Below are 144179 nucleotides of genomic sequence, written 5' to 3'. Positions count from 1 at the left end.
CTGTCTCTCAACTAGAACTTATATTTACAAAAAACTTTGTACCAGAAGTCCAGGATTGCAAGAACGTATGGATGAACTTTATTAAGTAGATTGGATATGATACTTTTTTGTCCAAATAATTACATTCTGTAGCTCAGTTGGTAGAGCATGGCGCTTGTAACGCCAGGGTAGTGGGTTCGATCCCCGGGACCACCCATACGTAGAATGTATGCACACATGACTGTAAGTCGCTTTGGATAAAAGCGTCTGCTAAATGGCATATATTATTATTATATATTATTATATTATATTATTTAGTGTGATATTAGTGTTATTTAGAATGATAGTTATTTCTAAAAGTATTTAGTCAGCCACCAATTGTGCAAGTTCTCGCACTTAAAAAGATGAGAGGCCGGTCATTTTCATCATAGGTACACTTCAACTATGACATGCAAAATGAAAATCACATTGTAGGATTTTTAATGAATTTATTTTTCGAAATTATGGTGGAAAATAAGTATTTGGTCACCTACAAAAGTTTCTCAATACTTTGTTATATACTCTTTGTTGGCAATGACAGAGGTCAACCGTTTTCTGTAAGTCTTCACAAGGTTTTCACACACTGTTGCTGGTATTTTGGTACGAATTAGACTGGCAGTAGACGTCAGTTGGCAAGCGTCAATTAGGTGACAATGGCTGTATTTACACAGGCAGCCTAATTCAGATCTTTTTTTCCACTAATTGTCCTTTTGACCAGTCACATCAGAATGTTGCACATCAGATTTTTTTAAAGAGCTGACCTGATTGGGCAAAAGACCAATTGGGCTGAATTGGGCTGCCTTGTCTAAACACACCCAAATTAGTAATCCGTTTTAGAGTGAAACATTTGAAAGAGCCGGATTCTGCCCAGACGTGCTCTGATAAATGTAATGTATGATGCTGAACAGGGCTATACACTGACCTTTTTACAAGGAGCACATTTGGGACTAAGTTTAAAAATAATTCATTAAGATAAAGCTAGAATCCTTAATTTTTCCGGGCACACTGGTGCTCTGAAATAAAAATTATAGGTCGCACAGCAAACTATTTATGTGTATATATGAGTAAAATTATTGAACTGTAGAGCCCTGCTAAAGAGACAAATTTGAATAAACTATTCAGACCTTTCCATTGTTTAATGTTAATTTTGAATCTACTCTCAATCCATCACTACAAAAATGACCAATTATAGAATATTTAAGTTTGTTTGTTCCCCAGCACGGATAAGATGTTATCTAGCCTCTAGAAATCAATTTAAACACAAAAAATATGGGTGGCTTTAGAAAGTTGTCTGTCAGAAGTTGTACAATATCAATTTACTATCTGCATATCCCAACACATGGCATTTGAGGGGGCGATGAGATACCCAATGGGTTGGACCATACTTTCCTCGTCAATTATATAAAACTTTTAAAAAAGTGTTCAAAAACTGGAAATCAAGGGAATCAAATGCACTATCATCTGAATATTGAAAGGGTGTGGGTGAAAGAGAAGAGTGGTGCAGTTTAACCCTTTGATGCATACCAACACACGGGTGTGATCATTCTACAGTGGTACCTGCAAACATTCGCTCAAACCGATATTAATAGAATGCTTATTTTGAACGTCCAATTTCGATTGATGCAATAGTCAGCGTTTGAGCTGGCAACACAGTTTTTTTTCTTCTTCGCGTAAACATTTTTCACTAACACAGTCCTTACATCATTATGTCCGGAATGTGACCCGTTTATTTTTGGAAGCAATGTTCAGACATTTACAGAAGTGACGACAGCATAACACAATCATCCAAAATGGAAAATATAGGCTACATTAGTCCTAGGGCTAACTGAGGAAATATTGACAAAACACAAGCGGTCATATGTAGCCAACTCTCAGTTGACAGAAACCATAATATGAATTAGCTAATAGAAATTACAATTTACAATTCATCACATCACGGGTGAGCTCACCATTGATCGAAATAAAAACACTTGGCAAAAATCAAAAGTAATCCGACGATACGTAGTTTATGCATGCCACTATGGTTGTTTTTTTAGGTCAATCAAAGATAAGAAGATGAGACATGCATGTTGAAGGGGGTGTGTCGTTTACCATCATTCATTTCCCTTCATTCACTTCCGGAAATGTACTCAAAGATGAGTGATTCATCCCTCGACCTAATTTGTTATAATATCTTTGGTCTGACAGCCGTTTACGTGACACTCAGAATGCATTGTATAATGTCACACATAGCGCCACACATAGCTGGCAAATAAACTCAGCAAAAAAAGAAAAGGTCACTTTTTCAGGACCCTGTCTTTCAAAGATAATTCCTAAACATCGAAATAACTTCAAAGACCTTCATTGTAAAAGTTTAACACGGTTTCCCATGCTTGTTCAACGAACCGTAAACAATTAATGAACATGCACCTGTGGAATGGTCGTTAAGACACGAACAGCTTACAGACGGTAGGCAATTAAGATCACAGTTATGTGTACTTGTTTTCATAACTGTGACCTTAATTGCCTACCGTCTGTAAGCTAGTACAGTTCTGAAAACTAGTAAGCTAGTACACTAAAGAGTTCTTTCTACTGACTCTGAAAAATACCAAAAGAAAGAAGCCCAGGATCTCTGCTCATCTGCGTGAACGTGTTTTAGGCATGCTGCAAGGAGACATCAGGACTGCAGATGTAGCCAGGGCAAAAAATTGAAATGTCCGTACTGTGATGTCCGTACATCATTGGACTGAGCTTGTTGTCATTGCAGGCAATCTCAAAGCTGTGCGTTACAGGGAAGACATCCTCCTCCCTCATTTGGTACTCTTCCTGCAGGCTCATCCTGACATGGCCCTCCAGCATGACAATGCCACCAGTCATACTGCTTGTTCTGTGCGTGATTTCCTGCAAGACAGGAATGTCAGTGTTCTGCCATGGCCAGCGAAGAGCCTGGATCTCAATCACATTGAGCACGTCTGGGACCTATTGGATGAGAGGGTGAGAGCTAGGGCCATTGCCCACAGAAATCGCTGGGAACTTGCAGGTGCCTTGGTGGAAGAGTGGGGTAACATCTCACAGCAAGAACTGTCAAATCTGGTGCAGTCCACGAGGAGAAGATGCACTGCAGTACTTAATGCAGCTGGTGGCCACACCAGATATTGACTGTTATTTTTATTTTTACCCCCCTTTGTACAGGGATACATTATTCAATTTCTGTTAGTCACATGTCTGTAGAAGTAGTTCAGTTTATGTCTCAGTTGTTGAATCTTATGTTCATACAAATATTTTTTAAAGTTTGCTGAAAATAAACAAAGTTGACAGTGAGAGGACATTTATTTTTTGCTGCGTTTAGCTTAGCATTAGCTCATCATAATCAGTACAACTTTCAAAAAAGTATTTTACACACATCATGTGTCCATTACCATCTATGCAAAAATTGAAATGCGTGATTTGTCACCAGTACTTGAAAACTTGCTTAAAACAGTAAATACATTATTCTCCATACATACATATGGCATGGCACAGTAGAAACAACAACACAATATACAGAAAATAAGGCTTTTACTTTGACTGGAACGCACACGTCTGAAGTTATTATTTGTAAAGAAAACAATAATGATGGCAATGCAAGCACCAGCCAGGAAATGTGCCATGGGGAAAAAATTTGTGCTACACTGAGCAAATGTCTGCATACTTGATCTGGGGAAACACTAGAGAAGTTTCTACAGACAAATTGCTCACAAAAGTGAAATGAGCTACCGTAATTTCCGGACTATAAGCCGCTACTTTATTCCCACACATTGAACCTCGCGGTTTATACAATGACGCGGCTAATTTATGGATTTTTCCCGCTTTCACAAGATTCATGCCGCCAAAAAACTGAGCACCGTCACATAAATGTGACGTAAATCGAGCGCGCTCCAACTTCCCATCATTCTGATTACGGTAGTAATTTTGTCACCCTCATCATGGCAAAGACACGGAGAAATGCATATGATGCAGCTTTCAAGTTGAAGGCGATAAATCTGGCTGTTGGAAAAGGAAATATAGCTGCTGCACGGGAGCTTGGCCTTAATGAGTCGATGATAAGACGTTGGAAACAGCAGCGTGAGGAACTGACTCAGTGCAAAAAGACAACAAACGCTTTCAGAGGGAAGAAAAGCAGATGGCCCAAAGTATTTGCAGCCACTCAACATCAGTAAATCGTGCATTTAAGGTGGCGCTCCTTGTTCAGTGGGAGGCTTGGATGACAAGTGGGGAGAAATCCTTCACTAAAATGTGCCGCAGGCGAAGAGCATCTTATGGTCAAGTCTGCCAGTGGGTCCTGACAGCGTGGAGCATTGTCAAAAAATCCACTATCATCAACGGGTTTCGAAAGGCTGGACTGCTGCGTGTTGAAGGGGCAGCATGAGCTCAGCGGGGTATTTGCCTCCGGATTAAAGTGAGGAGAGCGACAATGAAAACGATCCAACATCGGATGAAGCAATTCTTGAAGAAGATTACTTCAGTGGTTTCAGTGCACAGGAGGAGGAAGATAGTGACCAATGACTTTCTTGGTAGGCTACTGTTTTAAGCCGTGTTTCGTTAAAGCCTATTTGTTTTTGTTACAAGCAGTCTTTCGTTTAAAGGCTGTGTAAAGTTCATTTGTTTCACTGTACCGGTAGGCACCTGCGGCTTATAGACATGTGCGGCTTATTTATGTACAAAATACATATTTTTGTAATAATTCAGAGGGTGCGGTTTATATTCAGGTGCGCTTAATAGTCCAGCAATTACGGTACTTATATGTGAATTCATGAGGAAGCGGGATAAACCTCAATTCAAACTGTTGTTAGAAAATAAAACTTGTTAGAAAATAATTTCAAATTGACAAGTTGAAATATAGCCTATAGATAATCAGGCAGTGTGTGTCTTGGTTTGAGGGCAGCAAGGTTAACTGTCCTGTTGCGTAACAATTACATATTTGTACAGTGAGTGCATTCTGACATCAATGCGCATAAACAACTCACCCTGGGGCGACCATTACAGATATTTAGAACTCAAGCATAAAAAGGTTAAATCAACTCTTAATGTTTGTTCTCCACAAAGAAAACTCTGCCGAACCAGGCAGAACTACAACTATGGGGAACAAACAGAATTAAGATGAAGCTATCCTGATAAAGCTTAATATTGTATTTCACATTACTTTAGGGTTGTAATCATATTATAATATCCAAATCTTTCTTCCTATCCAAACAACATGTAGGCCTGTAAGAACACATTTATTATGACAATTACAGAAAAATTGCTACCAAAAGTAACAACAGCAGAGGTGTCATAATACCCATAAAACCTAGCGGTCAAACAGGGAAATGGTTCCAATCGTTGTTCCACCTTTAATTTTTACCATAGGAAATTTTAGAAACAGGAGCCGTATTTCATGTATCCCTACCCTGGCGTGACATTTTGGTAACCATGTAAATCTCTCTTCGACAAGGTGACTTTTATCAATATATTCGGCTCTATTTACTCTCAGATTCTAACATGCTAATTAGCATCAACATGCACAACTACAAATCCCTGCAATCTCCTACACGTCATCTCTAGCTGACACCTTTGCTAACAGGTATTGGGTCAATTTAAAACTTGCAAAAGATAGTTCACAGAATTGTCCATTGAACAAAATGTAGCCAATTGATTTATTATTACATTTAGCTAACATTAGATAGTTAATCCAGAGATTTTTACCTTTGCCTCAGTTCGGCAGTCTTGTCCAGAACACAGTACTTATTTTAAGTGTTTCTAGTGTATTTTTTGGTTTGGATTGCGATCCAGACAGTCATAGTTTAAAATGGACTACTTCTTGAACTTCTCTCTCTATGACAGCAGAATATGTCTGTGTGCCTGGTCTGTTAACCACTAAATTACATTGTTCACCGGACGTGCTACCTAAATCTGAAAAATTCCCTTTAAAAGCGGCAATGCCTATATTCTGCCAACGGATTGAAGCCCGGCATTTGCCTATTTAGCTAGATTTAGCCTGTGTTCAAACAATTGGCCCTTACAATATCTAGGCATGTGGCAACTATCAATCAGTGTACATGTAACATTTGACCTCATGTTGTTCAACGAGTGTGGATTTTAATGTGATCGATAGCAATAATAATTTCATATTGTGCCAATCACATGACAGCATTTCACACTAAAATCACACATTGTGAAGAGAAAATATAATTATGGATTCCCATTACTAGCTACTCTTCCTGGGGTCCAGCAAAATTAAGGAAGTTCACTGGCTTCCAGTTGAAGCTCGCATCCGCTACAAGACCATGGTGCTTGCCTACGGAGCTGTGAGGGGAACGGCACCTCAGTACCTCCAGGCTCTGATCAGGCCCTACACCCAAACAAGGGCACTGCGTTCATCCACCTCTGGCCTGCTCGCCTCCCTACCACTGAGGAAGTACAGTTCCCGCTCAGCCCAGTCAAAACTGTTCGCTGCTCTGGCTCCCCAATGGTGGAACACACTCCCTCACGACGCCAGGACAGCGGAGTCAATCACCACCTTCCGGAGACACCTGAAACCCCACCTCTTTAAGGAATACCTAGGATAGGATAAAGTAATCCTTCTCACCCCCCTTAAAAGATTTAGATGCACTATTGTAAAGTGGCTGTTCCACTGGATGTCATAAGGTGAATGCACCAATTTGTAAGTCGCTCTGGATAAGAGCGTCTGCTAAATGACTTAAATGTAAATGTAAATGTATACAATTTTAAAACATTACAATACATTCACAACACACTGTGTGCCCTCAGGCCCTTACTCCACCAATACCACATATCTACTGTACTAAATCCATGTGCATGTATAGTGCATATGTTATTGTTTGTGTGTGTGTGTGTGTGTGTGTGTGTGTGTGTGTGTGTGTGTGTGTGTGTGTGTGTGTGTGTGTGTGTGTGTGTGTGTGTGCCAATGTTCGTATTGCTTCTCAACACCATAAGGTGTTATTTTATCTGTTTTTTTTTATCTAATTTTACTGCTTGCGTCAGTTACTTGATGTGGAATAGAGTCCCATGTAGTCATGGCTCTATGTAGTACTGTGTACCTCCCATAGTCTGTTCTGGACTTGGGGAAAGTGTGAGCGTGGCGTGGCTTCAACATTTAAGAACTGTACTTATTACAGACATCAAGGTAATAAGGACTAGTCTGTCTTGAGCATGTTTTGATTGCATGATGAGTCGTAGATCAAATCAAATCAAATGTATTTATATAACCCTTCTTATATCAGCTGATTTCTCAAAGAGCTGTACAGAAACCCAGCCTAAAACCCCAAACAGCAAGCAATGTAGGTGTAGAAGCACTACACTGTGGCTAGGAAAAACTCCCTAGAAAGGCCAAAACCTAGGAAGAAACCTAGAGAGGAACCAGGCTATGAGGGAGGGGGGGCAGTCCTCTTTTGGCTGTGCCGGGTGGGGATTATAACAGAACATGGTCAAGATGTTCAAATGTTCATAAATGACCAGCATGGTCAAATAATAATAATCACAGTAGTTGTCGAGGGTGCAACAGGTCAGCACCTCAGGAGTAATGTCAGTTGGCTTTTCATAGCCGATCATTGAGAGTATCTCTACCGGTCCTGCTGTCTCTAGAGAGTTGAAAACAGCAGGTCTGGGACAGGAATCACGTCCGGTGAACAGGTCCGGTGAATGTTCCATAGCCGCAGGCAGAACAGTTGAAACTGGAGCAGCAGCACAGCCAGGTGGACAGGGGACAGCAAGGAGTCATCATGCCAGGTAGGCCTGAGGCATGGTCCTAGGGCTCAGGTCCTCCAAGAGAGAGAGCGCGAGAAAGAAAGAAAGAAAGAAAGAAAGAAAGAAAGAAAGAAAGAAAGAAAGAAAGAAAGAAAGAAAGAAAGAAAGAAAGAAAGAAAGAAAGAAAGAAAGAAAGAAAGAAAGAAAGAAAGAAAGAAAGAAAGAAAGAAAGAAAGAAAGAAAGAAAGAAAGAAAGAAAGAAAGAAAGAAAGAAAGAAAGAAAGAAAGAAAGAAAGAAAGAAAGAAAGAAAGAAAGAAAGAAAGAAAGAAAGAAAGAAAGAAAGAAAGAAAGAAAGAAAGAAAGAAAGAAAGAAAGAAAGAAAGAAAGAAAGAAAGAAAGAAAGAAAGAAAGAAAGAAAGAAAGAAAGAAAGAAAGAAAGAAAGAAAGAAAGAAAGAAAGAAAGAAAGAAAGAAAGAAAGAAAGAAAGAAAGAAAGAAAGAAAGAAAAGAAAAGAAAAAATTGGAAATTGGAAAGATAGTGAGCAAGCCCATGTAATGCTTTGTAGGTTAGCAAAATAACCTTGAAATCAGCCCTTGCCTTAACAGGAAACCAGTGTAGGGAGGCTAGCACTGGAGTAATATGATCAAATGTGTTGGTTCTAGTCAGGATACTAGCAGCCGTGTTTAGCACTAACAAGCTTATTTAGTGCTTTATCCGGGTAGCTGGAAAGTAGATTAAAAAAAATAAAAAATAAAAATTGGGAAAATTTCTCATTTTTGCAATGTTTACGTAGATGGAAAAAAGCTGTCCTTGAAACAGTCTTGATATGTTCGTCAAAAGAGAGATCAGGGTCCAGAGTAACGCCAAGGTTCTTCACAGTTTTATTTGAGACGACTGTACAACCATTAAGATTAATTGTGAGATTCAACAGAAGATCTCTTTGTTTCTTGGGATCTAGAACAAGCATCTCTGTTTTGTCCAAGTTTAAAAGTAGAAAGTTGCAACCATCCACGTCCTCATGTCTGAAACACAGGCTTCCAGCGAGGGCAATTTTGGGGCTTCACCATGTTTAATCGAAATGTACAGCTGTGTGTCGTCCGCAGCATAGCAGTGAAAGTTAATATTGTTACCGCTCTCGTTTGTGGAATGACCGGACCAAGGTGCAGCGTGGTAGGTGTACATCGTTCCTTTTATTGATGACACCAAAAGCAAAATAACAACGACAAAAGCGAAAGCGCACAGTTCTGTAAGGCAAAATAAACTATACAGAAAACAATATCCCACAAAACCCAAAAGGAAAATGACAACTTGTTGTCTCTGATCCCCAATCAGAGACAACAATAGACAGCTGCCTCTGATTGGGAACCATACTCAGCTAATAACACACCACCCAAAATTTACAGTTGATTTGTCAGAGGACAAACCATCCACAGAGACAAACTGATATCTTTCCAACAGATAAGATCTAAACCAGGCCAGAACTTGTCTGTGTAGACCAATTTGGGTTTCCAATCTCTCCAAAAGAATATGGTGATCGATGGTATCAAAAGCAGCACTAAGGTCTAGGAGCACGAGGACAGATGCAGAGCCTCGGTCTGACGCCATTAAAAGGTAATTTACTACCTTCACAAGTGCAGTCTCAGTGCTATGATGGGGTCTAAAACCAGACTGAAGCATTTCGTATACATTGTTTTTCTTCAGGAAGGCAGTGAGTTTCTGCACAATAGCTTTTTCTAACATTTTTGAGAGAAATGGGAGATTCGATACAGGCCGATAGTTTTTTATATTTTCTGGGTCAAGGTTTGGCTTTTTCAAGAGAGGCTTTATTACTGCCACTTTTAGTGAGTTTGGTACACATCCCGTGGAAAGAGAGCCATTTATTATGTTCAACATAGGAGGGCCAAGCACAGTTAGCAGCTCTTTCAGTAGTTTAGTTGGAATAGGGTCCAGTATGCAGTTTGACGGTTTAGAGGCCATGATTATTTTCATCATTGTGTCAAGAGATATAGTACTAAAACACTTGAGCGTCTCTCTTGATCCTAGGTCCTGGCACAGATGTGCAATTAAGTTGGAAAAATATGATCCAGCAGCAGTGAGGGCTCTTCGATACTGCACACTACTTCCAAGCTAGTCAGAAGATAATGCATAATCAGACAATTATTAACAACAACTTGTATACCTGTATAACTTGTTATTGGTTAGGATGTTGGCACTTGTGTGTACTATTGCAGTGACAAGGGGAATACGGAAAGTGTCTCTTTGTCCAGATATGTTCTTGCTTTTCTGTATATTCATTTTTCTAAGGAAGTATGTAAAGGGTCATTTTTGAGCCTCAGTCCCTGATAAGCTAGGCTAGTCTCTGTGGAACTAGGGTAAGGAGAGATGTGGAACTCAACATTGAGGTCGAGGTGAGGACATTAGTTCTGGGGCACTCACAGATAATATCTTTGCAGTTTTGGAAACGTCAGAGTTTTTTCTTTCCAAAGCTGTCAATTACATGCATAGTTGAGCATCTTTTCGTGACAAAATATCTTGTTTAAAACGGGAACGTTTTTCATCCAAAAATTAAAATAGCGCCCCCTAAATCCAACTGGTTAAGATCGATATTTTCTGTTCGACATGGGTGGATTTTATTTTGCGTAGCTTTCTTTAATTTGACAAATGATAATGGATAGTTATTAGAAAATGGAAAATATTAATAAATGATTGCATTATATCCATGCTGGCTTTCGTGTGGTACCTGAGACAGATACAGTGCATTCAGAAAGCATTCAGAAAGCATTCAGACCCATTCACTTTTTCCAGATTTTGTTAAGTTACAGCCTTATTCTAAAATGTATTAAATAAAAGTTTCCTCATCAATCTACACACAATACCCCATAATGACAAAGCGAAAACAGGTTTTTAGATGTTCGAAAAGTATTATTTTTTTAAACGGAAATACATTTACTTAAGTCTTAAGACCCTTTGCTATAAGACTAAATTCAGCTCCGGTGCATCCTTGAGATGTTTCTACAACTTGATTGGAGTCCACGTGTGGTAAATTAAATTGATTGGACATGATTTGGAAAGGCACACACCTGTCTATATAAGGTCCCACAGTTGACAGTGCATGTCAGAGCAAAAACCAAGCCATGAGGTTGAAGGAATTGTCCATTGAGCTCTGAGACAGGATTGTGTCGAGGCACAGATATGGGGAAGGGTACCAACAAATGTCTACAGCATTGAAGGTCCCCAAGAACACAGTGGCCTCCATCATTCTTAAATGGAAGACATTGGGAACCTCCAAGACAATTCTGAGAGCTGGCCGCCCGGCCAAACTGAGTAATCGGGGGAGAAGGGCCTGAGTCAGGGATGTGACCAAAACCAGATAATCACTCTGACAGAGCTCCAGAGTTTCTCTGTGGAGATGGGAGAACCTTCCAGAAGGACAACCATCTCTACAGCACTACACCAATCAGACCTTTATGGTAGAGTGGAAAGACGGAAGCCATTCCTCAGTAAAAGGCAGTAAAAGGCAACAGCCCCCTTGGAGTTTGCCAAAAGGCAGCTAAAGGACTCAGACCATGAGAAACAAGATTCTCTGGTCTGATGAAACCAATATTGAACTCTTTGGCCTGAATATCAAGCGTCACGTCTGGAGGAAACCTGGCACTATCCCTACGGTGATGCATGATGGTGGCAGCATCATGCTGTGGCAATGTTTTTCAGGGGCAGGTTTGGGGGACTACTCAGGATCGTGGGAAAGATGAACGGAGCAAAGTTAGAGCGCTCCAAAGAGCTCAGGACCTCAGTTACTCTGTTCGGCACGATGCATAGGGAAGCCCGGTGGCTGAACCGATTCCGACAACATATGCCGAGTGAGCCATGTTTCAGTGAAACAGAAGATGTTACAATCTCTGATGTCTCTTTGGAAGGCAACCCTTGCTCGTATTTCATTTACCTTGTTGTCAAGAGACTGGACATTGGTGAGTAGTGTACTCGTGAGCGGTGGGCGATGTGCACGTCTACGGAGCCTGACGAGGAGGCCGCTCCGTGTGCCCCTATTGCGGCGCCGTTGTTTTGGATCGACTTTTAGGATTAGATCCATTGTCCTGGTTGGTGGTCCAAACAAAGGATCCGCTTCGGGAATGTCGTATTCCTGGTCATAATGTTGGTAAGTTAACGTCACTCTTATGTCCAATAGTTCTTCCCGGCTGTATGTAATAAGACTTAAGATTTCCTGGGGGTAACAATGTAAGAAATAATACAAAACAAAATACTGCATAGTTTCCTAAGGACTCGAAGGGAGGCGACCATCTCTGTTAGCGCCATCTTGCTAAGAGATATGCCCCCGCCCTTTTTCTCTGGGAAGAGGAAGGGCGGGTGTCTATGCTTCATGATTAACGACTCATGGTGTAATCATAACAACATACAGGAGTTCAAGTCCTTCTGCTCACCCGATTTAGAATTCCTTACAATCAAATTCTGGCCATATTTCCTCCGAAGAGAATTCTCATCAGTTATCATCACAGCTATGTACATTCCTCCTCAAGCAGACACCACGATGGCCCGCAAGGAACTTCACTGGACTCTATGTAAACTAGAAACCATATATCCTAAGGCTGCATTTATTGTAGCTGGGGATTTTAACAAAGCAAATATGAGAACAAGGATACCTACATTTTATCAGCATATTGATTGTAGTACTTGCGGGGGTAGTACACTTGATCACTGCGACTCTAACTTACGCGATGCCCTCCCTTTGGCAAATCCAACCAAGACACCATCTTGCTCCTACCGTCTTATAGGCAGAAACTCAAACAGGATGTACCAGTGACTAGAACCATTCAATGCTGGTCTGACCAATCGGAATCCATGCTTCAAGATGGTTTTGATCACACAGACTGGGATATGTTCTGGTCAGCCTCAGAGAACATCGATCTTTACGCTGATTCGGTGAGTGAGATAAGGAAATGCTTTGGAGATGTTGTACCCACCGTGACTAATAAAACCTACCCTTTTTTACTCTGATTAAATGTCAAGAATTGTGAAACTGAGTTGAAATGTATTTGGCTAAGGTGTATGTAAACTTCTGACTTCAACTGTATATGTATTTTATTGTTTTATATTTTTACTTTATTTTTAAAATGTGAAATGTCAGAATTTATTTATTTTATTTAACCTTTTTGGGATAGGGGGCAGCATTTTCACTTTTGGATGAATAGCATGCCCAGAGTGAACTGCCTCCTACTCTGTCCCAGATGCTAATATATGCATATTATTATTAGTATTGGATAGAAAACACTGAAGTTTCTAAAACTGTTTGAATGATGTCTGTGAGTATAACAGAACTCATATGGCAGGCAAAAATCTGAGAAAAATCCAAACAGGAAGTGGGAAATCTAAGGTTTGTAGTTTTTCAAAGCTTTGCCTACCGAATACACAGTATATATGGAGTCAAGTTGCACTTCCTAGGGCTTCCACTAGATGTCAACAGTCATCTGTTTGAGGTAGTGGTCTGGCAGAGTGTCTCCGGCTCGTGCTCCCGACAGAGTTAGCTCTCGGCTTTTCTTCAGACATAGGAATTCTCCGGTTGGAACATGATTGATGTTTTATGTTAAAAAACATCCTAACGGTTGATTCCGTACATCGTTTGACTTGTTTCTACAACCTGTAACGGAACTTTGAGTTTTTGTCTGGACGAAGTGCTCACGTCTCATGAAGATGGATTACTGGGCTGAACACACTAACAACAAGTGGCTATTTGGACATAAATGATGGACTTTATGGAACAGGGATTCCTGGGAGGGCCTTCTGATGAAGATCAAAGGTAAGTGAATATTTATAGTGTCATTTCTAACTTCTGTTGACTCCAAAATGGCGAATATTTCTCTGGCTAGATTGGGCTCTGAGCTCAGATTATGCTTTTTCCATAAAGTAAAAAAAAAAAAAATCTGACACAGAGGTTGCATTAAGGAGAAGTCTATCATTAATTCTGTGATTAACAGTTGTGTCTTTTATCAATGTTTATTATGAGTATTTGTTACGAATCCCATTTGGCCCGACAGTCTAGGGGGGATGGTAAATGAGACCCGTAATTAGCATATTTACCAGAGGACCGGGAATTCCCCCTTTGGACACATGTCTCACACTGTGAAAAAAAACATCCATACTGTCTGTTAAATCAAAAATAAACAAATTTAGAATAAACAAAATCAAATTCTCTTGATAACGCCGTAAGGAGATAATTGTATCCCATAAGGTACTGGTAAAATAGACTAGATACAGCGCTCTCTCTCTCTGTCCTTCTCGTGGTCCGAATCACACATAGGACTATTGATACATTTTACATAGACCATAACAATATGACATAGCCAGGACAGCGGAGTCAATCACCACCTTCCGGAGACACCTGAAACCCCACCTCTTTAAGGAATACCTAGGATAGGATAAAGTAATCCTTCTCACCCCCCCCCCTTCAAATATTTAGATGCACTATTGGGGTGATCAGGGTGATCAGGCCTCACCAGGAAGTCAGAACAGAGATCAGTCTACCCTATTAAGTGAGTGTTTGTTTTCCTCAGACATTATTTAAAGATATTTCAAACATTTTGTGTATCAGGTTCAAAATAATTTACATGTGCGCAACTTAAACTCTGACAATAGAAACTTTCATTTGTGTACAGCATAATTTCTAACCTGTGAAAAACCAAATAAATATACCTCACACTTCTAAATCAGAGTATTAACCACTAACAAATATTCATTAACAGGTGGGTTGTGTGTGGGTGCTGGCATGTGTGTGGCGAAAATCATAGGTAAACACAAACAAAATGGCGAGGCCTTGCTTAATTTTGGAGGTCCCTTAACAGCTGGATACAGGCACTTTTAACTGCCCTCTCAAGGCACCTGCCTCAGGAAGCCCTTTCAAAGGGGGACATACAGAATGTTTTTTTAAATTTTAAAAATAAATTATTAGGGGTGGATCAGCTTAATATTGCGGAAAGAATGTTGCTTCCATCAATGTAATTGTCTGCATCATTTCCAATCCCCCATATATTTTTGGGGTAAATATATATCCATATACATACACGCATGCATACATATACACATACATACACATACCTATATAGACATACTTTTTTTTTAAATATACTTTTATTATTCCCCGCAAACCCTACAACCCTTCCCCCAATTGGAGTAAACTAATAAACAATAACCCTTAGGCTTCTACCTTCAGTTTATACTGTAGTTATCATAATTTGGTTTTAATCCAGAGAGTATAGCTAAAGTATCTAGATCCTCTGAGGACGTGGAGAGATTCTAATTGTGGTTTTAAAAGAAAACATGAATTTATCAGCGTACAGTGACACATTCATTTTTAAGCCACGGATTTCTAATCCCTTAATATTATTGTTTGATCTAATTTTAACAGCTAACATTTCGATGGCAATAATAAATAGATATGCCGATAGTGGACAACCTATTTTATTCCTCTAGATAGTTTTAAACTTTCTGAGATGTAGCCATTATTTACTATTTTACACGAGATTCCCCAAAATTAAAATATTCTAGACATTTATATATATAAACTCCATACACATAAAGTACTCCAGTTGTACTTTATCAAAAGCCATTTCAAAATCAGCTATGAAAACCAGGCCTGGTGTCCCCGATATTTCATAGTATTATATTGGTTCCAGTACTTATTACCTTCAATGTATCGTCCATGTAAAAAACCTGTCTGATTAGGATGAATAATATCTGACAATACTTTTTAAATTCTATGCGCCAAGCATTTTGCTAGGATTTTTGCATCAGAACACAGAAAGTGTAAGAGGTCTCCAATTTTTTAATGGACTGGATCTTTATATACAGTGCCTTGCGAAAGTATTCGGCCCCCTTGAACTTTGCGACCTTTTGCCACATTTCAGGCTTCAAACATAAAGATATAAAACTGTATTTTTTTGTGAAGAATCAACAACAAGTGGGACACAATCATGAAGTGGAACGACATTTATTAGATATTTCAAACTTTTTTAACAAATCAAAAACTGAAAAATTGGGCGTGCAAAATTATTCAGCCCCCTTAAGTTATGCAAAACCTTTTGCTGCGATTACAGCTGTAAGTCGCTTGGGGTACGTCTCTATCAGTTTTGCACATCGAGAGACTGACATTTTTTCCCATTCCTTCTTGCAAAACAGCTCGAGCTCAGTGAGGTTGGATGGAGAGCATTTGTGAACAGCAGTTTTCAGTTCTTTCCACAGATTCTCGATTGGATTCAGGTCTGGACTTTGACTTGGCCATTCTAACACCTGGATATGTTTATTTTTGAACCATTCCATTGTAGATTTTGCTTTATGTTTTGGATCATTGTCTTGTTGGAAGACAAATCTCCGTCCCAGTCTCAGGTCTTTTGCAGACTCCAGAATGGTCCTGTATTTGGCTCCATCCATCTTCCCATCAATTTTAACCATCTTCCCTGTCCCTGCTGAAGAAAAGCAGGCCCAAACCATGATGCTGCCACCACCATGTTTGACAGTGGGGATGGTGTGTTCAGGGTGATGAGCTGTGTTGCTTTTACGCCAAACATAACGTTTTGCATTGTTGCCAAAAAGTTCAATTTTGGTTTCATCTGACCAGAGCACCTTCTTCCACATGTTTGGCGTGTCTCCCAGGTGGCTTGTGGCAAACTTTAAACAACACTTTTTATGGATATCTTTAAGAAATGGCTTTCTTCTTGCCACTCTTCCATAAAGGCCAGATATGTGCAATATACGACTGATTGTTGTCCTATGGACAGAGTCTCCCACCTCAGCTGTAGATCTCTGCAGTTCATCCAGAGTGATCATGGGCCTCTTGGCTGCATCTCTGATCAGTCTTCTCCTTGTATGAGCTGAAAGTTTAGAGGGACGGCCAGGTCTTGGTAGATTTGCAGTGGTCTGATAATCCTTCCATTTCAATATTAATCGCTTGTACAGTGCTCCTTGGGATGTTTAAAGCTTGGTAAATCTTTTTGTATCCAAATCCGGCTTTAAACTTCTTCACAACAGTATCTCGGACCTGCCTGGTGTGTTCCTTGTTCTTCATGATGCTCTCTGAGCTTTTAACGGACCTCTGAGACTATCACAGTGCAGGTGCATTTATACGGAGACTTGATTACACACAGGTGGATTTTATCATTTATCATCATTAGTCATTTAGGTCAACATTGAATCATTCAGAGATCCTCACTGAACTTCTGGAGAGAGTTTGCTGCACTGAAAGTAAAGGGGCTGAATAATTTTGCACACCCAATTTTTCAGTTTTTGATGTGTTAAAAAAGTTTGAAATATCCAATAAATGTCGTTCCACTTCATGATTGTGTCCCACTTTTTGTTGATTCTTCACAAAAAAATACAGTTTTATATCTCTATGTTTGAAGCCTGAAATGTCACAAAGTTCAAGGGGGCCGAATACTTTCGCAAGGCACTGTATACCATTTGGGTGCTGTAATAATGATATCAGACCTTCTTCTTGCGTGTCTGATAATCTATATCAAAAAAAGTTTTGTATACTTCCACTGGTATGCCATCCAGCCCTGGAGTTCCCACCCTTAAAGGCCCCAATTGCATCAAGAAATTCCTCCTCTGTAATTTGGCCTTCACATGAGTCTTTCTGTAGAGATGTTAATTTTTTCATTAGTCTTTGGAAAAAAATCCATACAATTATTTTCAGTTAGTGGAGATGGGGGAGACTGAAATGAAAACATTTTCTTGAAGTACTTTACTTCCTCTTTCAAAATATAATTCGGTGAATCATGCGTGACTCCATCATTTGTAACAAGTTTTAATACATTTTTTGGGTAGCATTTCTATATTGAAGATTGAAAAATAATTTGGTGTATTTTCCCCCATATTCCATCCAGTTCGCTTTATTTTTATAATATTTTACACTGGATCTTTCTTGAATAAGTTCCTCCATTTCATTTTGTTTTTCCTCTAACTTATTCTGTGCCTCTATGGTACCGTTTTTATTGCTATCTAACTGTACTGTTAGTCCTTAAATTTAGTTTATTTATATGGACTCTTTTGATCTAAAATGCTTTTGTTTTATAGAAGAGTACGGAACTGCATGGCCTCTAAAGACACTTATTAAGTGTCCCATACAATAAGGGGATCTGCTGTACCTACCTATGTTATGTCTGAAAAAGTCAGTTATATATTATTCTGTCCTAGTTCTAAATTATTTATCATCTAGTAGGCTTTGATTACATTTCCAATATCCTCGCCCACGTGGAAATTCTGTAAAAGTAATATATATACCAATTATGTGATGATCCGACTGCATTCTGTCCCCTATCAACACTTGTTTAACTTTTGGTGCCAGAGAGAATGGCATAAGAAAGTAGTCAAGACGATGTATAGCTCACTAGATCAGGGTATTTAAGTCTCCATATATCCACTAATCCAATATATCCATGACATTCATGATTTCCTTAAGTGCCTGAGGGTGATCGTTTGTAGTGTGATTTCCTTTCCGGTCCGTATTAAAATCTCACACCATAATAATAGAGTCTAGTGTATTCCTTGTAGAGTTGATAAATTCTTATATATATTTTCAAAGAAGCTTGGATCATCATTTTTAGGACCGTATAGGTTAATAAGCCATATCTGTTTATTGTCCAGTAACATATTTAAAATAATCCATCTACCTTGATGATCTATTAATCAAAATATATGTTTATAAACGTACCATTAAAAAGTAACATGATGATTGAGTGTCTACATAGCTGTACCATGACATTTGCATTGCTACTAATTAAACCTCCAATTGGTCCCCACTGTTCCTCCCTCTAAAAGCCCTCATCCTGAGTTGGGTTGTCATCCCAATGCCCGGCAGACCACCCCCGACCCCTCGTATCCCATAGCCCTGAAAAGACTGGGATCCATCCTTCGAAAAGAGCACACACTGCCAGTTACAGAACAGAAGTGGTGTGTGTATATATATATATATTATATATTTTAACAATCCTGTTTCTTATTTTCCATAATTAGCTACTAATATTTGTAGTAATGTAGGCAATTTATGAAAAGGATTTTACCTCTCACTAGTCTAGGCGTTATCAAAATTACAAGCAATTGTTTTATTAGCAAACAGTTGTTGTGAATCATCCTCTACTGTCCCTAACATATTTTACTCCTTCGCAACAGTTGTGGGATACACACATACACCCACACACTCATACACACTCAACCCTTTCCCCCCCACACAACCATAGGCTCACATTCTCAACAGTTGCACCATCCAAGAGCCCAACTCCAAGAGCCCAACTCAAGAAAGGTCTTGATTTACAAACGCATTTACAAACGCATTTACAGTTGCAGCTGTATGAGAAGGCCTGCAAGACCGTGCAAAAAAAATGGGCAGAAATGGAGAGATTTTATGAACCATTGTCACATCCTAGATGATGCAGGTCAAATGTACACCTTTTCCCTGAAACACCCACAAAACAGTCCCCCGTATTGACCATGTTCCCAAGCATCTCCATGCAGTCAGACTTTTGATTTTGTGCAACCAGGGCCACAATAATATACCCCCTCTCTGAATGTCCGAGTGTGACCCCCACCCCATGGGTTACTGCAGCAAGTGTTGCCAGCACTGCCACTGCCTGGGTGGGGGCACCCCACCGGAATCCCCACTGGCTTGGTACAAGGTCGTCAAGGTTCTAATTAGCAGCTTTGAGAATTCCCTTGTATAGTATGCTCTCCCTTTAGGGGGCTTTGGCTTTGCAGGACCAACCCTACCAAGCAGGCTCAGAATCTTGAGGGGGGCAGTGCTGCTCTAGGTCTCTGATCGCATTTTGGCTGCATACAGACAGACCGCTTACAGCAGGCCCATAAAACAGTTAGGGACTTCTTCTTAGTATCTGAGTCATTCAGGTGGGTGTCTAGGGTAAAGGGTTGTGGACCGTTCCATCAATATAAGATCATAAATAACTCAATTCGATATTTATTTTTAAAATGTAGTTCCATGATAGGACAATAAATTAAATGTATAATAAAAAATAGAAAAAAAACTGTTCCACCATGATAGGACAATAAATGAATAAGACATAATTCATTATAAAAAGTATATCCATCATCTGAACAACATTGAAAGCTCTCTCACACCCCCGCTCACAGCAATACATTGGTTCTGGGATATGCAACCATTTCATTTCTCACTCAATGCCACACTTTCCAAAACATAACAAATAAAATAAATAGATAAAACACACCACCCACACATACTGTGCCTTCTGCTTACTGAGTTTTTATCTTCACCATGTTGAATAAGTGCTTGTGTGTTCCAATTAGTTATATTTGAAGATATGTAGAAAAGCTATATTTTTTTATTGTGTTTACAATCCATAACCGGGCTAAAACTGTGTTTCATTATTTTCCTCGTCTATGAGAACTTTGTAATTTTTAGTGGTCTGTGTCTCTAAACAACTGGTTATCAATATATAGTTTGACGAAGAGAGACACCCGTTTACCTTTTAATCTATTTTCTTTGAAAATTGGATACAGAACTATTCGCCGTTCTACAATTTCCTTCGGGAACTGATCGTTCATGACAATTTTGGTCCCAGCAAGTCTTTTAACCATTATTTTATCTTTAAAGGAAGCAGATTTGGCAACGATTGGGCGTTCATACCTCTGCCCTCTCTGTCCTAAACAGTGTACACGTTCTAGTTGGATTTTGTTGATAGCTTCGCGTGGAATCTGAAGCGCTGTATGGAGCAACTCTCTAACTACAGATTCAGGAACTTCTTCATCTTTCTCTTGGATACCTGTAAGTACAAGATTCTCTCTCGTGGATCTAGTCTGTATGTCAGGTAAGGCTTCTCTCAGAACGGTGTTCTCCTTTTTAAAGGTCTTTCACTTCGGTTTCAATCTTATTGACTGTCCCTTTTAGCTTCTGTGTTTCCTTCTCCAATGTCGCAGCTTTTGCATCACTCATCTCGAGGCTTGCCTTCAACTCTTTTATATCCTTACTGACTAATTCAAGTATACCCAGTTTGTGATTTATTGACTTTAACAGATCGGTTTCGACCTTTACCATTCCCGGTGGTAAAAATATTAAATTGTCTGTGTCTGTAGAAGAGTCACGTTTTCGTTTAGAAATCGGTTCCCCTGTCATTACTCTCCATCATGTTTGTGTGTTGCTTGTTTTCGTAATATTTGTCGATAAATGTCTCTAGTCTTTAGATTTGTTTTGTGTTATTATCCAGATTGAAGGTTATTACCCACCAGATTGTGTAGTGCTAATATTTATTCTAACTTGCCGATATTCAATATTATGTTTTTATCTTGAGGTGCTCTACATAACTTTGTTCAGTCCGCCATTACCTGTCTCAGTCCCGCCTCCTACCTTCCTCCCAGTAAGACTCTAGGGTTAGAGAAAACACAGTAAAAGAGACCAAACAAATTCACAGTGGATGGTAACACCACCAGAATCAGAATCATTTATGAACATGAAAAAAAAAACTTGTTCATTCCATCAGTCCTGGAAGAAAGAAAATAAACATGCATTTAGTTTTCACTATGCTACATTTGAATCAGTCCTAATCATTAGTCAGGTTTACTGCATCTTGGGCAGGAAGTCTTAATAAACACATGCGTATACATAATTATACTTCAGACACATTCATACTGCAGAGATGTCAGATAATACAGTGTATAGCTGAATTGGGCACCTTCTAAAGTAGACAACTCTTGTAATCGTAATCCTTTTGACCTGTTGCATCGACATACAATTATCTACAAACTGTCCCAAAATTCCCCAGTGTGTAACTGTCGGCTATCTATTGTTCCACAGGAAGGTTATCTCTAATCCAAACAGACGACTTAAACACGAGAGCAGTGGATCAGGCCTCGGAGTGAGCAGCCTCTAATTTAATATCAGTCCCAATGCTCAATCTCTCTGTTTTACTCCTTCAAATGACCAAAATATGACATTATTGGATTGCTATCTGATTGTTCTCATTTACTTTGTTACTTTCCCTAGTCTCCATAATCTGTTTCCTCCAACTAAAACCCTTCTACTCTTTCCGGTAGAAAAAGAAGATAATCAATCACTACTCCTAAAACACACGGACCAGTCTCAAACAATGTTCTGCTTTCCCCTATTGCAAGGATTACAGTATATTTCTATTACTAATCTCTGTTGGATAATTCACTTTCTGCTTCAATATTTATTAAATGTCTATTATTTTAAGATTTGTATGTAATGCTTTGGAGGGATCAATATGTATTAACTGGGTTGCACTGTCTCATTCCCCAGTAGATGTCACACTCAGTCCATAATAAGTCTGGCACCTGAGACAGCATAGAGGGAAAAGATGCAGTCTCCATTTTGCCTAGATACAAATTGGTTTAGAACGTCATCATTTAGGATATCAACGAAAATGCCATCGGGAGTACAATGTTTTGTTAACAGAAAATCATATTCAACATTCATTGGTTCTATTTAACAGGGTATGGGCTTATTTCTAAATGCATTACCAGGGTGAAGGAAATCTCCTAAGCTTAGTTCTATAGTTCTATTGGTTAGGGGTAACTCAAGTGCTGTACAACTCTTATCATACAAATGTTATCCTCATTACCAATAAGATATGTTATCCTCAACATTAACAAGACATGTTATCCTCAGATTTATGACACATGTTATACTCTACCTCTAGATCCAATGGCGGTGTATGACAGACCCATAGATAATGTTACCAGTCAGCTCACGCAGAACTGGAAAACTCAGGTTGTGGCATTCATTCACCTCTTTCACAAGTTAGCTAGTCCCCTGACAGATCTCATTTACTCAATACTTAATAGCTTATTATCCAAATTCCAATCTTAATAGTAATAATTTCAATCTATTTGTTATCCAAATTTCAAAATCAACCACATTTCAATCAGTTTAACATGTCATATCTCACAACTTTCATATCCACATTCCCTCAGTACTATTCCCAAACACACTCGGTAATCTCCTCATTACCCACTTAAAAAAATACCTTATTTTTTTTTAGTGGCTGCAGACCAAAAGGACATTTCTTCTAAATGCCTATAGACAGCTGTCAGCAGGGCATTACATGGTACCATTACACTACCCACAAAACACAGATGGGGAAAAGGCTACCTAAGTATGGTTCTCAATCAGAGACAACGATAGACAGCTGCCTCTGATTGAGAACCACTCCCGGCCAAACACACAGAAATAGAAAACATAGAACACAAAAACAAAGAATGCCCACCACAACTCACGCCCTGACCAAACCAAAATAGAGACATAAAAAGGATCTCTAAGGTCAGGGCGTGACAACTTCCGTCGTCTTTCCTTCTCATTCACACCCTTTTTTATGTCGTCACTAGTTACCACACCCACAAAGTCATAAACCCTGCCCATTTAAAAAAAATGTATCTACTTAAAATGTCACTTTAAACTTAACCTAATGCTTAACCTTAAATGAAGATCAAAAAGCTTTTGCTTTCGTGAATTTTTACGATAACCAATTTCAACTTGTGGCTGTGCTATCTAGTGGAAACCCCTTGCTCTTCCTCTTCGTTGGGGTTTTACAGTGGACTAAGTCCAAAGAGTTTGATTGCCGCCCCATACTGTGTGGGATAAAAAATGTAATAGTGGATAATAAAACAAATCTCATTAACTACCCTAAAATCCCTAATCCAACTGCTCCCTCCTGTCAATTCTCCATGTCTGGTCCCTACACAGGAGCCTGGGAAGGCGTCACATCTTCTGTCGCCAATAACCCTTGAAAATCTTCTGCTGTGAATTCCTGAAGCACCAGATACTTTTCTGCTGCATCCACAATAGAGCTTGTCAACTTGTGGTCCTAAAAAACGGAAATTTGTTTCCCTGGTTCGTTCAGCCATTCCTAGGGGGGAAATTCATTGGGAAAGAATGGGGTTTTGGGATAAAGGCCAAAAATAAAGTCTGAGGTTAACACAAGCTTAGGAGATCTGAGACAGTCATTTTACATGACATTTAAATATTATGAAGCACTTATGTGCTTGTTTTGATTAAATAAATGCTTCAAAATTCACACAAAGTGACATTAGCTGATGAAGGTTACCTCATAGATCTTGTACATTTTGTTCTCAAGACTGTGTTTACCACAGACCTTATTTCTGGCATTTATCCCAAAATCCTCAAAAAAACCTACTAATTTCCCCATAGGCTTTAGCTAATGAGCCATGGTGGAGTTAGTGCCTAGAAAAATACAACATTGCTATTGCTCTCTATCAGAGATCTGTAAGATTCTTAAGATTCTCATGTCTCTGCCCTAACAATGGGAGTCGTTGTCCCAAAGGCTGGAAGGCAGGCAACAAGCTTAAATCCAAAATATGCCCATAGAAATGCATTGGGATTATTGTTGACAGATTTTAGCGAAACCTATCGCTTTGCCTCTTCCTCTCTGTCTCTATGATGACCAATTTCTTTGACATGAGCAATACAGTTTTTCGCTGATGCAATGAACGCCACAAAATCCACTTTCTTTAGATTGACAAATATTCACTATGGGCTGTGGTGCATCCAATACCATGTCTTCAACCTTAATGTCACTAGCTCCCTCAACTATTTTAATTGCCTCCGCATAGGAAAGCCTTTATCTTCTTCGGTGAAAATCTACAAAGGGTGAAATCCAAAACGGAAATGGAAAAAAATAAAACTTTGAACCTCCTCAAACATCTGAGAAACTAAATACAAAACAAAAAAGTAATCCTCAGTCATTCAAAATTCACTTAGAGCCCTATACAGACCTGGGGACCTGAGAGGATGAAACTGCTTCAGCCAGTACTCTGTGAAGTTCCTCTCCTGTGACATCCTTCAATCCCAACAAGCGTTCAGCTGCAGATATGATGATATCAAAATGATTGAGATCTTATCCACTCCGGCAGTGCAGTTTATCACCATAGCAATAAATGCCAGAAAGTTAACCATTTTTACCACAAGTGTATCTCGATAATGCACCTGGCGAATGGCACCCACAGCACTAGACTGTGGTGTCTCCACCATTGCAACCGATGTGGCAACCGATATACACCATGGCAACACTTTATTTGACTCTTTTCGCCGCCTCGGCATAAAGAGACACGATACACAGTCCTTACCCTGTCAATCGTAGCCTCCTTCTCCCTGCCAGGGCACTCACAGTGCATGTTTCCCACCCTAATTCCAACATTCGTTATCCTCCACTACTGCAGGAAATCTATCACTCATATCCAGTGTTCTACAAACACTCAACACATGCCTCCACTGGATAATTCACAATAACCCATCTTGACATGTGAAGGGAGAGACTCCTCATCAAAAAACAGTAGCACAGACAGACTATCCTCCTTTTTTCCAGAGACCATACAGACAATCAACGAACACCAACTACTTCAGGAATGTTCTGCTGAAATCATCTCAAGCTCAACTTCCCGAAAGAGACCCCAAGCAATAACGCCCTTAATTCGTGCCCGGCTCCAGAAATTGAAGAAAGTCACCTCTTTCTCCTTGATACTGGAGAGGTGCAACGCATGCTCCCTTTGCTGTTCCAACACACAGAACATCAAAACAATTCCACTTCTGGTCACCCAAACGGACTCAACATTACACAATGTTTTCTTCACCATCTTGGAAACCACATACGGATCTCCCAGGTACATATTCTTATCAATAGCGATCAAACTACATACTGTGAAGCAGTAGTCTTATCAATTGACTTGTTTTCCATGGTTATTTTAGCTCTCTTTATCCATCCTTATTCTCATCAACTTCTTCACTATCATCTTTGCTAGGTGCTCTACTCTGGAGTTCGAAGCACGACACTTCAGATTACAACTCTTGCGATGCCCACGGCCTCCTTCCTCTGTTCCACAGACACACAATTAATCAGGACAAGCCCACTCCTGGTCACTCTAATTCAGGGGTTCCAATCCTTTTTTGGCCCACAACCCCATTTTGATATTTGAAAATTCTCCCAACCCGAACCATATGAAAAAATATATACTTTTTTATTTGGGGCTATGGCAGTCAGTTGAAAAACATTATACTATTTCTAATCGTCTTCTCAACTCCCCATCACATACTTTTAAAAAAGGGCTATGAAAGTCAATTATAAATTAGTCTGAGATAATGGCTGTCACATCTAACCTGAATCGATATTTGATTTTAATGCAGACGAGAGCACTAAATCCAGCTTCACACAGATATGAGCTGGCGAAAGGTACAATGGGTTATAATGCTCAGAGGGAGAAAGCAGGTTATTCCCTTTAAATCAGGAACTAAAACTCCTCCATGGTGACCCATGAATGCATTGTCTGTAGAATTCGGTCACATGACAGCTCGATCAGCTAATCGATATCACTAACCGGCATGTCAACTGAGCCAGAATCACAGTCAAACAGATTGGGAAGTAGGTCCCAAAGTGCTCTTCCAAGCATTGGAGGTGAGCAGTTGTTTTTCGTTTGTGTTTCTGTTAGAAACATGCACAGCCGAGGGAAAGGGTCATGGTTCGTTTTAAAAATGTTCTCTCTAAGAATTCTTTACTCTGAATCAACTGATTTGGTCACTCATCTGCAGAATGTTTTTGTATTTCACCTGCATGCTAGTGTTAATTTTTCCCAAATATGTCTGTTACATAGGCAAGGAGACACGTGTTCTTTTCATTACGTAGAAAGTCAACAAAGTTTGTTTTTTTACATACATTGTGAATGTGAAAAATCTTAATGCAAAAAATCTTTCCAACACTCCCCCTAGCCTCGGTGTACAGCCGGATCAGCGTAAAATAGACCATTGTCATGCTCTGATCCCATATCTCCAACGTGTACACCGCCATCTTGTCTATTTAAAATCTGCTTTCATTGATTGAGACAGGTAGGTGTCCACCCGAAATTGCCGCATGTCATGATGACACTCGCGTGACATCCTGTTAACATCACAGTCAGCACAAGGCGGAAGTTGATGTTGAAAGTGAAAGTTAAGATGGGTTAAAACAAATTCTGTGCTACACCAAACAGTACCTAATGGCTAATGGAGCAAAACATTGGCAAAGCCAGAGGGATAACTGTGCACAAAATCTTTTTTCTCCAGCGGGTGTTTTTTTCTGGGGGTTTTTGCTCACCAACCAAGGAGTTTTTGTATGGAGGTCAAAGAGTGTCGAAATGTAATGGCTTAACGTTTTGTAAATGCTTAGGTTGTTCCAAGTGTAATGATATAAGTAGGACACGTGACATTCTGGCAACTTCGAGAAAAAACTATTTGCATGGTCGTCACTAATTATCACAACCACAAAGTCATACATCCTGTTTATTTCAACAATTTATTTTCTTAAAATGTGATTTGAAACCTAAACCTAACCTTAACCACACTGCTAACCTTATGTCTAACCCTAACCTTAAATCATTTTCTCGGAATATCTGAATTCATTTTCATTCATTTTTACGAAATGGTGGTGACGCTATGGGACAGCTTGGAAGGAAGGACGTCACTAAATCATGAACTAATTGTTCTGATATAAGGCAGAGCCAAGAGTACAGGCATGTCTTGGTAGGGGAGCTGTGCTTTGAAGAACATTGTGCTTGTAACCTTTGCAAGTATGCTCATCAGGTTGTCGTTCTCTGCTGGGTAGGGCAGTCGGTGACAAAGACAGGTATTGAGGTGGAATTTGTGGAACCAGATAAGATAGTGGGATTGCTTGGAGTAAGAGCCATCTCCCTGTTTTTTGGGAAAAGACCGTGCTGCACGTTGTAGTGTGTTCTTGGACATGTGAATCAATTAGCTAAGCTTTATCGGTGTTTGTAAGCAGAGCAAGCTGCAAGGGTAGTGCGCTCCTCTATTCTGTGTAACTAAAACCTACAGTGATTCCGAGTATAGCCTAGTTGTTGTTCCTGTACTGTTTGTAGCCTATTCAGTGCATGTGTGGGTCTCTGGACCGTATGTAGACTATTATGCACTTGTGCAGTGAATTTGAATGTTGTACAGTTGCATTTCATTGGGCTAGGCCCAGTTTGCAGCGAAGTAGTAGTAGTACAACCTTGGATGTTCAGGCCTCCTTAACCATATACGTCACTAGTGTGTGTAGTGTCACTTTTAGCACTTTATCACACTTAATAGCCTGTGTCCCTTCTTACACTGAACCCAAACCGGCTGCGCGCGTGTGCCATCGTGCAAACATTTATTTTGTCCCCCTACACCAAACGCGATCACAACACGCAGGTTAAAATATCAAAACAAACTCTGAACCAATTACATTAATTTGGGGACAGGTCGAAAAGCATTAAACACATATGGCAATTTAGCTTGCACTTGCTAGCTAATATGTCCTATAGCTTGTTGTTGCTAGCTAATATGTCCTATAGCTTGTTGTTGCGAGCTAATTTGTCCTGGGATATAAACATTGAGTTGTTATTTTACCTGAAATGCACAAGGTCCTCTACTACGAAAATTAATCCACACATAAAACGGTCAACCGAGTCGTTTCTAGTCATCTCTCCTCCCAGTTGTTTTCATCTTTGAACTTATATGGTGATTGGCATCTACACTTTCAACCGGCAAAACAGTTAGTCTTTCAATCACCCACGTGGGTATAACCAATGAGGAGATGGCACATGGGTACCTGCTTCTATAAACCAATGAGGGGATGGGAGAGGCAGGACTTGCAGCACGATATGCGTCAGAAATTCTATTTTAGCCCTTGGCAATGCAGACGCTCGTTGGCGCGCGCCAGCAGTGTGGGTGCAATAATTGAATAACAGATTGCTACATTTATTTTGCAACGCTCGCACACGTGGAGCGAGCGGTGTAGTCAGGGTATTAGGGTCATTGCAGCACTGATGATTGGGTTACAGAGACTGCAGAAATGTAGTAGGTCACCTAGCATTTTGTGCACGCTGTCTTATGAAATTCTGTGGTTAATAAATAAAGGTAATGGTTTTCTATATTCATGTTGAGTATTGGTGTCCTGTGCTTTGATGGTGGACCATACTCTTAAAACAAAGGTTGTGGCAGCGTCACACTACTCTGCTCAATCCAGTACTTTCCCCACCTCTCGGGTGGCCTTGCGAGCTGTATTATACATTTTGCAAATTTTGATTTGTAGCTGTGGTAACTAGTGGAAACCGATGTGCCTGTTGTTGACATGAATATCTGCCCTCTCATTGGCTAGAACGGTCCCATTTGCCTCCTCCCAACTGCCTTCGATTTTTGAAGACATTTATTTTCATTGTTAGAGCGCCACTAGAGTATCTGGTCAATATAATGGATAATCTGTGCTATTCTCAAGAACAACCAGGCTCCTATCTGAGAAGCATGTCAAGGTAATTATCTATACCATCAGGTACCATTGAACCTTTATTTAACTAGGCAAGTCAGTTAAGAACAAATTCTTATTTACAATGACGGCCTAGGAACAGTACCTTGTTCAGGGGCAGAACTACAGACTTTTACCTTGTCAGCTCAGGGATTCGATCTAGCAACCTTTCGGTTACTGGCCCAACGCTCTATTTTTTTAAGGGAAAATCTCAGAAGTATTAATATCCCTACAACAGTTTTAGGCTAGATGTGCAATGCACAAACATCATCCAGCTTGAGTGTAAATACAATTATCAACAAAAAAAATGGTGTTCGTTTTACAAAGACAAAATATTGTATGCTGTAAATAAAGACAGTATGCCTACTCTTAATAAGCTAATTAAATAAGTTGTGTGTAGAATACAACTTCATCTGTATAACCAGAACGGTATTCTAGTTGTCTATTTGGCCAAATCTAAGGATTTATCTAACCACACACTCACATGCACAGCTCTCTAAGTGAGGTTCTGTCTTCAAGTCTCCAGTGGGTGATGAAATCCATTCCATCTATGTAATGTATTACAGATTATGGACAGTTGCAGTCAGGTGGCAGGAGAGGTGGAGTTCATGACACTCCATCCTGGATATGACAGAGTTTGCCAGAATCCATGGGTCCAGCAGGAAGACTTCAATAACTACAGATGTGAGATGCAGGAGGATAGCCCTCTTTTCCTTCCAATCTCTAGGCTACTGACCAATTCAAATTGCATCAGTTAGTAGTCTACAGAGTAATATGAGAAGTGTGCAATTGCTGAGCAAGTTTAACAGTTCAATGTAGAATAAACCTTATACCCCCCATTGATAATAAACCCTATACCCCCCCCATACACAAGATAGTACCATTTGGTTCAATAAAAACAAAAGATGATAAAAAAAAATAAAAAAAATATAATAAAATTAAATAATAATTAAATACTTTTAATGCTGAGTGCAAGATCTTTCCCAATCAGTATCAACCTGTCAGTCAGAGGACTCCATTTCAAAAGCATCTCTTCTGCCCATCTGTAGAAAAACAAGAAATAGTTGATGAGTGACACTTTAAAGGGTAATATTACATTTACATTTAAGTCATTTAGCAGACGCTCTTATCCAGAGCGACTTACAAATTGGTGCATTCACCTTATGACATCCAGTGGAACAGCCACTTTAAAATAGTGCATCTAAATCTTTTAAGGGGGGTGAGAAGGATTACTTTATCCTATCCTAGGTATTCCTTAAAGAGGTGGGGTTTCAGGTGTCTCCGGAAGGTGGTGATTGACTCCGCTGTCCTGGCGTCGTGAGGGAGTGTGTTCCACCATTGGGGAGCCAGAGCAGCGAACAGTTTTGATATTACTAAACACTTGTGATGTTCTGCCTTAACATACTGAACAAAAATATAAACGCACCATGTAAAGTGTTGATCCCATGTTTAATGAGCTGAAATAAAAGATCCCAAGTAATTGTCCATAAGCACAAAAAGCGTATTTCTCTCAAATGTTTACATCCCTGTTAGTGACCATTTATCCTTTGTCAAGATAATTCATCCGTCTGACAGGTGTGGCATATCAAGAATCTGATTAAACAGCATGATCATTACACAGGTCCACCTTGTGCTGTGGACAATAAAAGGCCACTCTAAAATGTGCAGTTTTGTCACACAACACAATACCATAGAGGACCCACGTTTTGAGGGAGTGTGCAACTGGCATGCTGACTGCAGGAATATCCACCAGAGCTGTTGCCAAATAATTGAATAATTGAATATTTAGCTGCCTCCAACGTCGTTTTAGATAATTTGTCAGTACGCCTAACCGGCTTCTGAGGGGGTGCTAAGGCATATTTCTGTTTGTAATAAAGCCCTTTTGTGAGGAAATGCTGATTGGCTGGGCCTGGCTCCGCAGTGGGTAGGCCTGGCTACCAAGTGGTTGGGCCTATGCCCTCCCAGGCCCACCCATGGCTGCACCCTTGCCCAGTCATGTGAAATCCACAGATTGGGCCTAATTAATTTATTTCAAATTACTTATTTCCTTATATGAACTGTAACTCTGTAAAATCTTTGAAATTGTTGCATAACCTTTTGTCCCTTCTGAGGTGTTTGCCAACACCTGATGGGCATGGCAGTGTAGATCCTGGACTTCCTGACATGCCGCCCCCAAGTGGTTAAGGTAGGAAACAACGCCTCCACAATGACGAGACAGCCGACAGGGAGGAGGTGAGGACCCTGGGAGTGTGGTGCCAGGAAAATAACCTCTCACCCAACGTCAACAAAACAAAGAAGCTGATCGTGGACTTCAGGAAATAGCAGAGGGCAACGGGACCGCAGTGGAGAAGTTCCTCGGCGAACACATCACTGACAAACTGAAATGGTCCACCCACACATACAGTGTTGTGAAGAAGGCACAACAGCGCCTCTTCAACTTCAGGAGGCTGAATAAATTTGGCTTGGCACCGAAAACCCTCACAAACTTCTACAGAGGCACAATTGAGAGCATCCTGTCGTGCTGTATCACCGCCTGGTATGGCTACTGCATTGCCCACAACCACAGGGCTCTCCAGAGGGTTGTCATGTCTTTGGCATCATTAAAGTGAGGACTGTTATTTTATCAAATCAATTCTCTGTAATTAGTATTACATGATTAAACACATCATGTAATTAATTAGGAAGTCGGGGCACAAAGGAAAATCTTCAGATTGAAGTTATAATTTTCCTAGTCTTCTAATTAATTAATTATTCTTTACCTCATGTTAGACTCATTCCAAAAGTAAATTGTTGCTTATCTGTACGAACCCAGCCTTTACTATGAATCATCCATACACCAATTGTCTTAATAATTTATTTACTAACTAACTAAATAATCACAGAAATGCATAAACAAACACAATAAGTAAATGATAGTGGTGGTTCCCTTGTGGGCTAAGCCGATTATATTCATTGAAATGCTAATCCTTTGCACATGAACTCTCACTCGGGAATAATTTGCAATCAATATATATTTTATGCCCAGTGTGTCGTTGTGATCTCTGTTGGAATTGTCAGTCCTTCTGTTGGAGAGTTCGTCCGAGCTTCTCTCTCTCTGCTCCCTTTTGTGGTTAGAATGGATACTTCCGAGTACCATTCAGAAATGTTCTCATAGAAAAGATGGTTCAGCGGTTGTCGGTCTTCGCATCCCAGGTTGACATATTTTCTAGCTGCAGACTAGTAATTAGTACCTAAGATTTGCTATTCTGTCGGGATTGATAGTCTCAGAGTTTAACGCGGGCTCTAATATCCAAAAGTTGTTTCCGTCTGAATGCCCACTTTTTGGAAGCGATCAACTCGATTTCGTCTCTACGTTATATCGGCATCTAACATGTCACCCTCCCTAGGAGAGGGAGTGACCTCAACAATGTATTTTTTAAATGCGAGGTTGCCTGTATCTTTAATTTAATGACCCTTGTTCCCTTCGGTCTCAACGTAGACTTCTATCTGAAGCCATTGTGAATTTGCTATTCATTGTAAATGTTTCAAGGTCTATGTAGCCAAATTGTATCTATCATCGTACGCTATCCTTGTTTTTTGTATGTTTTGTTTATATCTGAGAATTAACCAATGATATCAGGCCCCACCCGGCCATGATTACAGACGCCTGTGTGTGTTCTTTGACACAATATAAACTAGTGAACTGCAGTGTTTGTCATTATACCCTTATGAAGACAGCTTGTCTGTTGAAACATTGGTTAATAAGTTATTAACTTCTTGGATATAGGGGGCGCTATTTTAATTTTTGGATGAAAAACGTTCCCATTTTAAACAAGATATTTTGTCACGAAAAGATGCTCGACTATGCATATAATTGACAAAAGAAAACACTCTGACGTTTCCAAAACTGCAAATATATTGTCTGTGAGTGCCACAGAACTGATGTTACAGGCGAAACCCAGATAAAAATCAAATCAGGAAGTGCCGCATTTTTTGAAACTGCCTCATGCCAATGACTCCTTATATGGCTGTTAAGGAGCTAGTAGTCAGCTTACGTTTTCCCCAAGGTGTCTGCAGCATTGTGACATCTTTTTAGGCATTTCCATTGGAGAATGGCTGTAAGAGACCATATAGGGCGAGTGGACGCATGGTGTCTCTCGGAGAAAACCTTGCGTAAAATACTGAGGTAGCCATTTTTCAAATCGTTTATGAGAAACCAACTGCCTCCACGGATATATTATTGAATACATATGTTAAAAACACCTTGAGGATGGATCCTAAACAACGTTTGCCGTGTTTCTGTTGATATTATGGAGCAATTTTGAAAAAAGTTTGGCGTTATAGTTGAAGTATTTTCGGTCGATTTCTCAGCCAAGCAGGGTGAACAGACGTTACGTTTTTCGCCTACAGAAATATTATTTTTGGAAAAAAGGAACATTTTCTATCTAACTGGGAGTCTCCTGAGTGAAAGCATCTGAAGTTCTTCAAAGGTAAATGATTTAATTTGGTTGCTTTTCTTGTTTTTGTGAAAATGTTGCCTGCTGCCAGCAGAGCCTAGCATAGCATTATGCCATGCTAAACTTACACAAATGCTTGTCTAGCGTTGGCTGTAACGCATATTTTGAAAATCTGAGATGACAGTGTTGTTAACAAAAGGGTAAGCTAGTGTTTGAATATATTTATTTCATTAATAGAAAAAGTTGCGTTATGCTAATGCGCTTGAGGCTATGATTACACTCCCGGATACGGGATTGCTCGTCGCTAGAGGTTAACTTGCCAGCATTGCGACCAGGAATACAACTTTCCCGATTAAGATCCTTTGTTCCCTTGGGCAATTGAACTTATTCCAGAGGCTGCTTCAAGACGCCGCCGGTGGCAAAGAGATATTCACAGTGGACTTGTAGTCCAACTCAGGAGAAGTGCACATCATCCACCGAGTATATTCTCGCTAATGTTGAGTCTCTGGATAATAAAGTAGATGAGCTCAGGACGAGGATCTCCTTAGAGAGACATCAGGGACTGTAACATACTCTGTTTCACGGAATCATGGCTCTCTCCGAATATAATGTCTCCATCCATACAGCCAGCTGGGTTCTCAGTACATCGCACAGACAGGAATAAAGACCTCTCCGGGAAGAAGAAAGGCGGTGGTGTATGTTTCATGATTAACTACTCATGGTGTGATTGTGATAATGTACAGAAACTCAAGTCCTTTTGTTCACCCAACCTAGAATACCTCACAATTCAAAATTCAAAAGGCACTCACACATCTGCGCAATCTTTTTTGCAGGTGCATGGTAACAGTTGAACAAAATAAAAGAAAAAGGAAAACGCACACGGCTCTTGGTAGTATCACTGATCTTTAATAAGCTTACGTATAGGTCAACAAGGTTGCTAAAAAAATAACTCACAAAAGCTCTGACGAAGGCCATGAGAACAATAAGTAAAATTATTAAAGATCAGTGAGCGGTTTCCTTTTTCCTAGAATATCTCACAATCAAATGCCGACCGTATTACCTCCCAAGATAATTTTCTTCAGTTATAGTCAAACTTGTGTATATTCCCCCTCAAGCCGATACCACGACGGCCCTCAAGGAACTACACTGGAATTTTGAGCAAACTGGAAACCACATATCCTGAGGCCACATTTATTTTAGCTGAGGATTTTAACAAAGCAAATTTGTGACTCACAACCTGGATTCGGTCTTATGTAGCAATTTTTTTTTTCATTGGTTAATGACACCGGCCATATTCAACCGGAGTTGAATAAAATCATCAACCGGAGTTTGTAAATTCATCAGATATTCTGCCCTCTGTACACTCAGAAGAGAGTGATTTGAAACAGTTGTTGCAGTGATGTTCTATTGAAATGGATACTTGCATAGTGGAGTCTTTTGTTAAGTTTTAATACACAATAAACTGTTACTCCCCCTTCCGGGATGACTAAAAGGCCCTCCCGCACACACCCTTCAGCAAATCAGATCGCTTTTCCATTCTGCTCCCCCCTTCCTATAGGCAGAAACTCAAACAGGGAAGAAGCCATGCTATGGCCTATTCAAAGCTGTTCTGACCAATCGGAATCCATGCTTCAAGATTGTTTTGATCACGCGGAATGGGAAATGTTCCGGGTTGCCTCTGATAATAACATTGATGTATATACAGACACAGTGACTGAGATTGACAGGGAGTTTATAGTGGATGTTGTTCCCACTGTGACTATTAGAACCTACCCAAACCAGAAACCGTGGATAGATGGCAGCCTTCGCGCAAAACTGAAAGTGTGTCACAGAAGCAGACTGCTCCTAAGGACTGGGCTCTCGTTCTTATGTAAGATAGAGCCGGAGAAGAAGGCAGACGTTTCATGTGCCCCCAGCCGATTGTGTTTTTTCGTTAGTTTATTTGCAACTTATTTTTTTACTTATTTTGTACATAATGTTGCCACTACCGTCTCTTATGCCTGAAAGTAATTTCTAGACATCAGTACAAAAGATGTACTGTTCCTCAGGAACAGGCCCCAATCCCCATGATCTACCTGAAGAGGAGGCGGAGAAAGAGGGGCCGAAGAGCGGGCTGCCATTGAGAATTTGTAGGCGATCGAATAAACCCCCAATTCTCTCCATTCTTATTGAAATTCTCAATTTATAGTGGATTTATGGTGACAGTGTTTCCTATCCTCAGTGCAGTGGGCAGCTGGGAGGTGGTTCTCTTATTCTCCATGGACTTTACAGTGTCCCAGAACTTTATTGAGTTTGTGTTGCAGGAAGCAAATTTCTGTTTGAAAAAGCTACCGTTGTCTAGAATGTCATTGTATGCAGTAGCGTACATTTTCCCCTTTACTGGAACGAAGGGGCCTAGCCGGACTATGGAAAAACAACCCCAGACCATTATTCCTCCTCCACCAAACTTTATAGTTACCACTATGCATTGGGGCAGGTAGCGTTCTCCTGGCATCCACCAAACCCAAATTCTTCCATCGGACTGCCAGATGGTTTAGCGTGATTCATCAGTCCAGAGAATGCGTTTCCACTGCTCCACAGTCCAACGGCAGTGAGCTTTACACTCCACCGGCGCTTGGCATTGCGCATGGTGAATTTAGGCTTGTGTGCTCGGCCATGGAAACCCAATTCATGAAGCTCTCAATGAACAGTTCTTGTGCTGATGTTTCCAAAGGTAGTTTGGAACTCGGTAGTGAGTGTTGCAACAAACGACAGACCATTTTTACGTGCTACATGCTTCAGCAATCAGTGATCCCGTTCTGTGAGCTTGTGTGGCCCACCACTTCGCGGCTGAGTGGCTGTTGCTCCTAGGCGTTCCACTTCACAATAATAGCACTTACAGTTGGCAGCTCTAGCAGGGCAGAAATTTGACAAACTGAATTGTTGGAAAGGTGGCATCCTATGACGGTGCCACCTTAAGCGTTTGAGTATGGGCCATAAGCGCATATGGGCAATAAGCGTTTGAGTAAGGGCCATTCTACTGCCAATGTTTGTCTATGAAGATTGCATGGCTGTGCTCGATGTTATACACCTGTCAGCAATGGGTGTGGCTGAAATAGCCAAATCCACTCATTTGAAGGGTGTACACATATTTGTTGTCATGTACTGTAGTGTAGGTTGTTCTACAAAACACATGTCCACTCCAACACTGAGAACGAACAGTAAACGCCAAATAATAATAAAATATTGAATGCATTAATTGACATAAATTACCATAACTAAACAAACATTGCAGATTAGAAATTCTGGGAATTAACGGTTAATGTAGGCTTCTATTGTATGAGGCGGACGTATGTTTGTTGTTGTTGAACGCTGTCAAACACTGAAACCTGAACTAAAGACCTCGATTTAAAAGCTGACAGTGTTTTTATATACTTTTATTTTGAATCCTGCGGCTGTTGGGCTAAATTGCTGTGAGCGCTGCTATCTGTCCCGGGATCCTGCCAGATTCGGTATAGGGGGAGAGACGTGAAAGCCCAGCTATCCTAGCTGGCTCGGCCGGCTCAAATGGAGGCTGCTATTGAACGTTTCCAGCGTTGCAGGTGCTGCGTTTACTTTGCTTTGTTCCAGGACAATGAATGTGCTGACTTTCAATGTACCAACTGCAGCAAGCAAGTAGAAAAACCTACATAAGCTACTGGAGAAACCCACGCCCACCTACTTTTTCTTCCACCCCAGTAGCCAGACCCCGCTCTGGTGGATGTTTCGCCGCCATGTCGGCACTCCACTGCCGACTGGCCGGTGCTGGGCAGGGTTCCGTCCCCGAAGGGGGCTCCCCCTTCCCTGGAGAACGGAGCTGTTCTCGACCCAACCAACCAGCCACGCAGGTATATCACGCCGTGGAAGTCGAAAAGCCGTCCTCTTGCAACAGGGGTCTCCATGGAGATGTTGAGCCCGGAACTGACACAGACCAGAAACAGCTTAGCCGCCCTGGATCCAGGGGTTCCGGCGCCTTCGTCCGTGGTGGCTTCCTAATCAAGATCGGATCCGGAGATACCTGCGTCTTCGTCCTGGGCTCTGTCGTCTCCCCATCCGGTGGCCTTTACCCCGGGTTCAGCTCCCAGCCTTACCAGACCATGAGGATGCCTGAGAGACATGCCCATTCAACATCACCAGCTGTCATCATATGGTGAGAAACATCTCGTTCCCCAAGGCAAAAACCCTGTGCTACCCAGGAGCACGAGTATAGGACATAACAAGGCTGCTTCTCACTGTTCTACCACAAATGCCGGGAGCTGACACTGTTGTAGTCCCCATGTGGGGTCAAACGACATCAGGAGGGCTAGATCGGAACATTTGAAAATTGATTTAAAAAAAGAACTGATTTTAGCATCAAAAGACTAAAACAGCCAATAATTTCAGGTCCAGTACCATCATTGGGCCGCGGGTGTGAAAGATTCAGCAGACTGCTGGCATTACACATCTGGCTAAAAGACTACTATTGCTCTGCTGGAGTAACTTTTATTGATAATTTTGATACCTTCTGGAAACCAAAGACACGCTACAGGAATGACGGAGTCCATCCTAATCATCCTGGCTCCTGGACTCTGTCCACGCATTTCAAGGCTACGTTGAAACAATGACTGGTAAATGATCCAAGACCAACTCAGTTAATCCCTACCATTGTGACAATGAATCGTCATAATGCTGCATCGAATATACATGATCTTTGGGGCATTGGCAAACAATGTAAGTCATTTAATTTATGTATCCCTAATTGCACCGAATACATCTGTTCATCCTACAGCTATTGTAAGCAGTAATCATGAGCCTATAAACCAGAGTTACATTGTTAGCACTAAGGTAGTGTGCAATAGTAGGAAGACCACTTTATGCAGCTAACACTGCATTATCAGCTCCAATGTAAATAACATGAGTAAGTCTACCACTGATAAGCTTCCCAGTAAAACAAAAACAATCAAGCAACACAGAAAAGTGCTAAAAATAGCCCATATTAAAATATGCAGCCTAAGAAACAAGGTCCATGAAGTCGATAACTTGCTTGTAACAGATGACATTCATATTGACTATCTCTAAACCTCACTTAGATAATACCTTTGATGATACAAAGGTAGCAATACATGGTGCAACGGGGCGATAGTCGTTTAGCTCACTTACTTTAGCTTTCTTGGAAACAGGAACAATGGTGGCCCTCTCGAAGCATGTGGGAACAGCAGACTGGGATAGGGATTGATTGAATATGTCCGTAAACACACCAGCCAGCTGGTCTGCACATGCTCTGAGGACGTGGCTAGGAATGCCGTCTGGGCCGGCAGCCTTGCGAGGGTTAACATGTTTAAATGTTTTACTCACATTGGCTGCGGTGAAGGAGAGTCCACAGGTTTTGGGAGCGGGCTGTGTCGGTGGCACTGTATTGTCCTCAAAGCGAGCAAATAAGTTGTTTTAGTTTGTCTGGGAGCAAGACATCGGGGGCTGCGACGGGGCTGGTTTTCTTTTTGTAGTCCGTGACTGTAGACACTGCCACATAGCTGACCAATCAGCCTGTTACCAACCCTTAGTAAACTTCTGGAAAAAATATTGTTTGACCAGATACAATGCTTACTCACAGTTTTTTTTAAAAATACAGATTTCAGCATGCTTAAAGTGAAGGACACTCAACAAGCACAGCACTTACACAAATGACTAATGATTGGCTGAGGGAAATTGATGATAACATAATTGTGGGGGCTGTCTTGTTAGATTTCAGTGCAGCTTTTGACAATATCGATCATAGTCTGCTGCTGGAAAAACTTGCGTTATGGCTTTACACCCCTGCTATAATGTGGATAAAGAGTTACTTGTCTAACAGAACACAGAGGGTGTTCTTTAATGGAAGCCTCTCAAATATAATTTCCCAGGGTAGCTGTTTAGGCCCCTTGCTTTTTTCAATTTTTACTAACGACATGCCACTGACTTTGAGTAAAGCCAGAGTTTCTATGTATGCGGATGGCTCAACACTATACACGTCAGCTACTACAGCGACACTCAACAAAGAGCTGCAGTTAGTTTCAGAGTGGGTGGCAAGGAATAAGTTAGCCCTAAATATTTATAAAACTAAAGGAATTGTATTTGGAACAAAACCCTAACTAAACCCTAAACCTCAACTAAATATTGTAATAAATAATGTGGAAATTGAGCAAGTTGAGATGATTAAACTGCTTGAAGTAACCCTAGATTGTAAACTTTCATGGTCAAAACATATTGATGCAGTAGTAGCTAAGATAGGGAAAGTCTGTCTATAATAAAGCGATACTCTGCCTTAACAACACTATCAACGAGGCAGGTCCTGCAGGCCCTAGTTTTGTCACATCTTGACTACTGTTCAGTTGTGTGGTCAGCACTGCTGGCCCTTGAATGTACACAGAGAGCTAATATTAATAATATGCATGTCACTCTCTCCTGGCTGAAAGTGGAAGAGAGATCGACTTCATCACTACTTTTTTTTAACGAGAGGTATTGAAATGTTGAATGCACCCAGCTGTCTGTCTAAACTACTGGCACACAGCTCGGACCCCACAAGACATGCCACAAGAGGTCTCTTCACAGTCCCCAAGTCCAGAACAGACTACGGGAGGCACACAGTACTACATAGAGCCATGACTACATGGAACTGTATTCCATATCAAGTAACTGACGCAGGCAGTAAAATTAGAGTTAAAAAACAGAAGAAAAGAAAACCTAATGGAACAGCAGGGACTGTGAAGGCACGCACGCATGCACACACACACACACACACACACACACACACACACACACACACACACACACACACACACACACATTTAGTACTGTAGATATGTAGTAGTGGTGGAGTAGGGGCCTGAGGGCACACAGTGTGTTGGGAAATCTGTGAATGTAGTGTAACGTTTTTTTTTTAAATGTATAAACTGCCTTAATTTTGCTGGACCCCAGGAAGAGTAGTTGCTGCTTTGGATCCATAATAAATACATATACTGGTTGTTACGGCTTTCTTCCGTTGAAGGAGAGTCGTACCAAAATACAGCGTGGTTAGTTCGATACATCTTTAATAAAGAAAAAACACGAACAATACAAAAACAACAAACGGAAATGTGAAAACCTATACAGCCTATCTGGTGACTACAAACACAGAGACAGGAACAATCACCCACGACATACTCAAAGAATATGGCTGCCTAAATATGGTTCCCAATCAGAGACAACGATAATCACCTGACTCTGATTGAGAACCGCCTCAGGCAGCCATAGACTATGCTCGACATCCCACAAAAACCCCATGACAAAAACACACCACAATAACCCATGTCACACCCTTGCCTGACCAAATAAATGAAGACAAACATACATTACTTCGACCAGGGCGTGACACTGGTGATGTACTGTACCAGTAAAACGTTTGGAAACACCTACTCATTCAAGGGTAAATATTTATTTGGACTATTTTCTACATTGTAGAATAATAATGAAATAAAATATTGAATCACACAGTAACCAAAAACAAGTGTGAAATAAATCAAAATATATTTTTTAGATTCTTCAAAGTAGCCACCCTTTGCTTTTGACAGCTTTGCATACTCTTGGCATTACCTCAACCAGCTTCACCTGGAATGCTTTTCCAACAGCCTTGAAGGAGTTCCCACATATGCCGAGCACTTGTTGGCTGCTTTTCCTTCACTCGCAGTCCAACTCATCCCAAACCATCTCAGTTGGGTTGAGGTCAGGTGTTGAGGCCAGGTCATCTGATGCAGCACTCCATCACCCTCATCCTTGGTCAAATAGCCCTTACACCACCTGGAGGTGAGTTGGGTCATTGTCCTGTTGAAAGACAAATGATAGTCCCACTAATCACAAACCAGATGGGATGTTGTACCGCTGCAGAATGCAAGTGTGCCTTGAATTCTAAATAAATCACTGACAGTGTCACCAGCAAGCAACCCCACGCCATTACATCTCTTCCTGCTTCACGGTGGGAACCACACATGTGGAGATCATCCGCTTACCTACTCTGCGTCTGAAAAGGACATGGCGGTTGGAAGCAAAAATCTCACATTTTGACTATAGAACAGACTTCCACCGGTCTAAAAATGTCACAAGTGGTGTTCATCTGCCCAAATGTATTTCTGCAGGCATGGATGTGCTATGGCACCTGGCATCAGCAGCATAATATTGTGTAGAGGACTGAGGGTCTTCCAAATATTGAAAGTGTTATTTTGTAAATGGTGTTAGAATACCATTTTGGTATTTTGTATATAGTTATTCCATTCGAAATGTATAACTTCACCAATTTGGCCACTTGGGTACATTTGGGCTACTTGTGTGGGACACCTGGGTGACTTCATGATAAATGTCATGTAGCACACTCATTTTGGAAGTTATCATTCTGAAACTTTGCACAAGTACTGTTGCCCTCTTATGTTTTTCACAGAAATTTCCCCATCATCCTATCTGAATGTTTGTTTTATCTTGTTCATTTTAAAGATGATACAACAATAAAATAAAATTATGTTTTATTTTCATTGTATTATCTAAACCAGATCTATTGTGTTATATTCTCCTACATTCAATTCACATTTACACAAACTTCAGAGTGGTTTCTTTCAAATGGTACCAAGAATATGCATATCCTTGGTTCTGTGCCTGAGCTCCAGGCAGTTAGATTTGGGTATGTCTTCAGGCGGAAATTGAAAAAAGTAGGGAGGTAGCTCTAAGAGGTTTTAACTGACTTCCCTCGTTAAATAAAATATACCACCCCTACCTTGTCACACCACAACTGATTGGCTCAAATGCACAAGGCACACTTAATTGAAATGCATTCCAGGTGACTACCTTATGAAGCTGGTAGAGAGAATAGTGTGTAAAGCTGTCATCAAGGCAAAGGGTGGCTACTTTGAAAAATCTAAACTATATTTTTGTTTCTTTAACACTATTTCTTTCATCATATTCCCAGTGGGTCAGAAGTTTACATACAGTCAATTAGTATTTGGTAGCATTGCCTTTAAATTGTTTAACATGGGTCAAACGTGTTGGGAAGCCTTCCACAAGCTTCCCAAAATAAGTTGGGTGAATTTTGGCCCTTTCCTCCTGACAGAGCCTCCTTGCTCGCACACGCTTTTTCAGTTCTGCTCACAAATTTTCTATAGGATTGAGGTCAGGGCTTTGTGATGGCCACTCCAATAACTTGACTTTGTTGTCCTTAGGCCATTTTGCCACAACTTTGGAAATATGTGTTGTGTCTTTGGCTATGCCGGATTAAGTGATATGATTTTATAGAATAGCATGTCATTTCTCTGTAATTAATATTACCTGATTAAGCTAATCCTGTAACTGTAATTATTACTAGGAAGACGGGGCACCACAAAATAATATTTATAGAGCTGTTATCTTCCGAATAAACTCTTAAAGACCTAGTAATATCTTACATCAATATCAGTCAATATTAATCGTCACCTTATTTCAGTCTCATCTGAAAGTTGTAAATTCTTGGTTATCTTCATGAACCTTAGCTAACAAGTTGAATCAGCAATACAAACTTTGGTTTAATTATTTATTTACTGAATACCTAAATAATCACACAGAATTACATATACACAGAATGCAAATTATGTCATACAGAAAACGTTCCTGGTGGACGGAGCCGACATGACGGCTGGTTACACAAAGGAAAGGGGGTTGCGTTTGAGTGAAAGAGCGGGAAGACTGAGGAACAAAGGGAGAAGCTATGCTATCGTAAATATAGTATCTTATGCATTCTAAATTACAGCCCATTTGGAAAAGGAAAATGCTATATTTACGCTTCGGTAGGTTGGTCGTAGATGCTGGTCGTGCTGCCCAACAGAGATCTTCCTGTCCTTGGAAGAATGTCTCTGGTAGTAAACTGAATACGTTGCAGTATCGTCGTTGTGTGTTAGACTGGACCCGTCGTCCGTCCTTTCCTAGCCTACGTTTAGAGCAGCCGCTGCTAACTCAACAGCTAGGAGGTATCACTTCTGTAGTGAATAAGAGTTCAAAGTTCATACCATTCGCAACCAAAGTTCACACTGGGGTTGGCTTACCTCTGTAGTTGACATGTTAGTACTTTTAACGTGGGACCGTCGTCCTCAGAACAGGTTATTATCTGAATCCTTCTGACATCGGACCGTCGCTCTAATGTACCCGGAACAAAAAGTTATATTTTTGTAAAGGGCTTATATAGTGGAGGGAAAGAAGGGTGTGTTTCATAGTTTATAACCAATGTCTCTTCACAGGGGCGGGCCACTGATTGAGCAGAGCTTTAACCTTATGAAAACCCAATTATTTAATTTGGAAGCTAAAATTAAATTTAATCTTTTCACAAATAGTTTCATATTTATACATTTATATTGCACAACAATTCCATGTGAATCTGATAACTATAATGTGTAGACTTTCCAGGATACAGTTTGTCATTCTATCATTAATAAGAATGTCTCAGATGACAACCGAACTGACATCATATTCATTAAGTACCAACGCATATTTTCAACTGGTTGGATTACCGAAATATGGTTACTTTCCCCCCACCTTTTGATGTTCCCCGACTCTCTATGTTTAACAAAGGCTTTTCAAGAGGCCTTCAGTAGAGTCAAGAGAGGAAAGGGAGAAAGGTATTTATGGGGGGAGTCATAAACCTTGTCCACAGGCCAACATCATGACATATGCTTGGGGTCATTGTCCATTTGGAAGACCCATTTACGACCAAGCTTTCACTTCCTGATTGATGTCTTGAGATGTCACTTCAATATATCCACATAATTTCCCACCCTCATGATGCCATCTATTTTGTGAAGTGCACCAGTCCCTCCTGCAGCAAAGCACCCCCAAGCTTCACGGTTGGGATGGTGTTCTTCGGCTTGCAAGCATCCCCCTTTATCCTCCAAACATAACGATGGTCATTATGGCCAAACAGTTCTATTTTTGTTTCACCAGACCAGAGGACATTTCTCCAAAAAGTACGATATTTGTCCCCATGTGCAGTTGCAAACCATAGTCTTGCTTTTTATGGCGGTTTTGGAGCAGTGGCTTCTTCCTTGTTGAGCGGCCTTTCAGGTTATGTCGATATAGGACTCGTTTTACTGTCGATATAGATCTTTTTGTACCGTTTCCTCCAACATCTTCACAAGGTCCTTTGATGCTGTTCTGGGATAGATTTGCACTTTTCGCACCAAAGTATGTTCATCTCTAGGAGACAGAACGCGTCTCCTTCCTGAGCGATATGACGGCTGCGTGGTCCCATGGTGTTTATACTTACGTACTATTGTTTGTACAGATGAACCTTCAGGCGTTTGGAAATTCCTACCAAGCATGAACCAGATGTCTTGGCTGATTTATTTTGATTTCCCATGATGTCAAGCAAAGAGGAACGGAGTTTGAAGGTAGGCCTTGAAATACATCCACAGGTAAACCTCCAATTGACTCAAATTATGTCAATTAGCCTATCAGAAGCTTCTAAAGCCATGACATCATCTTCTGGAATTTTCCAAGCTGTTTAAAGGCACAGTCAATTTAGTGTATGTAAACTTCTGACCCACTGGAATTGTGATACAGTGAATTATAAATTAAATAATCTGTCTGTAAACAATTGTTGGAAATATTACTTGTGTCATGCACAAAGTAGATGTCCTAACCGACTTACCAAAACTATAGTTTGTTAACTAGAAATGTGTGGAGTGGTTGAAATACGAGTTTTGATGACTCCAACCTAAGTGTATGTTTACTTCTGACTTCAACTGTATGTGTCCAAACTTTTGACTGGTACTGTATGTAAATAAGGTATGTTCTTCTTTTCAGTTTTCGTCTTGTCATTATGGAGTGTTGTGTTTTTTATTTAATCAATTTGAGAATAAGGCTGTAATGTATCAACATGTGTATAAAGGGAAGGGGTCTGAATACTTTCCGAACGCACTGTGTAGCAAACAAAGGGTCAATGCACGGGCATCTCGGCCCTCACAGCTAAGGTCCATGTGGAGAGCATAAGCTGGGAAGTTTAAGTTCTTCAGTCAGTTTCCTTTTGATTGCTAGCAATAGCATAAATTAGTTTAAATCAAATCAAATGTATTTATATAGCCCTTCGTACATCAGCTGATATCTCAAAGTGCTGTACAGAAACCCAGCCTAAAACCCCAAACAGCAAGCAATGCAGGTGTAGAAGCACGGTGGCTAGGAAAAACTCCCTAGAAAGGCCAAAACCTAGGAAGAAACCTAGAGAGGAACCAGGCTATGTGGGGTGGCCAGTCCTCTTCTGGCTGTGCCGGGTGGAGATTATAACAGAACATGGCCAAGATGTTCAAATGTTCATAAATGACCAGCATGGTCGAATAATAACAAGGCAGAACAGTTGAAACTGGAGCAGCAGCACATTCAAGTGGATCGGGGACAGCAAGGAGTCATCATGTCAGGTAGTCCTGGGGCACGGTCCTAGGGCTCAGGTCCTCCGAGAGAGAGAAAGAAAGAAAGAGAGAATTAGAGAGAGCATATGTGGGGTGGCCCGTCCTCTTCTGGCTGTGCCGGGTGGAGATTATAACAGAACATGGCCAAGATGTTCAAATGTTCATAAATGACCAGCATGGTCGAATAATAGTAAGGCAGAACAGTTGAAACTGGAGCAGCAGCATGGCCAGGTGGACTGGGGACAGCAAGGAGTCATCATGTCAGGTAGTCCTGGGGCATGGTCCTAGGGCTCAGGTCAGTTGAAACTGGAGCAGCAGCATGGCCAGGTGGACTGGGGACAGCAAGGAGTCATCATGTCAGGTAGTCCTGGGGCATGGTCCTAGGGCTCAGGTCCTCCGAGAGAGAGAAAGAAGGAGAGAATTAGAGAACGCACACAGGACACCGAATTAGGACAGGAGAAGTACTCCAGATATAACAAACTGACCCTAGCCCCCCGACACAAACTACTGCAGCATAAATACTGGAGGCTGAGACAGGAGGGGACAGGAGACACTGTGGCCCCATCCGAGGACACCCCCGGACAGGGCCAAACAGGAAGGATATAACCCCACCCACTTTGCCAAAGCACAGCCCCCACACCACTAGAGGGATATCGTCAACCACCAACTTACCATCCTGAGACAAGGCTGAGTATAGCCCACAAAGATCTCCGCCACGGCACAGCCCAAGTGTGGGGGGCGCCAACCCAGACAGGATGACCACAACAGTGAATCAACCCACTCAGGTGACGCACCCCCTGCAGGGACGGCATGAGAGAGCCCCAGTAAGCCAGTGACTCAGCCCCTGTAATAGGGTTAGAGGCAGAGAATCCCAGTGGAAAGAGGGGAACCGGCCAGGCAGACAGCAAGGGCGGTTCGTTGCTCCAGAGCCTTTCCGTTCACCCTCCCACTCCTGGGCCAGACTACACTCAATCATATGACCCACTGAAGAGATGAGTCTTCAGTAAAGACTTAAAGGTTGAGACCGAGTTTGCTTCTCTGACATGGGTAGGCAGACCGTTCCATAAAAATGGAGCTCTATAGGAGAAAGCCCTGCCTCCAGCTGTTTGCTTAGAAATTCTAGGGACAATTAGGAGGCCTGCGTCTTGTGACCGTAGCGTACGTGTAGGTATGTACGGCAGGACCAAATCAGAGAGATAGGTAGAAGCAAGCCCATGTAATGCTTTGTAGGTGAGCAGTAAAACCTTAAAATCAGCCCTTGCTTTGACAGGAAGCCAGTGTAGAGAGGCTAGCACTGGAGTAATATGATCATTTTTTTTGGTTCTAGTCAGGATTCTAGCAGCCGTATTTAGCACTAACTGAAGTTTATTTAGTGCTTTATCCGGGTAGCCGGAAAGTAGAGCATTGCAGTAGTCTAACCTAGAAGTGACAAAAGCATGGATTAATTTTTCTGCATCATTTTGGACAGAAAGTTTCTGATTTTTGCAATATTACGTAGATGGAAAAAGCTGTCCTCGAAATGGTCTTGATATGTTCTTCAAAAGAGAGATCAGGGTCAGAGTAACGCCGAGGTCCTTCACAGTTTTATTTGAGACGACTGTACAACCATTAAGATTAATTGTCTGTTTCAACAGAAGATATTTTTGTTTCTTGGGACCTAGAACAAGCATCTCTGTTTTGTCCGAGTTTAATAGTAGAAAGTTTGCAGCCATCCACTTCCTTATGTCTGAAACACATGCTTCTAGCGAGGGCAATTTTGGGGCTTCACCATGTTTCATTGAAATGTACAGCTGTGTGTCATCCGCATAGCAGTGAAAGTTAACATTATGTTTTCGAATAACATCCCCAAGAGGTAAAATGTATAGAGAAAACAATAGTGGTCCTAAAACGGAACCTTGAGGAACACCGAAATTTACAGTTGATTTGTCAGAGGACAAATCATTCACAGAGACAAACTGATATCTTTCCGATAGATAAGATCTGAACCAGGCCAGAACATGTCCGTGTAGACCAATTTGGGTTTCCAATCTCTCCAAAAGAATGTGGTGATCAATGGTATCAAAAGCAGCACTAAGGTCTAGGAGCACGAGGACAGATGCAGAGCCTCGGTCCGATGCCATTAAAATGTCATTTACCACCTTCACAAGTGCCGTCTCAGTGCTACGATGGGGTCTAAAACCAGACTGAAGCATTTCGTATACATTGTTTGTCTTCAGGAAAGCAGTGAGTTGCTGCGCAACAGCCTTCTCTAACATTTTTGAGAGGAATGGAAGATTCGATATAGGCCGATAGTTTTTTATATTTTCTGGGTCAAGGTTTGGCTTTTTCAAGAGAGGCTTTATTACTGCCACTTTTAGTGAGTTTGGTACACATCCGGTGGATAGAGAGCCATTTATTATGTTCAACATAGGAGGGCCAAGCACAGGAAGCAGCTCTTTCAGTAGTTTAGTTGGAATAGGGTCCAGTATGCAGCTTGAAGGTTTAGAGGCCATGATTATTTTCATCATTGTGTCAAGAGATATAGTACTAAAACACTTGAGCGTCTCTCTTGATCCTAGGTCCTGGCAGAGTTGTGCAGACTCAGGACAACTGAGGTTTGGAGGAATACGCAGGTTTAAAGAGGAGTCCGTAATTTGCTTTCTAATAATCATAATCTTTTCCTCAAAGAAGTTCATGAATTTATCACTGCTAAAGTGAAAGTCATCCTCTCTTGGGGAGTGCTGCTTTTTAGTTAGCTTTGCGACAGTATCAAAAAGGAATTTCGGATTGTTCTTATTTTCCTCAATTAAGTTAGATAAATAGGATGATCGAGCAGCAGTAAGGGCTCTTCGGTACTGCACGGTACCATCTTTCCAAGCTAGTCGGAAGACTTCCAGTTTGGTGTGGCGCCATTTCCGTTCCAATTTTCTGGAAGCTTGCTTCAGAGCTCGGGTATTTTCTGTGTTCCAGGGAGCTAGTTTCTTATGAGAAATGTTTTTAGTTTTTAGGGGTGCAACTGCATCTAGGGTATTGCGCAAGATTAAATTGAGATCCTCAGTTAGGTGGTTAACTGATTTTTGTCCTCTGGCGTCCTTGGGTAGGCAGAGGGAGTCTGGAAGGGCATCAAGGAATCTTTGTGTTGTCTGTGAATTTATAGCACGAGCTTTGATGGTCCTTGGTTGGGGTCTGAGCAGATTATTTGTTGCAATTGCAAACGTAATAAAATGGTGGTCCGATAGTCAGGATTATGAGGAAAAACATTAAGATCCACAACATTTATTCCATGGGACAAAACTAGGTCAGCGTATGACTGTGACAGTGAGTGGGTCCAGAGACATGTTGGACAAAACCCACTGAGTCGATGATGGCTCCGAAAGCCTTTTGGAGTGGGTCTGTGGACTTTTCCATGTGAATATTAAAGTCACCAAAGATTAGAATATTATCTGCTATGACTACAAGGTCCGATAGGAATTCAGGGAACTCAGTGAGAAACGCTGTATATGGCCCAGGAGGCCTGTAAACAGTAGCTATAAAAAGTGATTGAGTAGGCTGCATAGATTTCATGACTAGAAGCTCAAAAGACGAAAACGTCTTTTTTTTTTTTGTAAATTGAAATTTGCTATCGTAAATGTTAGCAACACCTCCGCCTTTGCGGGATGCACGAGGGATATGGTCACTAGTGTAGCCAGGAGGTGAGGCCTCATTTAAAACAGTAAATTCATCAGGCTTAAGCAATGTTTCAGTCAGGCCAATCACATCAAGATTATGATCAGTGATTAGTTCATTGACTATAATTGCCTTTGAAGTAAGGGATCTAACATTAAGTAGCCCTATTTTGAGATGTGAGGTATCATGATCTCTTTCAGTAATGACTGGAATGAAGGTGGTCTTTATCCTAGTGAGATTGCTAAGGCGAACACCGCCATGTTTAGTTTTGCCCAACCTAGGTCGAGGCACAGACACGGTCTCAATGGTGATAGCTGAGCTGACTACACTGACTGTGCTAGTGGCAGACTCCACTATGCTGGCAGGCTGGCTAACAGCCTGCTGCCTGGCCTGCACCCTATTTCATTGTGGAGCTAGAGGAGTTAGAGCCCTGTCTATGTTGGTAGATAAGATGAAAGCACCCCTCCAGCTAGGATGGAGTCCGTCACTCATCAGCAGGCCAGGCTTGGTCCTGTTTGTGGGTGAGTCCCAGAAAGAGGGCCAATTATCTACAAATTCTATCTTTTGGGAGGGGCAGAAAACAGTTTTCAACCAGCGATTGAGTTGTGAGACTCTGCTGTAGAGCTCATCACTCCCCCTAACTGGGAGGGGGCCAGAGACAATTACTCGATGCCGACACATCTTTCTAGCTGATATGCACGCAGAAGCTATGTTGCGCTTGGTGATCTCTGACTGTTTCATCCTAACATCGTTGGTGCCGACGTGGATAACAATATCTCTATACTCTCTACACTCGCCAGTTAGCTTTAGCCAGCACCATATTCAGATTAGCCTTAACGTCGGTAGCCCTGCCCCCTGGTAAACAGTGTATGATCGCTGGATGATTAGTTTTAAGTCTAATACTGCGGGTAGTGGAGTCGCCAATGACTAGTTTTCAATTTGTCAGAGCTAATGGTGGGAAGCTTCGGCGTCTCAGACCCCGTAACGGGAGGAGTAGAGACCAGAGAAGACTCGGCCTCTGACTCCGACCCGCTGCTTAATGGGGAAAACCGGTTGAAAGTTTCCGTCGGCTGAATTAGCGACACCGGTTGAGCTTTCCTACAGCATTTCCTTCCAGAAACCGTGAGAAAGTTGTCCGGCTGCGGGGACTGTGCCAGGGGATTTATACTACTATCTGTACTTACTGGTGGCACAGATGCGGTTTCATCCTTTCCTACACTGAAATTACCCTTGCCTAACGATTGCGTCTGAAGCTGGGCTTGTAGCACAGCTATCCTCGCCGTAAGGCGAGTACAGCGACTACAAATAGTAGGCATCATGTTAATGTTACTACTTAGCTTCGGCTGTTGGAGGTCCTGACGAATCGTGTCCAGATAAAGCGTCCGGAGTGAAAAAGTTGAGGAAAAAATAAATAAATATATGAACGGTAATTAAAAAGTGAAAACCGTAAAGTTGTCAGGTAGCAAAATAGGTTGGCAACAAAACGCACAGCAACTCGAAAACAAGCCTGCAAGTTGTGACCCAGTTTAACAGTTATCTGACAAAAGTTATCGATGATGTGAGTTTCTGTGCCTCTGCCTCCCCACACACTGTTTTCACCATATCAATTACAGCTGGTAATATCGATCTCTGCTATAGTGTGGTTTCATAGCGTAGTGGGCCTAGCCATTCATGATTCCAGTGCAATGGTCAAGTGACTCCTTTTCCCCTGATCTAAGGGAATGTCTGGTTGAAATTCATCTTTCAGATTTGAATAACTAGCATTTCGATTTTTAAGGTTAACCACATAACGATTGAGATAAAGCCAATATTATATTTTTTGGTATACATTTATTTTGAGGATTTTGGAAATTCTCCTGACTCACATATTGCCGCGATCCATAGCTCGGGAACAGGTTTGCTAATTTCTCCAGGTACAGACTGTCAGTTACGTGTCCTCGGAACACTGTTTTACCATTTCCTGTTCACTTGTAGCAGACAAAGGAAAAGTATCTCTGCCTGTCGTCCGTGAGAATTTTTTGTGAAGTGTCCGAGTGTTGGGTTACGGTTGCTGAGCTTTGATTGGACAATCACTGTTCAGGAGCGGAGATTAGCAAAGGGTAAATTAAGTAGTTTACTGTGATTGTTTTCAATTAAATGCAGTGCATTCGTAACCTAACCATTATGAAACTTCCATTTGATAAAATAAGCCTCACATGGCAAATTAGCCATTACATTTTTTTATGACCAAATTCAACACCGACCTCCATAGAAAAATTCCTCACGTCAGCTTATTTTCGTGGACAGATTTTGGACTGAGTAAAACCTCTTGCGTCGCCTTTTCCTCTCTGGTTTAACTAGTAGCTAGCAGATGGTTGATCATATGGGCAAATCCTACTCCCGAGCTTCTCGCTTAAACTAGCTGCTGCTAGCAGTATGTTGAGAAATGAATACCCCTTCACTTGATGAAAGTTGAAAGTAATCTTTTATTGTACAATAAAAGATCACATACCATGTTCTGAGTTATGTGATTGGTCCACAAGGGAATATTGGAGCTAGTTCAACAATTATTTTTTATCCACAACTCTGTTAATGTAGCTTACATCAGCCAGTACTTTTCTTTTGAAGCATGATGTTCCCACCCACGGTGCACTTTGTTCAATGTAGCTTTACAGTAAACCCATTTAGTGAACACTGGCTTTGACTGTATGGGCTGAAAACGAAGGTCCTAATCTGTCAGTGGTCCTTATGCAAGGAGCTGTTGAACAGAAACTTGAAGCATGCATGCAGACACACGCAGAGTGGTCTGCCATCTCTGCAACTTGGATTGTGGTCATTTTCAGGGCCTATATAACCAGCATGTCCAGGCATGCAATCACAACACACATAGCATGGCATTGGAAAGCCAGAGCCTGTATCTTTCCTCTGACATGCAAATACATAACAGAATTGATGAATAGGGCCTGGCGCCTAGTGTCTGACCTGACTGCAGAAATAGGTTATAGTACAATTCAGTCCAAAGTTCAAAGAAACAATTGACCCCATCCCAATGACCCACAATCTATGGCACATGTTAAGTGCGTTATACCTTTTCAGGAAAAGTTATAACATTTATGTATGCCACAGGTGATGGCAAAAAAAAATACAACAAACATTCTAAAATGTGAAAAGGGCAAGCAAGCCTTAGAAGCGTGACTGTCGTCCCTCTGACCCCTTTAACGTTACACACCAGGCATAAACATGAAAATGCTTAGACAAGACTTGTACAATAAATACATATGAGATACATGACTTGAAATCAATCTGACCGTTCCATAAATTTACCAAAGACTAAATGAAAAGAAAACACAGTAAAATTATTTCATGAAATGAAGACTGAATAAATATTAATTGACCTTCAACTGTAGTCACATACTGCACCAATTAGTTGTTTTTCAAGTTTTCACATACAAGCAAAGTAATAGAAAATTGGTGTGGGCTGGTGTCTTGAGTTCTAATAATCCACTTTATATTACTCAGCCAATGGTAGTGGAATATTGGATCCAACATGCAGAATAGGTCTACAATTGGATGAGCATTGGTTTTAACATCACATCCACTTCAGTTGTATACATACCATGCACCATTGATGTGTGTACGAAAACTGAAAGCCTGTTAAGTGAATATAAGCATGTGAAAAGCTTGTCGTTTGAGTGAAACAAGGGGACCCTCAGACATGACCAATCAGGAATTGCATGGCACCCTTCACATTGATTACATTAGATATGATTGGAATAGGTTCAGGGATGTTTCTGCACTAGTACTTCAGCCTAGATGTAATAAATTATGTAAATCAAACCAAATCTCAGAGGCACTGATGAGAAAACAGGAATAATTCATTGTTCTCCATTGTGCTTTGGAAGATTGTTTGAGTCACTTCATAGAGTAAGTGAATTGGACCATAAAGATAACTTTGAAGAAAATCTTTCAATCACTGCAGTGACTGATACCAGCAAATGTCCAAATGCTGGTTTTACACATTACCAAAGTATGTACTCATACAACTGAAGGGGCATTTAAAACAAAATAAACAACATTATTTTGATATATAACTTCCAATATGGAGATGTAACAAAACATCTATATAAATATATATATATCTATATATATATAAATATATATATATATATCTATATATAACACTAGCTAAATAAGGCATTTTACTTTTAATATAATCAACTAAGTTGAAAGAAAAATGTCATATTTGGTGAAAGTTTGGCAAAACAAATGAATTGTATAGTCACAAGTTGTGACAAGGCAACAATAACATGTCTTCCAACAAAGAAAGATGACGCTAGAGCGAGAGATAGAAATACAGCTCTAGAACAAAACGTCACCCATGGGACAGGTTGTGCAAGTGTGCGCATGCATGTACACACACACAAATAAAAGCTTAATAGACAGAATACAGGTAAACATTCACCAAAAGGACACTTTTCTAATATGATTTTTTTTTTCCACAAACAAAAAGAGAAGTCAAGTTGTTACACTTAGAAGCCAAGTCTAAAACATATACCCCAAAAAACAGACCCTGTTGTAAAATGGAGAATAAAATCAGCTTTTGCATCCATTTAGTGTAGTACATTATGTTAAATACAATAAACACTGGTACTGATTTTGTCATTTCCCCCCAACGTCAAGGGACATAATGGAGAAAACTAAAAATGTGCTGTGCATGTAAACAAAAGGAACAGCAACATACAGCTAAATAGATTGACATTTTTTAACATTCTGAGTATGACCTAGTCTACAGGAGTTTTAAATGCTTATAAGGGAAGAAAAGGAGACCACGAAGCCTTTAAAACAACGAGGCACTCTGCCACTGCTTTACATACAGTATTTGTGATCAAACAACTAACTTTTCCCTAACACTGGAAAGGCGGATGGGAATGGACATATTATATTTATATTTTGCACATCCCCCACCACCCCTTTCTCTTAATGAAGTAGCCTCTGTGTGCTTGTCCCAGAGCCCTCTGTGAGCTCTCAACAGAGCCCTCTGTGACAGACTGTCTATGGTACCTCTTCACTGCTCCCACACTGACACAGATGATCACATCCCAAAGTCACTTTGTGAGATTAGATATTTTAAAGCATTATCAAAACTCAGGATTAGTCTTTGCCTTTTTACATTTTTTTTTAGTGGCTGTCGTACTGAATATGTGTTCTCTCGATTGGTTATACTAGCATCATTGTTTCTCTAAATCTGTTATACGCAGTGTTGTTTGTCTATTTTCCCTTTAAAAATGTTTTACATAGCAGTAACAAGACAAACAAAATAGGGATCGACAAAAGCTGTCCTATTCAGAACTTCTTAGCAGCAGTTATGCTACTAATCAAACTTGGGACTGCAAGTTACCTTGCATGAATTGATATAACAAGTACTACATTCAACACATTTTAAAGGACCTTCAAATAAAATTGCTATTAGTTTTAGGCTTTCGGGACATTAAACAACTTTAATGGGATATTCACATTCCTTAATTAACACCCATCAAGGAAACTGAGGGGTCAGTAATCACTAAACGGCTACATCGTTCTTGGTTGTGATCATTAGGCACCAAATGGATAAAAAAACGGACTGAAAAAGGGTGGGACTACTTGATAAGAAACACATTTTCATTTTCCATTGAAACCGTTTGACAATGTTCTCCATTGCATGCCCTAATGAACACAACCCGCAATCTTTATCCTCTTCAGTCAAACAGGCTCCCGGCTTTACCTTTTTGCAACCAGGACATACCAGGCTTCTAAATGATGTAGCAGACCGTCAAGGATGCTTGAATTGTTATAACCATGTAACAACATTGAGTAATTCCTCCCTTCGCAAGTGTGTGTTTGCATCTCTTTCATGAAGTTCTTGAATGGAGCACGTGTGGGCATATATAAGATAATCACAAATTTGCTACAGGGCAGATCCATAAAAAATAAGTGGATAATAAAAGTATTTACATACAAATGAAGGTACTTACACACCACAAACTTAAAACTGTTGCACAGTAAGAAAGCGGTGGGAGAAGAAGTATTTTGTGAAGTCTACTCTGCCCCCCTTGACACGCTCTCCTCCTCAGGCAGTTTTTCCTCCTCCATCAAGCTAATCTCCATCGTTCCTCTCTCCTCTTCAACGTTCTTCTTGGGGTTTACCTCTGGAGGATCATGGGAGTCGTGTCCCGTGCCCTCCTCCTGAATGCTGTCCTCCGTCTGCTCCCTGTCCTCTGGCCCAGCCTGGTCAGCCGTTCTCTCCCCAGTCTGGCCATCACTGTGTTTTTTCGGAGGCCCACTGTCCGTCTGTAAGTGGCTGTGGCTGCCTGCCTCCACCACCACCACCACCACCCCTTCCTCCCTTGTTCTTTTCTTCTTCGTCTTTGGGCTGCTGGAGGAGTCTGCAGGCGGCATGCCTGGCAGCGCCATGACGCCCCCGTGCGGGAGGAACATGTGAGGGTACAGCAGTCCATGGGACATCCCCGGGATGAGGAAAGGGTTGAAGGCCTGGTGGCTGCCACTGCTGGTCGCTGTGGTGGTGGTGATGGCCGCAATGCTGTGGCTGCCCATCGCGCCTTGCTGCTTTTCCTCCCTCTTTCTCTCTGTGCCAGACTGAATGCCGGAGCCCTCGGCCCCTGTGCTCGAAGATGCCTGGCCGGGGCCTCGAGAGGGGCTACTGGCCGCTGAGGAGGAGGCCGCAGTGGTGGTAACTGCAGCCGTGGAGGAGGAGGTGGAAGCGGAGCAGGTGGGCGGCAAACCCATCAGCCCCTGAACGCTGAACATGTGGGGGGCGCCATGTATGCCGTGGAGCATCATAGGCAGCATGCTCAGACCATTCTTTGAGTCTTCACCGGCGGACACAGCAAAGCCATGGGGGAATCCCATCAAGCCTGTGAGTGGGATGCCCTGGACATTGCGGAGGTTCTGGAGGCTGACCAGGTCCATGCTGCCGATCAGGCCGCCGTTCATACAGAGCGGGCCCATGGGAGACTCGGAGAGGAGGGGCTTGGGCATCTCGCTGCGGGGACGACGGCCCCGGCGGCGGGGCCCCTGGTCGCGGCACACGGGCTCAGTGAGGATGCGGGTGAACTTGCCCTCAGGAAGAAAACCCTGGAAAAACAAGGCATTAGCTTAAGGAAAATGCAGGGATGGTTTTGAAGGACATCTGTAATCTGTGAGGCAGTAGGTTCTGACAACTGCACTATTCAAGATGAGTAAATGTCTAATTAAAAATGGAAACATTCTAATGAAACTATTTGATGGGGCATTTATGTGGATATGAGAGAGTGAAAATGCCATGCTACTCACAGAGTGTTTCACTACATCTGCCCAGTCAGGTGCCACGCAGTACTCAGTATTTGCATCCAGCCATCGTGAAAGCTCCTTGATTGCTGGAGCCATAGCACCCCCAAGCTACAGCACAGAAGAATACAGCCCTCAATGAGTTCTTGTACACACACACACACATAGCATAAATATGAATGATGCATTTGTGTATAATTCAGGCAAACGTTACATGTAATGCAAATTTTGTTAGGCTATGTCTTAAAGAAGTGTTTAAGAGAAGCATCTTCATTCACCTGTTAACCACGGGCAAAGAAATGCCAGTAGCTAGGCTTTTAAACATTTGGCGAAATAATTAAGCGAATATTGTAATTGTAAGTACAAATAAAAAGCCCTTAGTCGTATAATAACTTTTCATTTACCCAATATTTTTTTTATTTTATATTGCAGAAAGAATGTTGCCTCCAATGTAATTGTCTGCATCATTTCCAATCCCACATATTTTTGGGGTAAATATATATATCCATACACGCATGCATATATATATACACATATATACATACACATACCTATATGGACATACATACTTTTTTAAAGAATATACCTTTATTATTATTCCCCGCAAACCCTACCCCCAATTGAAGTAAACTAATAAACACTTCTGCTTCTACCTTCAATCCATACACATTCTACTTTACAATAGTTCTCTCTTGTTTGTTCTTAGTCCTTCCTCTATTTCTGATGTCCATCCAGTTTGATTTCTATTTGTAACTATGCTATTTCACAAAAGTTCCGAACCTATATATATTCTACAGATCCCGTATGCTTTACATTGTTTATCTTGTTATTAGTCCCACCCTTCAGCTCCATTCAACACCTCCCATCTGTCTCTCAACATCATCCATTTCGGATTTCTACTTGCCATATATTTTTCAACTGTGCTGTGATGCTTCACAAAATAATTGAACCTTCCTATTCTCATTGCTTCTACAGATTGTAAAAAACAAATATTTTTTTTAACTAAAATAATTATTAAATTATTGATTGATTGACTATGGCTTTTCTAATCACCCAGTATTGCTATCTGTAGTGTTAGTTCCATCCCAATCTCTGTCGATGCTTTTGTCACAAAAATGATTGGGTTAAACAGCAAATACCCACGCATGGTGTAGCCAACAACTCACAGACAGCGTACCGTAGGTGAGATTATTGATAAGAACAAGATTTATTTGTCAACTGGCATTCATGGTCAAATTGCTGCAAAGAAAACACTACTAATAGACACCAATAATAAGAAGAGACTTGCTTGGGCCAAGAAACACGAGCAATGTACATCGGTGGAAATGTCATTTGGTCTGATGAGTCCAAATTTGAGATTTTTGGTTCCAACCGCAGTGTCTTTCTGACGTAGAGTAGGTGAACTCTGCATGTGTGGTTCCCACCGTGAAGCATGGAGGAAGAGGTGTGATGTTTTGGGGGTGCTTTGCTGGTAACACCATCAGTGATTAGTTTAGAATTCAAGGCACAGTTAACCAGCATGGCTACCACAGCATTCTGCAGCAATACACCATCTCATCTAGTTTGCGCTTAGTGGGACTATCATTTGTTTTTCAACAGGACAATGTCCCTACACACCTCCAGGCTGTGTAAGGGCTATTTGACCAAGGAGGAGAGTGATGGAGTGCTGCTTCAGATGACCTGTCATGCACAATCACCCGACCTCAACCCAATTGAGATGGATTGGGATGAGGTGGACCGCAAGGTGAAGGAAAAGCAGTGGGAACTCCTTCAAGACTGTTGGAAAAGCATTCCAAGTGAAGATAGTTGAGAGAAATACCAAAAGTGTGTAAAGGTGTCATCAATGCAAAGGGTGGCTACTTTGAAGAATCTCAAATATATTTTGATTTGTTAACAGTTGTTTGGTTACTACATGATTCTTCCATATGTGTTATTTCATAGTTTGGATGTCTTCACTATTATTCTACAATGTATAAAATAGTAAAAATAAAGAAAAAACCCTTGAATGAGTAGGCGTGTCCAAACTTTTGACTGGTACTGTATCTATTTCACCGACCCCAAATATTATCCACCAATCAAACATATTTTGTTTACAAAAAAATATAAAAGTTTCCCCACAATTAGCTGTTTCCATCAGGTACAGTACTCTCATAAAAATGGTGGGATGGAAACATGGTTAATGTCAGTGATGTTATGTGTGCATCAGTGTTCGGTGTGTGCATTTGAGTCGAAATAGTTACCCTGCGGCCAGTGCTCCTGTGGACCACTGGCACCCTCTCCTCCCCTGTTAGGGAGTTGACATCCAACTTGGTGGGGTCTTTACAGCGATGCCGCCTCTGCTTGGGCCGCTCCACAAAGCTGTGCAGAATCGCTGAGCCAGGAGACTGAAACCCCAGATTTGGCAAGAAAAGCACACTACTCCAAATGATATTCACTTACTTTAAAACATACTATAAAACCAAACTATAAAACCAGCTGGTGAGTTGAACCATTCGTAACAGAAACATTCTCAAAGTTCACAAGTTTTTCAGAAATCCCAGTTTCCTCCTGCTTATTCCCTTTTGAATCCAGGAATCATCAAACTGGGATTTCACTAAAGTAAAGGGAATTTGAAGAATGGATAAGATGAATGTGCATGGAGGATCAACTCACCGGTGCGAAAGTGGGCACCTCCATGCTACAGTTGGGATTCTGTCGCAGCCATTCCATCAAGCCATTGTTGGCAGCCTCTCTGTCGATGGCCACCACCTCTGACAGGGTGGGGGTGGAGGTTCCCGGGGGGCGCTCAGGTGGGGAGGAGGTAGACGACACTGCAGAATGGCTGGTGACTTCTACCCTGCCCTGTAGAGGAAAAAAACACAGGGAAACAAATAGATGTATTTAATTCCCAACTCAACACTAGTATGAAGTGCTTGTGATTAGTGTTGCCCAGTATAACGAAACTCGATACTAGAACAATACTAGAACATGAAAAACTGCTTGTTACTTTCAGTACTTCTGTCAAATATGTCTCACGTCGTGTACTGATTGAGAGGACCAAGTCTGTCTATCATTGCAGCTGATGTCCCGTACCTCATGCCTGCACCACTTACTCATTGCTAGAGCAGAGTGTCTAGGCAGCACCATGTTAGCTCTCCACTCAAGCTGCACAGAAGTTAACACACTTGAATTATTTTGAAACTAAAGATACCGGTAGCTTCCAGCTTTGTAGAATAACTTTCTATGCAAGTCACAGCTGAACTGACAACCATTCACAATCCTAATACTATGGGATATAAAAAATATAAAAACACAAAATATGCTGATTTCAAAACTTGTCAACAAAAACGTAATGAACTCACAACAATCTCTCACTCACGTCCAAAGATACTGTAGCAACCCTGACTTATAAGCTGTGCTTTTGTAGCACAGTCAATTTCCGCAGGGCTAACGGCAAGAATGTTGAGGGTTCTTGCCGGATTCCCTGCCTGTTTCATTACATTGGTGTCAGAAGTGAAACTTCGAAACTCAAAAGATGCCCAACTATTGAACAGAGCAATCGCTGAGGTTATCTGTCTGGATTAAATGCCATTCTGTGACTATGGCTAATACGCCTTTTCTGCCATGGTATCGTTTTGGTATCAAGTATTGTGACGGTATTGAGTTTGTGATACTAAAACTGGTATCGTGACAACACTACTAGTGATACGCTATAGTACAACCTTTATTGCAAATTAATTGCCTCCAAGCACCAAACCACAAGAGTCAACTGTATTGTCCTTCCCCCTGAACTTGGTAGGGGGACAGGTCCACAGTAATTATCATCAAAACCAGGTGGTGCAGAAAACTAGTACCATTAAGCTGGCTCTTTTTCTGTTCACAAAACCAAAATAAATATTGACTTGACAAACCTGTTTTTCCTGCACATGCATTCCTCTGCTCTTGACAAACCCGATGTCAACCGCCTCCACGTTTCTCCGTCTGCCTCTCCTCCGGCGCATGATTGCGTCGTCACACCTCAGGTTGCCATTGACAATTTGGCCGGTGACGTGGTGGATGAGACCTGCCTGCAGGATCCCGGCCATGTCCTTCCCCACTGAACCCTGCATGGCGCTCATGGCGGGCAGTTTTCGGGCAACGGGGTGGACCTGGTGACTCATGTGGCCTACAGTGGCTGCCGCGTCGCCCCCAATGCCCAGATCCCCGGCCTTGGAGAGGTCCATGGCCGCCTCCTGCCAGCCGTTGAGCAGCAGCGCCCCACCACTGTTCGACACGGTTACAGGTATATTCTCCCCTGTGTGGCACTGCTTACTGAGCACCTCTGCCTTGTATTCAAACGCACGCCTACCCCGCTTTAGTTCAGGCAAATAGGGCGGCGCCACCAGCCTCTCCTGCAAGAGAGGCAAGGATGTCAACCTCCAGCCTCCCTGGCTGCATTCTCCGGCATCTCTTGACTTGTACTGAACAGGATGGAAATGGAAGAGTGGAAAAATATTCATGAATACTGACAATAGACTGGCGAATATCCACAAAAACGTCACAAAAGAAGGATTTCAACACCGATGGTTATGAAGGGACAGAAGATGAACATGGGCTAGTCACCTTGGGAAGGCGGGTTACAGGAGGGGCTGGGATGTTGAGGTTAAGGCTCTGGGATGGTTGTACCCTGGCTGAAATGAAGCCAGCCCTCTGGTGCACAATGTTAGGCACACAGGTGTTTGCCAGAGAGCTAGGGGAGTCATACTGCTGGCTGGAGGAGGGCCACTTCCCCTTCAAGATGGCGTGACAGATGCTGTCCAGGCGGTTGATGATCACCCGATCCTGCAACGCAAAGGAGCACAAAAAAGTACCACGCATTATTCCCCTGGATCCCAGTATATGGCTTAGCTGCAAAGTCAAAATTGGCTATATCGTGAAAATGTACACTACATTATAATAGGTATGTGGACACGTGCTCGTTAAACGTCTCATTCCAAAACCCTGGGCATTAACATGGAGGTGGTCCCCACTTTGGTGCTAGAACATCCTCCATTCTTCTGGGAAGGCTCTTGTGGCTGAATGGAAGCATTAGTTAGGTCGGGAACTGATTTTGGGCGATTAGGCCTGGCTCAGTCAGCGTTCCAATTCATCCCAAAGGTGTTCGATGGGGTTGAGGTCAGGGCTCTGTACAGGCCAGTCAAGTTATTCCACACCGATCTCGACAAACCATTTATGTATGGACCTTGGTTTGGGCACGGGGGCATTGTCATGCTGAAACAGGAAAGGGCCTCCCCTAAACTGTTGCCACAAAGCTGGATGCACAGAATTGTCTAGAATGTCATTGCATGCTGTAGCGTTAACACTTCCCTTCACTGGAACGAAGGGGCCTAGCCCAAACCATGAATAACAGCCCCAGACCATCATTCTTCATCCACCAAACTTTACAGTTGGCACTATACATTTGGGCAGTTTGCGTTCTCCAGGCATCCCACAAACCTAGATTCGTCCATCAAACTGCCAGATGGTGAAGTAAGAGACATCAATCCAGAGAATGCTTTCCACTGCTCCAGCCGACGTATGGAATTGCGCTCGGCCATGGAAACCCATTTCATGAAGCACCCGACGAACAGTTCTTGTGCTGATGTTGCTTCCAGAGGCCGCTAGGAACTCGGTAGTGAGTGTTGCAACCCAGGACAGACCATTTTTATACACTACGCACTGCAGCTCTCGGCGGCCCGGTTCTGTGAGCTTGTGTGGCTCTAGCAGGGAAGACATTTGACAAACTGACTTGTTGGAAAGGTGGCTTCCGATGACTGTGCCATTCTTCTGTAAGGCCATTCTACTGCCAATGTTTGTCGATGGAGATTGCATGGCTGTGTGCTCGATTTTATACACTTGTCAGCAAGGGTGTGGCCGAAATAGCCAAATCTACGAATTTGAAGGCGTGTCAGCTTTTGGTCTTAATTAAACATAAGGTTATGGAAATATGTCTAAGGATCAGTTTGAAAATCTGATTTTGGGAGAAATTGTTATACCCTAATCAGATAGTGTCAATCAATTCCCCTGGGCTAACATGAAATGGAAACTTTTCAAGGCAGTTGGCAGGTCAACTCGCCATGTACCATACCTTTGGCCACTCGGAGAAGGAGTAGAGGGCTTTTTCCTGCAGCAGCTGGGCGATGGTGGGCTCCCGCGCGTCCTGCAGACTGTCAGGCATCTCACACATGGACATGGGGACGGCAAACTGTGCCACCTCCACATAGCTGTCCACTACAGAGACTGTGGAGAGAGACAGTGACACAGTGCACAACACAAGATCTCAACTACAGGGCATCTGGAGAAGGTGGTAGAAAGGTCATTTTCAATGCTACATGTTTGAAGCCCGCTAAAACCAAAAGCCACAGCAATTTTTGTTTCATATTTTTTTTCTGTTATATGAGTCCATCTTAACAGCTGTAGGCTACCTAGAGTTTTTCCATATACATACAGTACCCATCAAAAGTTTGGACACACCTACTCATTCAAAGGGTTCTCTTTATTTTTGCTATTTTCTACATTTCAGACATCAACTATGAAATAACAAATATGGAATCATGTAGTAACCAAAAAAGTTAAACAAATAAAAATATATTTGAGATTCTTCAAAGCAGCCACCCTTTGCCTTGATGAATACTCTTGGCATTCTCTCAACCAGCTTCAAGAGGTAGTCACCCGGAATGCATTTCAATTAACAGGTGTGTCTTCTTAAAAGTTAATTTGTGGAATTTCTTTCCTTCTTAATGTCTTTGAGCATCATTTGTGTTGTGACAAGGTAGGGGTGGTATACAGAAGGTATACAAAGACTAAGTTCATATTTTGGCAAGAACAGCTCAAATAACCAAAGAGAAACAGTCCATCATTACTTTAAGACATGAAGGTCAGTCAATGCGCAAAAATGTCAAGAACTTAAAAAGTTTCTTCAAGTGCAGTCCCAAAAACCAAAAAGCGCTATGATGAAACTGGCTCTCAGGAAGACGGCCACAGGACAGGATATGTTCATTAGAATAACAGCACCTCAGATTGCAGCCCAATTAGGCCTCCGTGGTCGATTTGCTGCAAAGAAATCGCTACTAAACAACACCAATAAGAAGAGACTTGCGGCCAAGATACACGAGCAAAGGACATTAGACAAGTGGAAATCTGTCCTTTGGTATGATGAGTCCAAATTTGATATTTTTTTGTTCCAACCGCTGTGTCTTTGTGAGACGCACATGGGGTTCCCACCGTGAAGGTGTGATGGTGCTTTGCTGATGAATGTCAGTGATTTGTTTAGAATTCAAGGCACACTTAACCAGCATGGCTACCACAGCATTCTGCAGCGGTACGCCATCCCATCTGGTTTGGGCTTAGTGGGTCTATCATTTGTTTTCAGGACAATGACCCGACACACCTCCGGGCTGTGTAAGGGCTATTTGACCAAGAAGGAGAGTGATGAACTGCTGCAGCAGATGACCTGGCCTCCACAATCACCCGACCTCAAACCAATTGAGATGGTTTGGGATGAGTTAGACCACAGAGTGAAGGAAAAGCAGCCAACAAGTACACAGCATATGTGGGAACTCCTTCAAGACTGCTGGAAAAGCATTCCAGGTGAAGCTGGTTGAGAGAATGCCAAGAGTGTGCAAAGCTGTCATCAAGGCGAAGGGTAGCTACTTTGAGGAATCTAAAATACATTTGATTTGTTTAACACTTTTTTGGTTACTACATGATTCCATAGGTGTTATTTCATAGTTTTGATGTCTTCAACACTATTCTACAATGTAGAAAATAGTTTTTTTTAAATAAAGAAAAACCCTTGAATGAGAAGGTGTGTCCAAACCTTTGATTGGTACTGTGTGCGTACGTACAAGACAGACGTACAGACGTACAGACAGACGTACAGACAGAACCTTATTTTTGTCCAGTTCATATCACTATTTTGGATGCATGTAAAACTACCTTCATTACCTGGAGTTTGGGGCCTCTCCTCCTTGATCTTGTCCTTTACCTCCAGCAGCACCTCTGTCTGCTCCAGTTTGGGCGTGAGGACAGTCCTGTCAGGCTCCAGTATGTCTGACTTGCTCTCAGAGCTCTCTGGGTCCAGAGGGAACTCAAGTTTGATCTGTGACACTCCAGCCACACGTGGGGACAGTGGTGGCTCAGGCTGGGGCCTGGGGACTGAGGAGGATGGGGGCAGAGTATATGTAGCATCAACAGTGGGGAGTGTGTGTTCGCTTAAAGTGCTCTCTGCTTCGGCCGGCCCCTCGAAGGCCGCTTCTTGATCTACGTCGTACTGCTCCAACGGCCCTGTGAATGGTCCTTCTGGTGCTTTGTCTTTACCGAAGTCTTCCAGAGGACCATCCACTGGGTCCTTCTCCTGGGAATCCATGGGCGATATCTCCAAGGGTTCTTCAGCCTGTCCCTCTAGAAGCCCCTCCTCCACTAGCCCTAAGGGCCTCTCTAGAGCCACCTGACATGACTCCACTGGAGAGCCCATTCCCATCCCATAGCAGGGCTCCTCTTGGAGAGTGTCCTCGCATGGTATACATGAGGTCTCCAGGCCCTGCTCCAGCCCCACCAGACTAGGACTGTCCACAGACATCTCCTCTTTGTCAAACTCAAAGGACACATCCCTCTCTGCCTCCCTCTTGTCGGGGCTGGGCACGTGGGCGACAGTGTCAGAGTCACTCAACTTCTCCTCTGGCTGCTCGACATCACCCTGGTTGTGGTGGTGGGGGTGCAAGGTCATATGGGACAGCGACAGGTGCGGAGGGGTGGTGTAGGAAGGAAGGGGGCTGGCGGAGAGGTTTGTGTGCTCTGCAGCAGGCTCCTCCTCGCTCACGTCAATGTTCTTGAACAGCATGAAACTGGAGGGCAGCGGCTCCCCTGGGTCGCTCCGGGATGAGGGTATACCTAGGCAGTCGTCAAGCACTCCCCCTGCTCCGTCCTCCCTTCCCCCGTCTCCTGGCTGCTCCTCTGTGTCCAGGAACTCTGTATCAAGGTCTGGTGCCCCCAGGATGGGGTCGGCCTCGTTGAACATGCCCACGACATCTGCTGTGCCTGTGTGGTCAGTGCTCTCCCAGGGCACCTGCAGCTCCTGTTCCAGCTCCAGCAAGGGGGCCATAAGGCCATTCTCTTCCGAGGAGCCCACCAGCACGTCGCTGCGCAGCTTGCCTGAGATGATCGGGTCCATGTCGGCCGACTGCTCGCTGGTCAGCTCCCCCTGCACACCATACGAGTTGAGCATGCTCTGGCCGCCCTGCGCTGAGTTGAAGGGGAACCCATTGAAGGCCTCCTTGGTAGACTTACCATGGAGGGAATCTGAGGCCAGGCCCTCATGCTGCAGTGATGCCAGTTCCAATGACTCATCCAGAGGGGGGCAAACCAGGAAGCCCTCCCTTGGCCCAGACACCATACCTAGGCTGCCACCGGGGCCCGTGCCCACTATCTCTGGCGGGTGACCGTGGACGTTCGGGTGAGAATGGAAGTGGATCGAAGAGGAGGGGATGGCTTGGTGACCGTACTCCGGCGGCTGGGGAGAGTGGCATTGGCCGAGGCCTGTCTCACAGATGCAGCAGGGGTGGTGGTGCGGTGAGGGGGCCATGCCTGCGTGGTGCACACTGGGTTGGTAGCCCTGGTGATTCTCCTTCTGGACGTAGTTGCGGTGGGCCTCCAGGAAAGATAGCTGCGGGTCGTTAAGGATGTAGTAGTCAGTGCGGCTGAGGCCGTGGCGGGCCGCTCCAATCAGGAGGTCGCGGTCGTGCTTGCCACACTCCCACCACACAGGCAGGTAGAGGCTGGGCCGACACAGCTGCAGCCGCGGGCCCAGCAGTGGATGGCGCAGCACCTGCTCCCTGACCTTGCGCAGCAGCTCGATGCGGTAGAGGGTACGTGCTGCTCGCTCCTCTGTGATGGGCTCCACAAACAGGTTGTGGTCCAGAGGCCCTGACAGACAGATGGACGGCTTACTTTCGTATAAACAGTAGAATTAAAATCACACCATTGCAATGTCACTACTACAGTATAAATAATACTAATCATGTCAAATCTACCACCATGCTTTTCAAAGCACAGCTAAAATAAGCTAAATAGTGAACTATCCCTTTAAGACACATTCCTTTGGCAGAGACGATTGTTAAAGGCTGAGTAAGTCGTTTTAGAAGGTTGCAGGACACATTACTAACCAACAACTGTTGCAAATCCCAATAAAAATACATCACGTAATTACTTTCCTTGCTTTGTCTAACTACACTATCTTGAATATAGTAAATACGTTTTGTGGTTCAGAGTGCAGTATTTATTTAGTTTCATAAAACAAAAGTACGCAAGCAAGTTTCTCACTGGCTTTAGTCAGAGGGAGTAAGTGGCAAGTGCAGGGTGGTTGCCAAGAAACACGTGCCACGGAAGGGAGTACACGTCAGCATAGCACTACAAATCCAATGACTCCATGCTAGATTTGGGACGAACAATTAGCGTGAAAATTGGTCCCTTTCAGCCCGAGTGGTGCAGTGGTCTAAGGCATTGCATCTCAGTGCTAGAGGGGTCACTACAGGCCCTGGTTCAATTCCAGGCTGTATCACTACCGGCCGTGATTGGGAGTCCCATAGGGCGCTGCACAATTAGCCCTGCGTCTTCCGGTTTGGGTTTGGCCAGGATAGGCAGTCATTGTAAAATAAATATTTGTTCTTAATTATCTGGCTTGCCTAGTTAAATAAAAGGTTTAAAAAAGTCAATTTCCAGTTTGCTTAATTTTTTGTGCAGTGCGAACCCAACTGAGACCAGGTACACTTGTCATTATCCCCACACCACTAGACTACTGCAACAACATAAACCCTCACATTGATGCCACAAAAGAGAGTGTGTGTAGTTTCTGGATATTGATAAGCGATGGTCAAGGACGCACAGAAATTCCAAAGTGTGGAGTTTTTAGTTCAGATGATTTGTTTATAATATATGTGATCATACACTTGGGAGGCAGGCCCACCCACTGGGGAACCAGTCCCAGCCAACCAGAATTGAGTTTTCCCCACAAAAGACCTTTATTACAAACAGAAATACTCCTCAGCACTTTACATGTTGCATTTATATTTTTGTTCAGTGTACATTATGGCATTCCCTAGGGTGACAAATTCTGGTAACTTTCCAAAAATTCTGAGGTTATCCAGAAATCCTGTTTGGAGGATTCCTAATTTCCGGTTATTCCCTTCTTATTGCACCTTTAAGGGCAAGCTCTTGCATTGCCTCCTGTTGCGTCGTTACCTTCGTCCTTCCTGGGGGGCAATCTGCAGGCGGTGCGGCACATGGACACAAAGCTACTGAAGTATCTCTCCAGGCTCTCGTCGGTCTTCCTCTCCAACCGGGCAAAGGAGCGGAAAGGACTCCAGTCAAATGCTTTCTTCTCCGGGTCGTACACCACACCGAACGACGACACGGTGCGGTAGAAATCTGCTTGCTCACGCCGTGTCCACCTGCTCACAAAAACACAGGCCTTACCATTAACCTTTGATCAGGGGGGCATGCACTGACATGTGACTGCAGTACACGGAAGCCACAAGTCAGTTGTGGGTATCATACACAAAAGCAGTCTGGTTCCAGTAAATCATTTCCCCATTGAAGTCAAATATCTTAATCCAAATAATGTTACATTAGGTCTTTGACATGCACCATCTTTTAGGGGCATAGACAATGGAACCAGTCCAATTCCTCCTCTAGCCTCTTGAAGGATATGTTTTGTGAAAGGTAAATAGTGATAGTTCCACCTAGCTTATTGGAGAGCTAGCAGGAGACATCCTCGTATTGATATAACCATGCCTTACATATCGGTGAACATAGAGGGGGGGAAGGAGCTCGGAACCGAAAGGGAACGGGACCGAGCAGCACATAACGTAGGGGATCAATGGCATCACCCACCTTTGCTCAGACATCATCACCCACCTTCTCTGCCACTCCAGGAAGAGAGGGTCAGGTTCGGCGGCGGCCACCGTGCAACGCCTAATCTCCTCCCCCAGCTGCCAGGACATCGTCCCCAGGCCTGCCCCCAGCCCTTCAGGTAGCAGGAAGTCGTGGCGCAGCGGCTCGCGCCGCATGAAGCGCTGGTAGGCCGTGATGAGGCGACGTAGCCTGGCCGTAAGGGCAGGGCCGGCCGGCCACAGAGGGCGACCCTTTAGCTCCGTGCCCTCCTGGCCAAAGGTCTCCTGGACCATCTCCACTGAGAGTGTGTCTGCAAAGTAACAGCATCAGATCTATGCCTGTTAATCATATGCTTTTTATGACAAATTCTTACAATTAGGTGAAAAATATATTTTTGACAAAATTACATTACCTTCCTCGTAGAATAACCCACAGGAACACTTGCAGAAAATGAACTAGGTGGAACTTGGAGTTGGCAAAACCACTATAATCTTATGCACTCACAGATTCTCCAGTTTGTAAGGTGTTTTATGCAAGAATGCAAGCTGAAAGGTAGATGAACACTCACCTTGACCAACACTGTCATGCTTGTCCATTGCATCATTACTGGAGCTGGTTTCATCCTTTTGGAGAAAAAATAGACGATACATCACAACTCACCCTTTTTAGATATTAAATAATTGAATCCTTCATTTTCATTTAGCCGAGTCACTCGAGAGTCCATACCTTATTATCAACCTTTTCCACTCCTCCCTCCTCCTGATTGCATTCAGGATCATCTTTCACATCATCACTTTTGCAAGCACTAAACATTAACAATTAAGATAAAGACCACAGATTTAAATCACTTTCTCCATCACCAGACTCAGCATGACCACTCAGGATTTATTAATATATTTAGGGGAACTAGATCTAGGTATTGCTGATTACATTCAATTTTGGGGCTTAAAGCCATTAGTTGACATTCACATTTGTACACAGCACCTGAGATTTGGTACTGTGGATATTACTGTATGCTGTTTTTTTGGGGTCAATCCTTTAAAATGAGAATTGTGCCCTACGGTAAAGCGGGGGGTGGTTTCTTGCCTGTCAGTGAGGTCAGCCACCACCTCTCCTCCACTCTGCTCGGCTGAGAGCGCCGTGACGTCAGGCATGCCCACCCGCTCCAAGAAGCATAGCTCTGAGTCGGCCCGCATGGCATTGTATCGCTCATACCCTGAGGACACACACCAGGAGCCAGGGTTACTGAGCGCAGATGGTGATGATGGAAGTGGCTTTAGACTAAAATGTATGATCAATTAATCAATGACCAATAACTGATATATGGTAGGCCATTAATTACCAATCCTGATCCAAGATTTACAGAGCGAGCTACAGGCTTAAAACCTGACTCGGCTAATCGACTGATCACCAGGACTTTTAGTTGATTCAGGTGTTTTAGTGCTGGAACCAAACTTGCACACCCTGAAATTCTCTAGGACCAAGGTTGATGTTGGATCCTTTGGAATTTATCAAATGAGGGCCTTGATAAGCAGGAGACCCCAGACTAAAGGATTACCGTGTTTGTGCACTCCTAAGAGGAGAGACTTATCCGCCTCTGCATCCCACCAGCCTGCTGGGATCTCGATGTAGTCAATATCAGGGAGTGCCACCTCCAGTTTACTGCACAGATTACACACACAAACAAATCAGCAATTTACTTTGGGCTGGTTTCCCGCTGGTTTCCCGCACAATATTCTCCTACTTCTGGATTAAAAAGCATGCTCAATGGAGAATCTGCAATGAAAGTGCTTTTGAGTACAGGAATAGGCATCATGTGGGTTCAAGGAACTAGCCATTCATGTATCAACAAGTTCATCAGTGTATATAGGAAGTGGCATGATTAATGGGTGCCCTCATGGTGCCCACTCTGTACCTGGCATGGATGCCCTCCAGGGACTGAGCAGCAGTTTCTCCCAGGACCTCCGCCTTGAGGTAGTACAGCATCCTCACCCTCAGAAGTACCCTTGGCACAACACAACACTCGTCGTTCTGTTATTGGACACAGCAACTGTTTTACCAGGTGCAAAGTTTGCACCAGTTTTTTCAGGAAGCTAAAACATAAAACTTTAAAAAAAAGAGCAAATGCAAAGTAAATCTAGCATAAAACTCCCTTGGCTTCAGCACTTCAAATCATCATTTCAAACAATCTAGATTTTGTACGTTTCTTTTCAAGCTCGACTTGAAAAGTAGATTTAACAACCTTAGGAATCCTATTAGTCAGAGGAGAACATGACGAGGTTCACCAACAGCTGAAGGTAAATTGGGAGTAATGGGGACTCACTTGTTGCAGTGCTGCTTGAGGTGTTTCTTGTAGCTGTCGTCCTGTAGCACTACCTCTGGGTTGCAGTTGACAAGCCAGTCTGCATGCTTCATCTCGGGCACGCTCAGCTGGTTCTTTAGCTTCTTACCCTTGCGTCCCCTGGGCACTGGGGCGGACAGGCCTGCTTGTGGAAAGATATTGTTTGAGCAATACCAAGCAATCATCGAACATCAAGCAATCATCAGTAGCACACCAGTCCACATTAAAGCACATATTTGGGGATCAGCGTTTGAGCTATGGCTACAGTTATTTGGAGTCATCAAAGCACTCAAATTAACAAAAGGTGAGGATTGCTTTTTTGTTGTTGTTATTACTTCATTGTTAAGGGATAGATGGAGTCGATACAAGATGTAGTACGAGTAGTACAAGATGCTGAGCAAGGGTTCAAGCCCCTAGGGGCCATTCAGTCAGGAATCTGCTTTATAGACCACAATGAGAAACTCTGGCACTACGAGTTGCTTTTTAGACCTTGATTATTAATTTGAGTGTTGTCAACATAACTAGCCATTTTGCCAGTCCTCTTTCCTCCACACGGCCATATGAGTGAATGGCAGCTTGTTTGGAAGGGATTTTAAGTGAATCTCTCACCAGAATGGTTCTGCAGGTCTTGTTTATGGCCATCCTTAGCAGGTGTGATGAGGTCCCAGATAAAGCTCTTGATCTTGTCATCGCCCATGTAGTGACGCACACAGTAGACCAGCAGTGCCCGGCAAAGCACCTCCATGTCATGCTCAGCCAGTTGCCACTTGAAGCGCCCGTGGGTTAGGATGTCCTTCCAGCGACCCCAGCTGTGTGGACACATGCAGAGAGATGGAGCGGGTGGCATGAGCACAGATACACCACAAAAAAGTGTCAAGAGTCGCTGGGATACAATAAATAAATCTGTACTCCAATGTAGCCTACTGCAGTAGGCTCTCATCGAGTCCCCACCTCTCCTTGAATACCCCCAGCCAGTGCCACATACAGTTGCAGCCAAACATATTGGCACCCTTGCACTTTTCTTAAAGAATTCCATATTTCTTTTTTTTTTAAAGTTAAAAAAATTGCTTACAATTTTACTTTTGAAAATTAAGACAAATGGACAAAATGACTGGCACCCCGGAGCTAGTACCTGGCTGCAGAGCCTGCATTTCTGGCCCACTTTTAAGCAGCAAACTTCTCTAATTCATCAATGTTTGAGAGGTGCCCTCCACCAACTGCTGTTTTCAGCTCTTGCCATAGGTTATGGATGTGATTCAGATCTGGACTCTTTGCTGGTCACTCAAGAACAGTCCAGTGCTTCTTCTTGAACCATTCAAGTGTGCTTCTGATGTGTGTTTAGTTTGTTTTGTCCTGCTAGAAGACCAACCTTCAACAGAGACCTAGTTTTTGGACACTGGGCTGAACATTGCACTCCCAAAAACATGTATAATCTGCAGATATCATGAGGTCTTGTAGACTTTCAAGGCCCCCAGTACGAGAGGCAGCAAAGCAACCCCACAGCATTATCGCACTTCCCCATGTTTGATTGTAGGGAGGGTGTTCATTTCTTTGAAAGCTTAAATGTGGTTGTTGGTTATAGGAAGAACCCACAAATGAAGGAGAAGATATATCCTGATTGAACATCTCAAAACCCACCTAAACAAGCCTAAATCCTGGGAAAAAATGTTGCGGACCAATGAAACATAATTAGAGCTCTTTGGCGATACAGATCAGCTGCCGATGACCAAATGAAGCATTCAATGAAAATAACACCCTCCCTACAATCAAATATGGGGAAGTTTGATAATGCTGGTGAGTGGTGAGGAGTTGACTGAAAAGAGAGAAAGACAATAGTTGAACAGTTTTGAACAGATTCATTTCTTGAAAAATGAAGCAAGAGGGCGGCAGCTATATTTCGTTGTATTTCTTATTTTACTTTCACTTAGCTAGCAAAAGAAGCTAGTTTAAGTCTACTCAAGCACCCGGCTCAAACATAGAGGGATGTTAGCTAGCTGGCTATCCAACATAGGAACTCTTAGGTGATAGGAAAAGGTGAGCGGAGAGCTCATAGACGCGAGAAGGAATTATAGCTACAACGATCAAAGTGATCATGCTGTATGACTGCTCTGAAAGTTTGCGTGTGATTGGAGGTGTATTCATTCCACCGAATCTGTTTAAGAATGTTTCTTAAAACAGAAGCAAACGGAACGAAGCAGAGATAAACATACCTGAATTTATCCAATAGAAACTCATTTGCAACTATTGGACTAATGATTACGCCCTAGATCAGCTGTATGCAGGCAAGAGTGTGCAAGGTGTTATTGAATGTGTCACTTTCTGTCAACCTTTCATTTGCAATGTTCTAAACTTTCATTCATAGGTATTGTAGCAACCTCATAATGGGTAAAAACATTTTAGTATCATGTAGTAGCCTAAACCTGTTGATGTTACATTGAGCTTGGTGAATGGAATATGAATGACAGTCATCCAATATGCTGTAATAGAAATAAGGCCATTCTCATTCAAAATAATAATCGTCTTCCCTCATCTTAAACGGCACCGACCACCAATGCTATGGACAGATCTGAAAACAGCAGTTGGTGGAGGGAAACCCCTCAAACATTGAAGAATTACAGCAGTTTGCTGCTGAAGAGTGGGCCAAATTGCAGCACAATCAGTGAAGGCTACAAGAAGTGTTCGTCTGCAAATATCTTTGGCAAAGGCTAGCTTCAGGGTGCCAATAATTTTTCCAATTTCTTTATTTTTCTAACTTAAGGTAAAATAAAATATAATTGTTTCTGCAATGTTTAAAATCCCCTAACAAGGTGTGGAGACCAAACGGTTTTTTTTTCAACTTATTTTAGAAAAAATGGGATATTTTTTAAAAAAGGTCCAATGTAGCCATTTTGATCTCCATATCAAATCATTTCGGGGTAACAATTAAGTACCGAGCAGGGAGGGGAAACCTGACAACGACCCGTTATTGGCAGTGGTTTGGAACCCTCTTTTCTATGGGTCAAAACTCCATCCCACCAAAACAGGCTGAAATTCCAGGTGTTCTTTTCTAACAGCTCTTACAATAAAAGAGCTGGACAAAACAGATAAAACACTTTTTAAAAAAATCACGTTTTGGACTGCACTGGGCCTTTAAAAATAAGTGCAGGGGTGCCAATATATTTGGCAGGGACTGTATTTGATGTACTCCACAACTAGCACACCTGATTCGACGAATGAGGGGCTTGGTGATTAGTTGACCAATTGAATCAGTTGTGCTAGTCCCGGAATATGTCAAATAAATGGTACTGACTGGGGGGTTACTCAACACTGGCCCACTAACTACACAGTAGCCAGTAAGAGTGCTGACTAAGGTACAATTTGAGAGTACTTAAGCTAGTGAGAGAGCACTTACATTTCACAATAATAATAATAATTATTAATAATAATAATAATTATTATTATTATTACAGTATGGCACAATGAAAGTGTGACTGGGGAATGTTAGATGTGATAAAATAACCCGAATATGAGCAGGTTCTTCTCGACGCGGAAGCATTCGGCGCGGAGGTAGCGTCTGTTCCTCTCGCTGAAGCGGCGGGTGCGACAGGGCCTCTCTTCTGAGTCGCTGTCCAGCTCAGAGAACTCCATCAGCTCGTCGTCTTCGAACGAGTTGTAGTGACGAGTCTGCTTCCTCACACGAGGTGTATCAATCACCAGGCTCTCCTGTGAGGGAGAGGGGGTGGTAGTTCATATTCAGGTTTTACTGCAGGTTTTATGGACACACAGTTCATCTAGCCGTACAGACATTATATGAACCCATGCACAGCACACACACCGCAAACACATGCCATACTGTGTACGGATGCCAAACAAATCCATGCGCAGAAAAGTCAAGATGTAGGCCGATACATAAGTGTACACAAACTGCTAAAACCACATACTCAGGCCCCAAAAAAGGTACATTCCTAACATACAGTTGAAGTCGGAAGATTACATACACTTAGGTTGGAGTCATTAAAAATCGTTTTTCAACCACTCCACAAATGTCTTGTTAAAAAACTATAGTTTTGGCAAGTCGGTTAAGACATCGGCTTTGTGCATGACAAGTCATTTTTCCAACAATTGTTTACAGACAGATTATTTCACTTATCATTCACTGTATCACAATTTCAGTGGGTCAGAATTGTACATACACTAAGCTGACTGTGCATTTATACAGCTTGGAATTTTCCGGAAAATGATGTCATGGCTTTAGAAGCTTCTGATTGACTCAAATGATGTCAATTAGCCTATTGGAGGTGTACCTGTGGACGTGTTTCAAGGCCTACCTTCAAACTCAGTGCCTCCTTGCTTGACATCATGGGGAAATCAAAAGAAATCAGCCAAGACCTCATAAACAAATTGTAGACCTCCACAAGTCTGGTTCATCCTTGGGAGCAAATTCCAAAAACCTGAAGGTACCAAGTTCATCTGTACAAACAATAGTGAGCACGTATAAACACCATGGGACCACACAGCCGTCATACCGCTCTGGAAGGAGACGTATTGGGTTTCCTAAAGATGAACATACTTTGGTGCAAAAAGTGCAAATCAATCCCAGAACAACAGCAAAGGACCTTGTGAAGATGCTGGAGGAAACAGGTACAAAAGTATCTATATCCACAGTAAAACCAATCCTATATCGACATAACCTGAAAGGCGGCTCAGCAAGGAAGAAGCAACTGTTCCAAAACTGCCATAAAAAAGCCAGACTACGGTTTGCAACTGCACATGGGGACAAAGATCTTGGTTTTTGGAGAAATGTCCTCTGGCCTGATGAAACAAAAATAGAACTGTTTGGCCATAATGACCATCTGGAAGAAAAGGAAAAAAGGAGGAAAAAGGGAGATGCTTGCAAACCGAAGAATGGGGTGGCAGCATCATATTGTGGGGGTGCTTTGCTGCAGGAGGAACTGGTGCACTTCACAAAATAGAAAATTATGTGGATATAATTGAAGCAACATCTCAAGACATCAGTCAGGAAGTTAAAACTTGGTCGCAAATGGGTCTTCCAAATGGACTATGACCCCAAGCATACTTCCAAAGTTGTGGCAAAATGGCTTAAGGACAACAAACTCAAGGTATGGAGTGGCCATCACAAAGCCCTGACCTCAATCATATAGAAGATTTTTGGGCAGAATTGAAAAAGCGGATGCGAGCAAGGCGGCCTACAAACCTGACTCAGTTACACCAGCTGTGTCAGGAGGAATGGGCCAACTTATTGTGGGAAACTTGTGGAAGGATACCCAAAACATTTGACACAAGTTAAACAATTTAAAGGAAATGCTACCAAATACTAATTGAGTGTCTAAACTTCTGACCCACTGGGAATGTGATGAAAGAAAAAATAAATCATAATAATTCTCTATTATTATTCTGACATTTCACATTCTTAAAATGAAGTGGTGATCCTAACTGACCTAAAACAGGGGATTTTTACTAGGATTAAATATCAGGAATTGTGAAAAACAGTTAAAATGTATTTGGCTAAGGTGTACGTAAACTTCCGACGTCAACTGTACACACACACACCCCCCTCTCTGGGGCACAAAATACACACACACACACACACACACACACACACACACACACACACACACACACACACACACACACACACACACACACACACACACACACACACACACACACACACACACACACACACACACACACACACACACACACACACACACACACACACACACACACAAAGCTGTAATACACACCACACAGAATTAATTAAACTGCAGCCTCTCCTCCTCCCTCTGCTTCACATGCTGCTTTTTCCTCACTCATTAATGCAACACATCTCTTCGACAGAGTGACGAGTGCCAGATATTTAAACTGTTTCGCAAGGCCTCTTCCCCCTTCTTTTCTAGCCCGCATTCGAAGTTATCTGCAGGGACATGCGGGACCGGATATTCCCTGGTCAGGGATAACCGGTAGCCCCATAGAGCCCTTCCCTAGTTCCCCTCCCTTCCCCTTACCTTCTCTGCTTTGGAGTCAATCTCCAGCTCGGTTATTTTGGCCCATTTCTGCCAGAAGTTGGGATCGTCCAGGGAAATGTCAGTTCTGTTTCCAGAAGACACAAAGCTGGCCTGGAAATGACAAGGAAAACAAAAGCGTGCACACACGTCAACCTGGCTGGATCTATGAGAGTAACATACACAGATGTGCTGAGAAAGCTGTTAAGGCGTGAAATCAGACGTTGCATCTCCCTTTCACCACCCACTCAGGGGAAACTGAAACTTGTTGTGACTGGCTAACATGTCATTCTTCCGATAGTTACAGACTACCTGGATTGTGATAGTTTTAGGATTAAGGTTTAATCTATAAGGGAGGGGTAGAGTTTACCTTGGCAAAGGTAAAACCCTTGACACTCAAACTTAAATTTCCTCATTGTAGTTGAGCACAATGTTGTCAAATCTCAAACCATGACCATCCAGCAAAGTAAAAGACTAAGGTTGAAGGGTAAGGTTTATAATTGAGTTACCCGTGTCAAATGTGGAGCTCTGTCAGGATGGTGATGGTCAAGATATGGGTCAGGGGTTAATGGTCTGAGGTGTAAGGGTTTACCTTGGCGAAGATGGAGCCCTTGTCCTCTGTCTGGATGGTGATGTTCTGGGTATTAGTCAGGGGTTAGAGGTCAGAGGTATAAAGGTTGGGGTTGCCTACCGTCTTGATATTGACAGTCTGGATATTAGGGTAAGGGGTTAAGAGGTCGGGGATATAAGGATCAGTGTTAACCTTGGCGAAGGTGGAGCCCTTGCCCTCTGTCTCGATGGTGATAGTTTGGGTGCGGCGCTGCAAGATCTGGTCGATGTCCTCCTCACAAAACTTGGAGCCCTCGTCCTCCTCATCCATCAGTGCGCCATACGCCCCCTTCCTCAGCAGGTCCTCCACCTCAATCTTGGTCATCTGCTGCGCCTTTAGGACACCATGCCACCCCCCCCGTTAGTTGGCAGCCAATAGCAACAGCTCTCAGAGTGTCAAAGCTGACGTGCATACCTATATAATGTTGGTACATGACGTAATGACGCCATATAAAATTTTGAGCAACACGTGAAACACAGCATTCCTAACCTAGCCCACAATGTCTGCTGTGTGGATCGAGCAGTCATTTGAAAGAGTAAGAACATTTCAGCGAGACAACTCAAAGGCGAAATCCATTAACGCCAAGATAATGGAATTCATTGCCCTTGACAATCAACCGTTCTCTGTTGTTGGTGATGTTGGCTTTCACCGACTGGTCAAGCACCGGTACACAATACCAAGTGCTCTATTTTTCAGATATTGCCCTACCGGAGTTACACAGTAATAGCGTCACTGCTATTAGCTTCACGACTGACATTTGGACCAGCGATATCAGCCCCATGAGCATGCTGAGTCTGACAGCACAGTGGGTTGTCGAGGATTTCATACTGAAGAAAGTCATATTGCAGGCTCATGAATGTGCTGGTTGTCATACAGCTACTGCCATTTCAATGGCATTTGAGAACATGTTTGAAACTTGGAAACATGAACACACTAGCTAGCTCCATTCAAACAACTGACTTGAGAAATAAGCTCATCAACTGCGCCTGCAGCAGACGTTGATACCCTCGGTCATGGCATTGAAACGCCTGCTGAACATAACTGCCGACACAGACTGTGAACAAGCGAATCGGTGGCATTCTCTCTTTACTGTGTCGCCTCGATGCTATGTACAAGGACCGCTACTTCGATGCAGACAAGAAACAGAGTTTACGTGAAATATAACATACACAGCTGGACAAGATGGAAACAGACACAGTGATAGTGAGCACCGAGGAAGAGAGGCCACGGACACACAGAACTGAAACTTCACTGTTTGACATGTATGATGAAATCCTGGTTGAGAATGAAACTGAACAAATGAACAATGAAACAGCACAGCAATTAAGTGAAAGAAATAGGTTTTGATTATGTTTACTGGTAATGGGGACATACGTAAATGCCAACAAAATAACTTTTTGGTTAGTGTGGTGTGTGCGTAACCTTTATTTAACTAGGCAAGTCAGTTTTTATTTAGAATGACGGCCCGGACAACGCAGGGCCAAATGTGTGCCGCCCTATAGAACTCTCACATCCGGCTGTGATTGGTACAGCCTGGATTCGAACCAGGGAATGTAGTGACGCATCTTACACTGAGATGCAGTGCCTTAGACCGTTGCGTCCATGTGTGTGTGTTAACTATTTAACTGTACTAGAATGCTTAAAAAGGCAGCTAAAATTGTAAATATTGAATTTGTTCTTTTTCCGCAGTTCATATGTGCTATTCAGGAACCTTGGGATGTCCCTTCAATCGAATACAGCAGTTCTTAGCCTTTCTCAGAGGGTCCGTGCTATTCGGGAACCTTGGAATGTCCCTTCAATCGAATACAGCAGTTCTTAGCCTTTCCCAGAGGGTCCGTGCTATTCGGGAACCTTGGGATGTCCCTTCAATCGAATACAGCAGTTCTTAGCCTTTCCCAGAGGGTCCGTGCTATTTGGGAACCTTGGGATGTCCCTTCAATCGAATACAGCAGTTCTTAGCCTTTCCCAGAGGGTCTGTGCTATTCGGGAACCTTGGGATGTCCCTTCAATCGAATACAGCAGTTCTTAGCCTTTCCCAGAGGGTCCGTGCTATTCGGGAACCTTGGGATGTCCCTTCAATCGAATACAGCAGTTCTTAGCCTTTCCCAGAGGGTCCGTGCTATTCGGGAACCTTGGAATGTCCCTTCAATCGAATACAGCAGTTCTTAGCCTTTCCCAGAGGGTCCGTGCTATTCGGGAACCTTGGGATGTCCCTTCAATCGAATACAGCAGTTCTTAGCCTTTCCCAGAGGGTCCGTGCTATTTGGGAACCTTGGGATGTCCCTTCAATCGAATACAGCAGTTCTTAGCCTTTCCCAGAGGGTCCGTGCTATTCGGGAACCTTGGGATGTCCCTTCAATCGAATACAGCAGTTCTTAGCCTTTCCCAGAGGGTCCGTGCTATTTGGGAACCTTGGGATGTCCCTTCAATCGAATACAGCAGTTCTTAGCCTTTCCCAGAGGGTCCGTGCTATTTGGGAACCTTGGGATGTCCATACCTCAAGTATAAATGTAAAATGGTTACGTTTAGTGTCAGTTTAGGGTAAGGACATCCCAAGGATTCCGGATCGCAGTGACCGTTCATAGAGTGAGAGAGTAGCACGGTATTTGAGAGCTCGGCGGAGACACAGACATTCATTTTTTTTTTTTAAATTTTACAAGCTGCAGAAGCGTGTCTTTTCGCATGTCTGCCCAGATAGTTTCCTTAAGAGGCGCTTAAAATAATTACCAAGATGTCCTTGATCCAATTGAGGAGTAAGTAGGCTATATTTAAGTTGCGATATGGTAAGGGAATATTTAGGCCTACTGTGTTAAGGCACATTTGGTTTATTTGAAAATATTTTTTTTGTACATAATGATTTGATAACGTATTGTCGAAAGTACGTAGGCAATATTATTTACTGTGTAGATAGCGGAGTAGGCAAGTGTACAATAACGTAATTTAATGTGCTCAAATTATTTATTTAACGGATGAATTTAATTGTAAATGAGAATACACATGTGGTGCTATAGGATATAAATAGTTTACATTACCCCTACATGCCATTGGGTGATGGAGCTATGGGTTTATTTTCCACTGTCACTAGGCCGATACATTCACACTCAAACTGAGTCGGGGATTGTGAGGTTCTCTGTGTTATGCACTATAGTCGTTACCATATCATATGTCATTGAATATTATTTTCTGTTGGCTTGTGTGGGTGTATGTGTTATGCAACATAGCTTACTTGAGACATTGTTAAGAACTCAAACTTAACAATAACAGAAACCAGATATGTGATAACGGTATCTAGGGAATGAGCACATAGATACTCTACACAGCAACAGATACATCTATCAACTGGATAGCCCGGGGGCTGGTACCAGCTCGTACGCCAACAATCAATGATAGGCTGGGTGAGTCTAAAACACGCCCGGTCTCTACTCTGTGACAGGCCGGTTCGGAAGCAGGAATTACCTTTGTTCAAATAACAACAGAATGCAGCAAGTGACTGAAGAAAGAAAATATTAGTTTGCATCCCTGTTTGTTACATTACAGCCTTATTCTAAATCAAATTTTCTTCAGCAATCTACACACAATACCCCACCTCGAAATTGAGCTCAGATGCATCCTGTTTTCATTGACCATCCTTGAGATGTTTCTACAACTTGATTGGAGTCCACCTAGTAAATTCAATTGATTGGACATGATTTGGAAAGGCACACATCTGTCTATACAGGGTCCCACAGTTGACTATGCATGTCAGAGCAAATATCAAGCCATGAGGTTGAAGGAATTGTCCGTTGAGCTCCGAGACAGGATTGTGTCAAGGCACAGATCTGGGGAAGGGTACCAAAACATTTCTGCAGCATTGACGGTCCCCAAGAACACGGTGGCCTCCATCATTTTCAAAATGCAACAAGTTTGGAACCGCCAAGACTCTTCCTAGAGCTGGCCACCCGGCCAAACTGAGCAATCGGGGGAGAAGGGCCTTGGTCAGAGAGGTGACCGAGAAACCGATAGTCACTCTGGCAGAGCTCCAGAGTTTCTCTGTGGAGATGGGAGAACCTTCTAGGAGGACAACAATCTTTGCAGAACGCCGCCAATCAGGCCATTATGGTGGAGTGGCCAGGCGGAAGCCACTCCTCAGTAAAAGGCACATGACAGCCCGCTAGAGTTGGCCAAAAGGCACCGAAAGGGACACAGACCATGACAAACAAGATTCTCTGGTCTGATGAAACCAAGGTTCAACTCTTTGGCCTGAATGCCAAGCGTCACATCTGGAGGAAACCTGGCACCATCTCTACGGTGAAGGATGGTGATTGCAACATCATGCGTTGGGGATGTTTTTCAGTGGCAGGGACTGGGAGACTAGTCAGGATTAGGGGAAAGATGAACGGAGCAAAGTACAGAGAGTTCCTTGATGAAAACCAACTCCAGAGCGCTCAGGACCTCAGACTGGGGCGAAGGTTCACCTTCCAACAGGACAACGACCCCAAGCACACAGCCAAGACAACGCAGGAGTGGCTTCGAGACAAGTCTCGGAATGGTCTTGAGTGGCCCAGCCAGATCCCGGACTTCAACCAGATCGAACATCTCTGGAGATGAAAATAGCTGTGCGGCGACGTCCCCCATCCAGCCTGACAGAGCTATGGAGGGTCTGTAGAAAAGAATGGGAGAAACTCCCCAAATACAGGTATGCCAAACTTGTAGAGTCATATCCAAGAAGACTCAAGGCTGTAATCACTGTCATAGGTGCTTTAACAAAGTACAGAGTCCTTATGTAAATGTGATATTTCGGTGACATTTTTAATACAGTGCAATAAAGGGAACACTTAAACAACACAATGTAACTCCAAGTCAATCACACTTCTGTGAAATCAAACTGTCCACTTAGGAAGCAAGACTGATTGACAATACATTTCACATGCTGTTGTGCAAATGGAATAGACAACAGGTGGAAATTATAGGCAATTAGCAAGACACCCCCAATAAAGGAGTGGTTCTACAGGTGATAACCACAGACCACTTCTCAGTTCCTATGCTTCCTGGCTGATGTTTTGGTCACTTTTGAATGCTGGCGGTGCTTTCACTCTAGTGGTAGCATGAGTCAACCTACACAAGTGGCTCAGGTAGTGCAGCTCATCCAGGATGGCACATCAATGCGAGCTGTGGCAAGAGGGTTTGCTGTGTCTGTCAGCGTAGTGTCCAGAGCATGGAGCCACTACCAGGAGACAGGCCAGTACATCAGGAGACGTGGAGGAGGCCGTAGGAGGGAAACAACCCAGCAGCAGGACCGTTACCTCCACCTTTGTACAAGGACGAGCAGGAGGAGCACTGCCAGAGCCCTGCAAAATGACCTCCAGCAGGCCACAAATGTGCATGTGTCTGCTCAAACGGTCAGAAACAGACTCCATGAGGGGGGTATGAGGGCCCGACGTCCACAGGTGGGGGTTGTGCTTACAGCTCAACACCGTGCAGGACGTTTGGCATTTGCCAGAGAACACCAAGATTGGCAAATTCGCCACTGGCGCCCTGTGCTCTTCACAGATGAAAGCAGGTTCACACTGAGCACATGTGACAAACGTGACAGTCTGGAGACGCCGTGGAGAACGTTCTGCTGCCAGCAACATCCTCCAGCACGACCGGTTTGGCGGTGGGTCAGTCATGATGTGGGGTGGAATTTCTTTGGGGAGCCGCACAGCCCTCCATGTGCTCGCCAGAGGTAGCCTGACTGCCATTAGGTACCGAGATGAGATCCTCAGACCCCTTGTGAGACCATATGCTGGTGCGGTTGGCCCTGGGTTCCTCCTAATGCAAGACAATGCTAGACCTCATGTGGCTGGAGTGTGTCAGCAGTTCCTGCAAGAGGAAGGCATTGATGCTATGGACTGGCCCGTCCGTTCCCCAGACCTGAATTCAATTGAGCACGGCGGATGCTTTAGTCCAGGTCTGGGAGGAGATCCCTCAGGAGACCATCCGCCACCTCATCAGGAGCATGCCCAGGCGTTGTAGGGATGTCATACAGGCACATGGAGGCCACACACACTACTGAGCCTCATTTTGACTTGTTTTAAGTACATAACATCAAAGTTGGATCAGCCTGTAGTGTAGTTTTCCACTTTAACCTGTTCAGGATACCACGGTTTACTGCCCCTTCTGGAGGATTTGGGTACCCATATAAAACATGATACATTTTTGTCAAAAGTTGCTAATATATGCAAATAAAAAATATTATCGAATAGAAAACACTCTAAAGCTTTTAAAACCGTTTAAATTATGTCTCTATGTATAGCAGAACTCTCAAAATCTGCATTTTCCCAAAATATATCTTCTCATCTGAAAAGTTGGGTCACCTTTGACCTCATCGCAAACACCCTTTCCAAACAGTCACAGCACCCGGAACAGTCTCCACGTGTTCAGCGTGATCTCAGCTTTCAATGGGACTTCTCATTGTGAGAATCGCCCGCTCGCGAGAGTTTGAGCACGCGGTAAGCTCTCAGTCACTCAAAAAACCTGTGCGCAATGGTCAAGTCCTCTCTCTTTTCCAAGATCGATTGAACAGTGCTTGTGTTTCTGTTTGTTCTCAAAATTGCTGTACACCTTTATAACATGTTAAAGCTTGATTATGAAGTTAGTTTGACAAGTTTACTCGACATATTATATATTCTTTCGAAGTTTTGGTGCGCAACCACTTCAATTTTGACTACATTTTTACCAAAATCAGGCTATTTTGAGAACCGAAAGACGCAGACTTGAAAACTGAACGCTAATTTGGTGAGTATAATCCCTTACAGGTCGTTTGATGGAAGAATAACAAAGGTAAGGGAATATTTAATGTATTCATTTTGGGTTTCTGTCGACTCCAAGATAGAGGAGTCATTATGCTACTGTGGGAGCGCCGACTCCATATTATAGTCTAGTGAACGCAAAATGTAACGTTAAAATTAAATGTAACAATGCAATTGCATTTAGAAGAAGTGTATCTTGCTATACATATGTAAAACATGCATATTTAGTCAAAGTTTATGATGTGTATTCCTTGTTAGCTGACGTTATCTGCCGGGGCTATCGTCATTTCTCAGGACATTTGGGTAGCATTTTTTGAACGATGCATCATTGTAAACAGAGATTTATGGATATATATAGCATATTATTGAAAAAATGAATGTACTGTGTAACATGTTATATTACTGTCATCTGATGAAGATTTCAAAAGGTTAGTGAAATGATTTTTCTTTTAATCCTGCGTTTGTTGATTGCATATTTTTTCCTACTTGGCTATGCTAATGAGCTATGTCTGCGGTGGTGGTTTGACATAAATATGTGCTATGTTTTCGCCGTAAAACATTTTAGAAATCTGACTTGCTGGCTAGATAAACAACTTGTTTATCTTTCATTTGAGCTATTTTACTTGTTAATGTGTGGAGGTTAAATATTTTTAGGAATATTTTTGCGCATTGTGCGTTATGGTAATGAGCTTGAGCTGTAGTCACGCTACCAGCAGAGGAATAAAACTCCCGAGCTGGTTAATTTTGAGTGTGACTCCAAATCCAGACCTCCATGGGTTGATAAATTTGATCTCCATTGATCATTTTTGTGTGATTTTGTTGTCAGCACATTCAACTATGTAAAGAAAAACGTATTTAATAAGAATATTTCATTTATTCAGATCTAGGCAGTGTTATTTTAGTGTTCCCTTTATTTTTTTGAGCAGTGTACATTTGCAGGAATTTCTAAAAACCTGTTTTTGCTTTGTCATGTAGATTAATGAGGGGGGCATTTTCTTAATCAATTTTAGAACAAGGCTGTAAATAATAATAATAATATATGCCATTTCGCAGACGCTTTTATCCAAAGCGACTTACAGTCATGTGTGCAACGTAACAAAATGTGGAAAAAGTCAATGCAATGTACGTGAATTTGTTGCAATACTTTTGGTCCCCTAATTTGGGTAGACTATGTACAAAAAGTTCTGTAATTTCTCAACGGTTCACCATCAAATTAAAAAATGAATCATTTCAATGAGCCAAAGCAACAACAAAAAATATATCGCTGTCCCAATACCTTTGGAGCTCACTGTATACAAAGACAATCCAGAAATCATCCTTCATAGTATAACCTAGCCCTAGATCTGTTTGTGCTGGCATGACGATGGGACGATGAAAATAGGAGTTGGCAAGACAGCACAAACATATGGGACCAGGCGATCATAGCAGTCACTCACCCCATTGAGGCTGCCCTTTCGATTAATGTCCTGCAGCACAGCCTTGTCTAGACCCAGCTTCAGACTGGCTTTATCAAACATCTCCCTCTCATAGGAGTTTCTGGTGATCAGCCTGTACACTTTCACTGCTTTACTCTGGCCGATGCGGTGGCAGCGAGCTTGGGCCTGGCAGGGACACAAACAGAGCAGTTTCACACACACGGCTTGAAACAGTTATTTTACACTGGCATTCAAAGTTTAAAGTACACTGAAATGCCTTTCTTGCAAGCACTAAATACATCAACGCAGTAATCTATATCAATGTAGTACAAAAAAAAACGTAGAATAAAAATATGAACATTGTGTGTGAGTAATCTTTTTCCTTTATACCATTTCATACTGCATGCCCACATGAAATAGCTATTATACCATTTCATACCGTATGAAATTGTATCCAAAGTAGTGAGTGCATACACATACAGTGGTGTACCCAGAGGGAATCAAACCAACAATCCTGACATTGCAAGCGCCATTCACTATCAACTGAGCCACACAGGACAACATGAAAGCATGAAATCAGGAAATGAGTATAACACTTCTTAGTCCAGTACTAGGTTTTTAGTCCAGGACTAGGTTTAGTCAAGGTCCGGAAAGTGGTGCTGAACATTGTGTTGTCTAACCTGTAGGTCGTTCTGGGGGTTCCAGTCCGAGTCGAAGATGATGCAGGTGTCTGCAGCGGTCAGGTTGATGCCCAGGCCTCCAGCACGGGTACACAGCAGGAACACAAAGCGGTCCGAGTCCACCTTACAGAATCTGTCGATCGCTGCCTGGCGCAGGTTACCCCGCACTCTGCCGTCGATGCGCTCATAGGTGTACCTAGAACCAGACATATAACTTATGAACATACTGTAGCAACCTCAACCGAACGACCTCGTCAAGAGGTTCGGATCTCTTGGCGTAACGGTGAAGGTGTTGGGCTGACAGTTGCTGGAACCAGGTTTGAGTACTGGTCGGGCTACCCCCGAATTCGCTACAATACATACAGTACATATTATGTATTCAAACATATTCATTCATACTGTGTTTTCATTTAGATTTTTTTGTTGTTGCAATATTCACATTGTATCTCCAATTAAAATGCTTGGTCACCTCTTACACTGTATATTCCAGTTAAAATCTCCTACGGATCATAGATATCCTGTAAAAATGTGTGTCTATCACAGATTTATGTTATAAAATCACAGAAATTAATATTGATATACACATGTGCCTTTCCTGTTGTTCTTGGAACTGTCCAGCAAAATCATATATTTTTCCCAACTTGATAAACTCAACACAATTGCAGTCTTGGTCCGACTCTTTTTAGACTAGAGCTGAGGCTGAGGGGGATTGTGATGTGCGCACACAGAGCAGAGCTTGAGCCCAGTCCAGCAACCCCAGACCCATCCCCAGCCACGCTCTCAACTCTATCCTCAGCCCCAACCTAACCTCCTCTGGATGAGGTAGTCCTCCAGGATGTCCAGGCAGCGCACCATCTGGGAGAAGACCAGCACCTTGTGGCCGCCAGCAATCAGCTTTGGCAGCAGCTTATCAATAAGCACCAGCTTCCCCGCTGCCTGAATCATGGCCTGGAGCTGGAAGTCCCAAGCATCAGGGCTGTGCGTTTTCCTGAAGCTATCCAGGATCTTCTCCTCCGCACCTAGACATGTCCAGAGAAGATAAGGGAGAAAAAAGGTCTACTTAAAATGCATTGTAGAGAACATCGGTATGAAGCCATTTCCATAAAGTCAGGGTGGAATAAAACTGAGTTCATATATAAAGGACTCTACAGGACTATGGATGCTAGAAGGAATACAGGTCAGGGCACGAGCCGTCAACTCGTTTTATAATTAACCTGTTTGTGGTAGGGGGCAACATTTCTACCCAAACTGAACTGCCTCCTACTCTGTCACAGATCCTAATATATGCATATTATTATTAGTATTGGATAGAAAACACTTTGATGTTTCTAAAACTGTTTGAATCATGTCTGTGAGTATAACAGAATTTATTTAGCAGGCGAAACCCCGAGGACAAACCATTCCGATTTTTTTTTTTTTAAGTCACTGTCTTTTCAATACGTTTTCATGGGGAATCCAGAATTCTAATCGACTTTCCTGCAGTTCCTACCGCTTCCACTGGATGTCACCAGTTTGTAGAAATTGGTTGAGGTTTTTCCTTTGTGTAATGAAGAAGTAGCATAGCTCAGAACGAACGTCAGTTCATGGGTACCTTTTGATAGAGGTAACCAGAAAAGTAGCGTCAGTTTGTTTTGTTTTCAATTTGATCGATTATATACGTTTAGAAATACTTAAAGTTGAATTACAAAAGTAGTTTGAAATGTTTTGGCAAAGTTTACAGGTAACTTTTGAGATATTTTGTAGCGACGTTGCGTAAGTTGGAAGCAGTGTTTTTCTGGATCAAGCGCGCCAAATAAATTGACATTTTGGATATATATTGACGGAATTAATCGAACAAAAGGACCATTTGTGATGTTTATGGGACATATAGGAGTGCCAACAAAATAAGTTTGTCAAAGGTGAGGCATGATTTATAAATTATTTCTGCGTTTTGTGTCGCGCCTGCAGAGTTGAAATATGCTACTCTCATTGTTTACGGTTGTGCTATCGTCAGATAATAGCATCTTATGCTTTCCCCCGAAAAGCCTTTTTGAAATCTGACATGTTGGCTGGATTCACAATGAGTGTAGCTTTAATTTGCTATCTTGCATGTGTAATTTAATGAAAGTTAGATTTTTATAGAAATGTATTTGAATTTGGCGCTCTGCATTTTCCCTGGCTATTGGCCATGTGGGACGCAAGCTTCCCGCCTACCCCAGAGAGGTTAACATTTTATTATGAACTATGAACTACGAACATTTGTAGAGCGTGTGTGTGTACGTGTGATGCGTGCTTTCATTTGTGTGTCCACACGTCACCTTTGATCAGGTAGGGGTGGTTGCAGCACTTGCGCAGCTCCATCATGGTGTTGATGAGGTTGGGCATGTTGTGCTGGTTGGCCCCCTTGGCCAGGAAGGTGAAGTTCTTTTCCAGGATGGCCCGGTAGTACTTCTTCTGCATGTTGGTGAGCTCCACCTCGATGATGGTCTCCTCCTTGGGCGCCAGGTTCTTCTCCACGTCATCCTTCAGCCGCCGCAGCATCATGGGCTTTAGGATGGCCTGAAGCTTCTTCACCTGGAGGAAGAGGAGATCAGGGTTGGTGTAAATTCCATTTCCAATTCAGTCAATTCTGGATGTACATAAATTGACTGAATTAAATTAAAATTGACTCCGACCTTGGGGGAAGAGGTGGTCAGGATCTGATGGTCTGCAGTAATGATACTTAGCAATATGTTAAGTTTAGACTCAGACAAAACAATTGTTTGTTTAGTCTGGGCTGGACAACCAAGAGGCAAGTAGCCTAGCAGTTAAGAGCGTTGGGCCAGTAACCGAAAGGTTGCTGGTTCGAATTCCAGAGCCAACTAGGTGTAAAATCTGTCGATATGCCGTTGAGCAAGGCACTTCAACTTAAATGCTCCTGTAAGTCCCTTTGGATAAGGCAGTCTGCTAAATTATTAGAATGAATGTATAAAATTGCCGTAGACACAACAATAACTTACAGTGGCGCAACTCATAACAATATGTTTAAATTATCTGCAGAAGAAACAATTTGATAACATGGATTCAACAATAATATATAATAATAATATATGCCATTTAGCAGACGCTTTTATCCAAAGCGACTTACAGTCATGTGTGCATACATTCTACGTATGGGTGGTCCCGGGGATCGAACCCACTACCCTGGCGTTACAAGCGCCATGCTCTACCAACTGAGCTACAGAAGGACCACAACTGCTTGATGATGTAAAGTGCAGACTTTGTTTTGTTCAGTAGCATTAGTAGTAGTAGTAGTAGTCATTAAGTGTATGATACAACGTTTAAAAGGAAATTGCTGAAGGGCATCTACGAGTAAGAATCAACATTCCCATGGATTCCTGTATATTCCCATTGCAAGTTTCCTATATATTCCTGTAAATTCCCAAGGAAAGTTACTCACTTTTCCCCAGTTTTTCCACCGTAAAAGGGTACCCCTGAGAAAATCACCTGTTCCTCAGTCTTCAGATCTCCAAACTCCTCCAAGAAGAGGCTCTCTGAGGGGAACTGTAGGGGCTCCAGGAAGTTGAGCAGACTAAAGAGCTCCTCCACTGAGTTCTGTAGGGGGGTGCCTGTCAGGAGGACCTTGTGTTCCTACAGGAGTTAGGGTTTATAGTTTTTGTTCATGACACTCAAAGACAACTTGGTATGCATCATCCGACTCAGAGATCCTACTCTGGCTGATTACAATTTTTATGTTTCTGCTGTACTTCCCTCTTGACCAAGGGGGGGCATCCATGCTACTATCAGCCTTGGCTGGTGCTGAACTGAATTGACTACAAAGAACAATGCAGATGGTCAAGAGTTAGCTAGCTACCCCCTCACCAGGTTCATGAGCTTGAGGCCCTCCAGGAGTTTACAGTTGCGGTTCTTGAGGCGGTGAGCCTCATCGATGACCACGCAGCGCCAGTGGATCTTCTTCAGCTCCGGACAGTCGGCCATGATCATCTCAAAGGTGGTGATCACTCCGTGGAACTTGTACCCGCCCAACACTACATTTCCCTATACACAGAGAAAGACAAAGGAGGAAGAAAAGGAAAGATTGGGGGGGAAATAAAACATTTGATCAATTATTTATTATTGCTTTAAAACCGATGAATGCCGTGAATTTTCCCTACAGGAAGGCAGAAGCAAAAACAATTCTGGCCGTAAATAAGTGTAATCCTACCATGGTAAAATCAAGACAATTTCAGTGGCAACACATTGCGGTCCTCCCTGATCAAATAACCAAATGCATAATATTCGTCATTCCGATGTGCATTCCATAATGCCAGGCGTTCTCTGTGAAGTTGTTCCATCTTGGAACGCTAGAAGACAATAATCAAACCTGCAATTGTGTTTGCTGCCACACGGCACTCTGTGTCCCCTTCACCACAGCAATCATTCAGTTAAGATTTCTTCGGGCCTGAGCTGGAAGTGGGTCACGGACATTGCTCATCCATTAAAGCTCTCCTCCATTACTTCAAACACCTTACCTGGAGACTACTTCCTTAACATGAGTTCGTTAAAACCACTCGAGAAGCATGGAGTGCAGATATTGTCAGTACCATGGAAACACATTTACCGAGATACTAGTAGCAAGGTTCTGCTACGTTCTCTAATGAGGTTGGAAAATTCACTTTTCGGTCCTCCGGCCACTGTGGCAGGTAGATTTAAAAAATCGACCAGCCATTCAGATTTCTTTACCAGTCCAAATATTTTTGTGACATAATTACACCTCCCAAAAAACAAATACGGATGAGCATGCTTTGTTTTTCTAAAACAAGATGTAATTGCTTCATTTCATTTCATTTCATTTTTGTGACCTGAGTCTTTTAACCAATGTATGTTAAAATAAATCATTTAGATACAGTAGTAAAAACAGAAACAGTTCTACAACTAAACATCAAGAATCAACAAAATGCCTTCCCTGCCACAAAAGGCTGAGTGATATGGCTTATTTATTATAGTTCAGGGCTCTAACTCTGACATTTTTTTCTACAAGGATTACAAGTAGAAATGAAGCACACAAATACAGAGAAGAACTGAAGTATGAGTGTTTAAATGATAATAAATTACTAAAGGTTAATGAATATACGTTTTTAGGAGTGATCCATGCTCAAATCAAGCACAATCATTAGGTGAGAATATTTCGGTTGCCCCTTTAAGGGATGGGCCATTACCGTGGTAACTTGGGCACTCGCTGGTCTATGATGAAGAAAATCTCCAACTGTGATGTTTTCCAAGCAGCAGACAGTTGCAGAAAACTCAAACGGACATTGAAAGAAACACGAGGACAAAGTCCCACTATAGTTGCCTTTATTGTCAATTTGACCAGTGGCGACCAATCATTCAGGGCACACCTGTTTATCTAAAAATTGTTTTAAATATATATATATTTTTTGTTATACAAATAAATAGCCAGTTTTCCATGTTATTCTGGCATTCATTCGTGTCACATCTGTTTGCAAACAATGTAGGGGAAAAAATCATCCTTAATAATGAAGCCACATACAAACATTGTCTCTGAGTAAGGCAGCTCCTAAAAGCAGGTGTTTCAGCCGAGCTCAGTGCTTTCTGTCACTCATTGGGACACTACATCACTGTAGAATTTATAGCGAGAGCTAAGCAGTTCAAGCCCCTTTGGGTGCTGCCATAGATTTACAGTAGAAATGCCCGTCCAAGAAGGCTCAAGGTCATTGGCCACAGATAAATGACATCAAATCACATTATATCTACCGTATCTTTGATTGTGCTGAGCATGTCAACATCATACTTTCAAAATCTTAGCTAGCTAGACAAGCAGCCATCATTATAAATCATTGCAAAGGGTCGGAAATTTTCCATGGAAAGTTAAGCCCGGTAATTTTTCTTAAATTCAGGAAAAAAAAGTTAGCTAATAACAGTGGAGCACCCCCTTATCCACACCGAAGGGACAGCAGTGGAGAAGGTGGAATGTTTTAAGTTACTGGGCGTACACATCACATACAAGCTGAAATGGTCCACCCACACAGACAGTGTGGTGAAGAAGGCGCAACAGCGCTTCTTCAACCTCAGGAGGCTGAAGAAATTTGGCTTGTCACCCAAAACCCTGACAAACTTTTACAGATGCACAATCAAGAGAATCCTGTCAGGCTGTATCACAGCCTGATACGGCAACTGCACTGCCCTCAACCGCAAGGCTCTCTAGAGGGTGGTACGGTCTGCACAACGCATCACCGGGGGCAAACTACTTGCCCTCCATGACATCTAAAGATTGAGAAACAGCTTCTATCTCAAGGCCATCAGATTGCTAAACAGAAATCACTAACTCAGAGGCTGCTCCCTACATTGAGACCTAAATCACTGGACACTTTAATAAATGGATCACTAGTCACTTTAAACAATGCCGCTCTAAATAATGCCACTTTAATAAATGTCTACATATCTGACATTACTCATATCACCTATAAATACTGTATTGAGACCCAATCACTGGACACTTTAATAAATGGATCACTAGTGACTTTAAACAATGCCACTTTAATATTGTTTACATATCTTACATTACTCATATCACATGTATATCCTGTATTTTATACCATCTACTGCACCTTGCTGATGCCGCTCAGCCATCGCTCATCCATATACTTATATGTACATATTCTCATTCACCCCTTTAGATTTATGTGCATTAGGTAGTTGTTGGGAATTGTTAGATTACTTGTTAGATATTACTCCACTGTTGGAACGAGAACCACAAGCATTTCGCTACACTCGCATTAACATCTGCATGTGACCAATAAAACTTGATTTGAACCTTTTTTGTGGGATACACAAGGCAGTTATAGGTCTTATTTTGGTTAAACTAGCCCTAATTCAATGGAATTGCAACCCTCTGCATGAACAGTGCATTGTTCCATCACATGTGCAGTGCACTCTTCCATCACATGTACAGCTAACTAATGAGATGATATTGAGCCTACACTACAACACTGTCTGAGCCAAGGACTACATGCTTTCTGGTAAGTTTTGATTACAATACTGGGTGGGGTAAATATATTTTATATGACATACATGATTTTTGTTAACTAGTAAATAGTAGCCTACAGCAAAGTGTGTTTAAATAATTTGTAATTTGTTAACAATTTCTGCTAGTTAGTTTTTGCTACCATGTGGGTTTTGGCTTGATTGAGCCTGCAAACTGTTGAGTGGTAATTCACCTGTTTCCATACATGTTTCATTTTAAAACATTTATATTACAAAGGAGTTGCTTAATCTAACTACTTAACTATTTAACTCTACATGGAACTGTATTTTTTTTCTTTTTTAAATAAACATTCTAATCTCTACAGGAAAATGCCACGGTCACTATCTGATGTGTGGAAACGTTTCACAGCAGCTAATGTAGAAGAAAAAGCTGTGTACATTTGCAAATACTGTGCCAAATCATTTGTGAAGAATACAACAAAGATGCAGAATCATCTGGCCAAGTGCATAAAGTTCCCTCAGCGCTCACAACAAGAAACCTCTCACAAAAGTTCCTCTACTTCTATTCGAGGTGAAAAATGATGAATCAGACACCTTATCGATAGCAACAGCTCATGGCCCTCCTGGAATCAGAAGGTTTTTTTAAAAACTTATTGGAAATACGTAGTCAGAGAAATGCTGATGAATGTCTTGCTCGAGCTGTGTATGCAACCGGTTCACCTCTGATGCTCACAGACATTGTGTATTGGAAGAGATTTCTGAATGTTCTTCGCCCAGCATACACCCCTGCAACTAGACATGCTTTAGAGTTCAACAAAGTTCAAGTGAAGGTCAAGTAAATCATAGAGAAAGCAGACCATTGCAGTCATCTCTGATGGGTGGTCGAATGTTCATGGGCAAGGAAAGATTAGCTACATCATGTCCAACCCTCGACCAGTATTCTACAAGAGCACAGACACGGGACAGACACACCAGTCTCTACATTGATGACTGCCTTCAGCTCATCTGCAATGACCTTGGACCACAGAAGGTATTTGCACTGGTGACAGACAATGCTGCGAACATGAAGGCTGCTTGGTATAAAGTGGAGGACTCCTTCCCTCAGATCACACCCATTGGCTGTGCTGCTCATGCATTGAATCTGCTCAAGGACATCATGGCACTGAAAACAATGGATACAATCTACAAGAGAGCCAAGGAATGGTTAGGGATGCGAAAGGTAATGAAGGTATAGCAGCAAAGTGAGAAGAATAAGAGCACCACATTGAATCTGCCCAGCAACACCCGTTAGGGTGGTGTTGTCATCATGTTTGACAGTCTCCTGGAGGGAAAGGAGTCTCTCCAAGAAATGGCCATATCAGTGTCTGCTGATATGGACAGCCCCATCAAGAGGATCCTCCTGGATTATGTATTTTGGGAGAGAGTGGTAAGAAGCCTGAAACCTATAGCAGTAGCCATTGCCTGGATTGAGGGAGACAATGCCATGCTGTCTGATTTTCAGACTCTGCTTGCAGATGTAAGAGAACTAAAAACACAAGCATTTCGCTACACTCGCATTAACATCTGCTAACCATGTGTATGTGACCAATAAAATTTGATTTGAAATCCATACTGCTGTGCCTACTTCACTGTTGCTCCAAGCAGGGAAACAGCAGTTCTGAAATATATCAAAAAGCGTGAAGACTTCTGCCTGAAGCCCATACTGGCAAGAGCAACCTGTCTGGTTCAGAGATCAACAAGGCCTATGGTGTCATCAATACCGTGTCTCGCCACCTTTGCCTGGATGAGGGCAAGGTTCTCGGCAGTCTGGCGAAGTACACTTCCAAGCAAGGGCTTTGGGATGGAGATGCAATATGGCAGTCGTGCCAACATATCTCATCAGCCACCTGGTGGAAGGGACTTGTGGATCTGAGGCTCTTTCCCCGGTTGCCTCCATCATCCTCCAAATCCCACCAACATCAGCCACCACCATAATTTGCAAATAAATTCATTAAAAATCCTACAATGTGATATTCTGGATTTTTTTTCTAATTTTGTCTGTCATAGTTGAAGTGTACCTATGATAAAAATTACAGGCCCCTCATCTTTTTAAGTGGGAGAACTTGCACAATTGGTGGCTGACTAAATACTTTTATGCCCCACTGTATGCCCGTTAATTCCCATATATTCCCACAGAAAGTGTCCACCTCTGAATAATCCCCATAATGTGCAACCCTACAATTCATGTCTACAATCTACTAGAAAATCATTTGCAATCCTTGTCATATGAAGGGAAATTATAGATCAAACAAACGTGTTCTTCGGTCATTGGAAATGAACATTACACAACAAGACGAATGAGTGGTATGGAAGGAATCAGTTACTAACTGCGAGAGTTGCAAAGCAATCAATATTTGACTTCCCCTGACTGCTGTATTCGGTAGAGAGTGTGTGTGGTCCAAGTCTGGGTTTAAACCCCTAGTCGATTTCCGCGGGCCCAGCGCATTCGGAAAGTATTCAGACACCTAGACTTTTCCCTCATTTTGTTTAGAGCGTTAGAGCGGTGGACGAGTAACGAAAGGTTGCAAGATCGAATCCCCGAGCTGACAAAGTAAAAATCTGTCATTCTGCCCCTGAACAAGGAAGTTAACCCACTGTTCCTAGGCTGTCATTGAAAATAAGAATTTGTTCTTAACTGACTTGCCTAATTAAATAAAGGTAAGATAAAAATTAGATTCTAAAATGGATAAAATCAACCCCCCCTCAATCTACACAAAATACCCCATGCCTACTGTCTCACACACACAGACCATGTTAGCTCACCTGCTGGGCCTGCTGAGTACATCTCGAGCTGCCTACTGTCTCACACATAAAGACCATGTTAGCTCACCTGCTGGGCCTGCTGAGTACATCTCGAGCTGCCTGCTGTCTCACACACACAGACCATGTTAGCTCACCTGCTGGGCCTGCTGAGTACATCTCAAGCTGCCTACTGTCTCACACACACAGACCATGTTAGCTCACCTGCTGGTCCTTGTGGTACATCTCATACTGGTGGATCATCTGGCGGCTGATCTGGCTGCCGTGGTAGACAATGACGTTGATCTCAGTCCAGGTGCGGAACTCCCTCTCCCAGTTGGTGATGGTGGAAAGGGGGGCGATGATGAGGAAGGGTCCCCGCAGGCCCATGGAGAACATCTCAAAGAGGAAGGTGATGGACTGGATGGTCTTCCCAAGGCCCATCTCGTCAGCCAGGATGCAGTTCTTCCTGTATAGGAAGAGTCGGGAAAACATGGTGATGTCAAACACACAAAACAAAAATATTTTCATCAAAGAAAACTAAAAGGGGTGAGGGGTGACATTCAGTGGCCTGCTGAAGGGAGAGTAGAGCTAATCTCCGAACCTAGAACCAAATCTCATGAGTGCCTGCCTGCCAACTCGGTTTGATTTTGGGGGGGGCTGAGGTTTTCAAATCTGTACTGAACGGAAGTAACAGATAAGTACCAACTGTCATGAAGCCTCTGCCAAAGCCAGTCCCCAGCACCTTCCCAAGAAGCCCACCTGTTTACAATCCAGGCTGCACAGAATGACAACATGTCATGGAGGCATCTGATGTTTTGGATGCAAATATTTCACAGGTTAGTAGTGCAAAGTTAATCCACCACCGCACCAGAAGATATCATCCCCATCTCAAACTTGACAGATTAAATGTTAATAGTCTGTCACAAGAGTTCATTTTAAACACCTGATCTCCCCCTTTTGATCATGCCTGGTTTCAATATGTTAGTAGTCTATCTAGGATGCTAACTGTCCAAAAATGTATGAAGGAGGCATGGCGTTTTATGACAGAGGAATTTCACCACGTGCTTTTGCAGCATGTGCTATTCACCATGTGTTAACATATGTTTTGGGTATTTGATTTGATTTGAGTGAGTGAGTGAGTGAGTGAGTGAGTGAGTGAGTGAGTGAGTGAGTGAGTGAGTGAGTGAGTGAGTGAGTGAGTGAGAAACAATTACAGAGGCATTTGTGTGAACAGTCTATGACTAGGGTGGCTGGAGTCTTTGACAATTTTTAGGGCCTTCCTCTGACACCGCCTGGTATAGAGGTCCTGGATGGAAGGAAGCTTGGCCCCAGTGATGTACTGGGCCGTTCGCACTACCCTCTGTGGTGCCTTGTGGTCGGAGGCCGAGCAGTTGCCATTCCAGGCAGTGATGCAACCAGTGCTCTCGATGGTGCAGCTGTAGAACCTTTTGAGGATCTGAGGACCCATGGCAAATCCTGAGGGGGAATAGGTTTGGTTGTGCCCTCTTCACAACTGTCTTGGTGTGCTTGGACCATGTTAGTTTGTTGGTGATGTGGACACCAAGGAACTTGAAGCTCTCAACCTGCTCCACTGGAGCCCCGTCGATGACAATGGGGGCGGGCTCGGTCCGCTTTTTCCTGTAGTCCACAATCATCTCCTTTGTCTTGATCACGTTGAGGGAGAGGTTGTTGTCCTGGCATGAGTGAACAGGGAGTACAGGAGGGAACTGTGGGGGGCCACTGATGGGCCACTGTGTTGAGGATCAGCGTGGCGGATGTGTTGTTACCTACCCTTACCACCTGGGAGTGGCCCGTCAGGAAGTCAGTCAGTTGCAGAGGGAGGTGTTTAGTCCCAGGGTCCTTCGCTTATTGATGAGCTTTGAGGGCACTATGGTGTTGAACGCTGGGCTGTAGTCAATTAATAGCATTCCCACGTGTTCCTTTTGTCCAGGTGAGAAAGGGCAGTGTGGAGTGCAATAGAGATTGCATCTGTGGATCTGTTGGGGACGCTATGCAAATTGGAGTGGGTCTAGGGTTTCTGGGAAAATGGTGTTGTGAGCTATGACCAACCTTTCAAAGCACTTCATGGCTAGATGTGAGTGCTACGGGTCGGTAGTCATTTAAGCAGGTTACCTTAGTGTTCTTGGGCACAGGCACTATGGTGGTCTGCTTGAAACATGTTGGTATTACAGACTCGGACAGGGAGAGGTTGAAAATGTCACTTGCCAGTTGGTCAGCGCATGCTCGCAATACACATCCTGGGAATCCGTCTGTTGACCTGTTTAAAGGTCTTAATCACATCGGCTGCGGAGAGCGTGATCACAGTCTTCCAGAACAGCTGGTGCGCTCATGCATGTTTCAGATTGTTTTTAGTGGTGGATTACTACCTGAGCAGTAAGTCTACTATTCATGGGGGGGACTATGTATATATTTGGGGGAGGAGGAGTTTCAGTTTTCTTACCTGTTGTACCAGTTGAAGAGCAGCCAGTTCATTCCCTCCAGCTGGTACTCTCTCAGCTGGTTCCCGTTTCGATAGTCTTTGGATTTGTCCAGCTTCTGCCACTTGTCTGGCTGAGGTCTTTCCTACTCAGAGTGCACACGTGCGCACACACACACACAGATTGGCAATCTCAAATAACAGCATCACACACACATTGAGGTCGACTGGACAGGTACACGTACTGTGCACGCCCACAAATGCACAGAATACCTGACCAACTCTCATAGTCACACACAGACACATCAAAAGCTACTCTTCAAAAACAGAACATCCAATTCAGACACATTGCTGATTGTTAATTACATTTTTAAACAAAGGAACAAATGTTGTAAATTACAGGGGAAGGAGTTACTCTTTCCCACTCACCACAAATTTGAATTCAGGGATTCTCTTGATCTCCTCAAACTCCCGAATCTTCACCGGGTCCACATCTTCCTGAAGCTCCCATGTAGCCTCCTCATAGGACAGGGAGCACCACTTCACCAGGTAGTGTGTCACCTCCTGTAAACACACACATGCATGCATGCACGAGAACACACCGAGACAGTGACAGTCAATGAGTCAGACACACAGACACACAATTAGCCAGTGAGTCAGTCAGATACACTGACTGAAGCACGTGTGTCCGAACACACAAACACCCCTCACTTGTGGTGAGCAACTGGCTTTCCCTGGCTCACCTCTCCTGTCTCTGTGTCTGTAGTGATGGCCACCTCCAAAACTCTATCCACTTCTATGTAGTCAGGGTTAAAGAGGTCTTCATTCGGCTACATGGAGGAGTAGACAATCAATATCATCCTTTTCATGTGATTCCTTACATAGCTATGCATGTATTATTTTATGTCATATGAAAATGTATTGAATGGCTACAATGGGACAGTTTTTTTATTTGTAATGGTGTACATTTGTACTTCGCAGAAAACAAAATATATATTTGATGCTAAATACAGATAGCACTACAAATAAAATCCACTGTTGCAACTTAGCCATACAGTACATTTTCATATGAAAAAAAATATATATTTTTTATATACATAAAATCATGAAATTATGTCAGAAGAACATAAGAGTAGCCTCACCTCAACAAATATGTGCTTCATTTGGGCATGCTTAGTCCTGAAGCGCTTAATTTTTTGCTGGATGCGAGGGTCCTTCTCCAACTCCTCCAATGTTGCCCATTTACAATGCAGGTAGGAGCTATGAGCAAAAGTGGTAGGATGGTTCAATGAAAATATTCAAGGGGCAAGGGGTACATTGACCTTCAACTGTATTGAAATGAGAGTAATTAGGCAAAAGGGTGCAAAAGCAGTTTGCACAACTCCTCATTCAAGGGTTTTTCTTTATATTTCATATTTTCTACATTGTAGATGAATGTGTTAAACAAGATTTTTCAAAAGTAGCCACACTTTGCCTTGATGACAGCTTTGCACACTCTTGGCATTCTCTCAACCAGCTTCATGAGGTAGTCACCTGGAATGCATTTCAATTAACAGGTGTGCCTTGTTAAAAGTTCATTTGTGGAATTTCTTTCCGTATACATTTCCTGAGCTTTCTTATATCTCTCAGATATACAGTATGACAGACACTTCAAAACATACTTCCTTTTGATTTTTTTTTACTATCCATCCACTATCCAGGTATGAATGTAAATCTTCAATGTGTTTATATGGGCTAATTGCAGTAAGGCCAAATTCAATGTTTCATCAAATAATTTGTAGGTCTTTTTTTATACCTACATGGGTCCTACATTTCAAAATCAAATAGAAAAATGATCCATGGAATGACTAATCTTAAAACAATCCATATGTTAGCTTAGTAGACCCCCTGTCCACAGTGTGGACTCTTAGAGGTTAAAAAGCAATCCCACCGTATAAAAACATCAAGTGGCGGATTTAAGAACATAGAAATACATTGAACACAGCTAAACGTGAGAAAAGGCTCACTTTGAAAGGTGCAGCTATGAAAACCTTGAGTGCTCGAACATGTGTCATACACCAAAAAAACAGACCGTCTGTTGACAGACCGACCATCTGTTATCAAAAGAGACCAATGTTATTGGGGTCTTCCACCTCGCTACTGTTAAGCATACTTACAAATTTCTGTACTTGACATAGAACTCCTCCGACTCCTCAGTTGTATCCTCAGGGGACGCCTCAAAAGAAGAGGGAAAAAAAACATAAAATAATCTTATCCACGCACACCTTGTTGCTAGTGTCTGTGTGTGTGTGTGCTTGTTAATGTCAGGCGGCAGGCATACCTCTTTCTTCACAGTTCGAACCGACAGGATTTTCTCAATAATGTTTGCCTCATCTTCAGGGGGCTCCTGCGACAGGGGGGAGAGGGGGCATTACTCACACAAGGCTTACATCAGACATCAGGATGCATTGCAGCTTTGATTTTGCTCAACAAGTCAGCAACATTTCCTCCTTTATACTGATGGACATAGACAGATGGACAGATATAAACTCAGCAAAAAAAGAAACATCCTCTCAACTGGATTGATTTTCAGCAAACATGTGTAAATATTTGTATGAACATAAGAAGATTCAACAACTGAGACAAACTGAACAAGTTCCACAGACATGTGGCCAACAGAAATTGAGTAATGTGTCCCTGAACAAAGGGGGGGGATCAAAATCAAAAGTAACAGTCAGTATCTGGTGTGGCCACCAGCTGCATTAAGTACTTCAGTGCATCTCCTCCTCATAGACTGCACCAGATTTGCCAGTTCTTGCTGTGAGATGTTACTCCACTCTTCCACAAAGGCACCTGCAAGTTCCCGGACATTTCTGGGGGGAATGGCCTAGCCCCCACCCTCCGATCCAACAGGTCCCAGATGTGCTCAATGGGATTGAGATCCGGGCTCTTCGCTGGCCATGGCAGAACACTGACATTCCTGTCTTGCAGGAAATCAAGCACAGAACGAGCAGTATGGCTGGTGTCATTGTCATGCTGGAGGGTTATGTCAGGATGAGCCTGCAGAAAGGGTACCACATGAGGGAGGAGGATGTCTTCCCTGTAACGCACAGCATTGAGATTGCCTGCAATGACAACAAGCTGAGTCTGATGATGCTATGACAAAACGCTCCAGATCATGACGCTCCAGAGTACAGGCCTCGGTGTAGCGCGAATCCGACCATCACCTCTGGTGAGACAAAACCGCGACTCGTTAGTGAAGAGCACCTTTTGCCAGTCCTGTCTGGACCAGCGATTGTGGGTTTGCGACGTTGTTGCCGGTGATGTCTGGTGTGGACCTGCCTTACAACAGGCCTACAAGCCTTCAGTCCAGCCTCTCTCAGCCTATTGCAAACAGTCTGAGCACTGATGGAGGGATTGTGTGTTCATGGTGTATCTCAGGCAGTTGTTGCCATCCTGTACCTGTCCCGCAGGTGTGATGTTCAGATGTATCGATCCTGTGCAGGTGTTACAGGTGGTCTGCCACTGTGAGGACGATCAACTGTCTTAGGCGCTGTCTTAGGCGTCTCACAGTACGGACATTGCAATTTATTGCTCTGGCCACATCTGCAGTCCTCATATCTCCAAGCATGGGTAACAGTGTTTAAACCCTTCACAATGAAGATCTGTGAAGTTACATGGATTTTTACGAATTATCTTTGAAAGACAGGGTCCTGAAAAAAGTTTATATACACACACACAACAATATATATATATATAAATAATATATATAAATAATATATATATATAAATAATATAAATATATATATAAATAATATAAATATATATATAAATAATATACGGGAGGCAGGCAAATACTTTTCACTGAGCAGTGTAAAGGCAGATTGACAAGGGTGAGACAATTAATTGTAATTGATCTTAATGTTCTTTTGTTGTTTGCAGATGTACTATCCTTCTGACCCTATGCAGCCAGGTCCCATCTACTTTTTAACTTCTCACAAGTTTGGCTTATTTGGTATCTGCTGTGAAGGAATACCACAAGTCAACTACTTGATTGATGGTCTGTCATCCAGCAAAGGCAGCAGCGCAGTCATCCACTACATGCACCACCAGCAACTATGGAGCAACTATGGAGTTGGGGAAACACGTGTGGACCTGAATTGTGATAACGGCAGTGGCCACTGGTGCTTCTGCCTCATCAAGTAGTGCCAGCACTTCAGGTGAATATCATTTTTCATTGCATTGTATGAGGTTATTCTTCTTATCTAAACCTGGGAGGTGAATTGATGTTGTGCAAGGTTGTAATGTATTTTTTTCCTGTTTTACAGCTTCAATGTTCTGGAGCCTGATGTTGTCGCCAAGGATCGTTCAGATTCAGTCGGGACCAGGAATCAGCTGCTGCGTAACACTGACATCCTTCCTCCCAGAGATGGGTCTGCCTGTACAAGCACCACCTGGACTGGACACAGCTAGACAAACTCATCTTTTTGAGAAGATCAGAGAGTTTTGCGCCAAAGAGGCTATGGACATCACATGCCCTGCACCAAAATCATGGGCAGGACAGAAACAGGCTCTCCGAACACATATTCCCTTGTTCATGCGTGGTTCGGACTGACCAGTCATCAGCACTACATGCACTGCCTCTATTCAAATGACGCTCTCTTAAGAAACACTCACACACACCATACGTTGTTATTCATCCTGCTGCTCAGCCACTTCACCCCTGATTGCTTTTATTTCTTTTACCTTTATTTAACTTCTTTTGGGCAGGTGGGACGGTAGCATCCCACCTGGCCAACATCCAGGGAAATTGCAGAGCACGAAATACAAACTACAGTATTATAAATATTTAACTTTCATAAAATCACAAGGGTAATACATCAAAATAAAGATTAACTTCTTGTTAATCCAGCCGCTGTGTCAGATTCACCTAAGGCTTTACGGCGAAAGCAAACCATGCGATTATCTGGGGACAGAGCCCCGCATACAAACACATGAAAAACATATTTCAACCAGGCAGGTGCGACACAAAAGTCAGAAATAGCGATATAAAAAAATGCCTTAACTTTGATGATCTTCTTCTGTGGGCACTCCAAAAGGTCCCAGTTACATCACAAATGGTCCTTTTGTTCGATAATGTCCTTCTTTATATCCATAAAAACCTTAGTTTAGCTGGCGCACTTCAGTCAATAATCCACCCAGTTTCCCTCCATCAAAATGCATACAAAATGAATCCCAAATGTTACTAATAAACTTTTCCAAACAAGTCAAATAACGTTACTAATCAAACCTTACGTACCCTAATAATTGAATAAACGATACAATTTAAGACGGAGAATCGTTATTGTCTTTACCGCAGAAAAATACCAAAAAAGGCACTCTCTTCCACACGCTTGGAAACACTACAGCCAAAATGGGAGCCAACTAGAAAAACTACCATTTCTGGCTCATTTTTCCAAAAACCAGCCTGAAACTCTTTCTAAGGACTGTTGACATCTAGTGGAAGCCCTAGGAACTGCAATCTGGGAGGACTTGGCCTTATAATAAAAGTGATAGCCATTGAAAATAGTGGTAGGATGAAATTCTTGTTTTTGGGATGGTTTGTCCTCGGAGATTCGCCTGCCATATCAGTTCTGTTATACTCACAGACCACAGTTTTAGAAACGTTAGAGTGTTTTCTATCCAAATCTACCAATTATATGCATATCGTAGCTTTTACTTTTAGCTCGCTTTTCAGACTTCAAAATACTGCCCCCTACCCAAGAGAATTTACCAGGTAGGCTAGTTGAGAACAAGTTCTCATTTACAACTGCGACCTGGCCAAAATAAAGCAAAGCAGTTAGACACATACAACAACACAGAGTTACACATCTATAAGTACCTAGGTGTCTGGCTAGACGGTAAACTCTACTGCCAGACTCATATTAAACATCACCAATCTAAAATCATATCTAGAGTCGGCTTTCTATTCCGCAACAAAGCCTCCTTCACTCATGCCGCAAAACTCACCCTAGTAAAACTGACTATCCTACCGATCCTCGACTTCGGTGATGTCATATACAAAATAGCTTCCAATACTCTACTCAGCAAACTGGATGCAGTTTATCACAGTGCCATCCGTTTTGTTACTAAAGCACCTTATACCACCCACCACTGTGACCTATATGCTCTAGTCGGCTGGCCCTCGCTACATATTCGTCGCCAGACCCACTGGCTCCAGGTCATCTACAAGTCCATGCTAGGTAACGCTCCGCCTTATCTCAGTTCACTGGTCACGATGGCAACACCCACCCGTAGCACGCGCTCCAGCAGGTGTATCTCACTGATCATCCCTAAAGCCAACATCTCATTTGGCCGCCTTTCGTTCACGTTCTCTGCTGCCTGTGACTGGAACGAATTGCAAAAATCGCTGAAGTTGGAGACTTATCTCTCTCACCAACTTCAAACATCTGCTATCTGAGCAGCTAACCGATCACTGCAGCTGTACATAGTCTATCGGTAAATAGCCCACCCAATTTTACCTACCTCATCCCCATACTGCTTATATTTATTTACTTTTCTGCTCTTTTGCACACCAATATCTCTACCTGTACATGACCATCTGATCATTTATCACTCCAGTGTTAATCTGCAAAATTGTAATTATTCGCCTACCTCCTCATGCCTTTTGCACACAATGTATATAGGCTCTTTTTTTCTACTGTGTTATTGACTTGTTAATTGTTTACTCCATGTGTAACTCTGTGTTGTCTGTTCACACTGCTATGCTTTATCTTGGCCAGGTCGCAGTTGCAAATGAGAACGTGTTCTCAACTAGCCAACCTGGTTAAATAAAGGTGAAAAAAAAACACACGGAATAAACAAACATACAATATATACTGTATTATTGTCTGTATGTATACAACTACGACGTCTTTCAATATCGTTATTGATAGTGTACATACTGTATATTTTATTTATATTGACACAATATCTGATATTGCTACTATGCAAGTAACATATTGGGCTGTACTGTTTACACCTTCTGTAGAGACCCAATCACTTAGCAAGACTTAACAAAATATTGATACAGTTGAAGTCGGGAAGATTACATACACTTAAGTTGGAGTCATTAAACTTGTTTTTCAACCACTCCACGCATTTCTTGTTAACAAACTATAGGTTTTGGTAAGTCGGTTAGGATATCTACTTTGTGCATGACAAGTAATATTTCCACCAATTGTTTACAGATTATTTCACTTAATATGCACTGTATCACAATTCCAGTGGGTCAGAAGTTTACATACACTAAGTTGCCTGTACCTTTAAACAGCTTGGAAAATTCCAGAAAATGATGTCAAAGCTTTAGAAGCTACTGATAGGCTAATTGACATAATTTGAGTCAATTGGAGGTGTACCTGTGGATGTATTTCAAGGCCTACCTTAAAACTCAGTGCCTCTTTGCTTGACATCATGGGAAAATCAAAAGAAATCAGCCAAGACTTCAGAAAATAAAATTGTAGACCTCCACAAGTCTGGTTCATCCTTGGGAGCATTTTCCAAACGCCTGAAGGTACCATGTTCATCTGTACAAACAATAGTACGCAAGTACAAACATTATGGGACCAAGCAGTCATCATACTGCTCAGGAAGGAGACGCGTTGTCTTCTAGAGATGAACATACTTTGATGCGAAAAGTGTAAATCAATCCCAGAAAAGCAGCAAAGGACCTTGTGAAGATGCTGGAGGAAACAGGTACAAAAGTATCTATATACACAGTAAAACGAGTCCTATATCAACATAACCTGAAAGGCCGCTCAGCAAGGAAGAAGCCACTGCTCCAAAACTGCCATAAAAAAGCCGGACTACGGTATGCAGCTGCACATGGGGACAAAGATTGTACTTCTTGGAGAAATGTCCTCTGGTATGATAAAACAAAAATAGAACTGTTTGGCAATAATGACCATCGTTATGTTTGGAGGAAAAAGGGGGCGCTTGCAAGCCAAAGAACACCATCCCAACCGTGAAGCACGGGGAGGCAGCGTCATGTTGCGAGGATGCTTTGCTGCAGGACAGACTGGTGCACTTCACAAAATAGATGGCATCATGAGGGAGGACAATTATGTGGATATATTGAAGCAACATCTCAAGCCATCAGTCAGGAAGTTAAAGCTTGGTCGCAAATTGGTCTTCCAAATGGACAAGCATACTTCCAAAGTTATGACAAAATTACTTAAGGACAACAAAGTCAAGGTATTGGAATGGCCATCACAAAGCCCTGACCTCAATCCTATAAAATATTTGTGGGTAAAACTGAAAAAGCATCTGTGAGCAAGGAGGCCAAAATTCACCCAACTTGTTGTCGCAAGCTTGTGGAAGGCGACCCAAAATGTTTGACCTAAGTTAAAGCAATTTAAAGGCAATGCTACCAAATACTAATTGAGCGCATGTAAACTTCTGACCCACTGGGAATGCGATGAAAGAAATAAAAGCTGAAATAAATCATTCTCTGCTATTATTCTGATATTTTACATTCTTAAAATAAAGTGGTGATCCTCACTGACCTAATACAGGGAATTTTTACTGGGATTAAATGTCCAGAATAGTGAAAAACTGATTTTAAATGTATTTGGCTAAGGTGTATGTAAACTTCCGACGTCAACTGTATATAAAATTAATATTGATCTGTGTGGTCGTAACATACCAGACTCACTAATCACAAATGCTTTGTTTGTAAATTATTTCTGAGTGTTGGAGTGTGTCCCTGGCTATCCATCAAAAAAAATATTAAAAAATGGGTCCATCTGGTTTAAGGAATTTGAAATGATCTATACTTTTGATACTCAAGTACATTTTAGCAATTCCATTTACTTAAGTATTTTTAAAACCAAATACTTTTACTCAATTAGTATTATACTGGGTAACTTTTACCTTAATAGAAAATTACTGAAGTATCTTTATATCTGGGCATGTTCTGTTAACCTGGAATTTTTTATAATTTAATTTAATTTCTAATACTTTTACTACTTTTAGTCTTTAATCTTTCCTACACTTCTCACTGTTTAGCACATGACCTCACATGTGAATCCTTAAAAAGATGGTGGGGCTGGCTTAAGAGGGGATGAACAATGCTGAATGAGTGTAGACAAATATAGAGCTCTCCAATAGGTACCAAAACATTCAAAAGACCCTTTTCTCAAAAGTGAGTTTACAAGTGTATCAACTTCAAGCAGAATTACTTTCCCATTGTTCTTCAAAAATGCAGTGTATGATATACCATTTTGTAGCTGAGTACTTTTTACCAATGTAAAAAAAGCCATTTCAAATGTTGCTACATACCACCTGGATTTGGTTTTGAGTCACATCTTAATTTGTTTTATTACAAATGTATTATATTGTTGAGATTATTACCATTATTATCAGTTATCAGCTATATAATTAATATTGATGTTAATATGATTAGAATGAATCATGTTATATACAGTACCGTGAAAAAGTATTTGTTGATTCTCAATTTTTGCATATTTTTTATACTGTATGTTACAGATCTTCAACCAAATCCTAATATTAGTTAAAGAACCGGGATTTACAAATAAAAAAAGATACTTATTTTATTAATTAACAAAAGGTTACACAACACCCAATTCCCCTTTGTGAAAAAGTAATTGCCCCCTTACACTCAATAACTCGTTGTGCCACCTTGAGCTGCAATGACTGCAACCAAACGTTTCCTGTAGTTGTCTCTCACATCATCATTGAGGATTTTTGCCTCCCTCTTTGCATGCAGAAATGCTTTAACTCAGCAAAATGTGTGTTTTCAAGTATGAACCGCTCGTTTCCATTCCATTCCAAAACTTCAATTGTATTTATTTTTAACCACTTTCATGTAGATTCAGTTTTGTGTTTTGGATCATTTTCTTGCTGAATGTCTCAGCTGCGCTTCAGCTCACTGATGGATGGCCAGTCATTCGCCTGTAGAATTAAAATATTTGTTTCCCTCAATCTCTGATTTGGTTCTGCCGTACATACCTACACGTACGCTATGGCCACAAGACGCAGGCCTCCTAATTGTCCCTAGAAGTTCTAAGCAAACAGCTGGAGTAGGGCTTTCTCCTATAGAAATCCATTTTTATGGAATGGTCTGCCAACCCATGTGAGAGACGCAGACTTGGTCTCAACCTTTAAGTCTTTACTGAAGACTCTTCAGTGGGTCATATGATTGAGTGTAGTCTGGCCCAGGAGTGTGAAGGTGAACGGAAAGGCTCTGGAGCAACGAACCGCCCTTGCTGTCTCTGCCTGGCCAGTTCCCCTCTTTCCACTGGGATTCTCTGCCTCTAACCCTATTACAGGGGCTGAGTCACTGGCTTACTAGGGCTCTTTCATACCGTCCCTAGGAGGGGTGCGTCACTTGAGTGGGTTGAGTCACTGATATGATTTTCCTGTCTGGGTTAACGCCCCCCCTTGGGTCGTGCCGTGGCGGAGATCTTTGTGGGCTATACTCGGCCTTGTCTCAGGATGGTAAGTTGGTGGTTGAAGAAATCCATCTAGTGGTGTGGGGGCTGTGCTTTGGCAAAGTGGGTGGGGTTATATCCTTCCTGTTTGGCCTTGTCCGGGGGTGTTATCGGATGGGGCCACAGTGTCTCCTGATCCCTCCTGTCTCAGCCTCCAGTATTTATGCTGCAGTAGTTTGTGTCGGGGGGCTGGGGTCAGTTTGTTATATCTGGAGTACTTCTCCTGTCCTATCCGGTGTCCTATGTGAATTTAAGTATGATCCCTCTAATTCTCTCTTTCTTTCTCTCTCTCGGAGGACCTGAGCCCTACTAGGACCATGCCTCGGGACTAACTGACATGATGACTCCTTGCTGTCCCCAGTCCACCTCCAGTTTCAACTGTTCTGCCTGTGATTATTATTATTTGACCATGCTGGTCATTTATGAACATTTGAACATCTTGGCCATGTTCTGTTATAATCTCCACTCGGCACAGCCAGAAGAGGACTGGCCACCCCACATAGCCTGGTTCCTCTCTAGGTTTCTTCCTAGGTTTTGGCCATTCTAGGGAGTTTTTCCTAGCCACCATGCTTCTACACCTGCATTGCTTGCTGTTTGGGGTTTTAGGCTGGGTTTCTGTACAGCACTTTGAGATATCAGCTGATGTATGAAGGGCTATATAAATAAATGTTATTTATTTGATATTTGAATCTACACGCAATACTCCATAATGACGAAGTTTTTAGATATTGCAAATGTAGAAAAAAAAACTAAAACACATATGTATTCAGATGCTTTACACGGTGTATTGTTGAAGAACCTTTGGCAGGGATTACAGCATCGAGTCTTCTTGGGTATGACGCTACAAGCATGGCACACCTGTATTTGGGGAGTTTCTCCCATTCTTCTCTGCAGATCCTCTCAAGCTCTGTCAGGTTGGATGGGGAGCGTTGCTGCACAGTTGTTTTCAGGTCATTTGGCAAACTCCAAGCGGGCTGTCCTGCCTTTTACTGAGGAGTGACTTCCGTCTGGCCACTCTACCATAAAGGCCTGATTGGTGGAGTGCTGCAGAGATGGTAGTCCTTTTGGACGGTTCTCCCATCTCCACAGAGGAACTCTGAAGCTCAGTCAGAGTGACCATTGGGTTCTTGGTCTCCTCCCTGATCAAGGCCCTTCTCCCCGATTGCTCTGTTTGGCCGGGTGGCCAGCTCTAGGAAGAGTCTTGGTGGTTCCAAACTTCTTCCATTTAAGAATGATGGAGGTCAATGTGTTTTTGGGGACCTTCAACGCTACAGAAATGTTTTGGTACCTTTCCCCAGATCTGTGCCTCGACAATCTTGTCGTCTCGGAGCTTTGTACAATTCCTTCGACCTCATGGCCTGATTTTTTTCTCTGACATGCACCATCAACTGTGGGACCTTAGACAGGTGTGTGCCTTTTCCAGTCAAATGAATTTACCACAGGTGGACTCCAATCAAGTTGAAGAAACATCGAAAATGATCAATGGAAACAGGATGCATCTGAGCTCAATTTCGAGTCTCATAGCAAAGGGTCTGAATACTTATGTAAATAAGGTATTTATTTTTTCTATTTTTAAATACATTTGCAAAAAAAATCTAAACCTGTTCGCTTTGATATTATGGGGCATTGTGTGTAGACTGATGAGGAAAATGTTTTATTTAATCCATTTTTAGATTAAGGCTGTAACGTAACAAAATGTGGACAAAGCCAAGGGGTCTGAATACTTTCCAAATGCACTGCAGGAAGAGGAATATTAGAATGTGTAGAGAATCAACATGGTAGCGCAATCAATTTAAAAAATAAGTTGAAGTGATCACCTATTCGAATGTAAGAATTACTTGATGTCCTCTAATGTAATCTTAATTGAAAGCACGGCCTTAAAAAAGCTTCCAGAGTGGTGCAGCGGTCTAAGGCACTGCATCTCAGTGTTGCAGTGTCACTACAGCCTGGGGTTCGATCCCAGTCCCATAGGGTGCCGCACAATTCTCCCAGCGTCGTCCAGATAAGGGGAGGGTTTACTTGGCTCCACTCTAACAACTCCTTGTGGCGGGCCGGGCGCATGCGAGCACACTTCGGTTGTCAGTTGAACGGTGCTTCTTCCGACACAGTGCAGCTGGCTTCCGGGATAAAAACCTGTTAGGGCTAGGCTGAATACTGCCCCCTTTGGAGGAATTGCGTGCCGATAGTAAACAGAAAAAAAATCTGTCCAAAATTGCTAATATATATAAAGCTTCTAAAACCGTTCAAATTATGTCTGTATAAAAAGCAGAACTCTCAGGGCAGCCATTCTCCCAAACTCTCTCTTGTCATCAGGAAATTTGGGCCAACTTTGACGTCATCGCCCCCATCCTTCCCAACCAGCTACGGATCTGGGAACAGTTGCTATCTCTTCAGCGCAATGTCTCCTTTCAATGGGGCGTTTCATTGTGAAAATCGCGCGCTCCCTCACCCTTTGGCGGGCTAAAACCTTCGGGTCACGCGAAAATACATGTACTCTCATGCGCGCGTCGCGTCTGGAGCTCTCTTTGTTCCAGGATTCACCAAACGATGTCAGTTTGTCTATTCGAGCTGAGAATTGTTTTGCACGTTTATAACAGCCTAAAGCTTGATTCTGCACTTAGTTTGACCAGTTTAGTCGACATATAATATGTAATTTTGAAGTTTTGATGCGCATCCCCTAGAATTTTGGCTGCATTTCAGCCGGAATTTGTCACGTTTGATAACCCAAAGACACAGACTTGAAAGCCAAACGCAGTTTTTGGTAAGTATGACTCCTTCCACGACTTCTGATCAAAGAACATCAAAGGTAAGGGAATATTTATGTGCTAATTTTGTGTTTCTGTGGACTCCAACATAGCGTAGACATATTGCTAATGTCTGAGCGCCGTCTCATATTATTGCCTAGTGAACGAATTCTGTAACGTTAAAAATAAATGTAACACAGCGGTTGCATTAAGAAGCAGTGTATCTTTCTAACTATATGTAGAACATTTATATTTAGTCAAAGTTTATGATGTGTATTGCTTGTTATCTGACGTTATCTGGCGGCGCATTTTATCATAATTTCTCCGGACAACAAATGTACTGTGTAAAAAAACAAATGTCCTATTACTGTCATCTGATGAAGATTTTCAAAAGGTTAGTGAATTATTTTTCTTTTAATCCTGCGTTTGTTGATTGCATCTTTTGTTCAACATGGCTATTCAAATTAGCTGTGTCTTTGGTGGTGGTTTGACATAAATATGTGCTATGTTTTCGCCGTAAAACATTTTAGAAATCTGACTTGCTGGGTAGATGAACAAGGTGTTTCTCTTTCATTTGAGCTATTGGACTTGTTAATGTGTGGAGGTTAAATATTTCTAAGAATATTTTAGCATTCTGTGCGCCATCTTTTGAGTTGAGCGTGGGGGGGGGGTGCCATAGGGGAACGTGGTAGCGTGAACAAGTTAAGCGAGCAGATGTTAAGAAGCACGGTTTGGCGGGACATGGGGGTAAAAATCTTTAAAAAATAATAACAGCTGACTGGTGCAGGGTTGTCAGTTCTGAGACCATCATGATGTGTAGTTTGCCCAAGTCGGCAGGTAGGCCTGGTGCAGGGTTGTCAGACATCTTAGTCATCTCCGCCTTAGGTGGCGCAATCCTAGTCATCTCCAGCAGAGAATTTTCGTTCAGACGGTCTTTGTGAGTGGTGAGCCATTTGAGTAAGGCCTGGTGCAGGGTTGTCAGACATCTTAGTCATCTCCGCCTTAGGTGGCGCAATCCTAGTCATCTCCAGCAGAGAATTTTCGTTCAGACGGTCTTTGTGAGTGGTGAGCCATTTGAGTAAGAAGTTGCGTTCGACGTTAGAAAAAGTAAATCCTACTAGTAGTGAAAAGTACACGAGCTACCTCACGTTACTCCCACATATTCATCCGGAAGCCAATACATAATACCCGGAAGCCTCCAAATAAAACATTCTAGCTATTAGTATGAATATTCGGACATGGCCAAAGATAAAGAACGAGATGGTTACCTCAGCCTGCCAAGTGAGAGTGGCAGCGTTGAGGGCAGGGATACGGCCCGTCCCCAGCACGGCAATAGTCTCCCCGTCGTCATCCACCACCTTGAAGTCCAGGTCCTCATTGTACTTCCTGCGCTTCACCTGTCGCCCCGAGCGACGCTTCTATGAGAGAGAGTTTACACTAAGTGCCTTCATGTCAAGCATTAGCTACTGCACATAGAGTACCAGTCAAAAGTTGACACCTAGTCATTCAAGGGTTTTTCTTTATTTTCTACATTGTAGAATAACAGTGAAGAAATAAAAACTATGAAATAACACATATGGAACCATGTAGTAACCAAAAAAAAAACAGTTTTCCTTTCCTGTGGTGGTCTTCATGAGAGCCAGTTTCATCATTAGCGCTCAATGTTTTTTGCGACTGCACTTGAAGGGTTTTCTCTTTGAGCCAATCAGAATATAGCCCTATTTGGAAAAATACCACGTCCATATTATGGCAAGAACAGCTCAACTAAGCGGAGAGAAATGACAGTCCATCATTGCTTTAAGGCATGAAGGTCAGTCAATGTGGAACATTTCAAGAACTTTGAAAGTTTCTTTAAGTGCAGTCGCAAAAAACCCATCAAGCGCGATGGTTAAACTGGCTTTCATGAGAACAACCACAGGAAAGGAAGACCCAGTGTTACCTCTGCTGCAGAAGATAAGTTCATTAGAGTTCCCAGCCTCAGAAATTGCAGCCCAAATAAATGCTACAGAGATCAAGTAACAGACATCTCAACATCAACTGTTCAGAGGAGACTGTGTGAAATTGTTGTAAAGAAACCTCTACAAATGGACACCAATAAGAAGAAGAGACTTACTTGGGCCAAGAAACATGAGCAAACGGACATTAAACTGGTAGAAATTGTCTTTTGGTCTGATGAGTCCAAATGTGAGATTTTTGGTTCCAACCGCCATGTATTTGTGAGACGCAGAGTAGGTGAACGGATGGTCTCCGCATGTGTGGTGCTTACCCAGCATGGCTACCACAGCATTCTGCAGCGATATGCCATCCAATCTGGTTTGCGCTTAGTGGGACTATCATTTGTTTTTCCACAGGACAATGACCCAACTCACCTCCAGGCAGTGTAAGAGCTATTTGACCAGGAAGGAGAGTGATGGAGTGCTGCATCAAATGACCTGTCCTCCACAATCACCTGACCTCAACGCAATTGAGATGGTTTTGGATGAGTTGGACCGCAGACGGAAGGAAAAGCAGCCAACAAATGTTCAGCATATGTGGGAACTCCTTCAAGACTTATGGAAAAGCATTCCATGTGAAGCTGGTTGAGATAATGCCATGAGTGTACAAAAGCTGTCATCAAGGCAAAGGGTGGCTACTTTGAAGAAAACATATTGATGTTTAAGACTGTGTGTTAGTTCATAGTTGATGTCTTCACTATTATTCTACAATGTAGAAAATAGTAAAAAATAAAGAAAAACCTTTGAATGAGCAGGTGTCCAAACTTTTGACTGGTACTGCGCACACAAACATGCATTTTTGTTAACCAAATTGGCAGAACTGGAGTAATAATGAACGGCAACAAATAGGGTTTCACCAGCGTCACCGCTGAACCCCTGATTCGTGGGGTCAAAATCTTGATTTCCTGTTTTGTAATGGTGTTTCCACACTAGGAGCTCGAAACCAAAACACTGGAATTGTGAAAATTATAAACATTGCTTTTGTTTTTTGTTCTTTGCCTGGAACTCATCCTTTTCAGGTTTTGGCCCAGAGCATGACATCACAATCGGATTATTCTGACCAATAACCAGTCATTTTTCTTGTATGTGTATCCATTTTTTTTTTTTACCTTTATTTAACTAGGCAAGTCAGTTAACAACAAATCTTATTTTCAATGACGGCCTAAGAACAGTGGGTTAACTGCCTTGTTCAGGTTGCAGAACGACAGATTTTTACCTTGTCAGCTCGGGGATTCGATCTGGCAACCTTCCTAGTCCAACGCTCTAACCACTAAGCTTCCTGCCGCCTCCACTTTGAGAGTGAGACTGTTTGTTTTTTGTTTGTTTTTTACAGAACATTGTACAAATGGAAGCAACATGCGGAATTGTGAGAACAATCTACATAGAAATACAGAAAATGGCAATACCAACAAAAATACACTCAACAAAAATAGGCAAAAACTATGTATTTGTCAACAAACCATGGGCTGGGACGGCTAATACTTTGATATGCTAGAGTCTAGACAATCCTATCTGCCAATCAGGGCTGTGTATGGAAATATATTTCAAATTTGTATCAACACGCCCACAAGATTAGACTGAGCGTTTCAATGGAACGCTCAGGGAAATAAGTGAGAAAAATACTGAGTTAGTTTCATGAAATAAACAGTGATTTATTAGACACAGTGATAAAAAATGTAATCAAAAGACTGCAAGGAGGCTTTAGAGAAGCAAGTGTCACTCAGTCTGCTCTTGCCCCAACCTGTCAGTCTGTTCCTCACCGTGTTGTCGAGGGGATCGATGCTCTCCTCTCCCCTGATGGCCAGCGCGGACAGGAAGGCCACATTATCTCTCTCCCCAGCCTCCTGGACAACTGCCTCGCTTTTCCGCTTGCCCTTTTTCTTCTTCTCCGCTGGGACCGGCCCTTGGAAGACTTGCTCTCTGTAGAGACACAGCAGGGTTGGCACCATAGAAACAGAAGTCCACCAGGGAGTGTTTCGTAATCTGCACTCAACTGACCAGAGGGGTCACATGGCGGCATTGTGCGTTTATCACCTTAGCACCTCACATCTCAGGAGGTATACTAGCAGAGAATACAAAAGCTAGATACAGTACATTCGGAAAGTATTCAGACACCTTGACTTTTTCCACATTGTTACGTTACAGCCTTATATATATATATATAAATAAAATGTATTATTATTATTTTTCCCCCAGCTACACACAATACCCTATAATGACAAAGCAAAAACTGGTTGAAATTTTTGCAAATGTATTAAAAATAAACTTAGCACATTTACATAAGTATTCTGACTAAGTATCCGGGCTGGGCCACTCCAGGACATTCAGAGACTTGACCCGAAGCCACTCCTGCGTTGTCGTGGCTGTGTGCTTAGGCTTGCCCTGTTGGAAGGTGAACTTTCGCCCCAGTCTGAGGTTCAGAGCGCTCTGGGGCAGGTTATCACTGATCTCTCTGTACTTTGCTTTGTTCATCTTTCCCCGATCCTGACTGGTCTCCCAGTCCCTGAAGAACATCCCCACAGCATGATGCTGCCACCATCATGCTTCACCATAAGGATGGTGCCAGGTTTCCTCCAGACGTGACACAACATTCAGGCCAAAGCGTTCAAGCTTGGTTTCATCAGACCAGATAATCTTATTTCTCATGGTCTGGGAGTACTTTAGGTGCCTTTTGAAAAACTTCAAGTGGGCTGTCATGTGCCTTTTACTGAAGAGTGGCTTCCTTCTGGCCACTACCATCAAGGCCTGATTGGTGGAGTGCCGCAGAGATGGGAGAAACTTCCAGAAGGACAACCATCTCCACAGAGGAACTCTGGAGCTCTGTCAGAGTGACCATTGGGCAGCCAGCTCAAGTAAGAGTCTTGGTGGTTCCAAACTTCCACTTAAGAATGATGGAGGCCACTGTTTTAGGGGACAGTCAATACCACAGAAATGTTTTTGTAAACGTCCCCAGATCTGTGCCGCAAAACAATCCGGTCTTGGAGGACTACGGAAAATTCCTTCGATCTCTTGGCTTGGTTTTTGCTCTGACATGCATGGGCCCTTATATAAACAGGTGTGTGCCTTTCTAAATCATGTCCAATCAATTGAATTTACCAATCAAGTTGTAGAAACCAAGGATGATCAATGGAAACAGGATGCACCTGATCGCAATTGAGTCTCATAGCAAAGGGTCTGAATAATTTTGTAAATAAGGTTTATTTTATAGATTTGCAAAAGTGGTGCTTTGTGTAGATTGAGGAAAAAAATGATTTAACCCATTTTAGAATAAGGCTGTAACATAACAAAATGTGGAAAAAGTCGAGGTCTGAATACTTTCTGAATAAGTGGGCAATCTTTTTTTCATGGCAATGTTTATTTTCTAACGTCCTTTTTTTGGGAACACAGAGGTTTAAAAAGGTTCCCCACCGTTTTCATCTCAAATCCACCCGTTCTGCAGAACGATTAAGAAAATACCTCCCACTCAGTTACTGAAATGCCAAATAGCAAAATTCTGTGGTCTAGATATGAGCACCGAACGAATATCTCCCTAGATCCCATAACAAAGGTTCAATGACATGGTTCAACTTGGGAAATCTCACCTTTGGGGAAAAAAATCTAAACATCTCTAACTAAAGGCATACAAAGTTGATTTACTTGTTCAACAGATTTCATTTTGTGAGGCAAGTGAGCAATTTTTTTATTTTTTTAACCCCAACCTCACAAGGTTTTGTACTGACTTGACCAATACATTTTAGAATGACAGTCACAGGGACCACAGTATAAGTCCTGGTCAGGGTCATTAGTGTCAGGAGTTGGCTAGCACCTTTGAAAGCCTGTCCCCGCTGACTTTTAGGCACAGTTCATTAAATCAGAGACATAGATCTGCCATTTTTTCTAATTGATTGTAGTCTACATATAGTAGTATATATATTCTATTTAGCTTGAATTCCCGCTGACTTTTAGGCACAGTTCATTAAATCAGAGACATAGATCTGCCATTTTTTCTAATTGATTGTAGTCTACATATAGTAGTATATATATTCTATTTAGCTTGAATTCTACATTTAACCTTCTCAAGTATGAGTTTCAAATATGTAACATGTATTTTTATCTGTGCAACTGTTAGGACAGTTAACCAGCGCTGCCCTCAAACCAAGGAACGCTACTTGCTGATTATCTACACTGAACAAAAATGCAACATGTAAAATGTTGATCCCATGTTTCATGAGCTGGAATAAAAAGACCCAGAAAATATTCGGCACAAAAAGGTTCAAGTTGTGCACAAATCAAATTTTATTAGTCACATACACGTGTTCAGCAGATGTTATTGCAGGTGTAGCAAAATGCTTATGCTTCTAGTTCCGACAGTGCAGCAATATCTAACAATTTCACATACACCCAATAAAACACAAATCTAATTAAGGAATGGAATTAATAATATATAAATATATAGACAAGCAATGTCAGAGCGACATAGACTAAGATATAGTAGAATAGTATATACACATGAGCTGAGTAATGAAAGACATGTAAACATTAAAGTGGCCAATGATTTCAAGTCTGTATATAGGCAGCAGCCTCTCGTGCTAGTGATGGCTATTTAACAGTGATGGCCTTGAGACTGAAACCTGTCTTTTTCCCAGCTTTGATGCACCTGTACCAGGTCTTCAAATCAAATTTTATTGGTCTCATACACATGGTTGGCAGAGGTTATTGCGAGTGTAGCGAAATGCTTATGCTTCTAGATTCAACAGTGGAGCAGTATCTAACAATTCAACAATACGTAATACACACACAATCTAGTAAAGGAATAAGAATATATAAATACATGGATGAGCAGTGACAGAGCGGCAAAGACACAATAGATAGGATACAGTATATACATGAGTCATGCGAGACATGTAAACATTAAAGTGACTAGTGTTCCATTCATTAAAGTGGTCAATGATATCACGTCTGTCGGTAGGCAGTCGCCTCTGTGCTAGTGATGGCTGTTGATCAAATCTGATGGCCTTGAGATAGAAGCTGTTTTTCAGTCTCTCGGTCCCAGCTTTGATGCACCTGTACTGACCTCGCCTTCTGGGTGATAGCGGGGTGAACAGGCAATGGCTCGGTTGGTTGTTGTCCTTGATGATCTTTTTGGCCTTCCTGTGACATCGGGTGGTGTAGGTGTCCTGAAGGGCAGGTAGTTTGCCCCCGGTGATGCGTTGTGCAGACCGCACCACCAACTGGAGAGCCCTGCGGTTGTGGGCGGTGCAGTTGCCATACCAGGCGGTGATATAGCCCGATAGGATGCACTTGATTGTATACCTGTAAAAGTTAGTGAGGGTTTTCGGTGACGAGCCACATTTTTTCAGCCTCCTGAGGTTGAAGAGGCGCTGTTGTGCCTTCAGCACTCCGTCTATGGAGGTGGACCATTTGAGTTTGTCGGTGATGTGTACACAGAGGAACCTTTTTTATTTATTATAAAAATGTCACCTCCTCCACTTCTGTCCCATTGATGTGGATTGGGGGTACTCCCTTTGAGGTGCTCCCTGACTCCCGTCAGGAAGTCCAGGGTCAAGACCCAGGGACTCAAGCTTAATGATGAGTTGAGGGTACAATGGTATCGAATGCTGAGCTGTAGTCAATGAACAGCATTCTTACATAGGGCAGTGTGCAGTGTGATGGCGACTGCATCGTCTGTGGACCTATCGGAGCGGTAAGCAAATTGAAGTGGATCTAGGATGACCGGTAAGGTGACGGTGATATGATCCTTGACTAGTCTCAAAAGCACTTAATGATGACAGAGATGAGTGCTACAAGGCAACAGTCATTTAGTTCCATTACCTTTGCATTCTTGGGTACAGTAACAATGGGGGCAATCTTGAAGCATTTTTGGGACAGCAGACTGGGATAGGCAGCGATTGAATATGTCTGTAAACACACCAGCCAGCTGGTCTGCACATGTTCTGAGGACACAGCTAGGGATGCCATCTGGGTCGGCAGCCTTGCGAGCGTTAACACATTTAACCTCTTGAAGCTAGGGGGCACTATTTTTATGTTTGGAAAAATAACATTCCCAAAGTAAACGGCCTATTTCTCATGACCAGCTGCTAGAATATGCATATAATTGACAGATTAGGATAGAAAACACTAAAGTTTACAAAACTGTAAAAATATTGTCTGTGGGTATAACAGAACTGATATTGCAGGCGAAAGCCTGAGGATAATCCAATCTAGAAGAGCCTCTTATTTTGAAACCTCTGTGTTCCTATGCGTGCCTGTCCTCCATTTAAAGGGATATCAACCAGATTCCTTTTTCTGTGGCTTCCCTAAGGTGTCAGTCTTTAGACATAGTTCCAGGCTTTTATTTTTTTAAATGAGCATGAAGGATCACATTGCGTAAGTGGAGAGGTTGGGGCTCTCAGAGTGAGTTGGTGTGCAATTGAGTAAACCGGCCATTGTTCCTCCCACTGTTATGTTGAAAGCTACACACACGGTTGATATATTATCGAATATATATTTTAAAAACTACCCGAGGAATGATTATAAAAAACGTTTGACATGTTTCTGTGGACATTATGAAGACCATTTGGAATTTCCGTCTGCGTTGTCGTGACCGCTCTTTCCTGTGGATTTCTGAACATAACGCGACAAACAAACGTCGGTATTTTGGGTATAAAAATAATCTCTGGAACAAAAGGAACATTTGCTGTGTAACTGGGAGTCTCGTGAGTGAAAACATCCGAAGATCAAAGGTAAACGGTTAATGTGATTGCTTTTCTGATTTTCGTGACCAAGCTTCCTGATGCTAAGTGTACATAATGCTATGCTAGGCTATCGATAAACTTACACAAATGCTTGGATTGCGTTCGCTGCAAAGCATAATTTCAAAATCTGAGAATACAGGGTGATTAACAAAAGGGTAAACTGTGTTTCAAAATATTGCACTAGTGATTTCATGGATATGAATATTTTCTAGTTATATTATTTGACTGTTGCGCTATGCTATTCAGCGGTTGCAGACGAAAATTATCCCGCTACAGGGATTGGTAGTGTCAAGAAGTTAAATGTCTAACTCACGTCGACCACAGAGAATGAGAGACCACAGTCCTTGGTACAAGCTGCGTTGGTTGCAATGTTATCCTCAAAGCGGGCAAAGAACGTGTTAAGCTTATCCGGAAGCAAGAAGTCAGTGTCCAGCGACACGGCTGGTTTTCCTTTTGTAGTCAGTGATCGTGTCTAGAGCCTGCCACATACGTCCCGTGTCTGAGCCATTGAATTGCGACTCTAATGTCTCTATACTGACATTTTTGCCTGTTTGATTACCTTGGAGGGAATTCCTACTCTGTAATTCTTCCATATTCCCAAGTCACCGTACCATTTTTAAATGCAGTGGTTCGCACTTTGTTGTGCAAATGCTGCCATCTATCCACGGTTTCTGGTTAGGGTAGGTTGTAATAGTCACAGTGGGTATAACATCTCCTATACACTTCCTGGTGAACTCCGTTGCCATTTTAGTGAATATTATTCTCTGAAGTTTCCAGGAACATATCCCAGTAAGAGTACTCAAAACAATCTTGAAGCTTGGATTCCGATTGGTCAGACCAGCATTTGAATAATCCTTAGCATGTATACTTCCTGTTTGAGTTTCTGCCTATTGGAAGGGAGGAGCAAAAGAGAGTCATGGTCAGATTTGCCAAAAGGAGTGTGGGCGAGGGCCTTGTATAAATCCCGGAAGTTGGAGTAACAGAGGTCTAGTGTTTTAGCAGTGCGAGTACTACAGTCGATATGCTGATTGCCTAAATTCTGTCTTTTCCTCAAATTTGCTTTGTTAAAATCCCCAGTTACAATAAATGCAGCCTCGGGATGTATGGTTTCCAGTTTTAATTAAGTCCAATGAAGTTCCTTTAGTTCCTGTATGTTATCACAATTACACGGTCATGACGTTGGCCTGTGGGTAAGGTTTATGACCCCCCCATAAATACCTTTCTCCCTTCCCTCTCTCTTGAGTCTACTGAAGGACTCTTGAATAGCCTTTGTTAAACATAGAGAGTCTGGGAACATCAAACAGTGGGGGGAAAGGAACCATACTTCGGTAATCCAACCAGCGGAGAATATACGTTGGTACTTAAAAGGGACAAGGAAGACCTCTGTTGGGCAACACGGCCAGCATCTACGACCAACCTACCGAAGCGCAGCTCAGAGTAAATATTTATTGCATTCTCCTTTATCAAATGGGCGGTAATTTAGAATGCATAAGATACTGTATTTACGATAGTCTTCCCGCTCTTTCACTCAAGCCCAACCCCCTTTGTGTAACCAACCGTCATGTCGGCTCCGTCCACCAGGGTCCTACAGGGACGTTTGCATTCTGTGTATATGTAATTCTGTGTGATTTAGGTATTTCGTAAATATTTAGTAAATAAATCATTACTGGCAGTAAATAAATACAATGGCAGTCAAGCACCCAAGCTAACGTTGGCTAGCTACTTCCAGACAAAAATGAGACCACCGACCATTTTACTCGTTCTAGCAGAGCTGGTTAGGCAGTTGTGTTAACCAGAGCGTTGGTGACTAACTGTGCTGCTGGAAACAATTTAATTACGCTTTTTTGATGACATTTACTGACACCGGCCATATTCAATGTGTGTTGAGCGATCGTAAATTCATTATTATGCGCTCTGGTACACTCAGACGAGAGTGCTCTAAAATCAGAGTAGATAGCCAGAGCGACTTTACAAAGGCACCCGAATGTCCATTGAGAACGCACAACAACTATACCACTTAGCTAAGCTAAGAATGACGGGAATAATCGTGTCAATAAACATTGGGTAGTTAGCCTATAGTTCAAATACTGGCAAGTTTGATGTATAACTACTAACGTTAGGTAGACAGCATATTGCAGCAGTATGTACCGGTATGTTAGCTATGTGGTTCGTAAGGACAGCGTAGCTAACAAACCATGAAATGTAAGGTAACTTATTTGAAACGTAATTTGATTGAGTAGCAAGCTACCGTGAGGAGGCGTGCTATCAACTGCGGCTTGAGCCCGATTTTGGTGCACAGTCAATATTGCTCTGGACTTCGGGCAAGAAGGTTTAGGGTTCGAAGTCGTGCACAATTATCAGTTTATTATTTGGTTTATATTGCCCATTCATTGTCAGTTAGAGACACAGTAGTGCATTGGGACCCAAAAGCATCATCAGTGCTCTAACTCCCACTTGGTCGTTAGGGCAAATCTGGTCTGTGATAGGACAGGGGTTTTTCACACCTAGCTCGGCTATTAGACTATTCTTTAGTAAAGATTGAATACTATATTGTTCAGCTATTAGCCCCCCTCCCCAACTTGCAACAAATTGATGTATATTTGTAGAGACTAAAACTTTATTTTCAAACAAAAATAATTGTTCTGAAAACAAACAAAATAGGCTTAATTAAAAAAATGTAAAACAATGTTGCAATCTAATCATTTGTAATAGAGCGCAAAACTTTATGCATTTTAATACCACAAAAATATTGGAGAAAAAAAATGTAGTTGAAAACAAAACTCCAATTTAATTTCACTATTAACCACCCTCCATTTTGGCAATTTTTGGCGTGTCAGTTTGGCTACAAACAATACTGTTCGGCCTTTCTTTCCGACACAAAGGAAGTCATAGCAGACACTTACAAAGGACTGCGTGATGATGGCATCTCAGGTAAGCAGCACTGGACATTCTTCCATCCAACTTCTACATAGCTAGTGGTTAGCTCCTAGATTTGGCATGGTTCCCCAGATCATCAAAAAGTTCTACAGCTGCACCAGAGAGCCTGGTTGCATCACCGCCTGGTATGGCAACTGCTCGTCATCTGGCCGTAAGGCGCTTTAGGAGATAGTAGTTAGCTCCTACGATTCAGTGTCGGTTCATAACATTCTACTATATTACACATACATACTGTAGAATGATAAATCATGCAATTATTATTCTCAAGCTAACCAAAAACATTTAGCTACGAACGCCTGTACATTTTCAGTTGAATTCATCTAACCTTTCACAGCAACTCATAAGCAGGCCATGTCCTATTTGTTTCAAAGTTGATATTTTCTTACCGAAGGATGAAAGAATACATTATGTCTGCCAGAGAATGCTATTCTGATGTGTCAGATGAAGAGTTAGACCAGAAAGTTGGGGCCATTAAGGCAAGGAAGTCCCATCCGGGCTTTAGAATGGTCAAAGGAAGTCTCCAAGCAATGGGCCATCGTGTACAATGGCGAAGTGTTAGGGAGTCTTTGCTGCGTATATATGGTGCAGGTATCATTGCCAGAATGATCCAGCTGTGTTGCATTGCTCAGCAAAAATACTCTGTACCTGCTCCCACTGTATATTATTTTGTATGCATATTGCATATTTCCCATCACACAATGAACAACCACAATACCAGTGTGCTGTTAAACTTTCTGTGCTGTATTGACATATGCTGAAAATTACATCTGCTGCTTTAGATCATCGGTCATATCTCTGTTATTGTTTTAATATCTACAAAAAATAAGCTCTTTATTTACTTTGAGTGTGAGCTGATCAAGGGGTCAAAAATGTAGATATTGCCAGATGTATGTTCACTGTCCGAGGAACAATAGGAGCAATAGTGTCCATAACCAGAGGTAACTCAATTTTTCGGTGTTCTTTTTCTCTCTTCCTATCTTGTTGTACATGGAACCTGTCTTGATCATTAAATTTTAAAAACCTTAAGATGTCAGCTGCCAATTTAAAGATTTACACCACAAAACACTCAGCCATTTTCACAGGACTATCAAGCAACTGTCGCTGCCAAATGTATCGTCACTAATACACATTTGTTTATTCTGAACATTCCAGATTCAGCAGGTGGAGGACCTGCTTTATCAGGGGGAAAATCTGGAATCTGACATCCCATGCCCCCTGTCTACTGAGAATCTGCTGTGCTGCAACAACAAGTGAACCCTACCACTGAATCATCTTTTGGTCAGGACATATACATGCTCTTTGATTAGTTATGAGTCTCCAGCCTTTTTAGGTGCGGTCATCCCACACAATGTAGGATATTGTTTTAGCCTCAGTGCCACTGTTGATAATGGCAAACACTTTGGAGGAGGGTGAAAGGATAGATAGCAGGCCCAGCTGAACATTTGCTTCCCCCATAATGTTTTGTCAGCCATCTTTGCTGAAGAACGTCATGGGAACCACTCAATATGATTGGTCATATAACAATCTTGGGACCAAAATGCATAATGAGTACTCCAACCCAACTCTACCCCTTGTCTGGAGCAATGAAGCTGGGTATTTATTTTTATATTTTACCTTTATTTAACTAGGCAAGTCAGTTAAGAACAAATTCTTATTTTCAATGATGGCCTGTTCAGGGGCAGAACGACAGATTTTTACCTTGTCAGCTCAGGGATTCGATCTTGCAACCTTTCGGTTACTAGCCCAACGCTCCAACCACTCGGCTACCTGCCGCCCCACCTCTAAGTCCTGCGGTGTAAGCTCGCAACTTTTAAAGGAGGAACCACTGTACAATTGTCTGGGCTAACAATGTAAGAAACACATACAAAAACGAAATACTGCAAAGTTTCCTAAGAACTAGAAGCGAGGCAGCCCTCTGTCGGCGCCATCTACACATTTTTCACATCCCGGTTAGTGAGTATTTCTCCTTTGCCAAGATAATCCAATCACCTGACAGGTGAGGCATATCAAGAAGCTGATTAAACAGCATGATCATTAGAGGTGCACCTTGTGCTGGGGGCCCTAAAAAGGCCACTCTTAAATGTGCAGTTGTCACAACACAATGCCACATGTCTCAAGTTGAAGGAGCGTGCAATTGGCATGCTGACTATATGAATATCCACCAGAGCTGTTGCCAGAAGATTGTGTTCATAAGCAGCCACAAGTCATTTTAGAGAATTTGGCAGTACGTCCAACCGGTCTCAGAACCGGAGACCCAGTGTAACCACTCCAGCCCAGGACATCCACACCTGGCTTCTTCACCTGCGGGATCATCTGAGACCAGCCACTGGTGCAGCTGATGAAATGGAGGAGTATTTGTCTGTAATGAAGCCCTTCTGTGGGGAAATAAAATAATTCTGTCTGGCTGGGCCTGGCTCCCCATGGCTGTGCCCCTGCCCAGTCATGTGAAATCCATGGATTAGGGCCTAATGAATTTTAACTGACTGATTTCCTTATATGAAAATTGTTGAAATAGTTGCATGTTGCATTTATATTTTTGTTTCCTATAGTAATTGCTATTATCCAATTCATATTATGGTTTCTGTCAGGACTAACGTAGCCTACAGTTTCCGATTTGGATTTAGAATGACATTATACTGCTGCTACTTCGGTGAAAGTCTTAACATCTGCATCCAAAAATAAACTGCGTACAACTGACTGTTGCGTCGATCATAACTAGACATTCTAATCAGACCGGTTTGAGCATACGCAGTAGGGACCACTGTAAAATCATCACACCTGTGTACTCGTACATGTCAAAGGGTTAACATCTCCCACTACTAGAGGAGTTAGCTGACAACATCAAGGAAACGATATGCACGTGTCACTGGGGCAGAAGTACATGAGTTGTGATTCTGGATAGCCAGATAGTTGCCAACAATGATAAGAAACTGCCATGTGAGGAATCGTAAATGACTAATTTAAGCTAGTTTCATCTTGTTCTTGATACCATGTCTTGTTTTGTGTTTTGGCAGATTTCATGTCAATGCTAATATGGCTCAAATCCGCTAGCTAGTTAACCAACAATAATATATAATAATATATTGTGGTCCTTCTGTAGCTCAGTTGGTAGAGCATGGCGCTTGTAACGCCAGGGTAGTGGGTTCGATTCCCGGGACCACCCATACGTAGAATGTATGCACACATGACTGTAAGTCGCTTTGGATAAAAGCGTCTGCTAAATGGCATATATTATTATTAACCAACAATGTATTTGAGAGACAAAAAGTGCTCATTGTATAAAATGTATATGTTTTTAATAAACATTGTTGACATGTAAACTACAAACAGTCTGTTTTTTCCCCATAGTTGCGCACGCATCTGTTTTGTTGGTAAAGTGATCTAAGACACTGCATCTCAGTGCAAGAGGCGTCACTGCAGTACCTGGTTCGAATCCAGACTGCATCACATCCGGCCGTGATTGGGAGTCCCATAGGGCGGCGCACAATTGGCCCAGCGTCGTCCGGGTTTGGCCGCCATTGTAAATAAGAATTTGTTCTTAACTGACTTGCCTAGTTAAATAAAAATATTTTTAGACAGATTAAGCAAGCATACACATTTTCTTCAGGAAATGTACTGTTCCTAGTTTTAGTCATATGGAGTTGCAATGTCCCACAAATTCAATACCCAAATCAACTTGATATCTACAAAACAAGTTTTGCAGCTACATAATCCAAAAAGGTAAAGAAAAAAATCTAACTTAAATTTGAGATTTACAAATGATTTTGAGCTGCATGATTCTATTCATCATGATTGAACCAAATTCCAACTACTACAATGAAATCAGCAATTTTGTCAAAAATAGTTTCATATGAATCATCGATTATGTATTTTTTATTAGAAATGTTGGGGAGAAATGTGAAGCGGGGAGCCATTAAACAGTCAAATCAACTTTGTTACGAGTGAAGAGTTAAAGCAGAGTAACAGCAGGGGTTCTGACTTCTTGTAACCCACCTAAATTATTTTAATGGGATTATTCCGCACTAGACAAACACAACCATGTCTCTAAATACAACCAAGATTTTACCGGCTAACTACCCAAGAGAACCTGGTTGCGACACACCATTGGAAAAACACAGTGAATGCACTAGTGATCAAAAGCCCCTCACCTGGGTTTGCGGCCCCTCTGTCTGGGAGGAGAGGGGGCGCTCTTGCATTCTGAAGGAGGTTGGGGCAGGGCCTGCACCTTGGGTTTTCTTCCTCTCTTCACCTCTTTTGGTGCCTTCACCTTCCTGGGCTCCTTGAAATTGCGCAGCAGCTCCTTCCCTTCTTTCTGCTCCCTCTTTTTATTTGGTTTCAAGTCTCTCTCCAAGCCCTTGTGCTGCCAGGCACTGCCAGGCTCGCCCCACTTGTCTTTTTTCTTTTGTTTCTTCTTCTTCTTCGCCCACCGCCCGCCCCCTCCATCGTCCTCCTCTCTGTTGAGGGGTGACGAGGGGGCGCAGGGGCTGACCGAGCTAGTGCTCGCCTCGCCCATCCTGGGGTGCTTGGAGTTGGCCATGCAGTGATTGGTCTGACCACCACCAAGGTCCCTGATCTGGTCCTTAGAGCCCAAGGTACCCCTGGGAAATGGAGTTTGTGCATTTTGGGCAGTTGCATTAGAGGCGGTTGTAGCTGGAGTGTACTTTTGTAAGGGGGTGGTGGACATCTGGAAAAGAACAAGAATGGTGCAATGAAGATACAGAAAGATAAAGGGCTAGGGAAAAAAATGCAGGTCATGCCTCTATCTTGCAGTCATAATGAGAGTGAATGGTCGTCACAGGGCGTACATCTGCAAATGTAAACAATGTTTGCCAGTGTTCAGAATCACATTACACAATGGCAACAAAAATCAACAAAACTTGGGCTTTCTTTGAGTAAAGTCTCAATCAAATTCTCCACATATTAAGACCCTAATATAGTGACAAATCTTTCCGTGTTAAATTAGAGGGTAAACCCAAAGTCTGCAAATCCCCCGATATTTAACGGCATGCTCAGAATTCCATTAAGGGTCTCCCATGTTCCTCGATCCCTTCCTCAAAACGGCCATCTGGGCTGTCATAATGCAGTTCAATTCTATGGATAAACAAACTCCACAAGAAAACTTCCCCATGACGCATTATGACTACTCCTTGAAATGCAAGCAGTCAGAGGGCATGTGCTGGTTTACCGATACAGCAAAGTTGTGCACAATACTAATAAGCCAACGCATATTCATAGGACCCCAGAACCTTTGGACAAGTGTACGCTCTCTACACCTGATGAGAGCAGTGCAACCTCTCCCAACAGTGACCACAAAATTATAGATTTAGGTGAGGATGCATCATTTGAACGGAAAGTCTCCATCGGATATATTTTGTAATCAAGTGAGTGCAGTTTGGTTAAAAAAAAAAGACGCAGTTAGGTGGAGGATGAAAGTCTGTGAAAACTATTTTATTAGCATGGCAAACTGGGTATGAATGAAGATTAGAGTGAAGAAATATGAAAGATGAAATAAAAGGCCCCGTACAGCTGTTTTGAAATCCATAAATAATTTCTGGGTAACAATAAATAAAAATAAATAGAGCCAAATGGTAAAAACAAAGTACCAAAAAACAATTTCCCGCCCCTCCAATTTCTCAAGCAAGCATTTTGCCAGGACTATCTGGGAGTGGCCTAAGATGCAGAGCGGGGGAGGGGACCAGCCCAATAGTTACAATGGAATAGTAATTCCCGATCCACACTGTGGAGCATGTTGCATCAAATCAGTGCAAAATGAGAGATCTCTAAGCTGAAAACAAGTTGGCAGAGACATTTGAAAGTGTCTTATTGGTCGACTGCATTATTCTTTCATGTGATCACTTGAGGAACAAGACTCCAACAATGCAAAATAAACTGGAAAAAGGCCATGTAGCTGTTCCAATAGACTTGCTAGCTGTTCCCATAGACTTCCAGTCATTGCGCTAACGGCAGTAAGCAATTGCACTTCAAACCGCATGCAGACGTAAAAATGGTATCCGTGAGTAAAGTAGAAAAAGGGGTTCTACTAAGCTAACATATGGAATTGTATAAGAGTCATACAAAGGATCATTTAGCTTTTTGATTTAGAATTTTAAGACCCCTTTTAGGTTAAAAAATAAAAATATATTTGATGAAACATTGAATTTGTCCTTACTGCTATTAGCCCATAGAAATGCATTGAATAAACTGATTCATTCATGGAAAAAAAAAAAAAATTTAAAGATGCATCATAAGTAAGTCTCAGTCCTATATCTGAGCAATATGAAAGTTCAAGACATTTTCTATACTTTTTACCCATATTAAATCAATGAATCTAGGATTACAGGGACTCTCCGCAACTACATTCAATGTGCAGGACAAAATTGATTAAGTTGGAGCTCTTCTCTGTCTGCATTAACAAGGACAACAGACAGGTCTTTCCATCATTGTATGATTTTTTTGTTTGCAAATTAACTCTAGCTTACGGACAATGTGATAAAGCGAAGCACCCGAGTGAGTTGTGGTGGTGAATTACACAGTTACTTTCCAAAACGGACGACACAAACAACTGGAATCGTTATCCTTTTCATGCCCTGCCTCCAATCCACTTATCGATATCTGAACAAGAGAGCCTCATCGAAATTGCAATAAGCGGTTCTGGGAGAATTGTATTTATATATCAGAAGACACTGCGAGATTTCTGGATTGGGCTGCGCTCAGTTTCTTGCCTTGGCAAATCGCGCTGTTAAGACACTGATGCCCTTTGCAACCACGTACCTATGTGAGAGTGGATTCTCGGCCCTCACTGACATGAAAACTAAATACAGGCACAGACTGTGTGGGAAATTATTTAAATCCAAGACTCTCTCCAATGCAAGATTGCAGAGTTTATGTACATCCTTTCAAGCACACCCTTCTTTGTGGTGAGTTATTCACAATTTTCAATGAACAAATAAAGTTTTATATTTAAGATGGCTAAATAAAGAGTCAAATTTGTGATTATTATTTGCGCCCTGGTCTTATTTGTGCCCTGTTGTGACAAACTCACACAATTCTTATGTTTAAGAAATGTATTGTATAGTGTGTGTGGCAGGCTTACAATGGCAAAAACAACTTTGAGTGTGCGCTGACCCTGGTGCTTGAGGTGGTACGCAGCTGGAGGTTAAATGTTTGAAGGGGTATGGGACTATAAAAAGTTTGGGAACCACTGGACTATAGACTTGATATTGAGGGAATGCTGGCTAAACTCAATTGGCAACTATACTGTAATTATACTGTAATGATTAATATTTTAATTCTGATGGGTGGAACATTATTTGAGCCATGACATTTTTACACAAGTATGAACAAGAGCTAAATCAAGCCATTAGTGAAGGTCATACACAGAAAAGCTCGGCATTCATCACCAGGATGTCTTAGTCTGACCCAATCTGTTCCTCTATGCTTTTGTGTTCATATTGTGCTACAAAATGTTAAGCACTTCATGTAACTATAATCAAGAGTAATGCTAAGATGTACACAGTAACAAATACAAAATGAGTCCCAGAAAGCATTATTTTTTTATATATATTTTTTTAAACACCTACTGTTCGAGAAAAATCATTGATTTAATATAGCAACACTAATTGTATTCATGAGAATTAGCAGCATATCACATCCCAGTAGAGAAGTTTGTGTAAAAGCAGATATGGCACACTTCATGTGATAAGGGCTATATTGGTGCAGTCCCATTTTGAGCAACATGTTATTTATAAACCAAGGTTGAGGACATGTGGAGGGGCATATGGGACAACTCATGCACAGGAGGATAATAATGTCAATGAATCAGACTCCCAGTGCCGGGAATCAGGGCCGTCGCCCTGGAAACAGGCTCTGTATCAAGTAGCAACGTAAACATGCCATCTCTATGGTAACCCTTTTGTTGCCAGCTGACAGGACTATTTGACATTTCATCCATTTTGCACTTAGACAGATGCTACCTATAGCCTGCCCCCCTGCTTTGGTTAACAGCTGCTTTCCCCAGTCTTCAGGCTGAACAATCAAAAGGGAGAAAGTCAACCACAAAATATGATAGTCAGTCTCAAAAATAGAGCTCTTAATGAGTTTTGTGACATTGAAAACAAGTTCAGCATTCAACTTGCCTATAGAAAGAATGCTTCTTTTTTTACATGAAGAGAACATAAAAACAGACCATGATGTAAATGACACCTCTCCAAGTGAACCGACCTAACACTCATACAACGTTCACCAGCTTGCAAACAATGGACAGGACAAGGCTGCAAACAGACAAACTGGTAGCGCAAAGATTGAATAAGACAGAAAAGCCATGGACATGTCTTACTCCAAAATCACAGGAACATTCCTTCTCACCGTGCTCCATACCAACTCCTTTCATGCCTTCTGTCTGTCACGATCCCTGTCAAACCCTAGTGTAGTAGTCCACAGTGTAACCCTCATCCAGGTTCCCATCTCCAGAGCCACAGACCTGCTGGCACATTGTCCTGAGGCTTCATGGCTCTACATTTCCCATGCACCTTCATTTGCGACTGCACGCACGGCGCCCAGTGACGTGCTGCAGTGTACACGCTTGCCAGCCAACTCGGTCAACTACAAACAAGCTGCCTGCAATCAAATTCCCTATGAATCAATACAGTCTTCCGAGCTGCTGAACACCACAGATGCAGTCAAGTCTATGCTTACCTGTGCCTTCTCCCTAAAAACACTGACACCTATCCAGCAGAAATGGTAAGGCTGCTGCCATAGGACGCTTGAGGACTGGGCATCATTCAAATGTAACCTCTCAGGAGAAGCATGGGGCTGCAGGGTGGTTTGGGTAGGGAAATCCAGAGAGGAGTGCCAGAATGAATGCAAGCACATGGGAGAGCAACATCTTTCTTCCCATGTGAAAGGGGAGGGCATAAAGTGGTGGGCATGGGTTGAGGCAGTTTCTGAGCAAGAAATAAATGAGAAACAAAAGAGACTAAGTGAGATGGACAAGTGAAACAGTTGAAACTGCAGTTGTTCCATGTACACAAAGCTTGAGTGTTGCCTGCATGGTTCATACACAGGCTAACAATACCAATGCATCTGATACACTTCAGAGGGAGGTCATTTGTCCATTTAGGGGACCGCTTTTGGCCCCCTGAGGTAAAGGTTATGTGTCTTAAAAAAGGGATACAACTTGACATGATTTTTGCACTTAAACTTGGCTGTAGTCACTTACTGACAGTTTTTGGATATATTTTGCTTTAGGTAGTGAAGCACCAATTACATTTTTGGCCGATAAAAATATTTTTCTTGCAAAAAATAAAAACGATACCGACATTTAAAGCATTTTAGTACAGTTAAATAGTTACACACACACACAGGGATCTAAGGAACTGCATCTCAGTACAAGAGGCGTTACTACAGTCCATGGTTCAAATCCAGGCTGTATAACGTCAGTCCCATAGGGCGGCGCACAACTGGCCCAGTGTCGTGCGTGTAGGCGGTTAACGTGAATAAGAATTTGTTCTTAATTGACTTGCTAAATTAAGGTTACACACACACCAACAAAATAACTTTTTGGTTTGTATCTATTGATGTCCCCATTACCAGTAAAACAGTCAAAACCTATTTCTTTCACTTACTGTAATGTTTCGTTGTTCAGTCGTTTCATTCTCAACTAGGATTTCTATGGAGACATGTCAAATAAGCTTGTTGACCAATCAGGACCTGAATATGAATGCACGTCACAATTTTACACGTTCATTAATTTACATAGTTGTTACACATTGATTAGACGGTCACTCGTATTTCATATGTCACAATGATTTTAGCAATACATATGCTATGATGCTGGTAAAGTTGTCTCATTGCACCAACAGTGCTAGCTCATGGATGCAAACAACGTTCTTCCCCAAAATCATAGTAAAACGACCATTAGCTAGCTAACTATACAGCTAGGTGTCATCTAACCCTAAATTATAAGACAGTTCTTCTTTGATTAATGGTGGGAGGACCCATCTATGGGAAGCAAGCCACAAGGATTAGCCACAATAGCAGACGTTGCAGTTAGCCTTCAAAATAAAAAGTAAGTCATTGACAGTGAAGCAAATGAATAGAAATAATCTAATAGATCATGCTAAACGAGGTTGGAACATTATATATGTTTACAGACATATCCCAGTATGCTGTTCCCACATGCTTCAAGAGGGCCACCATTGTTCCTGTTCCCAAGAAAGCTAAGGTAACTGAGCTAAAAGACTAACGCCCCGTAGCCCTCACTTCTGTCATCATGAGGTGCTTTGAGAGACTAGTCAAGGGCCATATCACCTCCACCCTACCTGACACCCTAGACCCACTCCAATTTGCTTACCGCCCCAATAGGTCCACAGACGACGCATTCGCAATCACACTGCCCTAACCCATCTAGACAAGAGGAAAACCTATGTAAGAATGCTGTTCATCGACTACAGATCAGCATTTAACACCATAGTACCCTCAAACCTCGTCATTAAGCTCCAGACCCTGGGTCTCGGCCCCGCCCTGTGCAACTGGGTCCAAGACTTTCTGACGGGCCGTCCCCAGGTGGTGAAGGTAGGAAACAACATCTCCACCCCGCTGATCCTCAACACTGGGGCCCCACAAGGGTGCATTCTCAGCCCTCTCCTGTACTCACTGTTCACCCATGACTGCGTGGCCATGCACGCCTCCAACTCAATCATCAAGTTTGCAGATGAGACTACAGTGGTAGGCTTGATTACCAACAACGACGAGACGGCCTACAGGGAGGAGGTGAGGGCCCTCGGAGTGTGGTGTCAGGAAAATAACCTTACACTCAATGTCAACAAAACATAGGAGATGCTTGTGGACTTCACGAAACAGCAGAGGGAGCAGCCCCCTATCCACGTCGACGGGACAGTAGTGGAGAAGGTGGAAAGTTAAAATCCTCTGCATAAACATCACAGACAAACTGAAATGGTCCACCCACACAGACAGCGTGGTGAAGAAGGAGCAGCAGTGCCTCTTCAATCTCCGGAGGCTGAAGAAATTCGGCTTGTAACCAAAAACAAACTTTTACAGATGCACAATCGAGAGCATCCTGTCGGGCTGTATCACCACCTGGTACGGCGACTGCTCCGCCCACAACCGTAAGGCACTCCAGAAGGTAGTGAGGTCTGCACAACGCATCACAGGGGGCAAACTACCTGCCCTCCAGGACCCCTACACCACCCAATGACACAGGAAGGCCAAAAAGATCAAAGGACAACAACCACCGAAGCCACTGCCTGTTCACCCCGCTATCATTCAGAAGGCGAGGTCAGTACAGGTGCATCAAAGCTGGGACAGAGAGACTGAAAAACAGCTTATCTCAAGGCCATCAGACTGTTAAACAGCCATCACTAACACAGAGGCTGCTGCCAACATACTGACTCAACTCTAGCCACTTAATAATTGAAAAATGGATGTAATAAATGTGTAACTAGTAACATTAAAACAATGCCACTTTATATAATGTTTACATACCCTACATTACTCATCTCATATGTACAGTGGGGAGAACAGGTATTTGATACACTAACGATTTTCCTACTTACAAAGCATGTAGAGGTCTGTAATTGTTATCATAGGTACACTTCAACTGTGAGAGACGGAATCTAAAACAAAAATCCAGAAAAATCACATTGTATGACTTAAGTAATTAATTAGCATTTTATTGCATGACATAAGTATTTGATACATCAGAAAAGCAGAACTTAATATTTGGTACAGAAACCTTTGTTTGCAATTACAGAGACCATACGTTTCCTGTAGTACTTGGTCAGGTTTGCACACAATGCAGCAGGGATTTTGGCCCACTCCGGCATACAGAACTTCACCAGATCCTTCAGTTTTCGTTGCTGTTGCTGGGCAATACGGACTTTCAGCTCCCTCCAAAGATGTTCTATTGGGTTCAGGTCTGGAGACTGGCTAGGCCACTCCAGGACCTTGAGATGCTTCTTACGGAGCCACTCAGTTGTCCTGGCTGTGTGTTTCCGGTCGTTGTCATGCTGGAAGACCCAGCCACGACCCATCTTTAATCCATGACGGTGTAGTGTGTTACGAATGGTTTTCTTCGAGACTGTGGTCCCAGCTCTCTTCAGGTCATTGACCAGGTCCTGCCGTGTAGTTCTGGGCTGATCCCTCACCTTCCTCATGATCATTGATGCCCCACAAGGTGAGATCTTGCATGGAGTCCCAGACCGAAGGTGATTAACCGTCATCTTGAACATCTTCCATTTTCTAATAATTGTGCCAACAGTTGTTGGCCTTCTCACCAAGCTGCTTGCCTATTGTCCTGTAACCCATCCCAGCGTTGTGCAGGTCTACAATTTTATCCCTGATGTCCTTACACAGTTCTCTGGTCTTGGCTATTGTGGAGAGGTTGTAGTCTGATTGAGTGTGTGGACAGGTGTCTTTTATACAGGTAACGAGTTCAAACAGGTGCAGTTAATACAGGTAATGAGTGGAGAACAGGAGGGCTTCTTAAAGAAAAACTAACAGGTCTGTGAGAGCCGGAATTCTTACTGGTTGGTAGGTGATCAAATACTTATGTCATGCAATAAAATGCAAATTAATTACTTAAATCATGCAGTGATTTTCTGGATTTTTGTTTTCATTTCCGTCTCTCACAGTTGAAGTGTACCTTTGACAAATTACAGGCCTCTACATGCTTTGTAAGTAGGAAACACTGCCGATTTTGCAGGTTATCAAATACTTCTTCACCCCACTGTATATACTGTACTCTATACCATCTACTACATCTTGCCTATGCCGTTCAGCCATCACTCATTCATATATTTTTTGTACATATTCTTATTCATTCCTTTTCACTTGTGTGTACAAGGTAGTTGTGAAATTGTTAGGTTAGATTACTTGTTAGATATTACTGCATGAACGGAACTAGAAACAAGCATTTCGCTACACTCGCATTAACATCTGCTAACAATGTATGTGACAAATAATTTATTTTTTTTTAAATCAAATTTTATCAACAAAAGACATTGTTAATTTGACGTGCATCTTTGACACGCAAAGACCCAAAAGGCATTCCATAGTATGTTGTGAAGCTATTACTGTCCAACATAGGGCAACATCTGAATGGTGCACTTGGTCACGTTAGTGTGTGCCGGTGCACGACCAGTCGTAAAAGCCAACGTCACCCACGACAAAGAAAGGTTGATTGTCAAGGGCAATGAATTCCATTATCTTGCCGTTAATGGATTTTGCCTTTTGAGTTGTCCCGCTGAAATGTTCTTACGCTTTCAAATGACTGCTCGATCCACACAGCAGACATTGTGGGCTAGGTTAGGAATGCTGTGTTGATAATATAGCGCAAACTTTTACGTGGCGTCATATTAGGTATGCACTTCAGCTACGACATCGGTTTTTCACATCTGTGTTAAACTAGACATTGGGCCGATACCGATGTTGCCGTTTTTAGCTAATATCGGCTGATTCCGATATATCATGCACCCCTAGCTTTTGGTATTTATAATGTTGTCATACACATTTTCTGTATGAATGAGGCCCTAAAACACACCTTGGAGGGTTTGGGGTATCTAAGGACGAGTCCCAATTCTCCACACTTCACTAAAAGTGTGTAATTGCAGACTTCTGCCCAATCCCAAATTGAGCACTAAGCAAGGGTTACCCAAACTGATCCTCGGGACCACAAGGTGTGCACATTTTTGTTTTTGTCCTAACACTACACGGCTGAGTCAAGTTTTCAAAGCTAGACAATTAGTTGATTATTTGAATCAGCTGTGCAGTGCTAGGGCAAAAACCAAAACATGCACCCCTTGGGGTCCTGAGGACAGAGTTTAGGAAACCCTGCCCTTGCGGAGATCTGAGGATTTGACAGGTATAACCAATATGGAGAAACTTCCACCCAGCCTGAGTGGGCAGGGTGGCACTATTACCATTACCACTATTGCTTACACCTATCAAATCCTCTCAGATCTCCACAAGCGCATATGGCGCATGGTTTACAAGCCCATTTGGGATTGGGTCTTTCTGGCAAGGATTTTTACAATAGTGGAAATACACTCCAGCCAATAGCCAATATATCCAGCTAATATTACAAAAAGTATAAGTACACATACATCACGTACTAAAATTGACACCCTTGAAAGAGATTAGCAAAAATGTATAATTAAAATACTGAGCTGTACTGCATGCTCAAATGTTGGGAAATTATATTTTATGCTACACTGAACAAAAATATTTTAAAAAAGGAAACATGCAACAAATTCAAAGACTTTACACAGACAGTCACAGTCACCTTAAGAAAATTAAAATGACATCCAGAAAACCAGTCAGTATCTGGAAACCACAATCTGCCTCATACAGTGCGACATCACCTTCAATATTTTCCTTGATCAGGCTGTTGATTGGGGCCTGTGGAATGTTGTCCCACTCTTCAATGGCTGTGCGAAGTTGCTGGATATTTTGGCGGGAACTGGAACACGCTGTTGTACACGGCGATCTAGATCATCCCAAACATGCTCAATGGGTAACATGTCTGGTGAGTATGCAGGCCTTGCAATTGAGTACAGATCCTTGTGCCGTGCATTATCATGCTGAAACATGATGTGGAAGTGTATGAATGCCACAACAATGGGCCTCAGGATGTCATCACGGTATTGCTGTGCATTCAAATTGCCAACGATAAAATGCATTTATGTTAGTTGTCCATACCATAACCCCACGGTTCAGTCTTCACAACAGCAAACCACTCGCCCACACACACTGTCTGCAATCTTCCCAGTACAGTTGAAACCGGGATTAATCTGTGAAGAGCACACTTCTCCAGTGTTTCTGACAGTTTGTGCATAAGTTCTTTGGTTGTGCAAACACAGTTTCAGCTGTCCAGGTGGCCGGTATCAGATGATCCCACAGGGGAAGAAGCCGGATATGGAGGTCCTGGGCTGGCGTGGTTACACGTGGTCTGCAGTTGTGAGGCCAGTTGACATAAAACGACAGTACCTGAAAATTGAATGTTAATTTCTCCACCAACAGCTCTGGTGGACATTCCTGATGTTGGCACGCCAATTGCACACCTCTTCAAAACTTGACATTTGTGACAAAACTGCACATTTTAGAGAGGCCTTCATTGCCCCCAACACAAGGTGCACACATGTAATGATCATCCAGTTTAAATCCGCTTCTTGATAATCCATCCACCTGACAGGTGTGGCATATTTTGGCAAAGGACAAATGCTCATTAAGCAATGGAAACAATTTGTGCACAAAATTAGAAAATTAAACTTGTATATGTTTTTAATCTACACCAAAACCACCACTGGTGTGTGTGTGTGGCCAAAGAGCTCTAAAGCCTTCTCTAACCTGATTGCACTCCATTGCTTGTTTTTTTGTCCTTTGAGTCTAAACAAACATTGAATAACTTTCCTTTAAGCATAAATTAAAGCTATTCAAAGTTGGTTTAGAAAGGCTCAAATGACCAAAAAAAAAGGAGCGCAATCAGGTTTGTAACTGAATGCAACATTTTTGGGTAGGAGTAAGAGTTAAGAAACGGTGTGTATATCATTAATTACAATGACCATTGAACAGTAAATCCTGCAAACAATGGCTTTTAAACAAATTAGTTTAGTCATTACAGAATGAGCCTTCAAAATTAAGCCTATCAGTGGTTTAGAATGAAATACTGCCATTAACAAGAATCTCACAAACCAGCACTCCAAGAGGACTCCAAGACTAACGAACAGAGTCATGTGTATGGCCTGCGTTCAACATCAACTCAACAAAAGATGAGCAGAGAGACTGTGCTCTTATTGTATGTGTAATGTGTGATGAGTCAGAATCGTAGGTCTGACTCATCATTCAATTCCATTTGCGATGGAACTTAGGATCATAAATAACAAGCCACTTCGGCAACTCAAGGCTGAGTGACAGTGTTACTCTTGATTTACATATCTACTTTTATATTTCAAGGTTGCTGAAGACATTTGTCAACAATGTATTATGTTCTAATATGTATGTATGCATGCATGCATGCATGCATGCATGCATGCATGCATGCATGCATGCGTGTATGTATGTATGTGTGTATGTAACCGTTCAAAAGTTTGGGGTCACTTAAATTCACTTGTTTTTTGTCCATTAAAATAAATTGGTCAGAAATATAGTGTAGACATTGTTAATGTTGTAAATGACTATTGTAGCTGGAAACGGCTGATTTATGGAATATCTATATAGGCGTACAGAGGCCCATTATCAGCAAACATCACTCCTGTGTTCCAATGGCACATTGTGTTAGCTAATCAAAGATGATCATTATAAAAGACTAATTGATCATTAGAAAACCCTTTGCAAATGTTAGCACAGCTGAAAACTGTTTGATTAAAGCAGCAATGAAACTGACCTAGAAGGCCAGCATCCCGGAGTCACCTCTTCACTGTTGACGTTGAGACTGGTGTTTTGCAGGTACTATTTAATGAAACTGCCAGTTGATGACTTGTGAGGCGTCTGTTTCTCAAACTAGACACTAATGTACTTGTTCTCTTGCGCCCCGGGGCCTCCCACTCCTCTTTCTATTTTGGTTAGAGCCAGTTTGCACTGTTCTGTGAAGGGAGTAGTACACAGCGTTGTACGAGAACTTCAGTTTCTTGGCAATTTCTCACAGCCTCTAATCGAACCCACAAATGCTGATGCTCCAGATACTCAACTAGTCTAAAGAATGCCAGTTTTATTGCTTCTTTAAATCAGCACTAATAAACCATTTTCATCTGTGCTAACATAATTGCAAAAGGGTTTTCTAATGACCAATTAGCCTTTTAAAATGGTTAACTTGGATTAGCTAACACAACATGCCATTGGAACACAAGTGATGGTTGTTGATAATGGGCCTCTGTACACCTATGTAGATACTCGGTTTTTAAAAAAGCTGTTTCCAGCTACAAGTCATTACAAACATTAACAATGGCTACACTGTATTTCTGATCAATTTGATGTAATTTTAAATGTACAAAAAACGTGTTTTTCTTTCAAAAACAAGGACATTTCTATGTGACTCCAAACGTTTAAACAGTAGTGCATGTACACGTAGACAAGAATGCAAGTCAAAAAGATACAAACCTGTTTGTCCTTCTTTTGTATTTTCATATTTCTCTTCACCTTCACTGCATCTATGACACAGAAATAAATATCTTTATTGAAGTAAGAAAAAAAAGAAAAAAATACACTAACCTCAGCAGGACCTGGTCAAATTATTTCCAAGGGCGGAAAGAGTTCATAGTTAAAAAATAAAAAACAGCAGATAATTGGTTAGTCACCTTTCTCCATTGATAGAATTGTTACAATAAACCAAGGCTCTTTTTACGACACATTCCATCTAGGCCTACATGATTAGGCACCATGAGCAATTCCAATGTAGCTAAGGCACTTATGATTGTCAGGTGACAACTAGTCTCAGCTATATGTGGGGGAAAAAAATGCCACTACAAGTTAGACATTTGCAAGTTACCTTGAAAGTGATGAGCCAAACTAGCCTACTCCTTCCTGTCTCTACTGGATACAGACTAAACTCACCCCCCCGAATGCACTATTGTTTAGCCAACAAAATCAGACACAACGGTGTTCTTTCATAGCAAACGTCATTTGGGACACATTGTTTGTTTACAAACGAACCTCAAGTGGTTTTCGATTTGTATAATGTGTGACATGTAATTGTTTATGTTTATTTTGTAGTATATCATTTGTGCTTTTATTTTTGCGGACCCCAGGAAGAATAGCTGTGACTTATGCAACAGCTAATATGGATCCAAATAAACTGCAGGTGGCTAGGGGAGCTGCCTACTTTACCTGTGCGACCAGGGGCTTTGTTTTCTGTTAGACCTGGTGTAGTTGTGCGGCATATTGGCTCCACCAAAATTCCACAGGAATAATCGACCTACCTGCGGGAACGTGTCTCAGTTTCATGGCAAAGACTTGAGCTGGCTATCATGAAGTAGCTAGTAGACTGTAGAACTTAACTGCTACAAGTTGCCTGGCAAATTGAAGTTCTTAGCTAACTTATATGATTAAGAAAGCGTTATCAATTCATCTACCAAAAACAACACTAACCGTTACGTCGGCGGCGCCGTGTCCTATTTATATTAGCAAGGTATCGAGCTAGCCAGCCTGCTAACTAATGTCACTGCAATGATGTTATATATTCCAGTCCTTACACGTGTGAACACCCCCTTAAAATCCTCGCAGAGACATCGCAGCTACCCCTCAATATGACTTCACCTACCTGGGCAACACTCACGGGTCAGAGCATCAGTTGCCGAACACTGGGCTTTCTCCGTGCATTTATTTCCAAGGACACAAAAACGCCATGACAGTTTAGAAAAATGCATTTAAAAAAATTAGACGGGGTGTGAGATGGGGAGGGGGCCTCCGTGCAATTTCTTAATCCTCATAAAGCACACGAGCAGATGAGTTCATTCATGAGGGATGCACAAGTTTGAGACTCACCAACCACCGCACGACAACACAGGACCCTGCAATACAACACAGATTAAAAACAGTTAAAATACCTACTTACCTAAAATGGCTACTGCAACAGCCAAAATACAAACAGCTATTATTTGGTGAAGTTTAGCGCTGGCCGCCTGCTACAACAGCCAAAATAATTGGACCCGTAACATTCTATTTTTCATTGGCTGCACCATAGTGCAGCTGGGTCGATGGATATTACCATTGGTCCTCCAGCTGTCAAACAAGGAGTGCCGTTCTAAGTTTGTCTGAGAGCTACATACTGCAAACACCATTGGGCACATTTAGTTACCGTTGATGTGAACCTTCTTGTGATTGGTTGTATTCTACTACTTTGCTTACCATAAAACCGCACGAAAACCTCATTTTTCGGTCATGAGAGTCCCTCGGTTTTACTCTTTGGCCGTGTAGTTTAACACGCATTTGTTTTATTCCTGGTCTCAATTCTGTAAAGATCTAGTGGTTTTATATTTCTTCTTCCTTGTGTAACAGTATAGCCTCCAGCCCTCTCCTCTTTTCCCTTACCTGGGCTCGAACCAGGGACCCTTTGCACACAGACATCGTTACACATCGCGCCACAAAAGCCGCGGGGAACAACTACTTCAAGGTGTCAGAGCGAGTAACGTCACATATTGAAACGCTATTAGCGCGCACCCCGCTCATTAGCTAGCCATTTCACATCGGTTACACTTGCATCTTCCAATCATGATGGCTTTTATATGGAAGCCCATTCCTGCCACACAATAAATAAATTAAAATCAGTATAATCTAAAAATGTTGAGATATGTTGGTCACAATTTCAAGAAAGTATCTTGACATTTTTTAGATAGTATGTATACAATTTGAGACACTATCTTGAAATCCTGACTATTGTATCTCCACATGTTTTAGATAGTATGTCAAAAATGTGAGATACTAATCTAAAAGAAAATTGAGATACGTTAGTCAGAATTTCAACATATCTTATCAATTTTGACTAATGTATTTTGAAATGTTTAGATAGTATGTAAATAATTTGATATACTATTACTACATTTAGAGATACAGTGGTTCCTCAATTCAAAATGTTAAGATTATGCCAAGGCACTGGTAGAACAGTGGCGATTTTAAAATGTAAAACTCCCAACACAAAACAACACTAAACAATTCATTAACTTGGGGCGGCAGGGTAGCCTAATGGTTAGAGTTCAAACCCCCAAGCTGACAGAACGACAAATCTGTCGTTCTGCCCCTGAACAGGCAGTTGTTCCTAGGCCGTCATTGAAAATAAGAATTTCTTCTTAACTGACTTGCCTGGTTAAATAAACGTAAAATAAAAATTGCACTATAACAGTGCCCACAAACTGTTAGGGCTGACATAAAACTGTCCCAACATCAGAGCCTTGCCTTCTTTTCAGCATGAAGTGAATCCTTACCACTGCTACACCTGGCTATCAGCAGAGCCTTGTCTTGCAGCAAAACAGTTAATTCAGCCTCAATTTCTGCCTTTAAAAAAAACATAGCTGAGACGGCTGACTTGCTTAAACAAATGTAGTTTCTACTGACAATTGAGATATACAAACTATGGCATAATTGGACGATGAGCGGATGGATAAGAGGCCATCCAAAAATTTGATTGAAACATTAATGAGGGAGCGAGGATGGAAGTAGTCAATATAGCTATTTGTTCAGCACTTTTGAAATGGACAGCAACAGAATTCAGACCATGGGCCATTTTTACAGTATTCTCCCTGTACACCAAGTCATAACTGTAGGATAAATAAAGGGAGCATATAGGCAGACAATGAAATCTCTTACAATATCATCGACTGCATCCTTATGTAATACATGTATCACTAGCCACTTTAACTATGCCACTTTGTTTACATACTCATCTCATATGTATATACTGTACTCGATACCATCTACCGTATCTTGCCTATGCTGCTCTGTACCATCACTCATTAATATATCCTTATGTACATATTCTTTATCCCCTTACACTGTGTATAAGACAGTAGTTTTGGAATTGTTAGTTAAATTACTTGTTGGTTATTACTGCATTGTCAGAAC

At 42.2% G+C, this 144179-nt stretch overlaps 1 protein-coding gene and 1 long non-coding RNA gene across 9 annotated transcripts; one reads left to right on the top strand and one right to left on the bottom strand.

Moving 5' to 3' along the window:
• Positions 1-20361: 20361 nt before the first annotated feature.
• LOC118370226 (uncharacterized) lies at positions 20362-21916 on the top strand. The gene is made up of 3 exons (XR_004822765.2): positions 20362-20522; positions 21549-21609; positions 21788-21916. It is a non-coding gene; the product is annotated as an uncharacterized LOC118370226 (long non-coding RNA).
• A 30072-nt stretch (positions 21917-51988) lies between these two features.
• LOC118370052 (chromodomain-helicase-DNA-binding protein 6-like) lies at positions 51989-142708 on the bottom strand. 8 transcript variants are annotated; one of them, XM_035754825.2, is made up of 39 exons: positions 142470-142708; positions 142107-142132; positions 140724-140773; positions 127760-128295; positions 115701-115860; positions 113215-113364; positions 101054-101119; positions 100890-100948; positions 99876-99993; positions 99477-99563; positions 99163-99297; positions 98758-98879; positions 96519-96762; positions 90393-90569; positions 90018-90161; positions 88850-89105; positions 87361-87571; positions 86553-86748; positions 85894-86058; positions 77841-78020; positions 77081-77191; positions 74572-74774; positions 71682-71881; positions 71055-71214; positions 70647-70736; positions 70290-70393; positions 69818-69947; positions 69458-69536; positions 69300-69354; positions 68732-69041; positions 68081-68289; positions 64790-66766; positions 62931-63082; positions 61427-61645; positions 60736-61284; positions 59498-59686; positions 59086-59229; positions 56852-56956; positions 51989-56653 (listed from the first exon to the last, which is right to left on the bottom strand). In XM_035754825.2, the coding sequence occupies exons 3-39, from the start codon at positions 140748-140750 to the stop codon at positions 55598-55600; spliced, it is 9075 nt and encodes a 3024-aa protein (XP_035610718.1). In that variant the 5' UTR covers positions 140751-140773; positions 142107-142132; positions 142470-142708; the 3' UTR covers positions 51989-55597. The 8 variants fall into 8 exon arrangements, 7 of the variants coding, with proteins under 7 accessions (XP_035610718.1, XP_035610717.1, XP_035610715.1 ...); XM_035754824.2 differs by lacking the exons at positions 142107-142132; positions 142470-142708 and adding an exon at positions 142177-142320; XM_035754822.1 differs by lacking the exons at positions 142107-142132; positions 142470-142708 and adding an exon at positions 141883-142100.
• Between the last annotated feature and the right edge of the window lie 1471 nt (positions 142709-144179).

This window comes from Oncorhynchus keta, chromosome 37, assembly GCF_023373465.1.
Source record: "Oncorhynchus keta strain PuntledgeMale-10-30-2019 chromosome 37, Oket_V2, whole genome shotgun sequence".
Classification (NCBI taxonomy): Eukaryota; Metazoa; Chordata; class Actinopteri; order Salmoniformes; family Salmonidae; genus Oncorhynchus; species Oncorhynchus keta.
The sequence above is the reverse complement of the archived record's forward strand: the minus strand, read 5'-3'. Positions and strand labels throughout refer to the sequence as shown.

Excerpts from the sequence above, each read along its gene's own strand:
- LOC118370052 (XM_035754822.1), bottom strand. The coding sequence starts at position 141,988 with ATGCATTTTTCTAAACTGTCATGGCGTTTTTGTGTCCTTGGAAATAAA. Across the intron at positions 128,296-140,723 it reads TACAAAAGAAGGACAAACAG|ATGTCCACCACCCCCTTACA; the intron begins GTTTGTATCTTT and ends GTTCTTTTCCAG. Across the intron at positions 71,215-71,681 it reads AGACCTGCAGAACCATTCTG|GCCTGTCCGCCCCAGTGCCC; the intron begins GTGAGAGATTCA and ends TTCCACAAGCAG.